General features: G+C 41.8%; 5 protein-coding genes across 11 annotated transcripts; 3 read left to right on the top strand and 2 right to left on the bottom strand.

Annotated features, from left to right (window-relative positions):
- Positions 1-13,930: 13,930 nt before the first annotated feature.
- On the bottom strand, positions 13,931-84,758 carry YTHDC2 (YTH N6-methyladenosine RNA binding protein C2). 3 transcript variants are annotated; one of them, XM_040444255.1, is made up of 30 exons: positions 84,421-84,757; positions 83,138-83,228; positions 75,379-75,575; positions 73,858-74,057; positions 70,104-70,270; positions 69,483-69,585; positions 68,400-68,556; positions 64,312-64,419; positions 62,329-62,477; positions 60,204-60,339; positions 56,012-56,138; positions 55,743-55,808; positions 50,857-51,035; positions 50,510-50,606; positions 50,343-50,430; positions 50,174-50,254; positions 48,140-48,222; positions 44,596-44,701; positions 43,026-43,145; positions 42,435-42,707; positions 39,122-39,248; positions 37,768-37,973; positions 37,230-37,425; positions 30,488-30,597; positions 28,482-28,774; positions 24,043-24,220; positions 17,954-18,157; positions 17,074-17,256; positions 15,779-15,870; positions 13,931-15,677 (listed from the first exon to the last, which is right to left on the bottom strand). In XM_040444255.1, exons 1-29 carry the CDS (start codon positions 84,599-84,601, stop codon positions 15,790-15,792), a joined length of 4,287 nt encoding a protein of 1,428 aa, XP_040300189.1. In that variant the 5' UTR covers positions 84,602-84,757; the 3' UTR covers positions 13,931-15,677; positions 15,779-15,789. The 3 variants fall into 3 exon arrangements, with proteins under 3 accessions (XP_040300189.1, XP_040300191.1, XP_040300190.1); XM_040444257.1 differs by lacking the exons at positions 75,379-75,575; positions 84,421-84,757; XM_040444256.1 differs by lacking the exons at positions 13,931-15,677; positions 15,779-15,870; positions 17,074-17,256; positions 17,954-18,157 and adding an exon at positions 23,003-23,305 and having other exon boundaries at positions 84,421-84,758.
- Positions 84,759-97,105: 12,347 nt separating this feature from the next.
- On the top strand, positions 97,106-111,372 carry LOC121010836 (uncharacterized). The gene is made up of 3 exons (XM_040444719.1): positions 97,106-97,126; positions 97,164-97,527; positions 110,939-111,372. Exons 1-3 carry the CDS (start codon positions 97,106-97,108, stop codon positions 111,370-111,372), a joined length of 819 nt encoding a protein of 272 aa, XP_040300653.1.
- Positions 99,965-102,461, bottom strand: LOC121010544 (transmembrane emp24 domain-containing protein 9-like). Of its 2 annotated transcripts, none has more exons than XM_040444254.1 (5): positions 102,223-102,461; positions 101,757-101,857; positions 101,301-101,426; positions 100,641-100,751; positions 99,965-100,460 (listed from the first exon to the last, which is right to left on the bottom strand). In XM_040444254.1, the coding sequence occupies exons 1-5, from the start codon at positions 102,350-102,352 to the stop codon at positions 100,311-100,313; spliced, it is 618 nt and encodes a 205-aa protein (XP_040300188.1). In that variant the 5' UTR covers positions 102,353-102,461; the 3' UTR covers positions 99,965-100,310. The 2 variants fall into 2 exon arrangements, with proteins under 2 accessions (XP_040300188.1, XP_040300187.1); XM_040444253.1 differs by having other exon boundaries at positions 100,605-100,751; positions 102,223-102,459.
- Positions 111,373-111,823: 451 nt separating the features above from the next.
- On the top strand, positions 111,824-115,631 carry LOC121010543 (transmembrane emp24 domain-containing protein 9). Its single transcript, XM_040444252.1, has 5 exons — positions 111,824-112,037; positions 112,208-112,308; positions 113,074-113,199; positions 113,559-113,705; positions 114,760-115,631. The coding sequence occupies exons 1-5, from the start codon at positions 111,854-111,856 to the stop codon at positions 114,907-114,909; spliced, it is 708 nt and encodes a 235-aa protein (XP_040300186.1). The 5' UTR covers positions 111,824-111,853; the 3' UTR covers positions 114,910-115,631.
- Positions 115,632-118,227: 2,596 nt separating this feature from the next.
- On the top strand, positions 118,228-128,064 carry B4GALT7 (beta-1,4-galactosyltransferase 7). 4 transcript variants are annotated; one of them, XM_040444247.1, is made up of 7 exons: positions 118,228-118,352; positions 120,121-120,282; positions 121,782-122,144; positions 124,874-125,099; positions 126,403-126,486; positions 126,755-126,859; positions 127,293-128,064. In XM_040444247.1, exons 1-7 carry the CDS (start codon positions 118,303-118,305, stop codon positions 127,446-127,448), a joined length of 1,146 nt encoding a protein of 381 aa, XP_040300181.1. In that variant the 5' UTR covers positions 118,228-118,302; the 3' UTR covers positions 127,449-128,064. The 4 variants fall into 4 exon arrangements, with proteins under 4 accessions (XP_040300181.1, XP_040300183.1, XP_040300182.1 ...); XM_040444249.1 differs by lacking the exon at positions 120,121-120,282; XM_040444248.1 differs by lacking the exon at positions 126,755-126,859.
- The last annotated feature ends 7,430 nt before the right edge of the window (positions 128,065-135,494 follow it).

Genomic DNA, 135,494 nt, shown 5'->3' with positions numbered 1-135,494 from the left:
AAAGAAAGAAAGGGAGAGAGAGAAAGAAAGAAAGAAAGAAAGAAAGAGAAAGAAGAAAGAAAGGAAGGAAAAAAGAAAAAGAGAGAGAAAGAAAGAGAGAGAAAGAAAGAAAGAGAAGAAAGAAAGAAAGGAAGGAAAAAAGAAAAAGAGAGAGAGAAAGAAAGAAAGAAAGAAAGAAAGAAAGAAAGAAGAAAGAAAGGGAGAGAGAGAAAGAAAGAAAGAAAAAAAAGAAAGAGAGAGAAAGACAGAGAAAGAAAGAAAGAAAGAAAGAAAGAGAAAGAAGAAAGAAAGGAAGGAAAAAAGAGAGAGAGAAAGAAAGAGAGAGAAAGAAAGAAAGAAAGAAAGAAGAAAGAAAGGGAGAGAGAGAAAGAAAGAAAGAGAAAGAAAGAAAGAAAGAAAGAAAGAAAGAAAGAAAGAAAGAAAAGAAAGGGAGCAAGCAAGCACATCTTTTGAAGATTTAGGCATGTCCAGACTCTTTTTGGGGAGAAACATAAAAGATTGTCCCCGAGATAGGTGGATCCAAAGCACACGCCATGGCCACTCTTCGTGTCTTTGTTTAGTGATCTGTACACAAAGGATGCCACAGACAATCTGTCCAGCCACTTTCCCAGAGTGGTCTTCGCATTTGACTTGGGTTTTCTCTCTCTTCCGGTCTGAGGAATCCAAACATCAATATTTATAGCACTTCCCTTATGTGTCATCAATATTGCTTACACATATATTTATAGGGTTACCACTGGCTCTGGAAAGAACATAATGCACATAATTAAGATATGTCTAAAGCCAACCAGGGAAGGGGGTAGGAGAGGATTAGTCATAGGGAAGAATCTGCCCAAGTTCCCTCCTTAACTAAATAAAGCCCTCTTCAGCAACACCACCAGCTCCCAGGGGAAAAGGGCCAAATTTCATGCCATGACTGTAACTGAAATATACAAATGTCTCAGAACCAAAGAATCTAAAGTCTACAACCAGTACCATCCCCAGTCCTATGGGAGCCAGGGGCACATCTTTCAAGTACACTTTGGTAGGAGGAGAGCCCCAATTCCAGGGCATCCTTTTGACTTTTTAAAAGGTCTGGTCCCGGTCAAAGCTCTCCCTTAAACTTTGGGCATCAGGTTGTCTATCTATGAAACAATAAGACTGAACTACGTGATTTCAAAAATTCCTCCCAACCTAAAATGAACTTGAGAACTTGCCATTAAACCACTGTGCTTTTTCCACTCAATAAATCAATGAACCTCGCTATTGGTGTTTGGAAATGCGTACAGCAGCACCATCTAGCAGACAAAAGGTAGTAATACTAGCGACGATTAAGACCAATGAAATGAAATTTCACAAGGATAAAGTAATTTTTGTGGGACATTCCAGGGAAGATCTCTTAACTTCTTAGTAGATTGTGGCCCTCTTGGAGAATCTAACAAAAGTTATGGACCCTCCTACCACCCAACAATGCAAAAGGCACACATACCAAAAATTCTGTGGGAATTTTGTGGGAATATGGAAACTTCCCCAGCTCTCCCCAGTCATGCATGGGCCACAGTTTAAGAACCTCCTGTAGGGACACCTGGGTGGCTCAGCCAGTTTAGTGTCCCACTTCAACTCAGGTCATGATCTCACAGTTCATGAGTTCAAGCCGCACATCGGGCTCTGTGCTGACAGCTCAAAGCCCAGAGTCTGCTTCAGATTCTGTGTCTCCCTCTCTCTCTGTCCTTTCCTCTCTCTCTCTCTCACTCTCTCTCTCTCAAAAACAAGTAAACATTAAAGACAAAAAAGAACCTCCACTGTACACATTGTAAGGAAAGTGAAAAATGATCCTATAATCATCAGGAATCAATAAATGTTGTAACAGAGTTACAATTTTTTTAACTTAACCATAAACCAAACCACCTTTTTTTTTAAATTTTTTTTTAAGTAGGCTCCATGCCCAACATGGGATTTGAACTCATCATTCAGAGATCAAAAGTCACATGCTCTACTGGCTGAGCCAGCAAGGCACTCCCAGATCCTTCTTTTTCCTACTGCGTAACAGATAGGGTACCCACTTGCCCAGTCATTTGCTCCTACCACCTCTGTTTCTTGACAGGATGTGACAAAGATACAGGGGATGTTATGTCCAGAATTCGTGATCCCCAAAGACCACCAGGGAGCCGAGTCCGATGCAAAAGCAAAGAGCCTTTATTTGAGCTAGCTCGAGCTCAATCCCCTACCTGCACCGATGCAGCGGTGAGATGCCGGGGAGAGAGAGCGAGTTTCAAAAGCACAAAGGTTTTATAGGGGTCTAGGGGCAGTTGGTGAGGTAATGGCTGTGGCCTCAGCCGATTGGCTGGGGAAGGGTCGGCGTCCTGTTACGCAGGTCGCCGGGCTTGTTTTGATCGGGAAGTTTGAAAGGGTGAGCGGGAGGTTACTCAAGGGGAGGAGGCGTGGTCTGAGGTGTCTGCGATTTTCCCGGAAAGGGGCCATGTCGGGGACATAGTCACTCAAGGTGGAGGACACAGAACAAGATGGAGTCGGCCGGCGTAGGTCCGCCCTTTCAGGGAGGCTGGAAAACTGTTGAAAAAGAAGTGAGAAGCTAGCACTGGCAGCACCCAGTAGCAGCAGAGCCAGGGGTGCGGTCCTGATCCTACCTTTCCTGAGCTCTAAGTCCATCTACCCCTGCCTGTTTCCATACCGCATCCTTCAAATCCATCAATTCTGGAAGCTGTTTGGCATCCTTCCAATAAAGCCCGTCACCACTTTGAGTCAGTATGTGTTACTTACAATTAAGTAACACCAAAGGTTGTGATTGATACATACACCAAATCCATAGGGGTGAACTGAAAAGGTAACTCTTCCTCAGTGCAACATACTTCATCATGTACTTGATAGCACTTTTAACTTAAAGCAAAAGACCAAAAACTAATCAAAATTTCCAGAAGCCACGTCTTCTCTAAGGATGATCAAAATATTGGTGGAACATTATAGGTGTCCTTCTCTCACGGAATGATCCTGCATTATGCTGTTTATACAGTCCTCCAAGAAATCATTTCTTGTTTTGGTATTTTCCCCTACATTTCACACCAGAATTTGGTTTAATACAATCTCAAATCCTTTTTGGAACAAGACAGAGTCTTTTACATATTTATATACTCACATAAGGGTTTCTGATGTTTAGCCAAGATAAATTAAGGGTGGATGAAACATGTTCTTAGGGAAAAAAAACTCATAACTATAGAATTGTTTTTAAAAAACTATGGCCAGGGGCACCTGGGTGACTCAGTCAGTTAAGCATCTGATTCTTGATTTCAGCCCAGGTCATAATCTCAGTTCATGAGTTCAAGCCCCACGTTGGGGTCCATGCTGATAGTGCACAGCCTGCTTGACATTCTCTCTCTCTCTCTCTCTCTCACTCTCTCTCTCTCAAAAATAAATATTTTTAAAAAAATTATGCCACATGGAAAAGAAAGACCCACCAACAGTAAAAATAGGTGTTTGGTTTTTAAACCCAAAGAGAATAGGCCCAATATTTTTTAAAGATGATTTTCTTGATTTAAAAATCCTTTTGAAAAAATTTATCCAGGTATAGCTAAGACCATTTCCATACCCAGATCATTCTGTTTAAGGAACCATATGCTCCACTGCTAGCTAACTATACTTTAAAATAATGTAATATAATTGTTCATACCCTCTCATCTAGTAACACCACTGCTGGGTATATGTCCTAATGAAATTATTTAAAATAAGAAAATGTTTGCATTAATACTAGGAAAAAAAGACAAAATTAGGGATTTTATTATAATGAATGCAATTTATTAAATATCACATAGCCATTACTATGAATGAATTAGAAGTCTGAAATAGCATGGGAGCAACATTATCATATAACTTTAGATGAAAATAAATAGAATAAAATATTGCTCCATACTAAAAAGAGACTAGGTAAAATTCATATTCAATAAGAATTTTTCTCATCGTTATTTTCTTTACTGCTCTTAGTAACTTTTTTTTTTAATTTTTTTTCCAACGTTTATTTGTTTTTGGGACAGAGAGAGACAGAGCATGAACGGGCGAGGGGCAGAGAGAGAGGGAGACACAGAATTGGAAACAGGCTCCAGGCTCTAAGCCATCAGCCCAGAGCCCGACGTGGGGCTCGAACTCACGGACCGCGAGATCGTGACCTGGCTGAAGTCGGACGCTTAACCGACTGCGCCACCCAGGCGCCCCTCTTAGTAACTTTTTAACGTTTATTTATTTAATTTGAGAGTGACAGAGACAGAGCGAGTGGGGGAGGGGCAGAAAGAGAAGGAGAGAGAATCCCAAGCAGGATCCACACTGCCAGCACAGAGCCCAGTGCAGTGCTCCAACTTAGGAACTGTGAGATCATGACCTGAGCCAAAGTCAGAGGCTTAACCAACTGAGCCACCCAGGTGCCCCTGCTGTTCGTAATTTCTTAAACATTTATTAAATACCTGATAGGCATTGTGCAAGAAACTCAGTATATAAAATGGAAAGATTCTCCACCTCCAGGCCATGTATGGTATGTGGAACAGAAGGAGGCAGCACATGAAAACAAGGAATACAATTACTCTAATGAAAATATGCAAATTAGGAAAAAACTAGACCAGTACCTAGGAGTGGAATGCTTTTAATGCTTTTATGTGTATGTTTTTATGTGTATGTTTTACTTCTTCAGAAAATGCCCAACTGTTTTCTAAAGTGGTTCTATCATTTTACATTCCCACCATCAGGGAATGTGAACATCCTTGCCAACACACTAGTTGCTCTAACAGATATGTAATGGTATCTTATCGTGGGTTTTAGTTTGCATTTTCCTAATGCCTAATGGTGTTGAGCATAATCTCATGTATTTATTTGTCTTCTGTATGTCTTTTTGGGCGAAATATCTTTTCAACATGGCCCAGCTTTTTAACTGGGTTGTTTTCTTATTGCGGTTTTGAGAATTTTTTTTAGGTATTCTGGATACAAGTCCGTTATTAGATATATGTCTTCCAAATATTCTCCTGCAGTCTACTGCTTGTAACAGTGTCTTCTGAAGAACAGAAGTTTTGGGGTGCTGGGTGGCGTTCAACTTTGGTCATGATCTCATGGTTCGTTGGTTTGAGCCCCACATAAGGCTCTGTACTGACAGCTCAGAGACTGGAGCCTTGCTTCGGATTCTGTGTTTCCGTCTCTCTCTGCCCTTCCCCTACTTGTCTTCTCTCTCTCTCTCTCTCTCTCTCTCTCTCTCTCTCTCTCTCTCAAAAATAAAGAGTGAAGAACAGAACTTTCAAATTTTGATGAAGCCAAAATTCTCCCAGAGACAGTGGATGTAAGAAATCTTTTCTCCTGTTTTCGCCTAGCAGTTCCACAGTTGTGGCTCCTACATTTAAGGCAATGATCTATTAGGAGTTGATTTTTTTTATATTGTGTGAGATAGGGATCTAAGTTCATTATTTTGCATATGGATAGCCAGTTGTTCCCTCACCATTTGTTGGAAGGGCTATAACCGCCTCCATCATATTGCCTTTAGGCGCTTGTTTAAAAAAAAAAAAAAACATACACACAATTGTCCACAGATGTTGGGGTTACTTCTAGACTCTCCATTATGTTCCATTGATCTATTTGTCTATATTTATGCTAGTATCAAGCTGTTTTGTGTACTATAGCTTTGTAAGTCTTGAAATCAGGTAGTGTGAACCCTCCAAAGTCGTTCTTTCTCAGAGTTGTTTTGGTTATACTTGATCCTTTGCATTTCCATATGAATTTTGGAATCAAGTTTGCTGGGGTCTACAAAAGGAAAAAAAAAAAAGGCTGCTGGGGTTTTGATTGGGATTGTGTTAACTCTATAGATTTTGGAGAGCATTTACATCTTAACAATACTGAGTCTTCAACCCACGAACATGGTATTTTCTTAGGTCTTCTTTAATTTCTCTCAGCAATATTTTGTAGTTTTCAGCCTATAAGTCTTTCACATCTTTTGTCAGATTATTCTTCCTAGGTATTTGATATCTTTGATGTTATGATCAATGGTATTATTTTCATTTCCAATTGTTTGTTGCTATTATATTTTAAAATATTTTAGTTGCTAAAATATTTTAAAATATTTTGGAGGTATATTGACCTTGTATACTGCAACCTTGTTAAACTCACTAACTAGTTCTAGAAAGTTTCTTAGAGGGAAAGTTCTAGTTTTGGTATTGCATAGCTAATAATTTTGCCTGCCCCAGAATTTTCATTCAGGGAATACTACTTTGATAATCCTTTAGAGAACCATTTCTCTCCTATCCTTTGTCCATGTGTTTGAGGTGAGCATTTACTATACATTTGGTCAATTACCACAGTGATAATAGACTAGTGTGGAGATAAGCACATGACCAATTGATCCAGGAAGAGTCAATCATGGAACTTACAGGAAAACATTGCATTTTTCTAGCTAGTTCAAAGTCAGACATTACTCATTTCCAACTCAAGACCACTGTGGTCAGAGAACACACTTTGTGGCACGTGAATCCTTTCAAATTCATTGAGATTTTAAAACAAAACTACCAGGGGCACCTGGGTAGCTCAGTTAGTTGAGCGTATGACTTGATCTCAGGGTCCTGAGTTCAAGCCCCACACTGGGCTCTGTGCTGGGCATGAAGCCTACTTTAAAAAAAAAAAAAAATTTTTTTTTTTTTAAATAAATAGGGATGGCTGGGTGTCTCAGTCGGTTAAGCATCCAACTTTAGCTCAGGTCATGACCTCACGGTTTGTGGGTTCAAGTCCCACATCAGGTTGCAAGCTGACAATGCAAAACCTGCTTGGGATTCTTTCTCTCTCTCTCTCAAAATAAACAAACAAACAAACAAACAAACAAACAAAAAGAAAACCATCCTTAAATACATACATACATACATACATACATACATACAAAATCACCATATTGACTCAGCAATCCTACTTCCGGGTATATATCCAAAAAATTGAAATCAGGATCTCAGAAGGATACATGCTTTCCATGTCCAGTGCAGTATTATTCAAAATAGCAAAGACATGGAAACAATGTAAATGCCTATCAAGAAACGAATGATTGAGAAAATGTAGCACATACATATGATGGAATGTTTTGCAGCCTTAAAAAAGAAAGAAACCCTGTCACACACACAACAGTATGAATGAAGCTGGAGAACATTATGTCAAGTGAAATAAGCCAGTCACAGGAGGACAAAGAGTGGGTCATGCCATGTACATGAATAAAATCTAAACAGTCAAAATTGTAGAAACAGAGAATAGCAGTTGCCAGGGACTAGGGAGAGAGGGAGATGAAGGGTTGCTGTTCAAAGGGTAGAAAGTTTCAGTTATACGACGTGAGTACATTCTAGAGATCTGCTGTACTTATGGGCCTCTAGATCTGCAGATCTAGAGATCTGCACGTTGTTAACATCATTGTGCACTTAAAAATTTGGTAAGAGGGTAGATCTTCTATTAAGTGCTCTTGCCGCAATAAAATATAAATGTTTTGAAATTTGTTTTACGGCCCACGAAATGGTCTATCATGATACATGTTCTGTGTGCACTTAAATAAGGTGTATTCTGTTGCTGTTAGGTTGATCAGATCAAGTTGGTTGATAGTGTTCTTCAAGCCCACTGTATCTTTTCTGATTTACTGCCTACTTTTTCTATCAATTATTGAAAAGGGGGTATTGAAATGTCTGACAATAATTGTGAATTTGTCTGTTTTTCCTTTCAGTTCCATCAATTTTTACTTAAGTATTTTGAAGCTCTTTTATAGATGCCTAAGTGTTTAAGATTATTACATCCATTGACCCTTTCAATCATGACTAAATGACTGTCTTTATCCCAGATTATATTCTTTGCTCTGAATTTTCCTTTGCCTGATATTAATATAGATATATTAGTGTGTTTTTTTTCTTTTTCATTAATGCTAGCAGGGGATAACTTCTTCCATTTTTTTTTAACTTTTACCTTATTTGTGTCTTTATACTTGAAGTACATTACTTATAGACATCCTATAGTTGAGTGTTGAATTTTTTATATCCAATCTAACAAACTCTCTGTTTTATTTTTATTTATTTTTTTATGTTTATTTATTTTTGAGAGAGAGACAGAGCGTGAGCAGAGGAGGGGTAGAGAGAGAGAGGGAGACCCAAAATCCAAAGCAGGCTCCAGGCTCTAAGCTGTCAGCACACAGCCCAACACAGGGATCGAACCCACGAACCGCAAGATCATGACCCGAGCCAAAGTTGGGACAACCCAACTGACTGAGCCACCCAGGCACCCCACAAGCTCTCCCTTTTAAATGGGATTTTTAAATTCTTTTTAATTGAGTAATCTCTCCACCCAACGTGGGGCTTGAACTCACAGCCCCAAGATCAAGAGTCACATGCGCTTCCAAATGAGCCAGCCAGGCATCCCTTAGTTGGGACTTTTAGACATTTAATATGGTTATTGATTTTGTTAGGTGTGCATCTACCATCTTGCTACTTGTTTTATTTTTGTTCATTATTTTTGTTTCTATTTACTTCCATTTGTTGTTTCTTTTTTCCTCTTTTCTGTCTTCTTTTGGATTTTTACAAGTCTGGCTGATGGGAACAGGCACTATTCCCTTTAATCCTTTCAAACGTTTTTTCCCCCTACCCTTTCTGCCCATGCATGCATTCCAGGGGGACCATCTACACATCTCTAGGCTTCTCTCTGTAAGCAGTTCTCCCTCTGGTATTCTGTTCTATGAACTTGAGCTGTGGGGTTTCCCCACTTTCAACTCTGTCTCCTCAACTCAGGAGTCTTGTCATATATATGTCATATATATATTAAAAAATATATATACATATATATGTTGTTTCGAGCAAGAAAGTAAATCTGGTCTATGTTACTCCATTTTAGTTAAAAGTGCAAGTCCTTGGGGCACCTGGCTGGCTCAGTTGGTGGAGTGTGAGACTCTTGATCTCCAGGTCATGAATTCGAGCCCCACACTGGGTGTAGAGATTATTTAAATTTATTAATTAATTTTATATAATTTAAATTTATTAATTTAATTTAAAAAACAAGTGCAAGTCCTCACTACCGCACTTTTAAAAATTGCTGTAGGGGCGCCTGGGTGGCTCAGTCGGTTGAGCATCTGACTTCTGATCTCACAGTTCCTGAGTTCCAGCCCCACATCAGGCTCTGTGCTGACAGCTCAGAGCCTGGAGCCTGCTTCGGATTCTGTGTCTTCCTCTCTCTCTGCCCCTCCCCTGCTCCTGCTCTTTCTCTCTCCCAAAAATAAATAAAACATTAAAAAAAATTTTTTAAGATGTAAAAATATCTCAATAAAGAGCAGTCTTCTCCACAGTGGTGTTGGACCCACTGGATAACCACATGCGTAAAAAGGACTCTCAACCTAAATATCACAGCTTGTACAAAAATTAACTCTAAGTGGATCATGAATCTAAATATAAAATATAAAATTACATAACTGTTAGGAAGAAACATAGAGGAAAACCTTCAGGGGTGCCTGGGTGGCTCAGTTGGTTAAGCGTCCAACTCTTGATTTTGGCTCAGGTCATGGAATCATGGTTTGTGAGTTCAAGCCCCACATTGTCCTCTGTGCTAACAGCACAGAGCCTGCTTGGGATTCTCTCTCTCTCTCAAAATAAATAGATAAGCATTAAAAAAAGAAGAGGAAAACCTTTAGTGACTGGAGATAAGGTTCTTAGACATGACATCAAAGTCACGATCCTTAGAAGAAAAAAAAATTGCTAAGTTGTAGTTCATCAAAACTTAAAACTACAAAAATATTGTGAATCTACAAAAAACTACAAAAACTACTATGAAGACAATGACAAGACAAGCGACAGGCAGAGAAAAAATACTTGCAAATCACATACTGGACGAAGAGCTCGTACTCCAAATGCAGCAGCCCTCCCTTCCTGCGGTTTCAGTTACGGACAGTCTCAATCCACAGGCAGACAATTCTCCTTCTCTGGCACCATCAGGTAGGTCGCAGCCTAACGCCATGTCACAGCACCTACGTCATTCCCCTCACCTCATCCCATCATGCGGGCATTTTATCATCTCACAGCATCATAAGAAGGGTGAGTACAGGACACTAAGATAGTTTGAGACCACATTCACATAACTTTTATTACAGTAGATGGTTATAATCGTATTTAATTTGTTGTTGTTAATCCCTAACTGGGACTAATTTAGAAACTCAGCTTTATCATAGGTGTGCACATATAGGAAAAAAACGCAGTATATAGGGTTCGGTACAATCCATGGTTTCAGGCATCCAGTGGGGGAGCCTTGTACATAAAGGGGAGTACAGGCTATAAGGAACTCTCAAAACTCAACAGTAAGAAAATAACTAACTTAACTTCTAAAATGGTCAACATTTGGGGTGCCTGGGTGGCTCAGTCGGTTGAGCATCCAACCTCGGCTCGGGTCATGATCTCACAGCTTGTGGAGTGACAGGACTGAGTGACATAACACGCATAATAAGCATATGAAAGATGTTCAGCATAAGTAGCCATTGAAGAGCTACAACCGAACACCATGATCAGATACTGATGCACATGTAAAAGAATGATAAAAACAAAAGATACTGACAATAGAATGGCTAAAATAAAAAAACCAAGAGGGGCGCCTGGGTGGCTCAGTCGGTCAAGCGTCCGACTCTTGATTTCAGCTCAGATCATGATCTCACAGTTCATGGGTTCAAGCCCTGTGTCGGGCTCTGCGCTGACAGAGCAGAACCTGCTTGTGATTCTCTCTCCCTCCCTATCTCTCTCTACCCCTGCTCTGCTCTCTCAGAATATTAAAAAAAAAAAAAAACAAAAAACAAGAAACAACAAGTGTTGGCAAGGATGTGGTGAAAAAGTAAAGCTCTTGCACCGTTGGTGGTAATGCAAAGTGGTGCAGCCACTCTGGAAAACAGTAGGGAGGTTCCTCAAAAAATTAATAGATTACCATATGATCCAGTAATTGCACTACTGGGTATTTACCAAAAAAATACAAAAACACTAAAATGCACCCCTATGTTTATTGCATTATTTACAATAGCCAAGATTTGGAAGCAGCCCAAGTGTCCATCAACTGATGAATGGACAAAGAAGTGGTGTATAATACACAATGGAAGGTTATTCAGCCATAAAAAAGAATGAAATCTTTCCATTTGCAACAACATGGATAGTGCTAGAGTTTAACGCTAAATGAAATAAGCCAGGGAAAGACAAATACCATATGATCTCACAGATACGTGGAATTTAAGAAATAAAACAACCAAAGGGAAAAAAAAGAGTGAGCAAGAGAGAGAGAAACCAAGAAACAGACTCTTAACTACAAAGAACAAACTGATGGTCACCACCAGGGAGGTGGGGGGGGGGGGGAGGAGGGGTAAAAATAGGTGGTAGGGATTCAAGAGTACACTTACCATGATGGAAGAAACAAAATAAAAAGAGATGAAGAGAGGTTGTGAACATATCCCTCTTAGATATATTGGATTGCCTCTGGCAGGTGTCTTGGTGTAAATTGAATTAATTACAGTACACCAATATTTATGAAGTTATTGCGCCAAATAGGAAAACCTAACATGCAGAATAGGCACTTTGTAATAATAAATAGTTCCTTACACTGTTCTTCAATGGAACATAGCAACAATTTAATAAAATTGATGTGTATTTTCAGCTTAAAGAAAAAAAAATATCCTGACAACTGTTAAGTGCTGTCAAGCATGTGGAGCAACCGGAACTCTAAAATATCGCTGGTAGGGATGCAAAACAGAAAAGCCACTCTGGGAAATAGTTCGGCAGTTTCTTATAAAACATACACTTACCGTATGATCCTGCGATTACAGTCCTAGGTATTTACTCAACAAATGGCAACTTATTTTCACACAAAAAGGTGTGCACAAAATAGCTGTTCTATGTATAATCACGTGTGCGTATCCTAGGTCAATGACTAAAAAAATGGCATGTTCTATACAACGGGATACTACCCAGCAGTAACAGGAAATGAACTTTGATATACACAACTGGGATCAGTTTCAAAGGCCTTATGCTGAGTGAAAGAAGCCAGTCACTGTGTGATTCTATTTATGTAATATCCTCAAAAGAAGAACACTAGAATGACAGAGAACAGACCTAAGGCTGGCTGGCATTATGGGTGAGAGGAGGCTCTAAGTACAAAGAAATGGCATGAGGGAGTTTCAGGGGTGATGGAACTATATCCTCATCAAGGACAAAGTTCTACAAGTCTGTGTGTCAAAATTCAGAGTTGCACATCTAGGAAACATTGATTTTACTGTATGTTAAGTATAAAAGTTAAATGAGCTCTTGGGGCGCATGGGTGACTCAGTCGGTTAAGGGTCTCTTGATTCCAGCTCAGGTCATGATCTCATGGTTCGTGACTTGGAGCCTCACATCAGGCTCCGTGTTGACAGCTAGGAGCCTGGAGCCTGCTTTGGATTCTGTGTCTCCCTCTCTCTGCCCCTCCCCAGCTTGTGCTCTGTCTCTTCCTCCCTCTCTTTCTCAAAAATAAATAAAAACATTAAAAAAATGTTTTAATAAATAAAATGAAATAAAAATTAAATAAGCTTCACAGAAAACTTTCCAGTAAACCTAACACTACATGGTGATGACCAGTTGGCCAGAGGTTCTAGGAAGAGCATTCCAAGCAGAATTAAGAGCTCACACTCGTCTCTGGGCTAGAACACACCTATATTCAAGAAACAGTCAGGAGGTCAGTATGGCTGAAGTGGAGTAAGTATAGGAGTTGGGGAGAGACCGCCTGAGGTACAAGACAGGACCAGATCATGCAGGTATCTGTGCCATGGGAAGGACTTTGGCTTTTGAGAGAAACGGGGAGCCACTACAGGGCTTTGAGCAGCCAAGTGACACAAATTGAATGTTCTTAAAAGGATCACTGGTTTCTGTGTGGAAAACAGACTGGTGGCAGCGGGGAGAGGTCAAAGAGGGAAGACAAATTTCAAGAAGCAATTTCAATAACCCAGGCAACAAGGACCATGGCTCAGTCCAGAGTGGGTGTGACCGACGTGAGGAGAAACAGTCCGAGTTTAGATCTACTTTGAAGGTAGACCCGAGACAATTTTCTGATGGATGAGACCGAGAGAAAGAAATGCGTCAAGGATGACTGTACATTTTCTGGTCTGAGCAACCGAAAGGCTGGAACCAGCATCAGCTGAAGAGAGAACAGCTTTCAGTGGAACAGGCTGTAGGAAGGAACACTAGTTCCATTTTGAAAATGCAGCGATTGTGGTTTTAGGAGACAGTCAAGCGGAAATTTCACCCTTGGCTGGAAAGACCAAAGCACACCTGGTGGCCCTGGGCACACTGAGTGCACTGTGTGGTCCAGTGTGTGGGGAGGAGCTGTGGAGAGTGCTGGAGCACAGCAAGCACCTGTGTCACGGGAAGCTCACACAGACTGGCAGGTGTTGTCACTTGTCGGTTACATGTGTGGTCCGAGCGGATCCAGGGGTGAAGCTCACCTGACTTAGTCCTCAAGACTTTCCCTGATGCAGGAAGTAAGATTTTATATGGTGAAGAATGAGTCTCTGAGGACAAATTCTTAAATTCTCAAATTCGGTCTTTTCTTGAAGTACACATTTGAGATTATGCCCCCCGCCCCGCCAATCTCTGCTGTAATTGGTAGAGTGAGGCTGGGGTGTTCAGTGGATATAGTGGCACATCACCAAAATGCAGTGTCCTGACTGAATGCAAGGTGAATGGCTGCGTAGTTTACCATATTCAAAAGATTTTATGTTGAACACATCTTGAGCTTTTTTTTCCATCCCCTTGTGGTAATGAGGCAAATTTTTTCAAGAAAGAGATACTGATGTGAAATCATCACCTTCTATACATCAATTTAGTATTCTTCAAGGTGTTTGAAACTCATTAATATCTCAAGGGATATTATTGATAAGCCCTAATATAGAGCATCAGAAATAATAAGACCTAAATAATTTAACAGAATTTCATTTAATAAGTATATTTAAAGTTCATCTCTTCCAAAAACAGCATTTTAATTACATTCAAATTGTGTTCATTTTAAATATCAACAAACTCATCATTTACATACAGGGCTAGATATTAGAAAACAGAAGGACATTAAAACAAGTTTTATTTTTTAAAAGTTCTCACTTCCAAATTTAGAATACCATAAACTGTTAAATATATACCCAAACAAAATGTATATACAGTATCAGGAGAAAAAAAACACAAGTTGCTCTAATAGGGAAAAAAAACCTGTAATACACATACAGCAGAACATAATTCACATAGGCTCAATTTACAAGTGTATCTCAAAGTATAAAACAAACCAACAAAAAGCCAGTAACGACAAACACAGGCAAAATTCACAGCTGCCATTCTAAACTACTGCACCAACACACCATACTTTCCAAGAGAAAGACGGGTTCCCAAGATCTTATGTTGACCCAGGACTTTTCACTTCTTTTTTTTCAAATGCAGAAGCAAAAAAGCCTTAAGAGTTTTCTTCTTGCCTTTAGATTCATGTTGGTTTTTCTTCAATAACCCAAATATATCATGAGAAGTGCTATCAAAGCTGTTCTATTTAGAGCTCAATAACCAAGACATTTCTTTCATTCTGTATTTCCCTGTACCTCTATATTCCTTCAAAAAGCCACTGGGGAAACTTTACAGAGTGGTGGTAAAGAGATCAAATAATCCTGAGAAGACAAGGAAACAGGAGAGCTGGCACTATCACTGGTTTACCAAAAATTACACCCCCCCCCCCCGTTTATTAAACCATAAATGCAAAACAGTAAGAAATCCAAAAACGCAAGGAGCCTGAAAAGTACTGGAAAGCAAGCAGGAGGCATGCTGAATTGTGGTGTGGCTTTTGTTTGAAAGACATACACCAACCAGGCTCCTGCTAACTGCTGGGCACTTGTTGTAACATGCACCATTTGTTTACATTTTTAACTTGTCCAAGCTGAGTTTCTCTAGCCAAAGCAGAGAGGTCGTAATTACCGTGCTCAGGTAAGAGAGGTGTGAAGGTTGTAAGATGAGAGGAGGGGGTAAGATGCAGGACCAGGAATAAAACTAAGCACTAAATCTGATCCAGTCAAAGACAGGAAAGAACCCTGATTTTCTTCAGATTTTACTGCACTTTATAATCAAAGAAAAAAGAACATCTCTCCTTTTTTTCGTAATGTAGCTCAGGTTTAAAATGGCAGAATGAATAGTCCTTAACACACACTATTTGTAAAAGGGACATTTTTAGAATTGGATTGTTTTTAATGACAAACCTTAAGAGTTATTTAGCTCTTCTAAAATGGTGCTCAGAGGTACTGATACAGGCCCTTCTTAAAAGGAAACAACTTACTTTTCATTAAAAAAATCATCAATAAGAGTTATGAGTCAGTGTTTTCAACAAACGAAATGTTTAACTTTAAATTAAGTATGTTTTTCAAGTAACTGCTGTTGTGCCAAATAGTGTTACCTGCTACTATTTTATTCAAGTATAAACATATAATTAACAAACATTACATAATCATTCTTTATGATCACTATAAAAATTTAAATTACCCTTTTCTCTTTTATATGAAGATGGTGGTTCTAAAGTAACATTAAGCCGGAAAAGCCCATTCATTCATCACACACATCTATCTCCACCTCAGTTTTTAGAAGTCAGTGCATTCAGTGGTTATAAGTAGGTGCAATGTTCTTCTGTAGTTAAAAGATCTGAAAGAGTTAAAAAAAAAAAGGGGGGGGGGTAAGTAATTTGAAAGATATCCTTAACAATCATAAATACTGCCAGTACTCAAAGTCAAGTATAGTGTAACCTGAGTTCAGGTCAATCAGTCGTGGTTTTTTCTCCTGACGGAAGGCGTTCCCATAACTGGAGCAACTGTTCACCAACCTGAGGCTCGAGCTCCTGGATAAATCACAAGTCACACAACAAACACCGAGGGATATGGATTGAATTTTTTTTTAATCACCAAAACCTATGCTGATAGAAATGTAAGAGAAGTACTTTGAATTTCATTTTTCTACCAGAACATGATAAAACCATGCAACCTATGTTCAGGTTTGTGAAGTTCACTTCCAGACTTCAAGATTGTAGTTAACCCTCAAATACAGCAACTATTTGTGACAAAACGGTAAAGAGATTTCCAGGGAGTTCTTCTGGAGCTTTTTACTATGTGGCAATCATGAATTTTTTTTTAAATGGAGATTTACCAAAACCACTCCACTTCAACTTTCAAAGGTTTACTGTGAAACCTAGCGTATTCGATGTTTGGGGGGGTTGTTAAGAAATTATGATGAGTATATAACATTTTTATCTTAGGAATTAGGCTTATTTCAAAATCCTTAGTATAGAATAAAAATTAAAATATTCTGATACAACTGAAAAGAATGTCATTTATAGTCCTCTTGTGATACGATGTGCATTTAAAAAGAACCCAAATACTTTTCATATGGCGATTTAAAGCGAGCCACACTGGTTTAAATAGATTATTAGCCGTGTGACCTTAGAATAATTTCTCCTATTTCTCCTACCTAAAATTGAGCTAATAAAGCAATATGCATTAAATTAAATGACCTCATGGAAAGCAGCTAGCACAGCAGTCCATATATATGTTAATTCCCATCCCCTTAACCAGCTTAAAATACATGTCAGCAGCAATGATGAAGGCAAAGCAAACATAACAGAAACAAAACAAGTCATAAAAATATAAAAAGGCTGTTTTTATATTGCATCATTAGTTAAGGCACACAGATGTCAGATGCTGTTGTTACCCTCAGTGAGATTACTTCAGAATTACACTCCATTTTGATCAGAGCTTCAGTTACTAAGACAACGGGAGCCTCCATGAAGTAACTTATGAAAGACTTTGTCCGTAATGATGGAGAGAAGTCAAATTTACCAAATGTTAAAAAAGCAATAAGCTCTGTCAAACACCCGTACGAGCAGGTTTTTATACTAACTCTTTTCCAAACCTGAGCCACCGTCTCCCGTGTGCACACAGAATATACAATTTGTACTCCTACGTCTCCCTCTCAAACGGACCACTGCGTAGCAGCAAAACAAAACCAAGAGACCAGAGGAAGGCAAATATGAAAGGCCACCGTATACCTGCCCGTCTCTGCTGATCTGGACCTTCTTGTTGTCGTTCCAGGGGTTAAGTAGATGGTGTGCAAACTGGAAGGGAAGACTCTCCTTCCGGACCCACTCCACCTTAAACACTCCTCCCAGTCCAGCGGAGCCCCAGTCCTGGCTCTTCTCCCTTCCTATCTCCGAAGACATCCTAGAAAATCCCTGTGGGTCAAATGAGGGCAAGGGGAAAGGTAAGGAGGATATTAAATGTCTGAATAAAATTTACCAGAGAAAGCTCTCCATTTTTTTTTCTTTAATTTTAAGGTAAAGTGTAATATAAAAACAACAGATATCTAACAAAAACAAAAAGAAGTTGTTGTTTTTTATAAAAAAGATGTATTAGCACATTTCTAGCCTTCTAACATAATTTTAGTACGAACAGATATTTTCTAAATAATGTATTAACAGCCCTAAACCCACATTTATTCCATGATAAATGGATATACTCTAACCTATAAGTTTTACTTCCAAATATTATACTTCAAGTCAAGATGAGTTAAGAAACATACTCAAGTTTCTGGATTGTCAATTCTAACTTGCTTGCCTATTTAAATAAACATTTTACCAAAAAAGTCAAGCTTCTCATTACTCTTAATCCACCTGAGAAACAGTAAATCTAAAGTTACCTTCAGAAGGAGAAATGGTTTATCTAAAGAGATTCTGGTAAGACAAGGAAAACAAAGGGATCCCTATTAGCATTCCCCTGAAGAGGTACAATACATTCCTCATTCTGTCAAGCAAAATGCAGTCTTGCATTCTGATGCAATAAAAAGCCAGGGTGTTTTTGGTTTTTGTTTTAATCTCTGTGGTCTAACCTGCAGCCAAAACAACCCCATTTTACTGGTTCAGGATGGCTCACCTGGAAATGTCCAGATCCTTGAACAGAAAATACCAAGTAAACCATGCTGCTTTCCCAAAAGGCTCGATTTAGCTTCCGCTCATTACTAGGGGTTGTAGACCAGATACCCTTCTGCTGAGAAATTTCAAGGTTTCTCAAATTGCTACTCTTCATTATGAAGTATCGAATAGGCATGTTTGGTCTTGGTGAAGGAGATTTTGAGCCCTATAAAAGAATGCATAAGTTCTTGAAAGGTAATTTGACCTTTCAAAATCAATAGGCTCCATTAAATAACATCTTCATAAACATATGAACCAAAGTATTTTACCAAATATCCAACAAGTGCAAATAGCTCCATTGTGCCTGAAAAGCTACACAAGGCTCCCTCAGAATGAGGTTACAGAGCCAAAACCAAGCACTCATTTTCAGAGCATTCAAAATCTCTTATCAAGAAGGATTTGGGATTATAAACTTTGATTTATATTCCAAATGTATTTTCAGAAACTATTTTAATACACTTTCAAAGGCTGAAAACAAAGCAAAAATTTGCTCCAGCTTCCCGCCTGGATACAGCTTCTAGGCAACAGTGCAGGGAAGGGAAACAGAATCCAGCAGTCTCAGTGAACTGCAGAGAGAGAGCCTGGAATTGAGAGGCCAGGGTTAGAATTTGCACAGCAGTGTGCTGGATATAAGAGATTTGCACAGAAGGAGAGTTCCCAAGGAACTGAAGAAGGGTACCCACAAGTTTCTGACAAGTACTGACCTGCACGTGAGTGAGAAAACATGATTTAACGCCAGGGAAAGATCCAGACAAAAGCAGTAAACTAAGTAATTCCTGGAGCTCACACGGGGTTCAGAGTATTTGCTGTTCTCCCCAGCCAGAATGGAAACAACTGTTAATACATAGGGCATCAGCCCATAGAAGGCTCATGCCTTAGTACTGAAACTAAATTAGTACCAGAATAAAATCTGCTCAGGACCTGCTATAACACTTAAAAGAAAAATCTTAAAAACATTTAACTGATTGCCACTTACTTAGCGGTATACCAGAGAGATGTCTGACACTACTTAAAGGAATACAACAAAAATCTAGCAGCCAAATGAAATTATAAGGAATGCAAAGAAACGGAGGAGAACAGATCCATAACCAGGGAAAAAATGAACCAACAGGAAAAGATTCACATCTGACAGATGATGGAATTAGGAGACAAAAAAATGTCAGAGCAGCTATTATAAATATATTCACTGTGTTCAAGAAGGTAAAGTAAACATGCATGTGCCTTAAAGGAGAAATGGAAAGTGTTTTTTAAAGGCCCAAAGGGCATTCTAGAGATGGAGATATAATATTTAAAGTGAAAAATACATTAGAAAGAATGCACAGCAGATGAGACACTACAAATAAGAACATCAGTGAACTTGAAAACATAGCCAGAGAAACCATCTCAAATGAAACAAAGAAACCAAAAAAGAATTGAAAAAAATGAAGACAGCCTCAGTGACCTATGGTATAGTATCAAGTGGTCTTGCACTTGTATATCCCTAGTCCCAGAAAGGAGGGGGAAGCGGTGAGACATAAAAAATACGTGAAGAAATAATTATCTTAATTTTTCCATATTTGATGGAAACTATGAATACATAGATTAAATAAGAACTACAAACGGGGCACCTGGGTGCTTCAGCCAGTTAAGCTTCCGACTCCTGGTTTCAGCTCAGGTCATGATATTGCAGTTTGTTACTTCAAGTCCCATGTCGGGCTCTGTGCTGACAGTGCACAGCCTGCTTGGGATTCTCTCTCTCACTCTCCGCTCTCTCTCTGCCTCTTCCCTTCTCTCTCTCTCTCTCTCTCTCTCAAAATAAGTAAATAAACTTAAAAAGATTAAAATTAAAAAAAGTTCTCATCATAAGAAAAAACATTTAAAAAAACTACAAATAGAAACATATTAAAATCAAATTGCTGAAAACCAGTGATAAAGAGAAAATCTTAAAAGTAGGTAGAGGAAAAAGATACATTATATACAGAGAAACATTATATACAGAGAAACAAAAATGATAGTAAACCTCCCTCAGAAACTGTAAGCGAGAAGATAATGGAGTGACATCTTTGCAGTAACAAAAGAAAACCACTGTCAACCTAGAATTATATACACAGTAAAAACAGCTTTTGGGGCGCCTGGGTGACTCAGTCGGTTAAGCTTTCAACTCTGGCTCAGGTCATGATCTCATAGTTCGTGAGCTCAAGCCCCATGTCAGGCTCTGTGCTGACAGCTCAGAGCCTGGAGCCTGCTTCGGATTCTGTGTCTCCCTCGCTCTCTGCCCCTCCCCCACTCACAGTCTGTCTGTCTCTCTCTCTCAAAAAATGAATAAACATCACAAAAAAATTTTGAATAGCTTCCAAAAATAACAGTGAAAAATGGTTTTTCAGACAAAAGCTTAAAGAATTCATTTCCAGAATATCTGTACCAGAGAAAATGTTCAAAGAAGGTTTCCAGACAGAAGCGTATGATCCAAGATAGAAATCCTCATCAACACAAAAGAATAAAGAACACAAGAAATGGTAAATATTTAGTAAATATAAAACACATTTTTCTGACTTTTGGTACAAGATAATTTACTATGAAGGAAAAAAAAACCAATACACTGCAGCAAGTATAACAAATATACAAATAAAATGTATGAGACAAGTAACACAAAGAACTAAAGGGTAAAATAAAAATACACTGTTGCAAGGTTCTCAAACTATACCTGAGGTGGCATAAAACTAATTCAAGATATACTAGGGAAAGTTAAAAAATGGCTACAGTAGTGAATTCTACCAAACATTTAAGGAAAAAATCATATCAATCCTATGCATCTCTTGCAAAAATGAAGTAGAAAGAAAACTTCCCAAATAATCTTATGAGGCCAGCATTACCCTGATACCAAAACAATACAAAAATAACACAAGAGAACTACAGAATATCCCTCATGAACAAAGTTCCCAAATTTAACAGAAGTTCTGATTAAGCAAAATCAAATCCATTAATATTTAACACCATAATATGTCATGATCCTGCGAGGTATAAACATTAGAAAAGCAGTCAACAAAACCCACTTTATTAATAGAAGAAAAAAAATTGTGTTATCATTTCAACAGATGTAAAGACAAAAAAAGCACTGAACATAATTCAACATTTATTCCTAATAAACCCTCTCAGCAAACTAAATCCAAAAAGAAACATCCCACAGTTACATTATGATAAGTGGTGACAGATTTAATGAGGGATGGGGGTTGGGAGGGGGGGTTGTTTTCCCTCAAAGGTCTGTTCTCAACACTGTTATTAAACATTTTACTGGAGGTTCTAGCCAGAGAGAACAGACAAGAAAAAAAATAAACAGAATCAATACTGGAAAGGAAAAAAGTGAAACTACCTTTATTAATAGATGAAATGGTTATCCATGTAGAAAGTCCTGAGAAATCTCATATAAAGCGAACAGAATTAATAAATGAAGTAAGATCACGGCATATTGGGTAAATATACAAAGGTCAAATGTATTTCTAAATCATAGCAATGAACAACTGGAAATTAAAAATTTTACAAACAGCATCAAAGATATAAAATATTTAGTGATCAACTTAACAAAAAATGTATAATACCTGAACTCTGAAATTTACAAAACACTTGTGAAAAATTAAATATCAAAAGAAATGCATATATATACCACACTTAATAGATTATAAAACTAAAAACTGTTATCAATTTTCTTCAAACTGATCTACAAATTCAATGCAATTCCACTCAATACCAAAATATGTTTCTGTAGAAATTAACAAGCATTTTCTAAAGCTTATATGAAAGACCATTAGAACACCCTGAATACCAAAACAATTTTTTTATTATTTTTTGAATGTTTCTGTATTTTTGAAAGAGAGGGAGACCAAGCAGAAGAGGGGCAGGGAGGGGAGGACAGAGGATCTGAAGCAGGCTCTGTGCTGACAGCAGACAGCCTCATGTGGGGCTCAAATTCACAAACCATGAGATCATGATCTGAACCGAAGTCGGACACTTAACCCACTCAGCCACCCAGGCCCCCCAAAACAATTTTTAAAAAGAACAAAAGAGCTGGAGAAAAAAATTAACTGGTTTCAACTTAGTATAAAGCTACTATAATCAAACTACCGTAGCAAAGGCAAAAACAGAGAAGTAGTATACAGATCAATGAAACAGGATACAGTCCAATAAATTGACCACATATTTACAGTCAATTGATTTTTGACAAAGATGCCAAGATAATTTCAATGGGAAAAGGAGAATCTTTCCAACAAATGGTGCTAGAACAATTGTATAGGCAAATGCCAAATTATGATCCTTGATCCACCCATACTATAAACAAAACTTAACTCAAAACAGATCATATGCCTAAATATAAGAGCTCTCACTGTCACACTTCTAGGAGAAATACTTTGTAATCCTGAATTAAACAAAGACGTCTTAGAACACAAAAAATATGAACCATAATAGAAAAACAGATGACACCAAAATAGAAAAAAATAGATATGGTAGACTTTATCAAAATTAAACACTTGCTCTTCAAAAGACACTGTTAAGGAAATGAATATGCAGGCACAGCCTATTAGAAAAAGTTGCAAAACATATATAATTAAGACTTGTATCTAGAAATATATTTTTAAATCTTACTACTAAATAAAGAAGACAACCCATAAACAACCAAAAAAGTTGAACAATCTGAACAGCTACTCCACACCAGAAAATTCAGGAATGGTAAATAAGCACATAAAAAGATGCTCACCATCATTAGTCATCAGGGAAGTGTAAATTAAAAACAAAATGGGAGATCACTATATACCCACTAGAATGGCCAACAGTAAAGAGATTACTATTGTCAAGAATATGGAGTAAATGGGACTCTCAATAGATGATGGAAGGGAATAAAAAAAGTACAGCCATTTTGGAAAATGGTGGGGATAGCTTCTTGTAAAGATAAACGTACACTTAACCATACAACCCAACAATCCTATTCCTGGGTATTTACCCAAGAATAGAAACCATACGTACACACAACAACTTGCCCTCAAATATTATAGCAGCTTTATTCACAACAGCCCAAAAGTGGAAACAATCCAAATGTTCATCAACGGGTGAATGGATAAACATTCTATGGGTATGAGCCAAAGAGTGGAATACGATTCAGCAATAAGAAGTAATAAACTAATAATACACTGAACAATTTGGATGAATAAGCCAGTCACAAAAAATTACATGCATAGGATTCCATTTACAGCAAATTCCAGAAAAGGCAAAACTCTAGGGACAGAGAGCAGTTCAGTTCAGTGGTTGTCATGATCCAAGGGTGATGGCAATGTTCTGTACCTGGCTGTGATACAGTTACATAATTATATACATTTGTCAAAATTCACTGAATTGTACAAAGTGGTGAATTTTACTGTGCGTATCTAAATAAAGGTATTTTAAAATAAAAACCTCAAAACCTAAGAATGCAAATCCACAAAAAACATTTTATTTTCCTCTTATTTAACAAGAGTGTTTCAGCAGATATTTTCCTCACCAGAACACAACATATAGCTAAATAACCCTAATGAAATACTTACTTAGTACCAACAACAGGAGAAATAAAAGTAACATATTCTAAACATTTGAAATCATTTGTATTACAAATTTTTTAAAAGATGCATAGTTCTCAATTCCCTACCAACATCTATCTTCCTAACCCCACCCTGTCTTGTATTTTTTTAATATAACCACTGTATTGGAAAAATCAATAAATAACTGAAAAAAAAAAACTAATTTGAGACCATCTTTTTAACAAAAAAGGTTCTAATGATACAGAAAGGAAATAACAGATGGCTGAGTTATGGCATATAACTCAGTAAATGATCAGTTAGTTTTAAAACATCCCAAGATGGTAACAATGAGAAATGTTTGGCAAGCAAGAAAGACTAAAAAATTTACTCAAGGTGTTTCAAGTTTACCAGATTCAATTTATATCAAGAACAAAGACCATGATGAGTAACTGAAAAGTAGAACTGTTCTATAATTTTGCTTAAATCTGCAACATTAGATGTGCTAGGGATCAACTTGTGGATACCCTACCTTTCCTGAGGGTGGAGGAGAAGGGCTGGCACAAGGACTTGGGTAACTACTGCTGTCTGTAGATTTCACAGAAGACTGATCCGATCGGTCATCAGTGCTTCGTTTAGGATGTAAAATTCCTCTATCTTTGTACTTCTGAGGTGGGTGTAGTGCTGGAGATGGAGATTTCATCAATACTCTTGAGTGAGAAGGAGGAAGCAAAGATCGGTTACATACTAGCTCGTGATTGAAAGCAGATGCCATTTCAAACCAAAGTTTCAGGGGCGTTATGATTTACGGAATAGTATTTAAAAAGGGAATTTCATTCTTCTCTTACATTTTTTTTTAATTTTTATTTTTGAGAGACAAAAAGACAGCACAAGTGGGGTAGGGGCAGAGAAAGACACACACACAGAATCCAAAGCAGGTTCCAGGCTCAGAGCTGTCAGCACAGAGCCTGACATGGGGCACGATCTCACAAACCATAAGATCATGACCTGAGCCGAAGTCGGACGCTTAACTGACTGAGCCACCCAGGTGCCCCCTCATACATTTAGAAGTTTAATACCATCAGGGACATTAAGGGACACTTACAGAAAGAGGTAAAAATATATGTATTAGCGATCTACAGAAGTCCTTAACTTAATGTTAACAAATACTCAAAGTATGATTTCCCTTATAAAATTCCTAGGGGCGCCTGGGTGGTGCAGTCGGTTGAGCGTCCGACTTCAGCCAGGTCACGATCTCGCGGTCCGTGGGTTCGAGCCCCGCGTCGGGCTCTGGGCTGATGGCTCAGAGCCTGGAGCCTGTTCCCGATTCTGTGTCTCCCTCTCTCTCTGCCCCTCCCCCGTTCATGCTCTGTCTCTCTCTGTCCCAAAAATAAAATAAACGTTGAAAAAAAAAATTTTTTTAAATTCCTAGCCTCTTGTATGATGGTTTAGGAAAAGAGGTCTTTCACATTCCTGGGAGTCAGGAATTTTATAATTTTTCTAAAATTATATGTCTTTGTGGAATAACCAGACATAAAAAAGAAAAGATATTATTGAGTACATCCTAAAGTCATTCAATAGTAAAGTTCACAGCACCACCTATAAATTATACTTGTCAAAATACTGGATTTAATCAAGCCGTGAGAGCTAACTGCCAGTTTACACAAAATATATATGGTATGGCAACAAATAATGCCAAGAAGAAACAGACAAATCCAGAATGTGGTACACCTCACAGTATCACCACCCCACTTTCTTCAAAAAAGTCGAGAGGACCTGCTCTGGATCACGAGAGACTCAAGACACATGACGCCCTGAGAAATGCATGAGCCATTTTACTGGGACTGATCATTGGAATTCGATTATGTAGGAAAAATTCCTCTATTTTTAAGAGATGCATATTTAAATATGGAAGGGTAAGATGACATGATATGTGGGATTTATTTTAAAATATCTAAACCAGAAGCATTTGGGTGGCTCAGTCAGTGACTTTGGCTCAGGTCATGATCTCACAGCTCGTGAGTTCGAGCCCCACCTTGGGCTCTGTGCTGACAGCTCAGAGCCTGGAGCCTACTTCGGATTCTGTGTCTCCGTCTCTCTCTGCCCCTCCCCTGCTCCTGCTCTGGCTCTCTCTCTCAAAATAAAAATTAAAAAATTTACAAAACTTTTTTAAAAAAATAAAATATGTAAACAAACAAAAAAAGCAGGAGAGAACAAAGAATATTTGGTTAGATACAGATATGGAGTTCATTACGGTATATCATTTAGTTTGCTGTGTTAAATAATATTTATAATAAGCGTTTAAAACAAAAAATGATGTGTTCAATAATTCATAAGCTTCCAGAGAGTCTTGTAATTAATAATTACTCTTCCTTCAAGACAAGTTAAAATAGCTTATCCCCACAATTCGCCCCTGCTTCAATCAGTATCTTTAATCCAGGATTATTTCTTTCACAAATGAAATAAAATAGTTAAAGCCTAAAGGTATTAACAAAAGAATATATAAGGAATGCACATCTGAATCATCAACAACTTAAGAAGTATAAAAAACAACCTTTCAGGGGTTTTTTCCTTCATGAATTGATGTCCAATGCATTATCTAAATTCAACCCCTAAAATCCCATCGTTCCTACCCTAGAACCTCAGAGACCTGAAAATTAGGCAAAAGAACTTAATGACGGTAAAACCGGGACTCAAACTCACAAACCAATAAGATCATGACCTGAGCAGTAACTGAGTTGGATGCTTAACCAAATGAGCAACTGAGGCACCCTAAAATGTTTTTATTTAAAGAAATTATGAGGGCGCCTGGGTGGCTCAGTTGGTTGAGCGTCCGATTCTTGGTTTTGGCTCAGGTCATGATCTCAGTTTGTGGGTTCAAGCCCCACATCGGGCTCACGCTGTCAGAAAGAAGCCTGCTTGAGATTCTCTCTCCCTCTCTTTCTGTCCCTCCCCTGCTCGTGCTCTTTCTCAAAACAAATAAACTTAAAAATTTTTTTTAATTAAAAAAAAATTATGTACCATATATCTTGCCAATGTACAGTGAAAACATGAACTACAGATACTTTTTCTCTAAGAAGTAATCCCACAGACTGTAATTTCTCCTTTCAAGTATAAATTTTCCTAAGAGTCCTCATTCTTTTCCCCACCAAATATATCAACTTCAAGGCATTATCTATCAATAACACCAAAAGCCTGAAAGTAGATGAAGTTCTGTATCTCCCTGTTCAACAGGTAAGAACGAAGAGTGCCAGACTACAACTTGTAAGGAAATGAAAATGGTATCACAGGTGAAAAACTGAATTTATAAGACAATATCTGAATTGTAACTAATATTACACTTTATAATTTTAATTGTATTAAATTTATTTTACTAAATAAGCATGTATTACTTTTATTGAGAAACAAGTAGCCTTTCTCCTAAAAATGTGTGTGTATGTGTGTATATATGAATATATAGGCACACACGTATATACATCTGTATGTATACACACAGACCCATACATACACAACACACAGAGTCTCTACGAACCTAACATATTTTTATAGATGGGCCTAGGAATAACACTACCACCTAGCAATGTCTATGGAAATCTATTCCCATATTCTAAACCATTTTTCGAGTAAGCTTTTAGATTGATATTTCCAAAAAGTGAGCAGTGTCTAAGAAGAAAATGTGCTTTTCATTCTTCTATCGCTCAGGAGGGCCTACATCAGAGAGAAACATTCAGGAACGCACATGATGAAAAGGTTTTCTTGGCAAACGACTGAATTATTCCTCAAATGCAGTATGTGAAGAACTTGGAAACCAGTACGAATTACTTCTCTGTAATTCAAGTCGGACCTAATGAAGCCTTATGCTTCATTCAAATGTGCAAATCTGACCAAAAGAAGGTACAAACAGCCCCATTCGATCCTTACAAAACAGTAAACATCATGTATCTTTTATGTTTCCACTGTTCTATTTTTCTTTTTAACAATGAAATATTCTTACTACACAGACTTTCTACCAGTACTGCCGAAACCAGCATCACAGGCAAGAATGTCGTGTTCATTATCAATTCTAACAGGGTAAAAAAAAAATTTTTAACTGATATAAAGAAATTCTGATTCTTATAAAATATAAATTTGATTCTAACAAATGGGGTTTTTATTACACAACAAATATTTCTGAATCATGGCCAATGATTCATTATAACCACTATTATATCATCATAATACGTTTTTTGATAAATAATTCAATATAAGAACTCTCTTATTAATAATAATCATATAGTAAATAAAAATACCATGTATAATTGCTAAATGTTAGAAAGAAAAGAAGAACCTGGCTAAACTGTAATAGATTTTGCCACTAGAGTAAATTTGTTTACTTCTGCATCATATGTCTCTGCTGGATAAAATAAAAACTCTTTGAAGGAAGAGCTCTTGTCTGTTTGGTACACTGCTATCTCTCTTACACCAAGAACAACACACATTCAATGTGTCACTGAGAAAGTGAATGAATAATTGATCTTCTGTAGGAATACTAGTCAGCACTACTGATACCCAGGTAAGACTTGTGAAGAGGCTGTTCTTTTAAATGGCCATAACCCATACTTCTTGCTACAAGACATATGCGAAAGATGTTGCTTGCCATATATCAACTAAAATACAGAATTTTAATATACTGCTATCTTTTTAATAGACCCTAAATCTGTGAAGTCTTGAAATTAAACATTTTTAGTCTTTCCCAATAAAAAAATCTCCTTATTAAATGACTCACAGATACCAGTAGCTTAAAATCCCTCATATTATCTTACTACTTACAAGAACTATGTTTTAAAAGTAAAACACTCTTCACATTTTATCGTAACCTTTTACGTACACTCTAAGCAATTTTTAAATATTATTAAAACATCCGACTCTATGAGAAATAACTCATTTTCCTGGAGAAAATGTCCCCGTTTTGATAAAATGGTATAAATGTACCTTTCTGCAGTAGCAGACTCATCAGAAAATTCAGTATCTGCGGAAGTTTTCCTGCTATTATTGGACCTCCAAGATGATGCCAAAGGAAGTTCTTCTGAAGACATAGGCCTTGGCCTCTGGCCTATCCCAGACGGCTGCTGTAAACCTGCACACTGTTCCTCAGTGCTTAAAACAGCTATAATTGCTCTTATGGTAGCTTCATCAACTTGAGACCAAGGTTTGGATGGAGCTCTCATTCGGCGTAAAAATAAGCTGTGCCACTTCTGTCTGAGCTGCAGCAATAAACTGGCTGCCTGTAATGAAAGTTCAAACAGGTACAAGCAAAATGTATACCCTACTTGCAAGACACCCATTTACTAGTTAAAGACTGCAACTGTTTCCAAAGAACACTCTGCAACTTGTAAGGAGTTAATGTATTCTAAGGTATTACATTTTATGTAATTTACTATTAATTTCATTCTTTTTGTTGCCCGAACGAGATAAAAATTCTTATTTACCATATTGAAGGCACTAGAGACACAAAATCAAATGAAACAGTCCGATGGAAGAGACGGTAAACAATGTGTGGCAGAGTGTGATTAAAACTGGAAATGGTAACAGCACAGTAAATGAAGAAAAATACATTTAGTTCCATTCGTGCTTTAGTGCCTACAGAACATCCAGATGATGATGCCCAGAAGGCAGCTAGATTCACAGAAAGGTTCACAGAAAGGCCTAAGCTAAAAATATAGACAGACTTGGGAGTCATCATTGCATAAGTGGTTACTGAATCTACACAGAGAGGTAAGGTCCCTGGAGATTGTACAGAGACATAAAAAGACCAGAGAAAGGCCTGGAGTAGTAGAGAATATCTAACATTTAAGGCACAGACACATAGAGAAGAGTCAGTGAAAGAACCTAAGAAGGAATGACCTTTGAAGAAAGAAGAATCAGGAAAGATTCATGTCACGGTTAACTTGTGACAAAGACGTTGGGACAGGGGTGAGGAGGAAAAATGAGGAAGGGCAGAATTATGAAAGGAAGGGTATGGACAATAAATAGTGCCCAACAGGAGAGAAAGAATGAATTCAAGGACGGCAGGCTGGCTTGGACAATGTGGGGCACATGCTGACCTTGGCAAGTACAGTTTCAGTGAAGGGAATGGCTGGTGAAAAGGGAAGTGAGACAACTGTCGGCTGAAGTGATGAATGAACAGACAGTAAAAAAGTTAAACCTAGCCAGCTGTCGATTACTGACAGCTCAGCCGACCACATCCCCCCAAAAAAGGATACAGAATGATCTTTTAATACTAACAGTTGACAATTAGAAGTGATTCAATGATGTAACAATCACACTGCTTCAACTTTTTCTTTGTTGTAGTTTTCAAATTGTTAATTTTAGCTATTTAACAGATTTTAAAAGCAAAATAATCATGCTGTATCTAGTCTCAGAGTTCAAGTCTAAATGTTTATGTGAAAAATTATTGCAGCAAACTTTCAACATGACAAAGCAACTTTAAACTCTAATTTAGCCAAATGAAATATAATCTGAAATTATATTACAACATTTCCCTTGTCTTTAAACTGTCTGGTGTAACAGAATATTGATTTAGTGGATTTCACCACTTAATACACATTCTCCTCCTTTTCTTCCCCCAGTAATATTATTGACCAAAAATGTGCATTTCTGGGGCATCTGGGTGGCTCAGTCGGTTAAGCATCGGACTTCAGCTCAGGTCATGATCTCACAGTTTGTGAGTTTGAGCCCCGTGTCGGGCTCTGTGCTGACAGCTCAGAGCCTGGAGCCTGCTTCAGATTCTGCCACACCAAGGCTTTTCAAATCCTCTATTAAAATAAACCCCATGGGGTATGTCAGAGAATGCATGAGGGCCCTGTGAAAACTGAAAAACAAACTATATTCTCAAGTACTAAGGGCTCAATAGTAAAGATATAATTTTCATCATGCTGTATGTCAATTCGTACTACCAGAATGAAAGAAACTTACCACACTACTGAAAAGCAACTTACCTCAGGCTCTAGTTTGAAATTGAGCCACTCATCAAGTTTCAAAGCTGCCAAATTAGCAGTGATTCTGTCCTCCATTTCACTATCACTACTGTCATTAGGAACACCATCCGCTGTTCAAACACATATTGAAAGGAAAAAATTTCACTCTTACCACCATATAGCAAAAGAAGTAAGTAAACACAGACACTGTGTATTTACACAAATGCTCCATACTAAGAGTTTGGGTGTGGAGCTCTTCAAAGCTAGCAGTTCACAAATTAAGTCTCAATACTTACAAAAAAAGGGGGGGGGGGGCGAAGCAAGGCATAATCTCTATAATCTCTAATCAAAATGCAACAAAATAAAAAAGACTATAACTTGAAAATCAAAACAAAGAGCACATGGGTGGCTCAGTCTGTTAAGCATCCAACTCATGATTTCAGCTCAGGTCATGATTTCATGGTTCATGAGTTCGAGTTCTGCACTGAGAGTGCAGAGCCTGTTTGGGATTCTCTCTCTACCTCTCTCTCTCTCTCTCTCCCTCCCTCCCTCCTTCTCAAAATAAATAAATAAACTTTAAAAAAAATCAAAACAAAATCTTTAAATAATAACTGAATAAAGATGAAAACTAAGAATATAATTTAAAAAGGGAAGAAAACAAGAAATGCTCATGTAAATTCATAGGTTTCAATTTAAAAGAAGAAAAGGAGAAACCACGCCCATAACTACATCTTAGAAAAACAGTATAAACCCCAAAGGAAAAAAAAAAATGAAGAAAACAGTGAGGGAAAAAAACTGATATATTAGATAAAACAAAATGGCAGTAGTCAAAACTATAATCCAGTTCCTTGAAAAGATGAGGCAACCCTCTGGTAAGTTTAATAAAGGGAAAAGGAAGCTCAAATCCATATACAAAATCAGATCTGAGAATAAGATTATAAAAATTAATACAAACTGTTTTAATCTAAGAAGATCCAGTATCCATAAAAAATAATAAATTTGAAACATTCAAAGAAATCTATTCTTTTGTACGAAACAAACTGAAAAAAAAAAAAGAAATTACCAAAACAAAGAACAAGAGGTAGGAAAGCCCAGACTATTTCAGGAAAAAACCAAAGCTGTCCTGAAAGAACACCAAACACAGAAATCCAGTTCATCAAGTCTCTCAAACTTTGAAGAAAACAAACAATGGCCAATTCCTTGCATGAGACAAGTCTGAACTAATCCTAAAACCTGATATAAATAAATAAACAAACATTTCTGAATATTCCCAACACACATACCTCACTAATGAGCAATTTTAAATAAAATGCTAGCAAAATATGAGCAATGCAGTAAGTCCTCCTTAGTCCAAGGAAGTTTTATTCTTATGATAAATATGATAGTCCCATAAGAAAATATATACAGTACAACAGCAGGCTAAATAAATTTTGATATGAACAAATGCCCACAAGCTATTTAATAAATTTCAAAATGTGTTTTAAAACTTCAAAAAAAGAGGGGCGCCTGGGTGGCTCAACTGGCTAAGCGTCCGACTTCAGCTCAGGTCACGATCTTGCGGTCCATGAGTTTGAGCCCCGCGTCGGGCTCTGTGTTGACCGCTCAGAGCCTGGAGCCTGTTTCGGATTCTGTGTCTCCCTCTTTCTCTGACCCTCCCCCGTTCATGCTCTGTCTCTCTCTGTCTCAAAAATAAATAAACGTTAAAAAAAAAAATTTTTTTTAATAAAAAAAGTTAAAAAAAAAATAAAACTTCAAAAAAAGAACAATTCTGGAGCAACTGGATGGCTCAGTCAGTGAAGCATCCGACTCTTGATTTTGGCTCAAGTCATCACCTCTCAGTTCATGAGATCAACCCCGTGTCAGGCTCTGCGCTGAGAGGACAGAGCCTGCTTGGGATTCTCTCTCTCCCTATCCTTTCCCTCTCTCTCCCCTCCCCTACTCATATGCGCTCCCTCTCAAAATACATAAGTATTTTTAAAAATTTTAATTTCAAAAGAATTCTTTTTTATTTATTTATTTTTATTTGAGAGAGAGAGAAAGAGAGAGAGGGAGAGCACGCACAAGTTGGGGAGAGGGTCAGAGGAAGAGACAGAGAATCTTAGCAGACTCCATGCTCAACACAGAGCCTGACACGGGGCTCGATCCCATAACCCTGAGATCCTGACCTGAACCGAAACCAAGAGTCAGACACTCAACCAACTGAGCCACCCAGGTGCCCCTTCTACCTTATTTTAATACAAGTACTTTCATTAAAACAAAAATTACTGTCATCGTCAATATCACTTTAGAATTTAAACCTTTAAATTGCAACAAGAAAAAGCAGGCCATTAACATGGTTTTCCCAAGTCATGAAAAAGAAATAAAAGGAATAAATTTTTATAACAAATTAAAAATGACCACTTAAAGGTACTCTAAGTTAATAGAAAGTCAGAAGGATTAGTAAGAGCTTAGTAAAGCAAGAGCAAATACAATATACTCTCCTGGGGGCACCCGGGTGACTCAGTCAGTTAAGTGTCCAACTTCGGCTCAGGTCATGATCTCACAGTTCAAGCCCCATGTTGGGGCTCTGTGCTGACAGCCCAGAGCCTGAAGCCTGCTTCAAATTCTGTGTCTCCCTCTCTCTGCCCCTCCCCCTCTCTCACTTTGTCTCTCAAAAATAAATAAACATTAAAAAATAAATTTTAAATATACTCCCCTGTTACATAGTATTCCTTACTAGAAGATCAGCAGGAAAATGACACAAAGAGAACCCATTCACTGTAGTAACTCAAGAACAACAACAAAATCTTAAGAATCATCGTAAGAATATACCCAACCTTTGTAAAACTTACCAAAGAAAAGATATTGCTAAATTTAATAAAATGTGAATAGAAGAATATACTATATTCCTAGAAGCAAACTCTTAATTAAAATCACAAAAGAACTATTGGTTACAGAAAAGATTACAAGAAGATGACTATTGAATATTCATTATTAAAAATAGGAAAGATTATAAAAAATAGCTTATAACAGAAAGGCAGAGTTACAGGGAGATCCTTTGCTACCAGACATAAGAACTTACTGAAAAACAAAATTACTAAACAAGATGGCACAACATAAAGGCAAAAATTTAAAGGAACAAAATATATAGAAAGTTTAAAAATGCCAAATGTAAGATGTAATAATGATAAAGATGCCAGGGGCACTTGGCTGTCTCACTTAAAAGATAGGTAACTCTTGGTCTCAGGGTTATGAGTTCGAGCCCCACACTGGATGTAGTGATTACTTAAATAAATATTTTAAAAAAAATAAAGATGGCAAATGTAATATACAACAATATGCAAGCTTTCAAAAAGAAGATAAAGATTATTTAATAAATGGTACATATGAAAGGAAAGCTGAAAAATATAATAACTGAAATGAAAAATAAATTAAAGGGAATCAACATCAAGTTAGATGATGCAGAACGGATCAGTGATCTGGAAGGCAGGGTAGTAGAAATCACCCAAGCTGAACAGCAAAAACTGAAAAGAATTTCTAAAAATTAGGATAGATTAAAGGGACCTCAAGGAGAGTGTCAAGCATACTAACATTTGCATTATATGAGTCTCAGAAAAGACAGTGGGGAAGTGCAGAAACTTTATTTGAAGAAACAACAGATGAAAACTTCCCTAAACTGGAGAAGGAAACAACATTCAGGTCCAGGAAGCACAAAGAGCTCCAAACAAGATAAACCCAAAGAGGTCCACCAAACATATAATTAAAAGCCCAAAAAGTAAAGATAAAGAGAAAAGAATACCTTAAAGTCAGCAAGAGAAAAAAAAACAATGAGTTACATACAATGGAAACTCCGTCAGGTTATCCAGCTGATTTTTCAGCAGAAACTTTGGAGACCAGAGGAATGGGCATGATATAGTCAAAGTACTGAAAAGAAGAAACTTACAATCAAGAATACTCTACCCAGCAAAATTATCTTTCAGAACTGAAGGAAAGACAAAGTTGCCCAGACAAACAAAAGCTTAAGGAGTTAATAACCACTAAACTGGCCTTACAAGAAATGTTATAGGGATTTATTTAAGCAGAAAAGGAAAGGCTGTGATTAAAAGTAAAAGAATTATGAAAGAAAACAATCTCACTGCTGAAAGCAAACATACAGTAAAGGTAGTAGGTCAACAACTTATAAAGCTAGTATGAAGGTTAAAGAGAAGAATAGTAAAACCTACCTACCCTAATTACTTAGAAGATGTACAAAATAAAAAGATATAAAATACAGTGTCAAAAAATAAAATGTAAGGTGAGGGAATAAAAATATATTGCTTTTAGAATGTGTTCAAACTTAACCACCAATTTAAAATGCACTGCTGTATACACAGGTTGTTATAGATGAACCTCATGGTAGCCACAACAAAAAACCTATCATAGATACATAAAAAATAAACAGAACGGAATCCAAATATAACACTAAAGAAAGTCATCAAATCACAAGGGAAGGGAATAAAAGATAAAAGGAACAGAGAAGAACTACAAAAACAACCAGAAAATGATTAACAACTAACATACCTATCGATAATTACTTTAAATGTAAAAGGACTAAATGCTCCAAAGACAGAGGGTGGCCGAATGGATAAAAAACAAGATCCATCTAATATGCTGCCTGTAAGTGACTCACTTCAGACCTAAAGAAAGAGAAGGCCTCAAAGTGAAGGGATGGAAAAAGATATTCCATGCAAATAGAAACTGAAAAGAAAGCTAAAATACCAATAATCGTATCAGGCAAAACAGACTTCAAGACAAAGATTTGAAGAAGACACAAAGAAGAGCCTTATAAAGGGATTAATCAAATAAGAGAATATAACAATTGTAAATATCTAAGCAGCCAACACAAAAGCATCGAAACATAGAAAGCAAGTATTACAAGATGTAAAAGGAGAAATTAACAGTCACACACGATAATGGTAGCGGAACACAGCATCTACTTCCAGCAATAGCAAATCATCCAGGCAGAAAACCAATAAGGAAACACTGGTCTCAACACATTAGACTAGGTGGACTTAACAGATATATTCAGAATATTCCATCCAGACACAGCAGAACACACATTCTTTTCTTTTTTTTTTTTTAATTTTTTTTTTAAACGTTTATTTATTTTTGGGACAGAGAGAGACAGAGCATGAACGGGGGAAGGGCAGAGAGAGAGGGAGACACAGAATCGGAAACAGGCTCCAGGCTCTGAGCAGTCAGCACAGAGCCCGATGCGGGGCTCGAACCCACGGACCGCGAGATCGTGACCTGGCTGAAGTCAGACGCGCAGCTGACTGCGCCACCCAGGCACCCCACACATTCTTTTCAAGTACATGAAACATTTTCCAGGATAGGTCGCTTGTTAGGCCACAAACCAAGTTTCAATATTTTTAGGAAGACTTATATCAAACATCCTTTCTGACCACAATGGTACAAAACTAGAAATCAATTATAAGAATAAACTGGAAAAAACACAAACACATAAAGCCTAAGCAAAAGGCTACCAAACAAACAATGGGCCAATGAAGAAATCAAAAAAGAAAGGAAAAAAAATACCTGAAGACAAATGAAAACAGAAACACAATGCTCTAAAATCTACAGGATGCAGCAAAAGCGGTTCAAAGAGGCAAGTTTATGGAAATATAGGCGCCTAAGTCAAGAAGCAGCAAACATCTCAATCTAACCTTGTACCTAAAGGAACTAGAAAAAGAACAAAGCCCAAAGTTAGTGGAAAGAAAGAAATGATGCAGATCAGAGCAAAAATAAATGAAATAAGAGACTAAAACACAATAGAAAAGATCACTGAAACGAAGAGCTAGTTCTTTCATGAATTGTTTTTAATGTTTTTTTTTTTAATGTTTATTTTTGAGAGAGAGAGACAGAGACAGAGTGTGAGTAGGGTAGGGGCAGAGAGAGAGGGAGACGCAGAATCTGAAGCAGGCTCCAGGCTCTGAGCTGTCAGCACAGAGCCTGATACGGGGTTCGAACTCACGGACCGCAAGACCTCAGCTGAAGTCGTATGCTTAACCACCTGCGCCATCCAGGCCCCCCTATGTTTATTTATTTTTGAGAGAGAGAGAGTGAGAGAGCGCAAGTAGGGGAGGGGCAGAGAGAGGAGGACAGAGGATCTGAAGGGGGCTCTGCACTGACAGGCTGAGAGCAGCGAGCCTGATGTGGGGCTCCAACTCACCAAATCACGAGATCATGACCTGAGCCAAAGTAAGATGCTTAACCAACTGAGCCACCCAGAGGTCCCCCGCTCCCGCCAGAACATTTTAAATGCATTATGCCACTTTTAAGTGATAGTATATTTTGCAGCCATTAATATAAAAGATTTTTTAAAACTTATATTCTGCATAATGAAAATAACAATGTAAAATAGCTTAAGAAATATGTAAAAATATTAAACATAATTTTTAAATAATATTAAAAAGTGTTTGCATAAGGGAAATGAGATCATGGGTCACTATTAATATTATTTCCTTAAACAATTACCTTTATTTATGTTAAACTGTTATTTAACTTCAAGTGGGAGAGAAAAGTAAACCTATCAAGATTAATCAAAAATGCACAAATCAATACCAAGTTACCTTTAGAAAAATCAATTTTAAGAACTGAGGTATACTTCAGTAGTTTCTAATTAGTCTTACCATATCAAAAGGGAGCTACTACTACATAAATTTTGGTAATTTCAAAATTTATTTGGTCCAGTGAAAAAAATTTCATTGCAGATAGATTTTCATTTCCTTCATAATCCATTTACCTCGAAATGATGAAGGTTCTTGAAGAGCGTTACTTGCCAATCTAGCTGGTCCACAGAACACCAATATAGTGACGGGTGTCACTGCTGAACAACATCGAATATTAGCTATTCTATGGGCCCTGGTCATTTCATCATAAATAAGCCAATCTGTAGGTAGTGCCTGAATCGCTGCAGCCTGACCATTGGCTGGAGGAATCTATTAGAAAAATGGATTGAAGAATTGTTAACTGTATGTCACCTAGTTTACCGGCAATACTTTTAAAATGTAAAAAGTCCCTCAATGAAACAGATGAGGTGTATTAATACTCAAGCAAAAACTAAAGCACGTCCTTGTTCATACAGCTAGTAGTCCTCATTACCTAACACACTACCTCTTCCAACTCTAAGATTCCATCAAAAATTTGTTCCAATGTTGAATTAGACATAGGTAACTAATTTCTTAAAGCAGGCTGGTATTTGGAGCATTTTTGGTTGATCTTCAACTATGTAAATTAGATCAGTTTGACTTCAAGGCCTAAGAGCATTAAAAATGTTTTACCTTTTTATACTGAGGCTGACTGAGAACTGAAGTGGGATGAAACCGAACTTTTTTCTCCTTTGGCCCTGTCAGTAGTACATTCTCTCTGTCCACATGGACTACATTAGGATACATGCCTGCCACCAATGCAGCTTTAACGACAGCCCAGTTCTCGGAATTTGTGTTAACATCTCGAATATCACCACCGCCTCGTGCTCTAACAAAACCTAGAAGGAGGAAAAAAAACCACACCAACTTTTTCTATTGTGCAAAATATACTTTTAAACGTATGCATTTTTTACAAAAATTGTATAGCCCATGTAAGTTTAGGGATATTCAAATTCCAGAGCAATTAATAAAATCTCCTCTGGTAAGTTTAAGATACAGATTAAATATTCTAATAAAGTTTAGGTTTGTTCACTAGGGATGTGGGACTCTTTAAAAAAATACACACTCTTGCTATAAAGTTCTTCATAAGCTGCGATCAGAAATGTACTAAAATTTAAAAAAAGAAATGTACTAAAGTCACAGCTGAAAATTTTTTAAAAAATACACACTCTTGCTACAAAGTTCTTCATAAGCTTCTATGAGAAATGTACTAAAATTTAAAAAAAGAAATGTACTAAAGTCACAGCTGAACATCTAAACCACTCTTCTACCTGGTATTAATAACACTGTGGTTATGACAGACAAATTCTGGAGTGAAGTAAATATATTCTTGCTTGAATTTCCAAAGCCCTTCACATTTCCCGATATTTACAACAACTCGAAATCCTTTGGCTCGCTCCTTATATTATTTTAACACTTTAGCTAATCTACGAATCCTGGCTCTGGTAGTCTTTGGCTATTTTTTCAATGTACCATGCTACTCAAAAGGAAATTTAAAGATACAATTCTAAATTGACATAGCAATACTGACATTCTCTTTTTAAAAAAAAAAAAATTAAGTACCTTCAAGTGATTACTAGTTGTTTTATGTTCCACAAACATGAAGACCAGCATTCAGATCAACCTACTTACATTTTTTAACTTCTATTTCACAGACATAATGATCGTTTATTAATAGTGATAAAACTGAGCTACATTATCTACAATGATCTTTGCCAACAAATAGACTACAAATTGCTCACTGCCTACAGTATCAAAAGGTGTTCATAGATTTCTCAGCTACAGGCCTCCACAATATCATTTTTTAAATCAACAAACTCTGAGATCACATAGGAGTCTACAACACAGTTCATAAATACAAGATCTACAACAATGTGAAAAAATCATAAAAATAATGTAAAATGGCATCAGTTAACACTACAAATACTACGAGGTATAGGTAGGGTACTCTCAGTGGTCTAAATAGGTTCTCTGGGGAAAACATTACCTGATGCTCTAAGTTGACCAAGCAACTGAGTTCTCATACCAATGATTATTTCCATGGTAGCTTGCGAAAGAAAATTCTTTTCGCAAAAGGCTCGCTCCCACCCATCACTTCGTGCTTTCTGCCATGCCTACAAAAACATAATTATATAATGAGACACATTTACCAAACTCCTTAGTTAGGCAGCAAAGTAACTGAAAACCACTACATTAACCACTCAAGGTCAATTCTCCTTCTAATTATTTGATAAAATCTAGGACTTCATTTAAAAAAACAAAACTCAGGGCGCCTGGGTGACTCAGGTCAGTTATGCGTCCGTCTTCAGTTCAGGTTGTGATTTCACAGTTCGTGGGTTCGAGCCCCACATCAGGCTCTGTGCTGACAGCTTGGAGCCTGAAGCCTGCTTCAGATTCTGTGTCTCCCTCTCTCTCTGCCTCTCCCTGCCTTGTGCTCTCTCTCTCTCTCTCTCTCTCTCAAAATTAAATAAACATTTATAAATAAACAAACAAACAAAACTCAAAGATACAGAGAACAGATTGGTAGTTGCCAGAGGTGAGGGAGGAGAGGAAGTAAAATGGATGAAAGGAGTCAAAAGATACAAACTTCCAGTTACAAAATAAATTAAGTCCTGGGAAGGTAACTGTAGTACAGCATGGTAACTATAGTTAATAACACTGTATTGTATATTTGAAAGTTGATGAGAGATTTTTTTTGTCCACTTTTTTTTATTGAGGTATCCCTGACATTTAACATTATACTCATTTCCGGTATACAAAATAGTGATCCAATATCCATATATTAATGTGAAATTATCACCACAATAAATCTAGTTAACATACCAGAGAGTATATCTTAAAAGTTATCATCACAAACAGAAAAAAATTTGTAACTATATGCAATGATAGATGTTAACTAGACTTACTGTGGAGATCATTCTGCAATGCATACAATTACAGTATCAATGTGTTTTACACCTAAAACTAATATGTCAATGACGTCTCAATTTTTTTTATTAAAATTTTAAAATTAGGGGGCGCCTGGGTGGCTCAGTCAGTTGAGCGACTGACTTCAGCTCAGGTCATGATCTCGCAGTTTGTGAGTTCGAGCCCCGTGTCGGGCTCTGTGCTGACAGCTCAGAGCCTGGAGCCTGCCTCGGATTCTATGTCTCCCCCTCTCTCTACCCCTCCCCTGTGTCTCTACCCCTCACGCTCTGTGTCTCTCACTCAGTCTCTCAATAATAAATAGACATTAAAAAATTTTTTTTAATTTAAAAATAAAAAAATAAAATTTTAAAATCAAATATAAAAAATAAAATCTAAGACTTTATGATCAGATGAAATTTATCATTAATTTATACTCAAATGCTACGAAAGTCACTGAGTTTATAAAATCCCAATGAAAACTACGTATCCTTTAACTTAAATGACCAGCTGTGTAAACATATTTAACTTTTCATATGTGTTTGCTAATTTTCTTCCACTGAAGTGTGGGAGGTTTTTAACTAAGCCATTATAAACACCACTTATATTTAAGGATTCTGCCACTCCAGTCCTCCAAAAATAAGCTCTATATCAACCTCTTAATCTATCTTTGAATGGGAAGTGGGATTTCTAGAAACCATCTATATGCAGTATAGGAAAACTTCTCTTTGAAAATGACTTTTCTTGCTTTGGAATATAACTGAAAGACCAAAGCAGTAATTTATCCTTTCTGCTCTTGAAGGAGCTGGGAGAAAAGCAAAAAATACATAGGAATTCTACTCCAAATCTCCCTCTAATTATTATCTACTCAACTAATCTACTGTAAGACGTGGTATCTAATAGACTCAATAGCATTGCATTATCCATTGTTCAATAATGCTCACAAAATAGCTTGCCAGTGTTTTCTTTAAACTGTATATAGTGAAAAAATCAACTATGCCTGGAAAAGAGTCACTTCTGCATAAACAAAATGAAATTTTTTTTTATGTTTATTTTATTTTTGACAGAGAGAGAGAGAGACAGGGCATGGGCAGGGGAGGGGCAGACAGATAGGGAGACACAGGATCTGAAGCAGGCTCCAGGCTTTGAGCTGTTAGCACAGAGCCTGATGCAGGGCTCAAACTCACGAACAGTGAGATCAACCCTGAGCCGAAGTTGGCACTTAACCAAATGAGCCACCCAGGCGTCCCAACAAAATTAAATTTTTAAAAAATGTATAGTCATAGCCCACATTCAAGAGAATTTAAGGATGCCTTTTCAAGAAATAACATATTCTTCTCCACATACCTGAAATTCTAAATTAGATATCATTTCCTTTCCTCAGAATCCTATTTTCCTTATCTTTTCTTTCTTATTTATCATGTTCATCAATTTCTCACTACTGTTATCTTAAAAAGTTTTAAATGATATTTAGATTTTATTTTATAAAATTAAGTTCTTAGCATCGTGTCTTGAGCACACAAGAAAAAGACATACTCTAAAAAAAAAAAAAATCAACACAGAGATACTAAATTCAAGATAAGTTTCTTCCTCGGTTTGTTCTACATACTTTGGATAATATACATTATCTCTTTTTTTTTTTAAGTTTACTTATTTATTGTGAGAGAGGGGGAGAGGCAGAGAGAGAATCCCAAGCAGGCTCCACACAGTGTGGAGCCCAACGTAGGCTCAAACGCACGAATCATGAGATCATGACCTGAGCCAAAATCAAGAGTCAGACACTCAATCGACTAAGTCAACCAGGCACCCCATAATATACATTGCTTCTCAACCAAAATTTGAGAGCATTTCCTGCCCAAGATATGATTAAAAGGAACTTGGATATCGGGGCACCTGGGTGGAGCAGTCGGTTAAGCGTCCGACTTCAGCCAGGTCACGATCTCGCGGTCCATGAGTTCGAGCCCCGCGTCAGGCTCTGGGCTGATGGCTCAGAGCCTGGAGCCTGTTTCCGATTCTGTGTCTCCCTCTCTCTCTGCCCCTCCCCCGTTCATGCTCTGTCTCTCTGTCCCAAAAATAAATAAACGTTGAAAAAAAATTAAAAAAAAAAAAAGGAACTGGGATATTAAAAAATACATATAAGTAAATAAATATATACATACACATATTCCTACAGGGAGAAAACTGAGAAAATAAAAGAAAAAAAGGTAGAGAAAAACAGTGATAATTTTAACACAAGGACAGCAGGAATGTATGTTTCTGAGCTATTTATAAAATGTGACTTTATAAGGAAACCAAATTAATGGAATCCTAGCTCTTTTTTAATTTGTTACACTTGCCCCAGAAGTGTGTTCAACCAGCAACATGTTCAGAAATGAAATGACAACAACGACCAGTACCTGGAATGCTCTGAGAAGTGCCATGTGGTCACTGAAAGTTCCTGCAGTGAAGCGTTTCCTACAGAGCATAGCTGCGCGCTTTTGAGAGGCCTGGGTTGGCAGTACAAAAGGGTCTCGATAGGCCAGGGTGCAGGCAATTGTAAGGATGGGGTCCAGACACTTTAACACGACAGCACACAGGACCATTTTTCCAAGATGTGGTTCTACGGGCAGGTCAGCCAAATGATACCCAAGCTCAGTGAGATCTTCCCACGCGTCCATTGCATCTATTGTCTAAATAAAAGCACACAAAACAGAATCTAGCAGGACCAAAATGTTTCATGATGTTTAATCGAACCGCATACTTAAAAATCATAAAGAAATAAAAATGTAAATTTTCTTTTGCCACATCTTATAGAAAACATCATTTGCTTCATATATTTTATATAAAAAAGATCTACATCAACTGTTTTACTGTAATTACCATGAGAGTATTATTCAAAATACATGCTTCTTTCAGATAATCTTTTTAAGTACAAAAATCAGGCAAGATATATTCCCACTTTAAATTTCAAGTAAAATCAGTAAAGTGAAAACTATGAAGACACGAACCTTAAGCATGTGTACAGCATTTCTTACAATTAAAGCAGGTGGAGGTTCAGGAGCTTTCATTAGGAAATCGGCAATAGGACAATTAACTGGGGCTAACAGCTTAGTATGTAAACAAAGTTCCTGCAAATAAGAACAGCAAATAATGTTGAAATGCTGAAATTTATGGTGATTTTGTTTTTTAAAGAAATCATGGGAAACACAGTCCCCAAACCGACTAGTAGAGTCTCTGCTTAAAATGAACAGTAGAGGGAACCATGTCTTTCTATGAAAGACAGGCTCTAACCTTGCCCTAGGTGCTAGAACTTTAATATAATAAACACGCTCCATGACCTCCTATCAAGATTACCATTGCCCACACTGGCGATGTCTCCTCACACAGTTCTTATACATAACAGTAAGAGTTATTGTCCAGAAGTCTCTTTTTTTCCTTTACATTACATTCTAGAATCTTTTATCTGTTCAACAAAGTGCTTGCCAGGTGCTAGGGACTATGCAGCAAGTTGGGAGAAAAAGAAGATAGACAAGTGTCTGCCCTGGTGGATTTTTCATGGTGGGAAAAACAGAATAATGACACAATTAACTACTTAGTTACAATTTTTATAAATGCTGTGAAGGATACAGAGAACTAAAGAGGTAAAGGAAAACATTTAATCAAATTCAGGAAAGGGCAGGAGGAGGCCATGGGAAGTCAAAGACAACATCTCTGGGGAACCAGCACTTAAACTTGGATGTAACGACTGAGTAGGAGGTAATTATCAAAGAAACAAGAGGGAGGATTCTAGGGAGAGCAGAGCACACAGAGGAAGCCCCTAATACAGAAACAAGGTGTGCTTGAGAAATTCGAACTACTGGTATGAGCAGAGAGAGAAGGAAAGACAAGATGTCAAAATTAAAACTAGAGACACAGGAAGGGCAGATAATTTAGGCTCCTGTTAAGAGTTTTGTATTTTATCCTAAGACCATAAGGCATGGAAAAGTGGGAAGTTATCCAGGTACATGAATACCAAAAACATGATCCAGTATCTCTGGAAATGTTTAGAAACCAACATCCATCTCAGCACACCAGATAATCAAATTTATGTACTTCCGGTAGTTTTCCCTAGAAACTACAATGTCTGGCTGTTCTGTGAAGTGAGAAGACCTAAAGCAAAACAATAAAGGCCAGGAAATCTCAGCAGACTCCCTTCTAAACTACCATCGTAATCTCAGCATCTTAAACTGAGATTGTGGCATTATCTTTTGGACCTTAAATAATTTGTTTTCTAATCCTCAGTGAGAATGTGAAAGGTGAACACAATGTGGTCGTTAGACTTCTAAAATGTCGCATATAAAAAAAAGCATATTTATAAACTGTACCATAATTTAAATGCATTCAAGTAACTTTAAAATTTTAGAGGTTTATGGATTTTCTAGTATAGGAAAAAAATGTTAGGTACATAACCACCCTACATAATATACATTTTATAAGTTCGTTTTATGAGTTGATTATTTAAAGTCCAACTAGTAATGGTCCTTTCTCCTCTGTCACCCACAAAAATAGCCTCTAATTTAGAGTTTCGTAAATTCCTACCTGTAATGGCATTCTCAAAAGTTCTGGAGTCTGAAATTCCAACATATTCTGGAATCGGAGTCTGCTGAACAGCCGGAAACAAATTCCAGGTCTACATCTCCCTGCCCTTAAAAGTGAAATAAAAAATTGAGATTCAAACAAGAAATGAAGACTATATCAAGGAAACTATACAAGCAGTGTGCTAAGGAGACAGAGCAATGGACCAGGGTCAGGACATCTGAGTGCAAATCCCTACTATGATACTCCTCCCCTCTGAATCTTTCCAGAAGGCACTTTACCCATCTGGGATTCATTTACAAAAATTCATGAATGACACCTACCTGATAAGCCTTCTAAGGAAATGATTAAAAAAAATTTTTTTAGGTAAGATACATATGAGACTAAAAATAAAGAAAAAATACATGGTAATTTAAATTTCACCAGCTTTGTATATGTAAATGATGAATCACTGAATCCTACTGCTGAAACCAATATTGCACTGTATGTTAACTAACTAGAATTTAAATAAAAATTTGAAAAGAAAATAAATTTCATCAGCTTTACTGAACTGACACAAGCACTGTGTTCAGAGCTCAGTGCATATGCCGCTGTTTAGAATTGCACAAAGCAGGCATTAAACAGCTCCCAGGGAGTGGCATCCCCACCACCCTCCCCGTCACCGTACAGACTTGTATCATTTTCTGGGAAGCAGCAGAAAAATATCTCGAAGAAAAGCAGTCTCTTTTCATTTCACCCACAGTCATCATGTCCGCTAATGGCAAGGCTGAGTATGCTAAATGAGAGAGATACAGAAATATCCCTACCTTGGCAAAGCTCACAATCCAGACCCCCAAACATAAGTAACACACTGTTGTAGTTACAAAGTTACAAAAAATTAGACTCTGGACCACTGCTTCCTTCATCAGTACTTTCCTCACTATCAACCCATCCGCTTTCCCTCCTCTCCTGCCTCTTCTGAGATACCTCTGTCTTTTGCCAGTCCTTAAATGTTGATGTTCCTGTGAGGCTGGACCTCAGCCCTCTGCTCTCCTGCTCTACCCTCTCTCCCAAGGGGATCCTAATTATCCTCCTGACTTCAATTTCCATCCACTGAGATCTCTTCATCCTAACCGTACATTTACCCTTATGAAACCTTTTAGCCCCATTTAGGTTTTCCAGTCAAACTCAACACAACCAAAAGTTCATTCTTCTCCCCAACAGAACCACCATTCCCACTTTCCATGACGACGGCACCACCATCCACAAAATTTCTAAGACACCTGTATGACATCCTTGACTCCACAGTATTCCTTACCCCTTAGTATCTCCTGAATTATCTACTTTATTTCTCCACTATCACAATCCACACTACTGTCATCTCTCCCTTACTTTAAATGCAAATATTAATGAAAGAGCCTCCTACTGGGTCCTCCTACCATCAGTTTTGTCTGTACCAACTCATTCTTCAAAGAGCTAAAAGAATATGATCATTGAACCATCCTCTGGTTTATTAAGAAGACAGAAAACACAAAAGGGTCCTTAAGGACCTGTCCGCAACTTACCTCTTTCTGCTCTTTTCACCATTCTCCTCTAAACTAAACTCCACCCAAACAACTTTCTTGCTCACGCTTTTCTTTAGGCCTTTGCGTAAGCCTTGCCTCTGCTAGAAAAGCCTTCCCACAACATCTTTTTTTTTAACATTTATTTATTTTTGAGAGACAGAGAGCCACAACACCTCTTTATTCATATTTATCTCAGATTCTACCTTAACTCCTCTAGAAGCATAATCCAGTTGTAGCACAAATCACATAGTATTATCATTGCTTACTTTACTGGATTCCAAGAAGAACTACACCATTCCCCCCACCTCAAACTCTACTCATCAGGCTCTATTGATCATTGTATCCCTAACACTTGCACAGTGAAGGCTGTAAAAAAAAAAAAAATACCTGTTGAAACAGATGACAAGAAAAATTTTAACAATTTCTGATTTTCATCCCTAATAATATACTATTAACAGCCTATAAACCTAGCTCAGTGTATCAAGCCACACCTTGTCATAAGAAAACAACTGATACGGTAATAGCAACAAGCCCTCAAGAACATCCTATGAAAGTATAAAGCACAGAAATAATGCATCCACCATCTTCAGCATATGAGGCACATCTTTAAAGTCAGTATCTGATGTTGTTCTATCAGTTAAAATGAAAGAAAAAAATCAGTCAAATGATTATCGAAAAATACAATACTTTTTTTAATCTTTTTTTAAAAAGAAAAAGTAACACAAGCATGTTATTTATTTATTAAAATAAGTAACCAAACTACAAAGCAATAAAATGAAAATTAAATCTCCTTCAAGAGCCCCACAAACCCACCTTCTCGGAGTCAACAATTGTTTTTTTAATGTTTCTCTCAAACTTGACAATGCATTTGTGCCTAAATATATACTGGGGCGCCTGGGTGGCTCAGTCAGTTGAGCATCAGACTTCGGCTCAGATCATGATCTCACGGTTTGTGGGTTCGAGCCCTGTGTCGGGCTTTGTGCTGACAGCTCAGAGCCTGGAGCCTGATTCGGATCCTGTGTCTCCCTTTCTCTTTGCCCCTCCCCCACTCACACTCCATCTCTCTCACAAAAATAAACATTAAACTATATATACACATACATATATACATACACATATACATATTTAGCACAAGCAAATACTATTGGATGCATGTTCTACACCTTACTTTTTTCAATTAATAACATATTCTGAAAACCCATTCCACTATAAAAATACATACATCTACATCTTTCCTTTTAACACTTACCTAGTATACCATTGTGTGACTACAGCATAATTTATCTAACTACAATACTTCACTACTAATGGACACTACAATGTTCTCAGATTTTTCACTATTACAAACAATGCTGCAGAAAACATTCTTAAACACATCCCTGCACACAGTGCACAAGTATACTCAGGACAAATTATGAGAAGGTGAATCCAGTGGCAAAGGGTAGATCTGGATCGACAGTTTCAAACTGTCCTCTGAAGAAGTCACACCAATTTACACTCCCATCAGCAAACCATGAAAGCTTACTGGCCTATACTTTTGCCAACTCTGTTGTATGTACTGTTAAACATTTTCATCAATGAAAATCCAGTGATAAGCAAAAAATATTACCTCGCTAATTTACATTTCTTTTGGCATATATGAGGTGATATATGTGAGGTTCATGTATTGGTCTTCGTGAATTGATTTGGAAGGGGTTTTTTTGCAAAATACAGAAATTAGTCCTTTGTCCTATGTAGCAAATATTGAAGAGATTTTCCATTTAATTTTGTCTATTTTTCTTACATCTTCTGAGTACAGATTATACTAGGCAAAAAAATTTAAAATAAGCTGAATTCAACCTTTAAAAAAAAGTATATTTTAAAATGGATTGCTTTACAAAAATATAAAAATGAAGATTAACATGAAAATCTTAACATTTTATAGAAAGAATATATGTTAAATATGTAATACATACCAAAATGTTTCCATTTTATAGGCAATTGAGTGAATGAATGTACATTACCTGCCTTTTCGTTGTATGGCACTAGCTTTGGATATCCACACCATTTTTAACATTGTAACAAAATTCAGTGCATCAAAGGATTTCTGTAATTAAGTTTTCTTCATGTTAAAACTTTTATAAAAGGTGTTTAAGAAGAAACAGCAAGAAACATTATGAATATATTTTAACATGCCAAGTTTAATTTAAAGCCTCTTCGCCTGGGTGGCTCAGTCAGTTAAGCGTCCAACTTTAGCTCAGGTCATGATCTCGCAGTCTGTGAGTTCGAGCCCCGCCTCAGGGTCTGTGGCTGGCAGCTCAAAGCCTGGACCCTGCTTCAGATTCTGTGTCTCCCTCTCTCTCTCTGCCCCTCCCCTGCTGAGCGCGTGCTCGCTCTCCGTCTCTCTCACTCTCAGAAATAAATAGGGGTGCCTGGGTGGCTCAGTCAGTTAAGCGACCCGACTTTGGCTCAGGTCATGATCTCCCGGTTCATGGGTTCCAGCCCCATGTCAGGCTCTGTGCTGACAACTCAGAGCCTGGAGCCTATTTTGGATTCTGTGTCTCCCTCTCTCCCTGCCCCTTCCCTGCTTGTGCTCTGTCTCTCAAAAATAAACACTAAAAAAAAAAAAAAAAAAAAAAAAAATTTTAAAAAGAACCATTATTCCCTCCATACATCCTCAAAGATTCTAAAGCAAAAATTCACTATAGAGAAATACTTTAAAAGAGTGGATTCCTAACTAGAATATATACTTAATCATTCAGTGACTTACACTTTCCCTTTCATAGGATAACTATATAGAGCAATTACAAATGCATTCTCATAATAGTTTAATTATAGGATCTTTAGAAAAAATAATACCAATATAGTTTTTAATAAAATGTCACATTTGTCAATTTTGTATGTAAAATAACTTCTGACACTATCATCATATTCTTAACTATGGTTTACTTGATAAATGATACCTATAGGAATTAATTTCTAAATTATTCAAAATTCACTTGTTCAGCTTTAGCTAATTTCAGGGCAATAAAATCTGAATTTTTGTGGACTCACCATTCAGACTTTTAAAGATAATATTCATCATTATCCTCTTATAAAAAAACAAAATGTATTATCCCTTCTTTACAGTATCCAACTATAATGAAATGTCCAAATTTTATAATAAAATCTTGTGTTCTATAAGATATTCCTTAAAATTACTTTGAAAACATTATAAAGCAATTAATAAATTTTTTTCACATTAAAACATGATCATTTATATCCACTAGAACAGAGATCATTTGCTTTCCCCAACATAGATAGTATCTTTCCTTGAAAATCAACCACCTCTCACTTTCAACTCTTTCAGTAAAAGGACCTACCAAAGTTAAGGCCATTTAGAACTGCTGAGTATTCTAATGCTAAAGAAAATAAATGCTGTCTTTTATTTCTACCGGGTTGGCAGTAAATATTTTAGCCTTTGTAGAGAGTCTCTGTTGCAACTAATTCAAATCTGCCATCTGCACTGTGAAAGCAGCCATAGTCAATAGGCAGAAGAGTGAACATGGCAGTGTTCTGACGGAATTTATTTTGATAAAAGCAGGTAATGGACCCATGTGTCCACTATCATTTGCTGAACTTTAGTTTTGTCTGCTTCCTCTGAGTATGGTTCTCTCAAACTAAATATCTTTTGAGTATCTGCTACATGTGGAGCACCGGAGATTAAACATTGAACAGGAGGGACATGGTCCATGCCCACATGTAGAAGGAAAGCATACAAAATATGTAATCAAATTCCCACACTGTGACAAAATTTTCAGTGTAGCTAGCCAACCCTTTACTTTCTTCCTAATATTTAATCAGCAGAAGCTCATTTTTTTAATATAATTTGTTACACTAACTGGATCTTATATTCTGAACTGTTTAAAATATTCACTTCAGAGAAATCAACGACTACTATGGTAAATTCAGGCAGAACCAGAGATTTTCCCACTAAAGTGAATTCTGCTTATAAAAGCATTTGTTGGAATGTAACTTAATCTTCTTCATTTAAATAAAATACAATTCCTCCAACCTACCTCTTTCACCTTACCAGAATCAATAACAAAGACAACATCATTGACTGTGATGCTGGTTTCAGCAATATTGGTGGAAAGGATCTGCAAAATGGAATGTTGTGTTACAGTTAATACGAAAACAGGACCAATGACTAATAAAATGGACAAAAGAAGATTTTATAAAGCTTACAATTTTTCGAACACCAGCAGGCGGGTTTTTCAATACCTTCTTTTGATCAGATGTTTGCATATTTGAATGAAGCATAAAGACTTGATATCTGTTGACAATGAAAGGGAAAATACACTATGGTACCTATCTGTTACTTAAAGCAGCAAATATAAAGCTTTAGCTTTTACCTGTGTGTGTTATCAGCAAACCGCTTGTCATCAAACAGGATACGATCCCGCAGTCCAACAATTTCATCATATCCAGGCAGGAAAATTAATATTGCTCCTTGGAGAAGAATAATGTTTTTAACAGTAAACCTCTGGTTTTACAAACCAGAACCAATCAACAGAACCATCTATAATGAACTCTATCACGTGTTTTTATGTACCAATAAACTGTGACACTTATGATGTTTAAGAGATTATTTATGCAATACTGCCAATGGAATTACACAAAAATCTGTACACACAACATATTAATTTTGAAATCGAAGTATACACTGTTGTTCCAGTTATTTTAGACAGTAGTTATTTACCAGCATCACAACCATGGCAGATATTGTATAGAAGGTGCATGATCAAATCCAAGTCTACTTTTTCATCATCAAAACTGTGATGATAAGCTTTCAGGAGCTCTCTGTCTTCTGCACTGAGTTCACTCCCATTTGTGTGTACCAGAGAACTTTCATCTAGATTTCCAAATTCCAGTGAAGCACTAGGAAAAAAAAGACAGAAACAACAACAACAAAAAAAACCCACAAACTCAATTTTCATCAAAAAAGAGTAATCCTTTAAGGCCAACAATTCCCATGATATCCTTCTTCAAATTTTAAATACACCCTAAAGAGGGTAAGTGATACTTAATGTCCCAGCTACAATTCATGTTTTGGTTTACAGTACATTATCCAAAGTAAAATTTGTCAGTAAGTGATTTTTGAAAACACAATCTGAAGACATTTCTCCAAAGACAATATACGAACGGCCAATAAACACACTGAAAAGATGTTCAACATCATTAGTCATCAGAGAAATGAAAATCAAAACCACAATGAATACCACTTCACACTCACTAGGAGGACTACAATAAAAAAAAGACAAGAAAGTAAGTGTGGAGAGAGGGTGTGGAGAAACTGTAACCATCATACATTGCTGGTGAGAGCATAAAATGGTGAAGCCACTTTGAAAAAGAATATGGCGGTTCCTCAAAATGTTAAACACAGTGTGACCACACGTCCCAGCAATTCCACTTCCACTGCTAGGTATATAAACAAGGGAAATGAAAATACATGTCCATATAAATATGTGTACACAAATGTTCATACCAGAATTATTGGTAAGAGTCAAAAAGTGGAAACCCAAATGTTCATCAATTGATGAATGGTTAAACAAATCGTGATGTATCCACAGAGTAGGTTATTAGTCAGAAAAAGAACACCTGCTACAACATGGATGAACCTTGGAACACATTATGCTAATGAAAGAAGCCAATCACAAAAAGACCAAGTATGATACCATTCCACTTAGATTAAGTGTACAGAATAGACAAACCTACAGAAACAGAAAGTACACTAGGTGTCGAGAGCTGGAAGAGTTGCGTTTTTTGGGGGGAGATGGGTAATGAAAACGTTCTCAAAATTGATTGTGGTAATGACTGTGTAACATGGGTGAACTAACTCATGTGGTATGTAAACTTTACCATAATAAAACTTAAAAGACACAAATTTTCAATCATCATTTATACTTCAACAGGTTGTTCACTCTTATAAACAATACTCTGAAGAAAAGTCTATGTTAAAAAAACAAACAAACCACAATTCTACAGGTACCAGCTTAACATGACTGCTAACTTGGTAATTCTATTCTAAAAGCAGATTGATTTCACTACTTTCCAAAAGCCCAGAATCAGCATAAATTAAATAATTGCTTGCTTCTTCATCCTCTATATAAAACTATAAACTACTGCCACCACTAGTGACTAGCAATAAGATTTCTAGGAAGTTCAGTTCAGCCCATTTCTCTTAAAGAGCTTAGCAGAAAATGAAGCCTGATCTCAATAGGGAAAATATTAAACTTAAAATTGTAGTATTTTAAATTTAAGATCCTTTTTCAAATACTCCAAGTTTTTTGGTTTTTTACTTCTTAACAGGTAAATGAGGAGAGGAGTATGTTCTTTGTTTAAAGCTCTAACTTCAAGGGAGCCTGGTTGGCTCGGTCAGTTGAACACCCAACTCTTGATTCAGTTCGGGTCATGATGTCATGGTCGTGGGATGGAGCCCCATGTCGGGCTACATACTGGGTGTGGAACCTGCTTGAGATGCTCTCTCTCTTTCCCTTTGCCCCTCTCCACTAGCACTCTCAAAAAAACCCCACTAACTTTACATATCAATTATCAATAATCCAACACACGTTTTATTAATAAATTGCATTTTAAATGTTTAAAATTGGTGATTGATAATGTCATGATCTGCGGACTAAAAAGAAAGCCCAGGTAGCCAGGATAATTAGAATATTATCCAGATAACTCCTGTACTTGGTAATATATAGTGTGTACTGAGATACTTCCTAGCACCCTAAGAAGCATTCAAAGTGAAGCATTCAAAGTATTAGCACTAAAAGGACTGCAAGTTCTGGGTGCTATTAACTGAAATGACAACAAACCCTGCCATTGCTAAGAACTTTGTCACTCTAAACGTCATTAGCATTTAATTGAAATTAAAACGAAAAGACTAATTTCATACTTCAAACATACTTCATCTAATACCTGAGACTATATCTATAGAATTAAATACAAAAACCCAACTCATATAAAACATTTATATGTTCTTCAATAAAAGATGTTTTGATATATTTTAACTTCAAATTCCATTTTTTTCACTTTTGATTCTTATAGGTTGAAGACCGATAGATGCTATCCACGTATTACTAAACATGTTTTATTCAGGTACCTTTTCCTTTAATAAAATATCTTTCTCTTTTCTTAAGAGATCTAATCTAAAATCTACACAATCTGGGGGCGCCTGGGTAGCTCAGTTGGTTAAGCGTCTGACTTCGGCTCAGGTTGTGATCTCGCAGTCCGTGAGTTCGAGCCCCGCGTCAGGCTCTGTGCTGACAGCTCAGAGCCTGGAGCCTGTTTCAGATTCTGTGTCTCCCTGTCTCTTTGACCCTCCCCAGTTCATGCGCTGTCTCAGTCTCTGTCTCAAAAATAAACATTAAAATCTACACAATCTGACCTAAATTTACCTAAAACTTTTAATTACCAAAATGAAGGCTTTGTTTCATAGGACTGTGAAAAGTATTGTCTGATTCTTCTTTTTTAAATCAAAGTAGAATCAGTTAAGGAGGATCAGTAGCACAGGAGGTAGACTGCAGTAATAGGATTAATTAGGTAGCCCCCATGAAGGTAAGATTTAAACAAAGATATGTGTTCTGTTCCTGTTTTATAACACATTGTTTCTCTTTCATGAATATTTTCTATTAGTTTTTGAAGTCTTCTGGTCACTAATGCTTAGTCCCATCCAAGTTCCAGGTTTTTTGGTTGCTATTGTTGTCTGTTGGATTGTGGGTGCTTTTTCCCCTCAAAGATTTCCAGTGATCATCCCCAACATTTTGTTCATCTTTAAAGACAATGAAAAGGGGCGCCTGGGTGGCGCAGTCGGTTGAGCGTCCGACTTCAGCCAGGTCACGATCTCGCGGTCCGTGAGTTCGAGCCCCGCGTCGGGCTCTGGGCTGATGGCTCAGAGCCTGGAGCCTGTTTCCGATTCTGTGTCTCCCTCTCTCTCTCTGCCCCTCCCCTGTTCATGCTCTGTCTCTCTCTGTCCCAAAAATAAACGTTGAAAAAAAAAAAAAAAAATTTAAAAAAAAAAAAAATAAATAAAATAAAGACAATGAAAAAAAAAAAAAAAAAAAACTCCATCTGCACAGGTGACAATTGCTGAGCTATCTAGTTTAAAGACGGTTATTTCACTGAAGGAATACCCAACCTTCTATAATTCTAATTCTTTTCCCTCGGCTTCGTCTGTTTTCCCAGGAAAGAATTCTCAAGTTTTCTGCTAAAGAACATACGCTTCAAACAGGAAAAGGCAACAGGACAGCAGTGGAAGGGAGTGGATGGTACCTCAACTTTCAGTCTTTAGACTTTTCTGTTTGATGCCTCACTCCTACTCTCCCACTGTGCCTGGTACCTCCAAGTCCAACATGTCCGTGGCTTTATTTTTTAATATACTTCCCACTTCCTGCAAAGGTGGGGAAGTGGTATCACCTGGTGGAGGGGAGAAGGGAATCTGGAATTCTAAATGTTCCTCATAGAGAATTTCAATCAATTCTGGGATTTTGGGGGGGGTTTTGTTGTTGTGGTTTTTTGTTTTTGTTTTGTTTTTGGCCTTTTCTTTCACTGTTATTCAGAAGTAGTTAAGTGAGGGGCGCCTGGGTGGCTCAGTCAGTTGAGTGTCCGACTTCAGCCCAGGTCATGATCTCACGGTTGACAAGTTTGAGTTCCGCGTCGACCTCTGTGCTAACAGCTCAGAGCCTGGAGGCTGCTTCAGATCTGTGTCTCCCTCTCTCTCTGCCCCTCCCTACTCACGCTCTGTCTCTCTCTCAAAAATAAACATTAAAAAAAAAAAAAAAGATTCATTTAAAAAAAAAGAATTAGTTAAGTGAGCCTCTAAGAAGCTAAAATGAATCTGTTTCTCACTGGCACTTCCCTCTGTGGGCACTCAGGTTTCAGTTTTCTCAGCTCTGCCACATCAACCAGCACCGATCCACTAGCCTTCTAGTACCCAAAAATTTACTAATTTCTTCAATCAGTTGCTATGACCTCTTCAATCTCTTTCACTTTATTAGCTTGAACATTCCTTCTGTACCATTTCAACGAGGTTTTGTGAAAATGCAGATAAATCACATGTGTTCTAGCTACCATGTTTAACTGGAAATCCTTCTGTTTTTCAAAATAAAATAAATTATTACAGCATAGTGGATCTTACCGGCACCCTACAAAAATTTTTTTTTTCCTTAGAATTCCTTAGAATTCAAAAACCAACAGCAAGAAAAAAAAAAGCAAAAAAAAAAAACAAAACACAAAAGAAAATCTCTGAATAAGAGACTATAGCCTACAGCATCATACCGATTTTCACAGCTAAGCTTTTAAAAAAGAAGTTAGGGGGCACCTGGGTGGCTCAGTCAGTTGAGCGTCCGACTTCAGCTCAGGTCCTGGTCTTGCGGTTTGTGAGTTCAAGCCCCACGTCGGGCTCTGTGCTAACAAACAGCTCAGAGCCTGGAGCCTGCTTCGGATTCTGTATCTCTCTCTCTCTCCCCCTCCCCTGCTCATGCTCTGCCTCTGTCTCTCAAAATGAAGAAATGTTAAAAAAAAAATTTTTTTTAAATAAAAAAGAAGTTAGGGTTAATTAAGCACAGAATAAAGTTTTACCTGTAAGATTCCAGAAGATCCACAATTTCAGTCTGTCCAAAGTGTTTAGCCCAATCTAAAGCCATCCTGCCAAAATTCAAAGATATCAAACTATTAGAAAAATGATGTTTTCAAAATTATAAAACTAGTCACATTACTCATTCACCCATTAGAGATATTCCAGCAATTATTATAGAACAGCTTTTAACATAAAGACAAACGTAAGAAATCAAAGACAGTATGTGTAGCTGGACCAAGACATACAAAGAACGGATGCAGTTTACAATTACCAGCCATTTGACGCTTTACTGTGCACGTTGGCTCCCATGCTAATTAACTGCTCTACTTGACTTGAAAAACCTCGTCCAGCAGCAACCATCAGAGCTGTTGCACTGGTTTCGCTATGCCTATAATCAACTAAAAACAGGAAAAGATAAATATAGGTTACATTTCCAAATTTTTTAAATCGTTTTAATTTTTTTTAAGTTAAATAAAAGAAATAAATGACTGTCAGGAGAATTCACTTGGGACTTTGCGCCTTAACCCACTACATGGTAACAGTATTACATAACCTTAACTCAGATCATCCAAGGAGATGTCATTCATATGCTTTTAATATAAACACAATGGAGGAGGGGCGCCTGGGTGGCTCAGTCAGTTGAGCATCCAACTTTTGACTTCAGCTCAGGTCATGATCCCAGGGTCACAGGATTGAGCCCCACGTCAGGCTCCATGCTGAGTGCTGAGCCTGCTTGGGATTCTCTCTCCCTTGCCCTCTGTCCCTCTCCCCCACTCACACTCTCTCTAAAAAAAATAATAATAATAATAAATAAATAAATAAACAAATAAATAAATAAAAATAAATGATGGAATAGGGACAATCATTTGGAAGGCAAGAGAAGGAAAGATAGTTGTTAAGCTGTCTTAAGTTCACCATGATAATTAAAACAGAAGAGGGAAACTAGTAACTTGCAGAACCCTTATAATTTTCCTAAGTCTTAATCATCAGATGACAAAATACAAAGAATTAAAAAGTTAATGTTCATCAGCAACTGGTAATGAATGCTTAAAAGTGCAAATGCAAAGTTCAAGACCATTTTTTGTTGTTCTTTCGTTTTGTTTTCATTCCACCATTCCAGGCTGTTACTTACTGAGATGTTTAATGGAAATAAAGCATTGGCAGAAAGTTTACAAACGATAAAATCCCTCCATGAGAAAAACAAAGGTCTATTGAGTTTAAGTTCTTTCCTAGAATATATGTCTCAAGGAATGCAATATATTAAAATTGCTTAGCACCAGTTTGCTTAAATTATAAAACTGGAAATTTCAAAAATAAAGAACCACTGGGGGGGGGGGGGGGAACCTCTGCAGTAAAATTTAAGATAATTACAAATGGAAAATTTTAGATACCCAATTATTCTCATTGTTTAATAATACTCTACAACATGGTAACCATTAATACAAATCAATGGTTCTTAAGATGGGGAGGAGGACTCAGAAGAGAATTACCTCAAGCTTCTTATTTCTAAAAGCACAGATAGCCATGATTTACTCTAGATTCAGAGTCGGTAAGTCTGGGATGGCCAGGCACACGCATTTTTAAAAAGGTCTGAAAAGATTATGACCTATACTCACTGTAAGAGAATTACAGCTTCAACTGAATAGTCATTTGATAGCCCTGGAGAACAGAACCAAAATGTGTATATTTTTGAGCAGCAGGTACGAATAAGTATGTATTTTCAGCAGCAGGGTATTAATAAGTATCCAACAATTCCTTAGTACTCCTCTCTTCAAGAGGCAGAGCTAGACTACGTAACTCACTCTAAAAGGTACCTACAGCTTCCTGCTTGCTTTTTCTCCTTCTCTTTTGATCACTCACTCTGAAAGAAGCCAGCTGTCACATCCTAGGAAGAATAAGACAGCCAGCCCTATGAAGAGATCCACATGGCAACGAACTGAAGCCTTATGCCAAAAGCAGAGATGACTGGAGGCCTCTTGCCAAAAGCCACGTCAGTGAGCCTCCTCGGAACCAGATGCTCCAGTTCCAGTGAAACCTTCAGATGACCAAACCCCTAACAACAGCTTCACTACTGTTCTATGAGTCACTAGGAGCCAAAACCACTCAGTTTTGCCACTCTCAGATTCTTGATTCTCAGAAGCAGTGTGAGATAATAAAAGTTTCAGGTTGCTAAGTTTAGGAATGATTTGTCATGCAGCAATAGGTAACTAGGACAATAAGCATGACAAAGAATGCCTGCATCTTACTAATTACCAACTGCTTCCACAGGATCACATGGAGAAACTGACAACATTAAAAAGAAACCTATGAAGCCCAGGGTCTCCTGGATTACATGAAGTATTTTCAACTCTGGTGCCAATTAAGGATTGAGATTTTAGAAGAAAAATAAAAAGACAGGAAGTCAATAACTGTTCAAAGAATTACTACAACATTTTAGTTTGCTTCACACAGCTTAAAATACTAGCATAGCGCACTCTAGAAAATGTCCAGTGACACTTTTATAAAGATGCAGGACCTGGATGGGATGCATAGGATGATGACATCCAAGTAATAGTATACACTAAAGAAGTATCTAGGACGAAGGTCAAGAATAATACATTAATGCTTCATAAATATTTTAAGGCAACTTGCCTCAGAGTTCAAATTTTCCTAACTTTCAGGTAAGATGGCAAGGCATTTCTCTTTTGGAGAAAAAAAGACTGCCAGAAAACTGGAGATGAACAAATGTTCACATTTCCAAATACAAAAAGTTACTTTTCAAAATACAGATTATTTTTTTAATGACTGATAAACTGGAAAAAAAAAAGTAGATCAAACTAAATTTACAAAGATCTTCATTTCCTTCTTAAGAGGTCTGTTAGATTAGTACATTATGGAATTATAACCATTTGAACAACTACACCTAAATATTGACCTAAAGCCTCTTCTAGCATACATAGCACATGGTCATTGACCCAGGCCTTCTGAGCTAATAAACTGAGAAGGTTTATTAATACACTAGGTAACAATTAGAACTGGGTGGCGGGGGCGGGGGGGAGGGGGGTTGTTAACCAAAACCAATGGGCCAAATCTAATTATGAGATTTAAAAACTCAAAAAAACTAAAAATAAAAAAAATCAAAACAACATGTAAATGATAGGGGGCATTCATTTAACAAAATCCCATGTTAAAAAAAAAAAAGAACTAGAAGTTTTAAAGGTGATATGAATCACTAAGACAATGTGGTTGGCAACGAGCTATACTAACCATAGGCTGAATTGATGTAAGTAAAGAGTAAAGATTTTTAGGCTGATTGACCTACTGTACCTGAAGCTAGTCACTAAGAGACAATAAGTATTTAAAGCTATGACTAGATGAGAACCACAAAAGGAGTCCGTGTAAACTGAAGCAAGGCCTAAGGACTGAGGCCTGGGCCATTGCATATTTAGAGGTCAGGAAAAGGGAAGATTCTGCGAAGGAAACCAAGAAGTTCCAGCTGGAATAGGATAGGCTGATTGAAGGAAATGTTTCAAGAAAGGAGTAATCAATAATAATAATAATAACACTGAGAAGTTTAGTTGAGGGGATAAACCACTTGACATCTAAATCATTTCCAGTACTGACTCTCTGGCCTTTCATTCTGTCTTTTGCCTAGAAGGCTTCAGAGTTCTGAAACTCACCTCTGGTTACCAGTAGTCACTATAATCAACTAACAAAATCAGGCTAGGTCATTATGAAAACGTATCACATGACATAAAGCATGTGCATGTGAATGAGTACTTGAGCTTATATAACTAACGGTATGTTAAAATTCTCCACTTACTAAATACAAAATCTAGAGCAAAGTTATCAATCTTTTTTTTCCTTCCTTTTTTGAAATCATAAATTTCAAAAAACCAAAGATATTCCCTTGGGAGGGAAGGAACATGTATTTATGGGTACAATATATATACAGAAATATGGGTACAATATATATACAGAAAAATACCTCTGCACATAACTGCACATATATTCACAGACCCCCACATAGCTATTCTGAAGACTACTAGATTAAGAATCCCTGATTTAGGGGCGCTTGGGTGGCTCAGTCGGTTAAGCGTCCAACTTCAGCTCAGGTCATGATCTCACAATTCATGAGTTCAAGTACCATGTCAGGCCCTACCCTGACAGCTCAGAGCCTGGAGCTTGCTTCAGATTCAGTGTCTCCCTCTCTCTCTGCCACTCCCACTCCCCCGCCCCACTCATGCTCTCTCTCTCTCAAAAATTAACATTAAAAAAAAAAAAAAAAGAATCCCTGATTTAACACAATATTTATTCTACTATGCTAATAAGATCTTGATTTGTCCATTTGAAATAAGTACTCCAAAAGAACAAATTATTGGTTGTGAACAACAAATGTAGTACATACATTCTGAATTAAACTACATTTCCACCATAAATAACTGTAAGAGTAAAAAAAAATATTTTTAAGAAGTTATACATACCACTAACATTTTCAGTTAAAATAAGGTGAAAGACCTGAGCGAAGGCATCGACATCTTTATGTAGCCATATGTCAGAAAGACAAGCATCCATTTCCTTTATTAACCATGGTTCAAGGCAATTCACATCTTTTTCTGTCTTTAAAAAACAAAACAAAAGCAGAGGTTATAAATTACCTGACAGCTTAACCTTTGCTTGCAAAGAATATGAGATGACACAATGGCCACAAGAACTACTAACCACATATAATATAATAGCACAGGCTTTGACATAAAAGTTTCTCATCTGAACACACACACTCCACTTACAATATCGTATCTTGTTCTTACATTTATCTTTCATCTGAGAATGAGTTTGTAACCAAAGGAGCATGATTCAGTCAAAATATTACCTAAGTGTGTTTCTAGCAAAATGTTGCTAAATATACTTGTACACCAGTGGTTCTCTCTCCCAGCTGCACATCAGAGGGGCCAACACTGGTGTATTTCAACACTGATGCCAAGTTCATGAGAACCTCTGCTGGTGGAGGCAAGATTCCATAAGGGCTTTAAAATAAGTTCCTGAGGGGCGCCTGGGTGTCGCAGTCGGTTAAGCGTCCGACTTCAGCCAGGACACGATCTCGCGGTCCGTGGGTTCGAGCCCCGCGTCGGGCTCTGGGCTGATGGCTCAGAGCCTGGAGCCTGTTTCCGATTCTGTGTCTCCCTCTCTCTCTGCCCCTCCCCCGTTCATGCTCTGTCTCACTCTGTCCCAAAAATAAATAAAAAATGTTGAAAAAAATTTAAAAAAATAAAATAAAATAAAATAAGTTCCTGAGGTGATGCTCATGTGCAACCAGGCTTAAGAAACACTGATTTTTTTTTTAACCTTTTATTTATTTTTGAGGGACAGAGAGAGACAGAGCACAAGTGGGGGAGGGGCAGAGAGAGAGAGGGAGACACAGAATCGGAAGCAGGCTCCAGGCTCCAAGCCGTCAGCCCAGAGCCCGACGCGGGGCTCGAACTCACGAACGGCGAGATTGTGACCTGAGCCGAAGTCGGACGCTTACCGACTGAGCCACCCAGGCGCCCCAAGAAACACTGATTTCATGGTCAAAAGGCTATTCACTGAACCAAATGCACCTGCATATGTACCTTCTCATGCTCAAAACAGTTAAATTCTTTTTCCAAAAAGTGCATAGGCCCAGCAATATTTTCCATCACACTAATCACCAGTACCTTTTAAAGAATTCTAAACCAGAATTAAAGACCAGAAGGGACCTAGGAAATCAGCTAGTTCCAGTTTTCAACCTGGATTCAAACAGTTTCAATGGAACCCAAGGTAGCAGAAGCCCCATGTAGGGATGGGAGTGGACAGTAAAGACGAGCAGGCAAGGCTTCTACAAAATATTTCATTTGTAAAACATTCTGTGGCAAAATAGAAAAAAGAAAAGCAGAAGAAAAGAATAAACTGAGGTCTACAGCAGGTAACTGATTTTATAAAGTCACACAGCTGGTTGGTTGTAGAAACAACACCAGTATTGACTATGGGCTCTAATTTCAAAAGTTTTTTCTCAATTTTCTCTTAACTGAACTTATCTTACATTGTTCAGCTCACAGGTTCTTAAACTTTTGAGATGATAGGGGCACCTGGGTAGCTCAGTGGGTTAAGCATCCAACTTTGCCTCAGGTCATGATCTTGCGGTTCATGGGTTCAAGCCCTGCACTGGGTTCTGTGCTGACAGCTCAGAGCTTGGAGCCTACTCTGGATTCTGTGTCTCCCTCTCTGTTTCTCCCCCACTCATGTTCTGCCTCTTTCAAAATTAATAAACATAAAAAAAATTTTAATAAAAAAACTTTTGAGATGATAAAATATCAGGCAATGATAACATATATCCATAATATCTTTATTGTCTTCAAAAAAATCAGAGAAAATATTGAAATAATTTAAATTCATATAAAACAATAAAAAATGTTGCATTATTTGCCAAAAAAAGTATGTTAGAAAGTTTTTCTGAAAAATGTGTTTAGCCTAAGATAAACTAAGAGAATTACACTGTAATAATTCAGTAACATATTATAATCTCGTAAGATGTTCTTTAAACTACACAATTTTCACTCAAAATATCAGTGTAAATCAACAAGGTCTTACCAACTGGCTGAAGACAGCATCCCCACCATCATCCAACAAATCATACTCTTCAGTCACATTCGGAACAGTTCTCTGCCTCTGAGATTCAGGCTTGAATGTATTCTCTTGAGCCGAATACCATTCTGTAAGAGTAGTTTGTTGCTTCTCTTCTAAATTAGTAACAACAACAACAAAAAAGTACACAAATGCTTCACGTTGGGGAATATATTGTGCTTTTAAAAATTAAGTGAATCTGAAAATACTTCAAAGTTGGCTTTATTTTTTCAAAATACATTAATGAGAAACATCCAGTAATGTTTATGCTTAAATACATCAACTATTCCACGTTATTGGTAAGAAGTTTATTTCTAAGTCAGTCCAAATTTCAAGAAAACTATTTGAGCCATACTATAATTGTTGCTTAAAACAATGACTAATATTCAAACAGCACTTTGTAGAAAAACCATTCATTGAACTTCTACCACCATGTCAGTTGTTTGAGGTACAAGTGATCTACAATTTTCACCTTCAAAAGCTTAGAGATCTACTAGTTTTATGATCTACATATGAAATAGGAATTGCTAATTCCTACTGCTTTTATTCAAGTGGAGAATCCAAAGAACTTAAGATTCTTGTCCAAGGTCACACAGACTAAACAAAGGAAGCAAAGCTTGAAGCCAAATCTCATATCGCGAATAATGAAGTTAAAAGTAAGCAAGAAGAGGGGCGCCTGGGTGGCGCAGTCGGTTGAGCGTCCGACTTCAGCCAGGTCACGATCTCGCGGTCCGGGAGTTAGAGCCCCGCATCGGGCTCTGGGCTGATGGCTCAGAGCCTGGAGCCTGTTTCCGATTCTGTGTCTCCCTCTCTCTCTGCCCCTCCCCCGTTCATGCTCTGTCTCTCTCTGTCCCAAAAAATAAATAAATGTTGAAAAAAAAAATTAAAAAAAAAAAAAAAAAAAAGTAAGCAAGAAGAAGGGCGCCTGGGTGGCTCAGTAGGTTAAGCGTCGGACTTCGGCTCAGGTCATGATCTCACTTAGTGAGTTCAAGCCCCACGTCAGGCTCTGTGCTAACAGAGTGGAGCCTGGAGCTCACTTCAGATTCTGTGTCTCCCTCTCTCTCTCTCTGCCCCTCCCCTGCTCATGCTCTCTCTCTCTCTCTCTCTCTCAAAAATAAACATTAAAAAAAAATCGGAAAAAAAAAAAAGCAACCAAGAAGAATCTCACCCTAACTCCAAAGCTGAGATATACTGTAAGTCGTGATTAAGAGATGTATTAATGGGCAAATAACACTAAGTTGTAAGCACAGATGCAATTCATAACGAAATCAAGATTTGAAAACCTGGCATTTGGGGGCGCCTGGGTGGCACAGTCAGTTAAGCGTCCGACTTCAGCCAGGTCAAGATCTCGCGGTCCGTGAGTTCAAGCCCCGCGTCAGGCTCTGGGCTGATGGCTCAGAGCCTGGAGCCTGTTTCTGATTCTGTGTCTCCCTCTCTCTCTGCCCCTCCCCCGTTCATGCTCTGTCTCTCTCTGTCCCAAAAATAAATAAACATTGAAAAAAAAAATTAAAAAAAAAAAGAAAACCTGGCATTTGTATCACAGATGAACCTGTAACTACTCACATGCCACTCCCTTCAACGCCTCCTGCCTACTCCCCATCCGGGTCCTGTGCAATGTGCTGTGGCGGGTCGCATTCTTACCGTATGCGGCATGTCAAACACTCGGCAGCACATAGTCTTCGGCCTCCTTAAAACAGTGGCTGCATCTCTGGATACAGACACACTCACCCTCCTCCACCCCAGCATCCACTTTCAATTCCTCTCTATAGATGATAATTTATGGACATAAACCACCACGTAGCAGGTACACTTGGGACCAAACTCTAATGTGATTTTATACAATTACGTGCAAGGGAAAAATACTTTCAAGTGTCCTTGTACCTCCACAGGATAAGACCAAAAACTTAGTATTAGTACTTTTGTTTTAAGTTTGTTTGATAAAAAGCTTACCTCGTTGTTTTTCCTTTTTGTATTTTAACATTTCTTTGTTTGTGTATCCAGTAGTTCTTAAGATGTCTTCCAGAAACATTTCTTTTACTTCAAAAGGTCTTCCCTGTACTAAATAATAGGAATACTTTAAAGACTCAGTTTGCATCACAGGGACGATGCACATAAAAACATGAGAATCCTGAGTTAATGAACTGGAGTATAAAAATCCAAAAGCAATTCCAAAGGTCAAGTGATCCCCATGATATTGTCATGTCATTATATTTAAATATAATTCTGATTTTCATTTTACAGAACTGCTCATTTGCTTGTCTTTTCTAGGGTTTACTATCTACTTATCCTGTGTCTGTCATCATGGCAGACCCTAGGAATACAAATCATAAGCAGAAACACAGCTGCCTCCTACTCTCTTGAAGCTTACACACTAGAAAGGGAGACAGGCATTAATCCAATAATCCAGAATATAAATGTGAAAACAGAGTTGTAATAAATCCTCTCAGAGAAAAGCACAGGATACCATCACATAATAGGGGATTTGAATGAGTCAAGAAAATCATCCTCTCAGAGAAGATGAGGACCAAGAGAAGGGATAAATGAAATACTAACCTGTATGCAGAAGAAATATACAATGAAGAAAACAAAAGCACATGCAAAGATGCTATGATGGGAAAGAGTATGATGTATTCAAGAAACTAATTGGCCAAGCAAACTGGAACATAGTGGGAGATGGGGAGTAAAGAGGGGTTGTAGTTTGAGATGAGGCAGGAGAAACAGGTGAGCCTTATTAAGGATTTAGGTCTTCATCCTGAGGTAATGGTTATCCAAAGTTTAAGCTCAGCAGAGTGCTCAACATCCTCAGAATTCCAGGTCAGAAAAGACCACTCTGGCTGCAGTAGATAACACAGATTTAAAAGAGAGCAGAGGAGAAGCACCTGGATGGCTCAGTTGGTTAAGCACTGGACTTTGGCTCAGGTCATGATCTCATGGTTCATGGGTTCAAGCCCCACATCAGGCTCTGTGCTGGCAGCTCAGAGCCCAGAGCCTGCTTTGGATTCTGTGTCTCCCTCTCTCTCTGTCCCTCCCCTGCTTGTGTTCTCTCTCTCTCTTTCTCTCTCTCTCTCTCTCTCTCTCAAAAATAAGCAAACATTAAGGGGCACCTGGGTGGCTCAGTCAGTTGAGCGTCTGACTTTGGCTCAGGTCATGATCTCACAGCTCATGAATTCGAGCCCCACGTCAGGCTCTGCTGACAGCTCGGAGCCTGGAGCCTGCTTCAGATTCTGTGTCTCCCTCTCTCTCTGCCCCTAACCCACTCACATTCTGTCTCTGCCCCTCTCAAAAATAAATAAACATTAAAAATAAATAAACATTAAAAATTTTTAAAAATAAAATAAATAAAAGAGAGCAGAGGAATGGGGGTGCCTGGTTGGCTCAGTTGGTTAGGCATCCAACTCTTGATTTCGGCTCAGGTCAGTTATGACATCAAGTCCCGCATCTACGCTGACAGCATGGAGTGTGCTTGGTATTCTCTCTCTTCTCTCTCTGCATTTCCCCCACTCTTTCTTGTGTGCATACGTGCACTCTCTAGATAGATACATAGATAGATAGATAGATAGATAGATAGATAGATAGATAGATAGATAAGAGAGCAGAGGGGATGGAAGAGACCAGGTTATCATCTGATAATTCAAGTAAAAGAGAACAATATTTGAATAAAACTGGTGATGATAAAAAAACGGACAAGAGACAGACTCCAGAGATAGGAAGCAAAATACACAAAACTCAGCATTGAATTGGATGAAGGTGGGGCGCCTGGGTGGCACAGTCGGTTAAGCGTCCGACTTCAGCCAGGTCACGATCTCGCGGTCCGTGAGTTCGAGCCCCGCGTCGGGCTCTGGGCTGATGGCTCGGAGCCTGGAGCCTGTTTCCGATTCTGTGTCTCCCTCTCTCTCTGCCCCTCCCCCGTCCATGCTCTGTCTCTCTCTGTCCCAAAAATAAATAAACGTTGAAAAAAAAAAAAAAGACATGTGAATTGGATATGAAGGAATGATATGAAGAGTCAACCATGTTTCTTAGATGTCTGGTGCACAAAACCGGATAGATGATGAGGTCAATCTCAAAGGTAACAAGCAAAGCTAAAAGCAACAGACTGGCTGGTGGGAGCTGGGGTCTGGTTTTAGACACGTCAAATGTGAGGTGACAAAACGAGCTTTCAACTAGCAGATGTATAAGTTTTGTAAAAAAGACTGGTTTGTGATGTAGGTGATTAGGTTGATGGTATGATTAACTAAAATGGACAACACAGATTTTTTTTTTAATTTTTTTTTAACGTTTATTTATTTTTGAGACAGGGAGAGACAGCATGAACGGGGGAGGGTCAGAGAGAGAGGAAGACACAGAATCTGAAACAGGCTCCAGGCTCTGAGCTGTCAGCACAGAGCCTGACGCAGGGCTCGAACTCACGGACCACGAGATCATGACCTGAGCCGAAGTCGGATGCTTAACCGACTGAGCCACCCAAGCACCCCAACACAGATTTTTGTAGAAGAGATTAAATATTCAGGTTGGGACATATTAGAAATGAGCTGCTTATAAGACATCAAAGCCCAAAGCTCTGGAGAACAGTTTAAATTAGAAACAAAGATTCAGGGAGCCCCTGGCTGGCTCAGTTGGTAGAGCATGGGACTCTTGATCTCAGGGGGTCATGAGTTCAAGCCCCACTCTGGGCATAAAGCTTACTTAAAGAAAATGTTCAAAATAAACAAAAAATAAACAGAAACAAAGATTCAGGGTCCATGATTATAAAAACAAAGTAGAAACCACAGGCATGAATGAGAGCTTCCAGGGAAACTACCTGTGCATCTCCAGTACCTAGTAGATTACAGCACAGACCAGGAAAGAAGAGGAAAACAAAGGAAGGAAGAAGGAAGGGAAGATGAATGAGGAAGAAGGAAAAAAAAAAGGATCAAGGGAATAATCCCAAAGAATACCAATATATAAGCACCATGCAAAAGAGAAGCCCACCAAGGAGACCATGAGGGTACAAGTGCTAATGCAGAATTAGGAGACAGTGTTGTCAAATAAATTCTGGGATGTGAGCATTTCACATACAAAAAAGAGGGGCCAACCATGAGAAATATGGAAAATTTAAGTAAGATTTTTGTGGAAAATTTAAATAGTAGGCTTGGCAATTATATCAGTATCAAAACAATACTGGTAACAATACATGAATGAACAGCCCCATACACTACAGAAATATAAATCATTTCAGCTCTTTGAAAAAGTAAAATGGCAAAATCCGTCAAAATTAAAAACAGATACACTCTTTTACTCAACAATTGTACTTTCAGGAATCTATCCCTAGAAATAAGAGCACCAGTATATAAGGATATACATACAGGATGTTTATTATAACACTGTTTATGGAGGGGGGATGAGCAGAGTCTAGAACCAATCTGAGTGTTCAAAAATAAATGGTTAAATAAATCATGGTACATTCGTATTATGAAATATTAAAATAGCTGCTTAGGGGCTCCTGGGTGGTTTAGTCGGTTAAGCGTCTGACTCTTGGTTTCAGCTCAAGTCATGACCTCACGGTTTGTAAGTTCGAGCCCCGCATCGTGCTCTGTGCTGACAGCATGGAGCCTGCTGGGGATCCTCTGTCTCCCTCAACCCCTACACCTCCCCTGCTCACTCGCTCTCTCAAAATAAATAAACATTTTTTTAAATAAAAAAATCATATTAAAAAAAAGTACACAGGAAGTAAACACAGGAGTGTAGACTGCTCTTTTCAAGGAGTCTAGCAATAAAGGGGAAGCTGTAGGACAGAATTTAAGGAGGATACAGGACCACAATAAAGCACATTTCCTTTTAAGAATGAAAAACTGCCTCACAACACAATATCAACGAGTATAGGTGGAAAAGGAGAGGATGGAAATATATACAGATGAATGATTAGGAGGCAGGTCTCAGAGAAAACAGAAATGGATGCACTCTACTTCAGAACATTCCCCAATTCCTATTACAATAAATATAATCATCCCAAAAGTATACTTTCATTAAAATCCTAGAAGAAATCTGACAATTTAACTTACTATAGATCACTGGGCAACTTCCAAAATATCTTATAAAAAGATTTACATCCAAGGCGGCACTAGAAAGAATAAGTTTCAAAGTTGGGTGCTTTTGCAACAGATCTCTTAACTTTGTAAGTAAAAAATCACTAAATCGATCCCTTTCATGTACTTCGTCCTGCAGTAAACAAAAAATAAAACCATGGAATAGTTAAAACATTATGGATGACTAAGCCTTTAAAATTATGGGGCTGCTGGGTTTTATAGTAATTCAAATTAAATGTGAACAAGGCCAATTGGTACTCGTGAAAGTGTTGTATTATGGACAATTCAGAAATAATCAGACATTAACAACCAACTGAAACAAAGCACTGCCTCTTAACATAATATAAAAGACATACAAACTACAACAAATTCGGAATTAGTGGAGTCTAATTTAATATACTTTTGATAAATATAGAATCTACTTAAACATGCTTCAATTAGCATCAGGGTACAGGTGCGCCCTTTGGTTTGAATGAACAAAACTAATAAGTTTTCTAAAGCTGCTTATTGCAAGCTTCTAAAACTTAATCTAATTGTTTTCTGACACAAACTGGATAAAAGCTTACAACTTTTTAATAAGGTGTAAATTATTAAAAAAATTATTAAATTTTTAATAAGGTGTTCATCTACTTCATCAACAGCTACTTAATTTAGCAGCTTAACTATGAAGTTAAATGACTATAAAGCGAAGACTGGGAAATACATATTAGCCAAAGGTGGAATCAGATGACTAAGCAGAGAGAGAAAAAAAAGAAAATTTTCACCCCATTCTGAGGAACGCTAAGTAGTTGTATCATTTTCACATATAAAAAGCACTTTTTTAAAATCTATCTATACATTTAATTTGCCCTCATAAAACCTAATGGTAAGAATTCTTTACTTAATACAAGTAAAATTTATTTCTAATAATTACAGGCAATAAAAAGTAACTTCATTATAATACCTGTTCAAAAAAAAACTGGCTTTCACCCCTATTCTATTCTAAAAATATAATTAATTACATATTCAAATTTTTAAGCAATCTGAGTTGTATACGGCAAAACTCAGCAATATTCTTACCACAATAACATGTGTCACAGTCGACAATGTACTATCTCCCGCCATCAATGTACGAAGCAATACCCCATTAGTGCAAAATGTCAGAAGTGTCTTTGGAGAAACCCTTTTTAAAAAATAAATAAATAAATAAAGCATACAATTACAACTCTTAAATGTAATTAAAACATGATTACATTAAATGCTAATCTCATATGTAAGTTTTATAAATGTTAAAGTTACTAATATAGCATAGCAGTTTGTATGCTTTATTAGCCAAGTTACTGAAATATGTATTTTATACCTGACGAACTCACAAAATTTTAATTACTAACAGGCTTTTATTAATTATTTTAAGAAACCATTAAATAGATTTTTTTTTTTAAAAAAACCTTAAGGAGGCAAAATAACTTGTATTCGATCATAAATCCCCCTATGAAATGGGATTTGTATCCATGGCCCGAACTCTTTCTTCAACTATGTATTCAAAACCTTATGAAGTTCAGACATAACCTCAACATCCTATCAAAGACTTACTTGGAGCAAAATGATCACCTAACTTTTTGACTAACATAGTCCCTATTTAATGAAATATAAACATTAATCTTTTCTAAGAATGCTAGGCTACAGGAGAACCATGGTTACCTGCTTTCTAATCGGATCTGATATCCAATCGTTTGACCAATCCTTTCTCTTCTCTCTGCAGCAACTCTTTCAGCCACAGCAATAGCTGCTAACCTTCTTGGCTGGGTACAAAATATACGGCAGGGGATACCATTTTTAAAGCAATCATCTAAAAGGAACTGAGGAATCTGAAATGAAAGTTTTAAAGTACTATAAAATGACATGACTATATACCCAGAAAGTCCAAGTCAATCACAACTGAAAAACAACTAGAATTAGGAAAGTTTGGTAACGTGTCCAAATAATCATAAAATCAACAACTTTTCTGTAACTTCTAACAATCAGCTAGGAAATGTAATTTTCAAAGATCTGATTCACAAGAGAAACTAAAATGAAAATACTAAAAACAAATTCATACAGGGGCACTCAGCTGGTTAAGCATCTGACTCTTGGTTTCAGTTCAGGTCATGATCTCACAGTACCTAGGATCAAGCCCCACCTCAGGCTCTTGTGCTGACAGCAAGGAGCCTGCTTGGGATTCTATCTCTATCTCTGCCTCTCCCCTGCTCACTCTCTCAAATAAATAAATAAACTTTAAAAAAAATTTTTTGTAAAAAAAACCAAATTCACAGAGAAATAAGGCTTGCACAAATACAAATTCCACAAATATAAAATACAACTAAAAAACACTAACTGAATAAAGAAATAGGACACAATCTTGAGTAGAAATAATCAATACTTCAAAAATGTCAATTCTATCCAAATTATTCTATAAAGCCAACGAAACAACAATCAAAATTCCACTGGAATTTTTTTAAATAGTGAAAAGCATAAAGAAAGCAAAAATAGCCTAATACTGGGATGTACATGTCAGAAGGACTTAAAAAGTAAGTCTTTCTTGCCGTACCACTACCAGTATTCTCCAAAAAAGTAACTACTATTGGGGCGCCTGGGTGGTTCAGTCGGTTAAGCATCTGACTTTGGCTCTGGTCATGATCTCACATTTCGTAAGTTCAAGTCCCGCATCAGGCTCTGTACTGACAACTCAGAGCCTGAAGCCTACTTCAGATTCTGTGTCTCCCTCTCTCTCTGCCCCTTCCCCACTCACGTTCTCTCTCTCCCTCCCTCTCTCTCTTTCAAAAATAACTATTTTTAAAAAATAACTATTACTTCTTATGAACTGTTTCAGGGAAAAAATGTTTACACAATTTAGGATATTTGTGTATATTAACAGGCTTTTATTCACACAAAGCGATTACCGTACTTAATGTTTATAAAATTTGCAGATTTCACTTAATACTCAGATCTACCTAATCCATTCTAATAGCTGCATATTCCATCCTAGGGATGTGCTATAATTTAACAAATATCATGTTAAATAATTTCTAGTTGTTTTAAGTTACTGATATTACTGCTTGCTATTATAAAAATTGCTGCAGTGAATATCTTCACAAACTTTTATAAAGATATATATGCAGGGGCACCTAGATGGCTCAGTCGGTTAAGTGTCCGACTTTGGCTAAGGTCATGATCTCATGATTTGTGGCTCAAGCTCCACACTGGGCTCTGTGCTGACAGTTCGGAGCCTGGAGCCTGCTTTGGATTCTGTGTCTGTCTGTCTGTCTGTCTGTCTCTCTCTATCTCTCTGCCCCTCCCCTGCTCATGCTCTCTCTCTCTCTCAAAAATGAATAAATATTAAAAAAAAAAGGTGTGTGTGTGTGTGTGTGTGTGTGTGTACACACACACACACACACACACACAGGTCAAATGAAAGAGCATGTAAATGTTTTAAGGTGGGTTTTGTTTGTTTGTTTGTTTGTTTGTTTGTTTTAGAGAGAACAGGGGAGAGGGGCAGAGGGAGAGAGAGAGAGACCCAAGCTGACTCCATGCTCAGCACAGAGCCCAACACAGGGCTAGATCCCACGACCCCAGGATTATTACCTGAGCTGAAATCAAGAGTCAGATACTAAACCAACTGAGCCACCCAGCCACCCCAAGAGTATGTAAACTTAAATTGGAGAGAAGTAGTATCAAATCGCCCTCCAAGGGGCGCCTGGGTGGCGCAGTCGGTTAAGCGTCCGACTTCAGCCAGGTCACGATCTGACGGTCCGTGAGTTCGAGCCCCGCGTCAGGCTCTGGGCTGATGGCTCAGAGCCTGGAGCCTGTTTCTGATTCTGTGTCTCCCTCTCTCTCTGCCCCTCCCCCGTTCATGCTCTGTCTCTGTCTGTCCCATAAATAAATAAAAAACGTTGAAGAAAAAAAAAAATCAAATCGCCCTCCAAAACAATTTATACTCCTGCCCATAAAGCAGAAGATGCTGCTTTCCCAACACCTATGCAAATACGTATCGTTAATGTTTTAGTTTCTGCCCCTCTGATAGTTGAAAAATATAATCATTGTTTTGATTTCATTTAACTGTAAGTGAGAGAGAGAGAGCATCATTTCATGCATGTTTCAGCCTCTAGGACTTTTTTAAACTTGACTAGTTTATACAGAAGCAGAAATGAACACAAATAGGAAATATTTAAGGAAATAATTTTCTCTTAGGAAATATTTAAGAAGAGAAGATAATAAACTGGAATATTATGCTACATACTGTAAAACGACAAAAAGCAAAAAAGAGGGATCCTGGTGCAAAAATAATTAAAGACAGATAACAAAAATTCCAGAAATAGACCCAAGTACTATAGAAACTTCTTTTGATCAAAAGGGCTACCTTAAGTGAAGGGGGAAAAGATAATTAAATAAAAATTATATCGGAACAACTAGATATTAACATGAAGAAAACAGTAAGATGGATTCCTACCTGACATGATATTATAAATTCCAGATGGATTTTTAAAACTATAAATACAAAAATACTAGAATAAAGTATTTATAGGAAAATGTTTTTTAATCTTGGGATAGGAAATGCTTTTCTCAGCATGGCTCAAAGCCCTAAAAAAAAGATTGACAGATGTGACTAAATAATTAGTAAAGCTAATACACAAGATACCACAAAGCAAAGCTACAGAGCAAACAAAACACTGAGAGAAATCATTTTTAGGATATCTAACAGATAACAGGCATGTAGGCATAATATTTAAAACACCACTAAATACCTTTCTGGTTATAAACACGGTCTTCTCTACCTCATCTGAAAACCCAGACTCAGGAGGCCTCAATCCCTGCCTCCCTATTCCCAGAAGAGCCAAAGCTAACTATGTAGGAGGCTTTTTCAGAGGATAAGACGACTTTGTCTTCCCAGAAGATAAACCCTCTACTTTCCTTTATGAGGCAGATAGCAACCCCAAACCACAGACAGGTTGGGACCTGCGCAGGCCTCAACGTCTACAGTCAACTTTATATTAACGTTTGGTATTATTAATATTGCTGTTAGTTTAACTCCTATGCACAAAACACTGACAGGCACTTTATAGACCTCTCTAAACGTCATGGTGAACGGGAGCAAGTATTAGCTCCATTTTACAAATGAGGGCTCCGGCTCACAGAGGTTAACAAGACTAGCCCAGTCCATATTCCTTTCATGATGCCAAACCACATCCCCGCTTCTATTTAAATGGAGGCCCAAGGTGCTAGTTTAAAAATATTTTAAAACATTTCCTTTCTACCAATTCTCAAAACATACTCCCAGTAACAATTTATTTTTGAAATAAACATTAAAGTACCCAAAAGGGGTTGTTTTTGTTAAAATACATGTAGTATAAATTTGTTATAAAACTGCCATGTGGAAAAAAATATTTTTTCTTCCATAAACAACAAAGAAGAAACCAACCTGTGTAGTCTTTCCAGACCCAGTTTCTCCTACGATCAAAACTACTTTATTTTCTTTAATTATTTTAACAATTTCTTCTTGTTTCTCAAACACTGGCAGAGACTGCCTGAAAGAATCAAATTCAGATTCTCCTCTTTTCACTGGAATCTGAGGTATGCCATTGTTGAGTCGCCCACTCGTTTTGCTCATTTCCCGGTTTTCTTTGAAAATGAATAAGAAACAAAAACATTTATGATCAACATTTTTTAAAAAGCGGTAAACACAAAGATAAGTAATTTCTCTATTCAGTCTGTATAAAGTTAGCAAGCAATAGCTTAGTGTTGCACTCTATGCTTAATATTCTTTAAAAAATAAGTTATAAATTTCAATAGTAATTAGAAAGCAAATTGCTAAAAGTGTTTTTCGTGCATAACATTTACAAACAAACAAAAATCAATCACTCCATACCCATTAAAAATAAAACGTGATTCTGATATCCTAAAACAGTTTTCAGGCTTGCTTCTATCAATAATTAGACACAAAAAATTAAAATTTTGTAAGTAGGTAACAATGTGCATTATTTATAAAGTCTGTTATGTACAATATGAAAACACGTTATGAAAAGAAAAATATTCTCTGTGTTTAAAGCTAACTATGTAAGATTATGTGAACAGATAGAATGATATGTGTAAACATAAAGTCCTAATGCTTAACAAATTTCCTAATTGAGAATTTTTGCAAACAGCTACATTTTATTAATAAGACAAGAATAAAAAAGCATAATGTTTTATACTCTTCACATAATTCAAAACATTTTTGTGTGCATGTATTTAAAACTTAATTCCCTCGCTATCTAAGACCATGTGTTTGCTACACTCTGCAAACCTACTCCAACAGACGATGGAAATTATGAAATCTGTTGCTTTAGGTTATTAATGGTTTTCTCACTAGGAAGTTATTTTTCCAAATAATAAAATTACAGCTTCATTCTATAACCTAAATGTATCACGTATCTAGCTTTCAGCAAGTTAGTGTAATGAAGACTCTGTCCTCTTACCAGAAGCTAAAGCCCCAGTTCAAAATCGCACTCATTAGCGTGCCTCGGCAACATTAATACAGCAAAGTCCAGACCTTGAAGCCAAATCCCAGCTCTGCCGTTTATGGGCTGGTTGAGTAGCCTTGAACAAATTATTTAACTGCTCTGCACCCCAGTCTACTCACCCTTGAAATAGAGGAAATTCTTACCTTGGGAGGGTTGCTATGAGGCCCTCTATAAAGAGTTTAGTATCCTGCCTAGCACACAATAAGTGCTCCAAAAATGATAGCTATTACTGTGACACTTAAAGATTTGTCTAACTTCATGACATGCCTTAACACTGCATTTCATTCCCAAATTTTCACAGTTCTTTATCATTTCTAACAGACTATTCAAACTGAGAAATCTTACTGCATCTTAGTGTTTTTTTTAATTAATTTAAAATGGAAAAAGAACAGTCATCAATTAATAGGATAAACAAGGAAGCTTCCCCAGAAAATACATACCAGCTTCAACTGCAAACACATTTCCTCTTTCTGTTTTAGGCAGAAGTTCAGTACGCTCTTTATTGGTGACAGGAAATCTTTGAATTAGGCTCCTAACAGCATGTTTTGTATTATGAGTCAAATTACAGGTCATCATTGCATGAGCTGTTTCTGATCCATCTTTCTTCTTCACAGTTAGGTATCTATTTGCTCCCTTTCTGAATATTAATAAAAATCATTTATTTACTATATATAGTCAATTGGTTCACATATGATGTATGCCTACTTAGGCAACACGTCTTAAGCAAAACATTGGAAAAAATCAAAATGCTTTGTGAGAAGATGCTGAAAATCCCCAAAAATTCAATAAGGAGGGGTTTGGTGCTGAAGTGGCCAAAAGACCATTTTCAATTAAAGTTTCAAAATGCTACCAATCCAGTTTTTAAACTGCAAAAAATGGCTTACTTACCCACAAATGTTAAAGTCTAGTCTTAGCAGACTTCATGGTGGATGAAACATCACCAGTTAATATATGCTGGAAGCATACAGAGGGAGAAAACCAATCTGTTGAACAACAGAATCTAAAAATGATCATTAAAAAGTTATGGTTCACTGTACAGACTAATATATCCCACTGAACGTTTCCATAGTATGCTGGTAATGTCACATCCCATGAAAACCTGTTAAAAGAACCAAGCTTAGTGGTTGGACCAAAAAAGCATAAATCAACATTACTGATAAGTATTTTTATATGCATACAGGGAGAAAAAAACAAATTTTTCAAAGCTTCTGGCTCTAGCCTTCAGTTGTAATGGTGATTTATAACAGTTCTCAAATGATTTGATGGAGGCATATTTATTTCTTCAACTGATCCAGACTAACAATGTCTTTTTTGACTTTTGTAGCTTCTAGAGTACTAGGTATAATGTTAGACACACAGGAAGTCCTCAAACGTGTTTTGAACGATTTAATAATGCATGTCTATAATCCAGTACAATATAGTACTAGAAAAGAGCGCAAGCTCTAAAAGCATACCAACCTGGGTTTGAATCCTAGCTCTACCACTTAGTAGCTGTTGGGACCATAAGCAAATTATTTAACAGCTCTGAGCCTACGATAATAATAATACCTGCCTCAAATGATTATTCATATGATTAAATAAAATAATTCATGTTAAGGGAAAACATCTGTTAATGTTTGAGTAAGTTGAGCAGAATAAGCATTAAATGAATTAAAGCTGTTATTATAATTTTAGTCTGGGGAAAAAAAATCACTTATTTTTAAAAAGTTACCCAAAATACTTCATAAAAGGTTCTATCATTTGTTAATGTCACTATTATATTACAGAAATGAGCAACAAAGCCACAAATACAATGGTAAGTATATGTACAATTTTTCTAATTTTCATTAGATTTAAAATTTTCAACAAAATCTTCACCGTAAAAATAACATAAAACTGGAGATTAACCTATACAGTTTTGGCTCTCTAAGACTTCTTAAGTGAGACTTTTGATTTACCAAGGTTTTTAACTTCTGGAAACGTTTTATGGAATGCGTTAATGGATTATAAGCTTTCAGTGCTGTCATCTGCTTTTTAAAAAAGTGTTTAGTCATCTTGAAATTATGGGATAAAAATGAAGTAACTAAATTTAACCTGATCTAGGAATTTCAGCTATTTCCATGGTAAATGACAATTGCTGGATTCTAAAAGATGGTCTCTGTAGTAGGTTCTTTTCTATGGACCTTTCTGAAAATTCAGCACAGTCGTTATAGACTTAATCATCCATTCCCCATTTACTTCATAAAAATTTTAACTACAGAGGGCTGGAAGTGTGCTGGAATGATCACTAGAGCAAGACTCGGTAGGCTTGTGTTCAGCTAGTAAAAAATCTTTCAACTAACTAGCTGTGTGATCAAAAACCATTTTATCTCTCTGACACTGTATACAACTTAATTCAAAAATCTCTACTATTTCTGCCAGTTCCAAGATGCTTTAATTTTCTTGGAAGTTGTCTTGGGAAAGCTATGCTATATTTCACCTGTAACTAATTTTATTCCATTCATTCAATCAATCATTAATCATATATTAAGCCCCTATTCTATGCCAGGCGCTATGCAAGAAGCCGGGATTACAGTTAAGTAAAACATACTCTCCTCAATAAGCTCACAACTAAAATCAGTCAGATTCAAACTTTCCTAACAGAGCCTGCCTACTAAGAATACATCATTTATGTACAAAAATAACCCAAACTAAGCATGTGTGAGTACTCAACCATTACCATTTAAAATGTACTGAATTCACTTTGAACATGGGTGAGGGGGCAGAAAGATATTATCAACTTGGTAGTTCTCATGTTTTAGTAAAAGATTCTACTTGTAGCTCTCAGTGCTCATTCCTACCATATTTAGCTCCACGGTGACACTGATAAATGATAAAAAGATGAATGAAATGTTTGGTAAAATATTTGCATCGTTGTTTTGAGGATGAAAACATTCAATCTAGCAGAGATTTGTCCTACTATGTAAACACGCTGAGGTGTAATTTTGCTTTCATCCCAAAGTGGCACTACTCTTTGAACAAAACCATTAAGGGACTCCTTTTCAGGGGCACCTGGGTGGTTCAGTAGGTTGAGCGTCCGACTTCGGCTCAGGTCATGATCTCACCACTTGTAAGTTCAAGCCCCGCATCGGGCTCTGTGCTGACAGCTCAGAGCCTGGAGCCTCTTCAGATTCTGTGTTTTTCTCTTTGCCCCTCCCCTGCTCATACTCTGTCTCTCAAAAAAATAAATAAATAAACATTAAAAAAAATAATAAAAAAAAAAAAGAGACTCCTTTTCAAAGCAAAGTTAACTAGAAACTAGCCGCACAATGTGGAAGAGATGCTAAATACATTAATGCCACAATAATTTTTTCAAATAATGAAATGTAAGCTCCATATGCAATTTTTAATATAAAAGTAAATGTGCTAAAATTATAGGCATGAACATCATAGTATCTAACTTTCAAAGTGTGAAAGTAATCAATACATGCTATAATTAAGTTTTGGCTTCCTTTTAAGGAAAAATAACTCATCAAATTTGATGCAATTTTAATATTAATCAATTTATCAATTTACACAGTATGTTACTCAACACTTAACTCAAATACCACCCTATGCCTTATTATTCTCCACTCTCCAAATCCATAAACAGTTTAAAAAATCAGCTAAGGAGCCAAAATCTGAAATGACTTAAAAAGTTCACAACCACCAAGGACCTAATCTCTCAAAAAATAATACATATTTGTATGATGCTTTGCAAATGTGTAATTTCCTATTTCCTTAGTTTATACTTCCATTATGCAGAAAGATGCAAAGACCTAACTCCAAACCATTTTCTTCCTTATACTGTAATACAGAATTGCAAATTTATTAAAGTCTATTATCATCCTAATTTGTACTTTCTTTTATGACTATGTGGAAATTAATAAACCAACCAGTTAGCTTTGTCCCTAAACAAAGTTGCTCTCATATCATGGACACTATAATTGTGGTACATTTGTTCATTCTGTGACTTTGGACTATAAGCAACTTAAAGATGAGACCTATCTAATAATTCGATTTTAACTGCTCACTGCTCCTAGGACATCACCATGAACTCACTGTAAACATCAAAAACTAAACATTAGCTATATTCAAATCCTGGCTCTGCCACTCATTAGCCATGTGACCTTGGGGAAAATCACTTAACCTCTCCAAACCTGAAATGTCCCATCTATTATACAGGTACCAGACATTATTAATAGAATCTACTGGTTAAGACTATTGTGAGGATTAAATAACCTACTTAGGGGCGCCTGAGTGGCTCAGTTGGTTAAGCGTCCAACATCGGCTCAGGTCGTGATCTCAGTTTGGGAGTTTGAGCCCGTGTAGGGCTCTATGCTAATCGCTCAGAGCCTGGAGCCTACTTCGGATTCTGTGTCTCCTTCTCTCTCTGACCCTCCCCAGCATACACTCTCTGTCTCTTTCTCTCTCTCAAAAGTAAATAAACATTAAAAAAAAATTTTTTTTTTTTTTTAAGTTAAGGGCCATGACCAAAGCTAGAGAACCAGGTAATAACAGACTAGGAGTCAAATCCAGGTTTCCTGCCTTTTCCTCCACAGGCTCTCTCTCAAATACATATTAAGGAACCATGATGCCAGGTACAAAAGAAAAAAAAAAAAAAAGGCAGAAAAACTATCTTATTAAGTTAATGAAGTTATGCTAGGCACTGGGGGAAGAAAGAAAAAAAAAAAAACCTTTACTCAAAAGTGAACAGAAAAACCCATGAAAATATAAGTCACGTACACATTCTCATGCAAATAAAAAGAAAGAACGTGTAAGAAGTTCTTCATACATATGAAAACAAGTAAAGGCATTTGAAAATCACAAGGACCACTAGATAAACACTATACTACCTTTAATCAATGATAAATTGGGGAGGGAAAGCACTAAGAAATATCCTAAGAGGCCTTGCTGAGCACTAGGAATAGGAACTACGGAGTAGATAAGAAGGCAGGGTTGCCTTGTTTCCCTTAGCATCTTTTTTCCTCTCTCTGTCTCTTCAGTGTTTTCTCACCCACCTTTTCTTGTCCTGATAGCTTCTATCTTGCTCTCTACCTTTCCCCAGGTTTCTCCATTCTGATCATCCCTTAAACAGTTATGCTACTGAACAGAAACAGAGGTAGACTATTCCAATGGACTTCTTTACTAAGCGTAATTTCTTTTTCTTTTCTTTTTTTTAAGTAGGCTCCACACCCAGCACAGAGTCCCACACAGGGCTTGAACTCACGACCCTGAGATCAAGACCTGAGCTGAGATCAAGAGTCAGACAGACACTTAACCGACTGAGCCACCCAAGCACCCCTCTAAGAGTAATTTCTAATGGTCTTTTCTAAGTTAACTATTTATAATTCAAAACCAGTTTAGGGGCACCTGGGTGGCTCAGTCAGTTAAGCGGCTGACTGCGGCTCAGGTCATGATCTCGAGGTCCAGGAGTTCAAGCCCCGCGTCGGGCTCTGTGCTGACAGCTCGAAGCCTGGAGCCTGTTTCAGATTCTGTGTCTCCCTCTCTCTGACCCTCCCCTGTTCATGCTCTGTCTCTCTCTGTCTCAAAAATAAATAAACGTTAAAAAAAAAATTAAAAAAAAAAAAACAGTTTAACCATAGAAATGATATAGCTGCTTTACAACAGACATTTGTAAGACAGACCTGAAACCTCTAAAAGCAACTTTTTCTTTTTAATATTTTTTTTAATGTTTGTATATTTTGAGAGAGAGACACAGAGAATGAGCAGGGGAGGGACAGAGAGAGCAGGAGATACAGAATTCCAAGCAGGCTCCAGGCTCTGAGCTGTCAGCACAGAGCCCAATGCGGGGCCAAACCCCCAAACCGTGAGATCATGACCTGAGTGGAAGTCGGATGCAGATGTTCAGCCAACTGACTGAGCCACCCAGGCACCCCTCGTATCTGCAACTCTTCAACCCAAACAACAATGAAAACTGGAAGATCTTTCTAGGTTTGCAATGTGAAAATTAATAAAAGGAAACCTCATTAAAGTGGACTGGGGATGCTAGAAGAGGAGGCTGGTAGGAAAAGCCAAACCACTCATATCAATTACAGGAAAAATTGTCAATTACAGACCCAACAGAAGACTCCTCCAGAGGAAAGTAGATTCAATTACAAGCCCCAACAGGAAAAGATGTACACTGCATCTTCTACAAGAAATCAACCACCCCAGCAACGCAGCCAATTGAGAAACCAACATCACCCTGAATTTCTTGCTTCTCTCCAATGGACTTTTGTTCAAAACAACCCCTCCCAACTTCCTCCTTCTTCTCCATAAAATAATGTTCTTCTCTTCTGTTTGTTGGACTTTCGGATGGTTTTGTACACTAGCCTGCTTGTCCCACATGGCAACTCTCTACTTCCAAAGAAACCCATCTTCTGCTGGTAAAATAACTGCCAGTTTTAAAGTTGACAGCAACAACTTCAGTTGGTATCAAAACCTGATTACATTGACACGAGGCTATTTCCAGTATTTATCTTACTGTGAACAGCCTATATTTTTTGGCAGAAATACTGTGATTAAAGGTGATGCCTGCACCTTACGAGGAGTTGTTACATAACATACTGCAAAAAAATCCTAAAATGTTCCTAAAATCTGAATCTCAAAATCTACTTAGTCCAGGTATTCTTGGATAAAGGATTATGGCCCTGTACTCTTTTCATTTTCAAGTGCTGTATTTAACCTACACAGAGGACTATGCTATGGGCATGACTGAAACCTAACCATTGCTTCGCACACTGGCCTTAGTAATGTTCAAAAGGCACATTCACCCCATTTGCAACTATGTGGATGGTACTAGAGGGTATGATGCTAAGCAAAATTAGCCAGAGAAAGACAAATACCATATGACTTCACTCCTATGAGGCCTTTAAGATAGAAAACAGATGAACAGAAGGGAAGGGAAGGAAAAATATAAACACAGGGAGGGGGACAAAACATAAGAGACTCTTAAACACAGAGAACAAACAGGGTTACTGGGGAGGTTGTGGGAGGGGGGATGGGCTAAATGGGTAAGGGGCATTAAGGAATCTACTCCTGAAATGACTGCTGCACTATATGCTAACTAACTTGGATGTAAATTTAAAAAATAAATTAAATTAAAAATAAATAAATAAAAGCTGAAACAGAGAAACAAAAAACAAACAAACAAAAGGCACATTCACCTAAGCTAAATCCCGTGTCACTCAGTAATGTATCACTGTGGGCATTCAAATACCAGCCATTCCTACACCAAATATTTTCATCTTAAGACATTCCTGTTGTTTATTAATATATTAACCTAACAGTCATTTGTTTTCTCTCTTCTTAACCTAAACCCTGGTAAGCCGAAATTTTATCTTCCTTTCCCCCTCTCGGTGGCTCTTAACCAGACACAATTTTGCTCCCCAGAACATTCTGGCAACGTCTAGAGGCATTTCTGGTTGTTAAAACTGTGGGTGGAGGTGTTCCTGGCACATATCAATACGGTTAGATATACCTCTAAATATCTTACGATACACAAGACAGCCCTCCACAATAAAGAATTATCCAGTCTAAAATGTTCATAGTGCCAATACCAAGAAACTCTGCTATATATCAACCCCACCATCCTTATTCCCAAAATGAAATCATTCCACATAATTTTAGAGTTCTTCAATTTGGATGGTTCAAGTGACTTTTCCCCCCTACAGATGAGGGACCCTGAAAAAAATACATACTGTTTCTGCCTGGTCCATTCTATTTAATCATTTCTAATCATAAGATTCTTAAGTTGGTAGGAAAGAAAACGATTATGTATTCTAAAGTTACCACTACAGTATGGTAACCTTAAAAGAAATAGTTCTGTAAATAATTGTACTTACTATCTTTAGGCCATCCACTCTTTTTAAAAAATGAGACTTAGTTTCTATGAAAAAAGAAAACATCCTCCTCAAGCAAGCAACTTCATCTTTTAAGCTATTTTTCTTACATCTTAAATTTTATTTATTTATTTATTTATTTATTTATTTATTTAATCTCTAAGGGAAAACAAAAGAGGGAAGGATAAGAGGAAAAGGAAAAAGCTGAGTTTGGTACAGACATGAATCAGTTTATCTACATACAGTATAATTAAGAATGTGAATCTAAAACAGTAATAACTACTTCAATGTAATGAGAAACACTTCTCTTTTTTTTTGGCAAATAATTCTTTTTAAATAAGAAAAACTATCAGCTTACCCTTTACTTTTAGAAACCAAACCAAGAGACTGACTCAATCGATGAATAAAGGCTCTTTCAGTACTGGTCAAAGAGGAAGGAAATTCCATTTCTACATGAAAAAAAAGAAAAAAAAAAAAAACAAACAAAACACAAAGTACCATTTGGGAATATACAATTTTCTTTCAAGGTACTTCAATATAGACACATAAATGTAAAATATGAAAAAATCATACAAATAATCAAATTTATAGGTTACGTGAAAAGTAGATATTAATTCAAGAACTACTAAATGTCTGCCAGAATTGCGATATTAATAAAAATTACAGAAACATATGATAGAAGGCTCTAATGTTCACCAAAGATTACTCTTATTTGGGCTGGAATCTTCAATTGGTACGATGACTGATGAACATCTTTTACTCTTTTAACTTAAGTCCTTACTGGCTTCATTAACAAAAGGCTCACTTCCTTCCATGATGAAGTATGCTCAAGCATTATGAATGCTCAACGTCAAACTCCACATGGTCTTTGCTTTCAAAACAGTACAGACTTATCTCAGACTGGATTTGTTGTTAAACACTATTGCTGAGGCTCTGTGTAATGTAAGTTCACTCTGTCCAGGTCATTGCCTGTTCGGGACCGTAAACTCCGGGTTAACGAACGGGTAACCCTATTTAGGCCAGCCAACCGGACTGGGCACTCAGTATGCTGTACGGATGACCGCGGGTCGGCTGCCCGTTCTGCACTGTGTGACCCAGGACAAGCGGCCTTCTAACCGTAAGAGGTGTGAGAAACGTTTCATCTACCAAAGTCTGATTGTTTTTAAGTGTTTAAGGGTGATGCTCTCGGGATGTAAACGATGCACTACGTGTTACCAATGCATTTATTTGCCTGATTTCCTTCTCTTCTACTTCTGTAGCTTAAACGTGCCTCCGCTAAGGCTGCCACAATTTCTTTAAAAAAAAAAAAAAAAAAGTAGGGGCTTACCAATACCTAAAAGCTGTGGCTAAGCCGCCCCAGGCTGCCTACAGGCCTCTCTCTGGGGAAAGAAACGCCCCCTGCAAAGGAGCAACCCGACTCTTTTCACCTGATTAATGCCGGGCAAGTGCCTTCACCCTGCAGACGCGCAGGACGCCGCGCATCCCACAGAGGGCCACCAAGCGTGGCCCCCGGCCGCCGTAGGGGCCGGGACGGGGGACGGCCCGGGTCTGCCCTCCCACCTCTGAGGCAGCCCCTTCACTCGGTGGGCCCGGGCTTGGGGGAGGCGGGGCAACCGGCGGGGTCCCTGTCAGGAACCTCACCTCTCTGGTCCCCGTAGCGGAAGCGCTCCAGAGCGATATTGACTGCGATCTTCACCTCCTCATCTATACGAATGTCCTTCAGCCCCTTGGCCCGGCCTCCGCCCCCAGGACCGCACGGAGCGGGGCCGCCCCCGCCGCGAGGCGCGGGCGGCCGCGGGGAGACGCTGCTCGGCCTGGACATGGCCCTGAAAAGTTCTCCCCTCGGGGGAGCGGCCAGGCCTGCCGGCTGACGGTCAATGACAGGCGCAGAAGGCCACCGCCGGGACTGGACCGCTCCGCAGACTGTCTGCGCTGGGCCGGGGTCACCAGAGACCCCACCCCTACCCCCCCCACCCCGTCACCACAACAGCAGAGGAGGACCGGCGCCGCTGAAGCCCAGGCGAGGCCGGCAGCGCGGGCGTGATGACGTCACCGGGGCCGCAGGCGCCGGTGACCTCAGCGCGTCCGCTTCCCGGCTGCAGCAGGCCAATCTCGGTTTTCTCTGTCTTCCCGCGTGCCCACCCACAGGTCCCCCGCACCAAGGGGTTCTCGTGCAGCCTTTTATTCACTGACTCATTCTTTCCTTAAATCCTTTCTTAATTCATTCCGTGAGCAGGTGTGCGCTCCCACAGTGTTCTGACAGGCACTACGCTAAGCCCAAGGTGTACGTTGGGGCCCGGACAGACGTGGTTCCTGCCCATATGGAACTCACATTCTAGTGGGGGTCACGTTGCCAGATTTAGCTCATAAAAATGCAGGCTGCCCAGTTTGTTAGCATTTCAGATGACGAATAGTTTTTTTAGTATTCGAGTTTCCCATGCAATATTTGGGAACACGTATAATAAAAATAAGTTATTCTACCTGAAATGGAGTTTTAACAGAGTGCTCGTATTTTATGTGACCATCTTAAATGAGAATGACAGACAATAAACAAGTACATGGTTAGATGATAGTTATAAGTGTTAGTTGAGATGATGGAATAGGAAGGTGGAACCCTTTATTTTGGAAGGTCAAAGATTGTGAGAGTTTGGACTTGCTTGTATACAACTCCATTAACATAAACCTAGTCGCAGCCACCCTAACTGCTTCCACTCGGGCCTTCCCATGATCCAGTCTGCAGAGAGCAACCAGAGTGATCTTTTTAAAAATATAAGCCAGGTAGGATAACCCTCCTACATAAAGCACTCCAATAGTGCTCCATTGCAACTACTAAAAACCCTCAATTTTTTACCATGACCGTCTCAGGACCCTGCCTGAACTGGCCTCTGCCCTACCTCCAAGGAATCTCATCTCCACCACTCTCATGTTCACTTACAGTGCTCAAATGCACTACTTTCTTTCTTTCCCTTGTACACACCAAGTTCATTACCGTCAGGGGAACTCTCCACTTTGTATAGTTTCCTCCTGCATAGGGCAATCTTCCTCCCAGTACCCCATGTGGATGCCTCTTTCTTGTCATTTAAGGCAGGACTCAGTTACTTAGGCTCTCTCACATCAATCTGTTATCACTCTCACCACTGTTTGAAATTATTTTATTTATTTATAATTTGCTCTTTTCATTAGAATATAAGCTCAAGCGCAGGATCCTTGGTTATCTTGTTTGTCGGTTTCATCAGCAACTAAAAAGTGCAGAGAAATATTCATTGGTTAGCCATATTTTAGAATCTGGAATTGGGATTGTTCATCTCTACACTCTGAAAACTTTCTTCATAATCCTTGAACTCCTAATCTCTTTGGTTGGTTGGCAACTAGAATGAGTTCTGAATAAGCAGAAAATGAAGGCCAGCTTCATTCCAAGACAAAACTCAGATGGTAGATAATATCTGGATGCACCAGATATGCTGTGATAAAACATTTTTACTTATTTTTTTAAATTCCTTTTATATTATTTTATTTTTAAGTAATCTCTACACCCAATGTGGGGCTCAAACTCTCAACCGGGAGATCAAGAGTCACATACTCCATCAACTGAGCCAGCCAGGCGCCCCTGTGACAAAACATTTTATATGGGGCCAGACACATATTGTTTTCAATCTCACTCCAAAACTTCTTATTTCCATCATTTATTGGCTCCATCATTCATTAGTTTTGTGGCTTGACTACTTACGCTGAAGTTCAGGTTTCCCATCTTATTGAATACTCATTTTATAGGATTGTTGTGAATATGGTATAATATGTAAGTATCAAGCATTGATTAAATATTGTGTTCATTCTTTCATTCTTTCCTTTCTTTTTAAACAAATGCCAAAAATCTTCGAACTCCATGCTGACAGCACAGAGCCTGCTTGGGATTTTCTCTCTCCCTCTCTTTCTCTCTTCCCCTACCCTGCAAGCCTGGTACACATGCTCTCTCTCTCTCTCTTTCTCAAGATAAAAAAAATTAAAGCTTTTTTTAAATGCCTAAATGCTTATATTCCTGGTGCCTACGAAGAATAGGGAATATGTTCATTCAAATAAAAAAATACTTGCCCAAAGGTAGGTAGCAATAAATTATAAGGTTAACCAGCTCCTACATTCTCTGGTATTTTTCCTTACCCCTGGAAATATCTGAGTGCTGAAGGTGAAACACCACAATTCTTTTTACATGTGCTTCAGAGAAAAAATTAAAGTAGAGAACGTATAGGATATTTACAAATGATTTCAAGTTATCCTTGACATAGAATAGACCTAAAGTTTTCATCCTTGTTTTTACCACTTAGAATTGTGTAGCCTCATGTAATTATTTAACCTCCCTGTGCTTTAATTTCCCCATCCATAAAATGGATCTGATAACACCCATGTCACAGTGTTATTACCGGGATGAAATCAGATTATATGCTTTTGAAGTGCTTTATGCAGATGAAGTGCTTACCGTAATTCCTGGCTCCTGGCTCAGCCTTAGCATTCTGTTATAGTTCAATGCTTTTTACTTCAATAGACAGAAAACCCAAGCAAAAAAGACCCCAAGTGGAGCGCCTGAGTGGCTCAGTCAGTTAAGTGTCTGCCTTCCACTAGGTCATGATCTCACAGTTTGTGAGTTCGAGTCCCACATCAGGCTCTCTACTGTCAGCACATAGCCTGCTTCAGATCTTCTGTTCCCCTGTCTCTCTGCCCCTGCCCCATTTACTCTCTCCCTCTCTCTCTTAAAAAAAAAAAAAAAAAAAAAAAGACCCAAGTAAGGACATTTCTTACCTTATATAACAAGAAGTCTAAGGGTAGGGTGGTTCCAGGGTTGATTATTTCAACATGGCACATGATGCCCTCAGTCACCTAGCATCTGTCCACCTTACCCCTCTGCCATCCTGAGAGTGTTTGCCACTCCTCTCTTGGTTGCATATCTAGGTAATCACATCATAACACACCACCAAATAAAGGGCAAGAACAGTAACTGCCCACTGCCTGATGTCCTTTTTTTTTTTTTTTAATGTTTATTTATTTATTTATTTTGAAAGGGAGAGAGAGAATGAGTAGAGGAGTGGCAGGGAGAGGGAGAGAGAGAATCCCAAGCAGGCTCTGTGCTGACAGCACAGAGCCCGACATAGGGCTCAATCTGATGAATCATGACCTAGGCTGAAATCAAGAGTCGAACACTTAACCAACTGAGCCACCCAGGTGCCCCTCTGATGTCCTTTTTTTTTTTTTTTTTTGACAGGGAGAGAGGGTGAAAGTGAGTGAGGGCAGAGACAGAATCCCACGAGGGGCACAGAGAAAGAGAGAGAGAGAGGTGGGACTCACCTGAGGTGGGGCTCGAGCTCACCCAATGTGGGACTCAAACTCACAAACCGTGAAATCATGACCTGCGCCGAGGTCAGATCCTTAACCAACTGAGCCACCCAGTTGTCCCTCTGATGTCCCTAAGAGACTTCTCAGAAGTCCCAGGAGTAGACATCCTTTTGTCTTGTAGCCAGAATATGGCTAATCCAATAACCACCAAAGAGAAATGAATGGGATTACCATGAAAAGTGTGGTCTTTTCTGTAGCAGATGTCACCCAGAAGAGAGTAGACAAAATTAGGGTTCTCTTAGCCAGTAATAAGGGATGGAGAATGGCTATTAGGTCAGCAACCAAGGAAGTTATGATAATCATCAGTGATGTTCACCAAATATTTCTGGTTTGCTTCTTTTCCAAGTGGGTAGCAGAATTGTACTTCCTGGGGGCTCCTGGGTGGCTCAATGGGTTGAGTATCCGACTTCGGCACTGGTCATGACTTCGGCTCAGGTGGTGATCTCACGGTTTGTGGGTTCAGGCCCTGCATCAGGCTCTCTACTGTCAATTCGGAGCCCACTTCAGATCCTCTGTCCCCTCTCTCTCCACCCCTCCCCTTGCCTCAAAAATAAACTTAAAAAAAAAAAAAAGAGGGGTGCCTGGGTGGCGCAGTCGGTTAAGCGTCCGACTTCAGCCAGGTCACGATCTCGCGGTCCGTGAGTTCGAGCCCCGCGTCGGGCTCTGGACTGATGGCTCAGAGCCTGGAGCCTGTTTCCGATTCTGTGTCTCCCTCTCTCTCTGCCCCTTCCCCGTTCATGCTCTGTCTCTCTCTGTCCCAAAAATAAATAAACGTTTAAAAAAAAAAAAAAAGAATTGTACTTCCTGGCCCCCTTACATATGATTAGCTTCAGCAAATGGGTAGTGAATTGAAATGATATATGTCACTTTCAGGTTGGCCTCACTTTTCACTGTGATTATCTGTGAATAGCTAGCAAAGCACATACAGGAAAAAAAGTGAACTATCTTATTCCATTCGACTGATTTAAATAACCAAAAACTACAAAAGAAGATGATAAGGAATAAAAAAATTAAAGATTACATAAATGAAAAGATACACGTGTTCAGGGGCCAGAAGACTCAATAATGTTAAGATAATAATTTTCCTCACATTGGTCTATAAATTCAACAAAACCCCACTCAAAAGCCCAGCACATTTTTTTCCTAAAAAATTAACAATATGATGCTTCATATGGAAATGCACTAGAATGGCCAAAACAACTTGGAAATAGAAAAAAAAAACAGTTTGAGGACTAAAACTACCTGATTTAAAGACTTATTATAAAGCCACATTTAACAACACAACATGGCAAAGGGGCGCCTGGGTGGCTAAGTTGGTTAAGCATCTGACTGCAGCTCAGGTCATGATCTTGTGGTTTATGAGTTCAAGCCCTGCATCAGGCTCTGTGCTGACAGCTCAGAGCCTGGAGCCTGCTTCAGATTCTGTGTCTCTCTCTCTCTCTCTGCCACTACCCAACTCGTGCTCTGTCTCTCTCCCTCTCAAAAATAAATAAAAATATTTTTTAAAAATTAAAAAAAAACGCAGCGTGGTATTGACATAAAGATAGGTAAGTAGATTAGCAGTACAGAATACAGTCCAGAGACAGACCCACATGTATTTGTACAACTGACTTTCGACGAAGGTAAAAAAAGACAGTCCAAAGGAAAAAGGATAGCCTTTCTAACAAATGGTGTTTGAACAATTAAATGGCCAAATGCAAGTACAAATTTAAAAGTACTATCAAACCTGGGGCACCCGGCTGGCTCAGTGCAGTATGTGACTCTTGATCTCAGGGTTGTGGGTTCAACCCCATGCAGGGCATGGAACCTACTTTAAAAACATTGTTATAAAAAAAAAAAAATAGGGGCGCCTGGGTGGCGCAGTCGGTTAAGCGTCCGACTTCAGCCAGGTCACGATCTCGCGGTCCGTGAGTTCGAGCCCCGCGTCGGGCTCTGGGCTGATGGCTCAGAGCCTGGAGCCTGTTTCCGATTCTGTGTCTCCCTCTCTCTCTGCCCCTCCCCCGTTCATGCTCTGTCTCTCTCTATCCCCAAAATAAATAAACGTTGAAAAAAAAAATTTAAAAAAAAATAATAATAAATAAATTAATTAATAATAATAATAATAATAATAGGAGCACCTGGGTGGCTCAGTCAGTTAAGTGTCCAACTTCGGCTCAAGTCATGATCTCACAGTTGCATGGGTTCAAGCCCCGCATCGGGCTCTATGCTAACAGCTTAGAGCCTGGAGTCTGCTTTGGATTCTGTGTCTCCTCTCTCTCTGCCCCTCCTCCCACTCATGCGCTCTCTCTCGCTCTCTCTCTCTCTCTCTTTCTCTCTTTCTCAAAAATAAATAGACATTAAAAAAAAATTTTTAGGGGCACCTGGGTGGCTCAATCGGTTAAGCATCCAACTTCAGCTCATGTCATGATCTTGCTCGTGGGTTTGAGCCCCACGTCAGGCTCTGTGCTGATGGCTCAGAGCCTGGAGCCTGCTTCAGGTTCTGTGTCTCCCTCTCTCTCTGCCTCTCCCCTGCTCACGCTTTGTATCTCAAAATAAAAATTAAAAAAAATCTTATAAGAAAAATTTTTAATAATGATAATATCAAACCTTACTTCACATCACACACAAAAATTAACTCAAAATGAATTACAGGCCCTTATCTAAATATGAGCTAAAACTAAAATTTCTGGAAGAAAACATAAGAGAAAATTTTTGCAACCTGGGATTAGAGAAAGATTTGTTTTAGATGTGACACCAAAAGCACAAACCACAAAAGAATAAATTGGGTTTCATATAAAGTACATACTTCAGGGGAGCCTGGGTGGCTCAGTGGGTTAAACGTCTGGCTCTTGATATCACCTCAGGTCATGATCTCACAGCTCAGGAGTTCGAGCCCCACTTTGGGCTCTGCACTGACAGCTTAGAGCCTGCTTGGAATTCTTTCTCCCTCTCCCCCTGCCCCTCCCCTGCTCGCTCTCTATTTTTCTCTCAAAATAATGATGCAATAAATATAGGGATTTCAAATTAGTGTTCATTTTCTTTGGGTGCCCAGTAGTGGGATTACTGGACTGTGTGGTATTTATATTTTTAAGTTTTTGAGGAATCTCCATATCATTTACCACAGTGGTTGCATCAGTTTACATTCCCACCAATAATCGCAAGAGTTGCCTTTCTTCACATCCTCACCAACACTTGTTTTTTCTTGTCTTTTTGATTCTAGCCATTCTGACTCCTGGGGGGTGATATCTCATTGTGATTTTGTTTTGCACTTCCCTGATTATTAGTGATGTTGAGCATCTTTTCATGTGTCTGTTGGCCATCTGTTTGTCTCTTTGGAAAAATGTCTATTCAGGTCCTCTGTCTATTTTTTTATTTTTTTAATGTTTATTTTTTTTAATTTGAGAGACAGAGAGGGAGGGAGGATGGGAGGGGCAGAGAGAGAGGGAGAGACAGAATCCAAAGCAGACTCAGCCGAAATCAAGAATTGGACGAGAACTGAGCCACCGAGGCGCCCCTTCTATCTGTTTTTTAGTCATATTGTGGGGGGGGGGGGGTGGGTTGTTTCTTTGTTCTTGTGAGATTTGTTGGTGTGGAATTGTATGAGCTCTTCATATATTTTAGATATTAACCCTTTATCAGATACATCATTTGCGAATATTTTCTCCCATTCAGTAGGTTGCCTGTGCATTTTATGGATGGTTTCCTTCGATGTGCAAAAAGCTTTTCAGTTTGACACGGTCCCGACAGTTTAATTTTGCTTTTGTTTCCCTTGCTTTCCCTTTCATAAATATGTTTCTAAGATCAATGCCCCAGAGATTGCTGTCTATGTTATCCTTTAGAAGGTTTTTTGTTTTTTTTTTTTAGTGTTTATTTATTTTTGAGAGAGTGAGAGAGAGAGGCAGATAGACAGACAGCCAGAGACAGAGACAGAGCAGCGGAGGGGCAGAGAGAGACACACAGAATCCGAAGCAGGCTCCAGGCTCTGAGCTGTCAGCACTCACGAACCGCGAGATCATGACCTGAGCCAAAGTCAGATGTCTAATCCACTGAGCCACCAAGGTGCCCCATTCTTTAGAAGATTTATCATTTTATTTTTTCAATATATGAAATTTATTGTCAAATTGGCTTCCATACACCACCCAGCGCTCATCCCAAAGGGTGCCCTCCTCAATACCCATCACCCACCCTCCCCTCCCTCCCACCCCCCATCAACCCTCAGTTTGTTCTCAGTTTTTAAGAGTCTCTTATGCTTTGGCTCTCTCCCACTCTAACCTCTTTTTTTTTTCCTTCCCCTCCCCCATGGGTTTCTGTTAAGTTTCTCAGGATCCACATAAGAGTGAAAACATATGGTATCTGTCTTTCTCTGTATGGCTTATTTCACTTAGCGTAACACTCTCCGGTTCCATCCACATTGCTACAAAGGGCCATATTTCATCCTTTCTCATTGCCACGTAGTACTCCATTGTGTATATAAACCACAATTTCTTTATCCATTCATCAGTTGATGGACATTTAGGCTCTTTCCACAATTTGGCTATTGTTGAGAGTGCTGCTATAAACATTGGGGTACAAGTTCCCCTATGCATCAGTACTCCTGTATCCTTTGGGTAAATTCCTAGCAGTGCTACTGCTGGGTCATAGGGTAGGTCTATTTTTAATTTTTTTGAGGAACCTCCACACTGTTTTCCAGAGTGGCTGCACCAATTTGCATTCCCACCAACAGTGCAAGAGGGTTCCCGTTTCTCCACATCCTCTCCAGCATCTAGAGTCTCCTGATTTGTTCATTTTGGCCACTCTGACTGGCATGAGGTGATATCTGAGTGTGGTTTTGATTTGTATTTCCCTGATGAGGAGCGATGTTGAGCATCTTTTCATGTGCCTGTTGGCCATCCGGATGTCTTCTTTAGAGAAGTGTCTATTCATGTTTTCTGCCCATTTCTTCACTGGGTTATTTGTTTTTCAGGTGTGGAGTTTGGTGAGCTCTTTATAGATTTTGGATACTAGCCCTTTGTCCGATATGTCATTTGCAAATATCTTTTCCCATGAAGATTTATGATTTTAGATCTTATATTTAGGCCTTTAATTCCTTTGGGGTTTATTTTGTGTATGGTGTAAGAAAGTGGTTCACTTTTTTTTTTTTTTTTTTTGCATATAGCTGCCAGTTTTCCCAACACCATTTATTGAAGAGATTTATTTTCTCCATTATATATTCTTGCTTCCTTTGTTGATTAGTTGACCATATAAATGTGGGTTTATTTATGGACTCTATCCTGTTGCATAAATCTATGTAGCTCTTTTTGTACCATTACCATACCTTGTAACCTTTTTGATTTAAAGTCTATTTTGTCTGATACTAGTATAGTCTCCCTGCTCTATTCTGGTAACTGTTTATGTGGAATAGCTTTTTCTATTCTTGCACTTTCAAAACTATTTTTGTCTCTGGGTCTAAAGTGAGTGTCTTATAGACAGCATATAGTTGGGTCATGATTTTATCCATTTCCCCAACCTTTGTCTTTTGATTATAGAATTTAATGCACCTACATTTAACTTTTTTTTAACATTTATTTATTTTTGAGAGACAGAGAGAGGCAGATCATGAGCAGGGGAGGGGGGGAGAGAGACACACACAGAATCCAAAGCATGCTCCAGGCTCTGAGCTGTTTGTTAGCACAGAGCTCTATGCAGGGCTCAAACTCATGAACTGCGAGACCATGACCTGAGCTGAAGTCGGAAGCTCAACTGACTGAGCCATCCAGATGCCCCTAATGCATCTACATTTAAAATAATTACTGAGGGGTGCCTGGGTAGCCAGTCGGTTAAGCATCCGACTTTGGCTCAGGTCACAATGTCACAGTTTGTGGGTTCGAGCCCATCCAGCTCTGTGCTGACAGCTTGGAGCCTGGAGCCTTCTTCGGATTCTGTGTCTCCCTCTCCCTCTGCCCCTCCCCCGCTGGCACTCTATTTCCGTCTCTCAAAAATAAATAAACGTTAAAGAAATTTTTGAGTAATTACTGATACGGGGATGCCTGGGTAGCTCAGTCAGCTAAGCGTCCAACTCTTGATTTTAGCTCAAGTCATGATCTCATGGCTGTGAGATCGAGCCCTGCATTGGGCTCTGCACTGAGCGTGGAGCCTGCTTGAGATTCTCTCACTCCCTCTCCCTCTGCCCTCCCCCAGCCTCTCAAAACAATTTAAAGTAAATGCTGATAAGGAGGGACTTCTTTCTGCTGTTTGCTATTTTGTTTTCTATTTGCCTTATAGCTTTTTCTGTCCCCCACTTTCTACATTTACTGTCTTCTTTGCATTTAGTTAATTTTTTAGTAGTGAATCATTTAAATTCCTTTCTCAATTCCTTTTGTGTATTTCCTATGGCTATTTTCTTTGTGATTACCACCGAGATGACATTTAACATCCTAAAGTTATCTCACTCGGATTTGAATTTATACCAGTTTACCTTCAGTAACACACAAAAACTCTGCTCTTGTGACAGCTCTGTTCTTACCTATCCGTTGTGGATATCACAGAATTATAACTTTATTCATTGTGTGTAATGGTTACTTTTCCTATAAAAAGAAGCTGTTGAAACATGCAATAAACTGAATAAATCTCAAGAGAGTTATGCTTAGTGGAAAAGACCAATCTCAAAAGGTTGCATACTGTATGATTCCATTTATAGAACATTCTTGAAATGACAAAATCATAGAAATGTAGAACATAGACTCGTTGTTGTCTGGGGTTAAAGATGGGGTAAAGGAGTAGGAAGGTAGGCTACAATAGGTCAATATTATATTCCTGTGGTTATGGAAATATTCTGTGTCTTGACTGTATCAATGTCGATGTCTTGTTTGTGATATTGCATTATACTTGGGCAAGATTTACAATGGGGGAACTGGGTAATTGGTACACTGGATCTCTCTGTGTTGTTTCTTGCCACTGTGTTGTTTCTTGTGAATCTATAATTATCTCAACATAAAAAGTTTAATTTTACAAGTACTATAAGCTCTTATAAAATATTATCATTTATTAACTCTGCAATCATTTGTTAATTCTGAATGATGGTTACATCAACACTAATAGCATGTAGTTGTAATGACACCAAGAAAAACACAATCAGCAATTCACAGAAGAAATCAAATGACCAATAAGACATACTCAGTATCTGAGGAAACAAAAATTAAAAGGACGGGAGGGAGCCGAGGTGGCTCAGTTGGCTAAGCAGCCAACTTCGGCTCAGGTCATGATATCATGGTTCATGGGTTGGTGCACCGCGTCAGGCTCTGTGCTGACAGCTTAGAGCCTGGAGTCTGCTTCAGATTCTATGTCTCCCTCTCTCTGTCTCTCTGCCCATCTGTGTGTGCTCTCTCTCAAAAATAAATAAATAAACAAAAAAGAAAAAAATTAAAAGGGTGGGAAGGAAAGGAAATAAGTGGTAAATAAAGGGAAATACAACTTTTCATCCACTGATTTTGCAAAGATTAAAAAGCTTGAAAATGTTTGACCAGAGAGTGGAGAATAAGCACCAGGACACACTGTTGGTGAGACTGTAAATTGGCACAAAGTTTGAAAGGACAATTTTGTGATCTCTTATCAAAAAACTATGTCCTACAGTAATGCTTTTTTAGAAAATGAACATGAATTTTTATTTCAGCAATACAAAAGAGCAAATAATTAGGGGGGAAGAAAATTTAACCACTTCATCAGAGGAATGGTTAAAAAAATAAGGTACTGTATGAACCACGATTATGTTATATTGTTACTGTTAAGAAAAATGGTGGGGCCTCTGGGTAGCTCAGTCACTTAAGCATCTAACTCTTGATTTCAGCTCAAGTCATGAACTCACAGTTCCTGAGATGCAGCCCCATATCGGGCTCTGCAGTGACAATGGGGATCCTGCCTGTGATTCTCTCTCTCCCTCTCTCTCTCTCTGTCCCTCCCTCCCTCCAAAATAAATAAATAAGCATTAAGAAAGAAAGAAAGAAAGAAAGAAAGAAAGAAAGAAAGAAAGAAGAAAAATGAGGTAAAGACTTCCAATGAGGGGGAAATAACACATTCTCATAAAATTTTCTTCTTAGGGCCAAACAAAACACCAAAGAGGATGTAAATTAGAGAGAACACCTATGATTTCTGTAAAACCTTGACATGGCACAATTATAAACTGCTAACTCCAAGACCTGCCAAAATACGGTAGAATTTGTATAAAATCCAGGAAGGACAGTAAAACCAGGGTATTCAGACCTCTGCTGATCTCACACTGAGCACAGAGCTCTCCAAAACGGGGTGACTCTGCCCCAAGACCCCCATTAATACTCCTTTACCTGGTTGGGAAGGGGGGGGGGGGGGGGGGTTCCTGGAGCCATACAGACCAGAGTAGATGAGATTTAGGAGTGGATGGGTTTGGGAGGCAAGGAAATGGTAAAGAGAGTCTCCCAGGCTTTGTTTGTTTTGTTTTGTTTTAGGTTTATTTATTTTGAGAGAGAGACAGAGAGAGAACAAGCAGGCGAGGGAGAGAGGGAATCCCAAGCAGGCTCTGCGCTGTCAGCATAAAGCCTGACATGGGGCTCAAATCCACAAACCGTGAGATCATGACCTGAGCCGAGATCAAGAGTCGGATGCTTAAAGGACTGAACCACCCAGGTGCCCCCCTCTTTTTAATTTTTTTTTTTTTTCAAAGATAAATTCGTGCACTCTTGCAATGCCGAGGAAAGTCAGGGATCCTCGGTTTCAATCCTGTATGAGCTCATGATTCACTGCGACCACAAACATACTGCAGATACTTGCAGCATCTGTAAAAAGCTGAGAATCGCTACCACTTGCCGGATCACCAAGAAGATCCACGCAAAGGTTTCAATTCAGGAACGCCAATTCGACTCCAGGCAGTAGCAGCTCCCTATTCTGGTAATGCCCGGCCGAGGCCGCGGGACATCTCGGGACTTGTAGTCCAGCTGGTCGAACTCGCTATCCCGGCATGTCCCGCGGCGGCGTCAAGGTTACCACGCGCCGCCTGCTGCGGCTGCGGAGACTAGAGTAGGGTGGATGCCAAGTGCAAGTGGGAAGGGTGTTTTGCGCCCAGTGAAGGCGGGCTTGACTTCCATATCGGGGAGACCACAAAGAGCTTTATTGAAGAGATTCCGGACGAGACTATAATTATAGGTGCGGGCGGAGGGGGAGAGTGTGGAACAAGACCTTGGGGTGGGGAGAGTCAGCTCTTCCAGAGCCGGGAGCAGCCGGTCTCGCCGCGTGCTGGCGTGGGCCGAGTCCATGCCACCTCGCGCTCATCTGACCTCCAGGAAACTACCGGACGCAGCTGTATGACAAGCAGCGGAGGAGTACCAGCCGGCCACCCCCGGGCTCGGCATGTTCGTGGAAGTGAAGGACCCAGAGGACAAGGTGAGCCGACCCCAAAGCCCACGGAGCCCTCCGCCCTGCGCTTAGGCGCCAGACCAGGCAGGTGCTGGTACTTCCCCTCCTAGTTGCCGCATCTGCTGAACTGCTGAAGACAGTTGGGTGTTGTGAGAAGATCGCGCCCGGCTTTGCGCTCTAGGCCAAGCTTGGGCTGCTGCAGTGCTAGCGGCTCCTCTCAACCTCTTACCGACTGCTGCGTGACTCTGCCAAGTCACTGAGCTTCCCTGAGCCGGTTTCCTGGTCTGTGAAATGGAAACTCGCCTATCTTACAGGTGTGGTCGGTGCCTTAATTGTGGTGCTGGCAGTCAAAGAATTTTGTCAACTCTAACGCTGTGGCATCCAGACTTTAAGGTTTCACAGGACAGAGTGCTTTCCAAAACGAAGAAGCAACTGTTAGTTTCGCCAGATAAGGATATTAAAACAAAGGAAAACAAATCTTTAGTTGTCCCCTTTCATTTAACAATGGAGTCACCCCAAAAGAGTTGAAAGAGCAGGAGCTCTGAATGAAGGAAAGCCCTTCCCAGAAGCAGTCACATCTCAGCCTCTTCTCAGACTCTTCTCCCTTGCTAGATAAGCTTTTTTTTTTTTTTTTTTAAAGAGAGAGAGTGTGTCCCTGCAAGAGAGGGGGAGAGGAGCACAGAGAGAGAATCTTAAGCAGGCTCCATGCTCAACGTGGAGCCTGTGGCAGGGCTCGATCCCATGACCCTGGGATTATGAGCTGAGCAGAAATCAAGAATCCTCTGCTCAATCACCTGAGCCACCGAGGCTCCCTGTCAGATAAGTTTTCGGCAACTGCTGCTGAGCATCTCTGGACCTTCCTTTTAGTGTTGTGGAGTGCCTAAGGCTCTGTTTGCTAACTTTGTAGGCAGTGAGATCCTTAAGCCCTGTTTCCTTCCAGCCCCATCCTCCTTGTAACACTCGCTGAAGCCCCTTCTCTCTAGGTCATGTTGGTGGGGCAGTATGGCTGAAGGCAGGTTCACTTTCACCTCCCATACCCCCAGCAAACACCATATCTGTCCTGTGGTCTCTCTTAGAGTCGGGATTATGATATAGTGGCCTTTCAGTTTCCCCAAATTGCCATATTCTTTTTTGCCTTAGGGCTTCTGTAGGTGCTATTCCCTCTGGCCAGAACACACTTCTTCCAGCTAACTCCTAATCATAAATGCAATTCTAAAAAGCAGCATTTCCTGACCATCTAGACTAGGCTAGAGTTCCAATCATGTCAATCTTAGTGCACAGCCTTCTCCTCAGAAGCATGCATCACCCTTAGCTGTTGTTCAAGCCCTGCCTCATTTGGTGTCAGACCAGAGGCTCCGTGTGCAAGAGTGTGCCTTTCTGGATCACTCTGCTTCTCCTGTGGCAGACAGCAGAGCACCCCCCCTCCCCACACACACACATATGCACCAGCTTCAAGTAAGGGTAATGGACCCTATGATCACATACTCTGGTTACTCTCTAGTGGTTTCCCTCAGCCTTCAGTCCAGTCCATTCATACTTTCCAGAGGCCAGTCATGACCACACCCACAAATGAGCAACATCTCCAAGGCTTGCAGCGTCCCTCAAGAGTATCTTAGGGGAGGTTGTGTCTGTCCCAGGCGCCAAGAGCAGGGTTTGTCACAACTTCCCCCTCCTAATGGGGAGTCTCCCTTGGCCTTGATGATTTGGACTTGATTTTATTGATGAGTGAGCTTCCTTATGACAGAAAACATCAGATTCATATGAGCGCTGACTATATTCCAACAGAGCAACCAGCAGAGGGCTTGGTAAAACGTGGGCTAGATCAGGCAGATGCAGTGGGTACATAGATGCCTGGTTATCTATACTTGTGTGCGCATGTGAAGGCTGAGTCACAGGAATGCTGAACATAATGGAAACAATTACTTCCAATCTTGTTTAAGAAAAAGAAAGGAAGGAAGAGAGAGGGAGGGAAAGAGGAAGTAAGGAGGGAAGAAAGAGGAAGAAAGAAAAAGGAACAAAGAAAGGAAGGAGGGAAGGAGGGGGAAGAAGGAAAGAAAAGAGAAAAAGAATCTCCTGAAAAAAATCAACCAGTGACATCACAAAGAGAGACACAGATTGGCAGAAAATAGTAGGAAGACAGAGGTGCCCACCTGACCTCCTGGAAGAACCCAGCAGTCCAAGTGGCTAGAATAGCACATGAAGTTGACCCAACCCCAGAAAGAGACAGAGGATCCGCACAAGCGCTCAGGTTACCCATAAGATGGACCCAAATTGGACTTTTCTGGAAAGGACTCCACAAGTCGCTAAGGCTTTTGGAGTACAAGCTTCCATTTTGGGATCCATCCATTTGATGATCCCATCCATTTTGGGATCAGCCCCCACCAGTACATGTGGGGCCTCGCACACCTGTCAATATCTGGTTAGAAACAAAACACCGGAATGAATTGCAGAGTAGGAGGCAATAAATGCTTAGGTCAGAGAGTCTGCAGTTTATAATTCACTCTTAATTCTCCATCTTGGGATAGTTCATCCATCTGGTTTAGCCTGGGGATGGGGGCACCGTCACCCTCCTCAGCAGCACAGAGCCACACAGAATCCTTCAGCTCCCCGACCAAGTGTTTAGTGGGAAACCCATCCTTTCCCAAGTGCTGGCTGAGAAACCAGTTCAAAGAAGTCCTCTGTCCCCCTGCCAGTAAGCAAGGAAGCCCTGCAGGGTTGGGGGGTTGGGAACCAGGAAATAGACCAAGCCAGGCCACTTCCCATCAGTGAACAGAAGGGGAATGAGTTGGGGCTGGGTTTCTAGGGCCCACCTACACCAGCTTCTTGGCTTTAAAGAAACTCTTGAGGTGCTGCATCTGCCAGACACCTGTGGCCACGAGGATGAAGGTCTGCAGAATGGACCACCACAGCACCCGCTGGTTGGTGCTCTCGCTGGTCTGCCGGAAGCGCTCCTCTCGCCACTGTGGGAGGGGAGAAGGGAGTAGATACGCGTCCGGAACTGAATTGCACCCCCACCCACTCTGGGGAAGAGCGGGAAGCTTCCCTTCCCAGGAGGTGACACATCCCCCCCGTCCCAGCTGTGCCAGCCCAACCCAGCCCCTCACCCTCTGGTATTCCTGCTCCTTCTGGATCAACTCCACCTGCTCCACAAGCTGCTGGACACGCAGATGCAGCTGGGTCAGCTTGTCCTTGGCCGCAAACTCCGCGTAATCGTTGCTGCGTTCACCCAACTGCATATCCAAGTGAATCGCCTGGAACGGGGGAACCAAGGGTGGGAGTCAGGGAGCTTAGCTCCATGGACCTGCTGGAAATCTAGCTTCTGCATCCCAGCCTGGGCCTGACCCTGTTCCTCACACACCAACTTGTTGACTGGCCTTGCTCTGGGCGTCCAAACACCAGATCGGGACTCGGCTTGTGTGGAGTTGTATATTCAAAACACCAAGGATAGGGACAACATGTGCAAAGGAAACAGAGGTAAGACTCTGAGGCAGTTTACTAAAAGTCCTGTATTGGGAGATGACAATGGAGAGGCCTGAAGCAATCAGCAGAACAGCTCTGAATTTCACATGGTGAAACTCAGTCTGTATCCTAGGGATGGGGCAGGGAGCCGAGAGAGGATTTTAAGTCACGGTAACTCCCTCCCAAGGTCTCCTTTTATCCTCAAGATCTGTTCCCCATGTGCTTACTTCATGTAAAGTCCCAGCCCTACTCAACAGGCACCACCCACTGCACCCTTCTCACTCTAGAGGCAGAGAAATTGAGCCCCTGGGGACGGTGGACCTCCCACCTGCCACACTCACCAGCTTGCCGTCATAGAAGAGGGCGAACCGGATAGACTCAAGGTGGAGGCAGATCTGGTGCTCTCCTGGAGACTGGGAGGTGAAGGTGAAGCTGCCCTGAGGGCCGTACTGACGGGCCAGAAGGTTCTAGAGGAAGCAGCCTCCAGTGAGCACAGAGATGTTAGCCATACACCTGCTTCCAGGAGAATTGTACGGGTATCCCAGGTCTACACCCCCACAGGCCAGAGGGGACAGTGTGAAAGAAAGGACATCAGTTTGGCCAGAAATTCTCAGATCCCAGCATTGCCAATACAGAGTACAGTTTGCAAAGAGCATGGCCCTCCTTAAGCTATCCTGCCTGTGAGAAGACAGATCCTTCTGTGAGAAATGAAGGACTAGAGAAGGCTACACATTGACTCTGGGGGCCTGGGGGTGGGGGCCCGGTGGAAGGCTGCAAGGAGTAAAGGCCTGCCTCACCTTGTTCTCCGGGTCCTTCACAAACACAAATAAATTGATCCACTGGGGGGAGGGCTGGTACTTTTCCATAGCAGGGTCGTATAGCTCCGTCTTGTAGTTACCTAATGGAGAGGCAACGGAGGTGCAATCCCATCCATACCCATGATGGAGTCCCAGTGGTCAGGGGAGGAACAGGAAGATCTTGAGTCTGAGGAGACCGACCACGGCCCTCGGCCTCTCCTCCCTTCTCCAGCCCCACTTCTCTGCCATCATTCCAGTCTGGTTCAGACTAGCCTCCTAGGGCCCCCATCCCCGTCACAGGCAAGAGAAAGGATGCCTTGGCCAGACTGCTGTCCACCCATCCCTCTGAGCCCTACCCCCGGCAGGGGAGGGAAGATATGGGCCTGAGCTGGTGCCACCCATTTCCCTCCCCTCTCAGGACTCTAGGTGCAGGGAGGGCAAGGCCAGGACTGGCCGAGACGCGCACCTATGACCACGGTACCATCGGGGATCTCCTGGATGAAGCACTTCTCCTCCAGCTCGCGGACCTCGAGGTAGAACGCGTCCCCGGGGCCCATCAGCGCCAGCAGCTGCCCCAGCAGCAGCGGCAGGGCCATACCGGTTGCCCGCGCTGTGCCCCATCCCCGCCCGGGGCCAGCCCGGGGCCCAGCTCCTCGCGCCCCGCAGGCCCCCGCCACCTTCCCAGGCGAGTCCTCCGGTCTCCGCGCGGAGCCTGCGGAGACTGCAAACTCGCGCACGGACTACAACTCCCGGGAGCCCTCGCGTGGCCCCGCCCCCGGCGCGTTCCCGCCGACCCACGCTGCTGAGGGGCCAAGCGAGACCCCCGCCCCCAACAACCTGGAGGAACGCTCTGGAGCGCTTTCCGCCACCGGGCATCTCTTAATCCACGCAGAAACCCGGGGAGGCGTAGCTGCTGTTAGCCCATCTTGCCGATTGGGGTAACAGCTTCAGGGGCGGGGGGTTGCCCTCTGCAACATGCGGCGCAGCCACCCCAGATGTGTGCTGAAAGGATGGGGATAACGGGACGTTTATGACCTGGGCTTCTACCTAGAAGAGTTTAGGATTGATTAGGAGAGAGGGGGTGACATGGTGACATGGAATGAGAAGAGAAGCCCTGTGGGGTTTAGAGGCTGAAGCAGCAATTCAGGAAGGGGAGAGGGAAATGTCGCGGCTTTCGTGGAAGCGGTAGATTTGACTCAAGCCTTGAAGGATGATTAAGATCTCCCTGAGCAGCGAGAGACAAGAACAATTTAGGCAGGGGGGCCTAGGATTGCCTAGCAGCCAGTAGGCCAGTTAAGGAACTAGGGGAAGAAAAGTTACAGGAACTTTGAGGGTGAAGGTAATTGGGCCGAATCTAAGGGCACAGGAGGTGCCAGGCCCACATAATAGGGGAGCCCTTCATCCAGTGTACTTCCGTCTGCACTAGGAACCAGGAAGAGGTTGTGGGTGAGCCTGGAGGGGAGAGAAGATAGCAGGAAAGCCACTGGAAAAGGATAGCAGTACACAACCGAAAGGGGTGGGAGAGTGGAGCCAACATGACAAAATGGGAGCGGAGAAAAAACAAATCTAGAGAATTCCAAAGCCCACAATGCCCTGTGAGAATAGTGTAGACCCAAACATGTCAGTAGAAAGATATAGTTCAACCCAGGTAGTGGGATGAAGTCTTCCACCACCTAGTGCCTGTGGTGCTAAGAGATGCTCATTAGTTTATTCTGCAATGTGTGGTGGTGGTGGTGGTGGTGGTGGTGGTGGTGGTGGTGATGATGATTTTTTTTTTTAATTTTTTTTCAACGTTTATTTATTTTTGGGACAGAGAGAGACAGAGCATGAACGGGGGAGGGGCAGAGAGAGAGGGAGACACAGAATCGGAAACAGGCTCCAGGCTCCGAGCCATCAGCCCAGAGCCTGACGCGGGGCTGGAACTCACGGACCGCGAGATCGTGACCTGGCTGAAGTCGGACGCTTAACCGACTGCGCCACCCAGGCGCCCCAATTTTTTTTTTAATAAGTTTTTTTTTTTTTTTTTTTTTTGAGAGGGGCACCTGGGTGTCTCAATAGGTTAAGTGTTTGACTTCGGCTCAGGTCATGGTCTCGTGGTTCATGAGTTCAAGCGCCGCATCATGCTTTGTGCTGTCAGCTCAGAGTCTGGAGCCTGCTTCGGATTCTTTGTCTCCCTCTCTTTCTGCCTCTCTTCAGCTTGCTCGCTCTCTCTCTCTCTCTCTCAAAAGTAAATAGACATTAAAAGAAATTTAAAAAAATTTTTTTAATCTTTATTTATTTTTGAGAGAGAGACAGAGTGTGAGCAGGGGAGGAGCAGAGAGAGAAAGGGAGGCACAGAATTCAAAGCAGGCTCCAGGCCCTGAGCTGTCAGTACAGAGCCCGACACGGGGCTGGAACCCATGAACCATGAGATCATGACCTGAGCCAAAGTCTGACACTCAACCGACTGAGCTACCCAGGCACCCCAAAAGAAATTTTTTTTAAAAATAAGTTGTTTTGAGAGAGAGAGAGAGCACGTTTGAGCAGGGGAGGGAGAAAGAGAGACAGAGAATCTTAAGCAGGCTTCACACCCAGCATAGAGCCCAACATGGGGCTTGATCTCATGACTGTGAGATCGTGACCTGAGAGAAATTAAGTCAGACACTTAACCAACTGAGCCATCTAGGTGCCCCTTTAAATAAGGTTTTATTTATTTAAGTAATGTCTACACCCAACATGGGGCTAGAACTCACAACCCTGAGATCAAAAGTCACATGCTCTCCCAACTGGAGCTAGCCAGGCACCCTGATGATCATCTTTTTTGTTCTTTAATGCCCGGCACTATTATAATCACTTTTTAATTGATTCCTTTTATGTTTTATTTATTTTTGAGAGAGCACAAGGGGGTAAGGGGCAGCGAAAGGGGGACAGAGGATCAGAAACAGGCTGTGCACTGACAGGCTTACAACAGTGAGCCCGATGTGGGGTTCAAACTTCACGAACCGTGAGATCATGACCTGAGCCGAAGTCGGACGCTCAACTGACTAAGCCACCCCAGTGTCCCTGTAAGCACTTTTTAAGTTCACTAAGTGAACTAATCTTTTAAATATTGTTAGGCAGACTCTAATGCTATTCCAGTTTAATAGCTAGAGAGGGAAACAGCTGCAAAGTTGAGTAAAAACTTGCCCAAGATCACCCAGTTGATAAGTGGCAGGCATTTGCTGACACGAACTCTGGTCCAGGTGTTATGACACATGTTGGACATGAAAATGAATTAGACCTGCCATCTGCCATCTAAGAGCCCACTAAAAGAAAAGGAGCAATTACAATACAGTGTTTTAAGACTGATAATATATTTTAGTTACCGGAATTGTCCCCTCATGTTAATGGTGTGGCTCGTTGACAATCCTAGGAGAGTGTTTCTTACTTCCTCATTTGGAATGACTATTAAACAAAAATGACAGATTCAGATATTAATAACAGTCACGCTTTATAAAGGCCAAATAAACAAGAGCTGAAAAGCATCTGTTGATTTGGGAACTAGTTGTCTACCAGGGAATGTAGCTACAGCTGGGAGCAAAGGCAGAAAAGCGAGGACTCCGGTTTGGGAGACAGGGGTGCTGTCCTTGGTCCTGATTGTTCTCTGAACCAACACTACCACCACCTGGAGTAAAGTATTGGCTTTGTTTTGTTTCCAATAAAATGTGCAATCCCTCATAAGCCAATACTCTTATAAAATACAATTAAAAATGAAACTAATCATGTGCTTGGATATCACATCAATGTTAAACTTCTATAAAAGGTTCTAAAAACTCAATTTCTGTACTTAAATCATTGCAGACCTGTAACAAACATGGATGGACCAGTGGCAGCCCCCACACCCCACTATATGAGTAACCAGTCTTGCGTGGAAGTGGTCCATTGATCAGACTACTCACAGAAATCCCCCAAAGAGTAAAAAGTGGAAAATGCTTGCATCAAAATACATGTAAGGAGATAGTGCACCAGTGAGATTTCAAAGCCCGGAATCCAGACATTAAGAAGGGGGAATATGACTGCCCAAGGAGTAAAAGTGTTTTGTTAAAAATAGAACAGCCTATTTCTGATCGATGACGAGGCTAGGAACATAAGAGCAGTGAACCCACCAGTCTGCGATCCTCCCACTTGACAAAAAGCTCGTTCCACAATTGCTGCCAAGACCACTGAACCTGGGTGCCATTTGCCAGATTAAAAGAAGACACTGCGGTGCCACATCTACTTGCCCCATCTGTGGTTCACCCAAGACCTCAGAATTTGATGGGTTTTTTTTAATAGGAGAGATTTATTTGAAGACATATTACAGCATATAAAACTACATAAAGACTTAATTTCCACTCAAACACTGGTAGATTTGATATAATTCATAATAAAAAAACTTTTTAAAATTTTATTTTATGTATTTTGAGAGAGGGGAGAGGGACAGAGAGAATCCCAAGTAGGCTCCATATTGTCAGCTCAGAGCCTGATGTGGGGCTCGATCCCACGAACTGTGAGATCATGACCTGAGCCGAAATCAAGAGTCAGATTCTTAACCGACTGAGCCACCCAGGTATCCCTCTCACCACTCTTATTTAACATTGTATCAGAAGATCTAGTAACTGTAAGAAGGCTAAGAAAAAAAAAGGCATGCGGATGGGAAAGGAAGAAATAAAACTGTCCCTATTTGTAGATGACATGATTATATATTTAGAAAAGTCTAAGAAATCCATAGATTTCCTAGAACTAATAAATGAATTCAGCAAGTTTGTATAACATAAGAGCAACATGTACAAATCAATCACATGTCTACATACTAACAATAAATATAAGGAAACCAAAATTAAAAACAATATGATTTACAGTCAGTTCATAGAAAATGAATTACTCACGTGAATCTTAACAAAATACGCATAAAATCTGTTTGCTGAAAATTACAAAATTCTGATGAAGAAAAAGTCAAAGAAGACCAAATAAATGCAGAGACATACTGTGTTCATAGATCAGAACACTCAACATAGTAAATATGGCAATTCTTTCCAAACTATTACCCAAGTTTAACACAATTCATGTCAAAGTCCCACCAGGAGTTTTGTTTTATTTTAATTTTTTCAATTTATTTTTGACAGAGAGAAAGACAGAGCATGAGCAGGGGAGGGACAGAGAGAGAGAGGGAGACAGAATCTGAAGCATGCTCCAGCTCTGTGCTGACAGAGCTTGAACCCACAGACCACAAGATCATGACCTGAGCTGAAGTCGGACACTCAACTGACTGAGCCACCCAGGCGCCCCAGGAGTTGTTTTTTTTTTTTTAACATAGACAAGATTATTCTAAAATTTACATGGAGAGGCAAAGGAACTAGCATAACTAAAACATTCGTGAAGAAGAATAAAGTGGCAGAAATCAGTCTACCTGATTTCAAGACATTGTATGCCTTAGTCAAAAAATCAAAACTATAGGGACACTGGTGTGGCTCAGTTGGTTAATCATCCAACTCTTGATTTTGACTCAGGTCACGATCCCACAATTTGTGGGATGAAGCCCTGCATTGGGCTCTGTGCTGACAGTGTGGATCCTTCTCGGGATTCTCTCTCCCTCTCTCTCTCTGACCCTCCCCTGCTTGCGCTCACTCTCTCTCTCTCTCTCTCTCTCTCTCTCTCTCTCTCTCCCTCCCCCCTCTCAAAATAAATAAAAACTTTTAGAATATATCCTGCACCAAAGTAGTACATTTGTTACAATCAATGAACCTACATTGACACATTATTTTCACCCAAAGTCCTTAGTTTACATTGGGAGTCCATCTTGGTGTTTTACATTCTATGGTTTTGGACATGTATCTACCATTATAATGTCATATAGAATAGTTTCATTGCCCTAAGAATACTCTGCATTCTGCCTATTCATCCCTCCTCCTCCCTTCCTGGCAACCACTGATCTTTTGCCTTTTCTAGAATGTTGCATGGTTGGAATCATACAGTAACAACGTTTTTTGGATTGGCTTCTTTCACTTAGCAATATGCATGTAAGGTTTCTCCATGTCTTTTCATGGCTTGATAGCCCATTTCTTTTTGGCACTAAATAATATTCCATTATCTGTATGTACCACAGTTTATTTGTACACTCACTTACTGAAGGACATCTTGGTTGCTTTCAAGTTTGGGCAAGTATAAATAAAGCTGCTACAAATATCTTTATGCAAGATTTTGTGTGGACATAACTTTTCAATTTATTTGGGTAAATACCAAGGAGCCCTATTGCTGGATTACATGCTAAGAGTATGTTTAGTCTTATAAGAAACTATCAAACTATCATCCAAAATGGCTGTAACATTTTGCATTCTCACCAGCAATGAATAAGAGTCCCTGTTGCACCATAACCTTACCAGCATTTGGTGTTGGTTGTCAGTGTTTGGATTTTTATCATTCTAATAGGTCCCTGGTGGTATCTCATTGTTTCAATTTGCATTTCCCTAATGACATATGATCATAACCAGGTTTTCATATGCTTTTTTTGCCATGTATGATCTTCTTTGCTGAACAGTCTGTTCAGATCTCTTGCTCATTTCTTCATTGGGTTATTCATTTCTTACTGTGGAGTTTTAAGGGTTCTTTGTATATTTTGTTGTTTTTTGTCTGTTCTTTGTATATTTTGGGTAGCAATTATTTCTGATATACATCCTTTACAGAGATTTTCTCCCAATTTATGGCTTGGCTTCTCATTCTCTTGAAAATAGCCTTTTCTATTATTTTTTTTTAATGGTCATTTATTTTTGAGAGCAGAGACAGAGCGTGAGTTGGGTAGGGGCAGAGAGAGAGGGAGACACAGAATCTGAAGCAGGCTCCAGGCTCTGAGCTGTCAGCGCAGAGCCTGATGAGGGGCTATAATTCACAAACCATGAGATCATGAGCGGAGCCGAAGTTGGACTTAGCCACCCAGGCACCCCTTGAAGATAGCCTTTTCAACAAGTGATGCTAAGTTATTTGCCATCCTTTGACACACACACACACACACACACACACACACACACACACACACAAGACTTGACTTATACCTCACACTTTATTAAAAAAATGAACTCAAAATAGAATATAGATTTAAATATAAAGTATAAAACTATAAAGCTTTTATTTTTTAAATGTTTATTTATTTTTGAGAGCATGAGCAGGGGAGGGGCAGAGAGAGAGGGAGAGAAAGACACACAGAATCTGAAGCAGGCTCCAGGCTCTGAACTGTCAGCACAAAGCCCGATGCGGGGCTCGAACCCACTGACGGCGAGATCATGGCCTGAGCTGAAGTTGGCTGCTTAACCGACTGAGCCACCCAGGGGTCCCTAAATTCCTCTAAATTAGTAGTTAAACATGTAAATTCCTTTCCCACATTCTTCTGTGTATATTTTACAGCTATTTTCTTTGTGGTTACCATGGGGGTTACATTTAATATCCTAAAAGTTAAAACATTCCAATTTGAATTTATACCAGTTTACCTTCAGTAACACCCAAAAACTCTCTGCTCCTTTTAACAGCTAGCTCTGTTCTCACCCTTTTCTGTGACTGATATCAAACAAATTATATGTATACACATCGTATGTAGTAGTTACTTTTTTTGCTATAATTGTTGATACAAGCAATAAACTGCTTAAATCTCCAGAGAATTAACTAAGTGAAAAAAGCCAATCGTAAAAGGTTATATACTGTATGATTCCATTTATACATTCTTGAAATGACAAAATTATAGAAATGAACACAGATCAGTTGTCTGAAGTTAAGGAGATGGTGAAAAAGAGGTGCCTGGATGGTTCAGTTGGTTAAGTGGCTGACTTCAGCTCAGGTCATGATCTCACAGTTCTTGAGTTTGAGCCCCACATCAGGCTCTCTGCTGTCAATGCAAAGCTTGCTCTGGATCCTCTGTCTCCCTCTCTACTCCTCCACGCACACTCTCTCTCTCTCCCAAAACTAAAAATTTTAAAAATTAAAAAAATTTAAAAAAACAAGGAGCGCACCTGGGTGGCTCTGTTGGTTGAGCGTCCAACTCCTGATTTTGGCTCAGGTCATGATCTCATGCCTTGTGGTTTCAAGCCCCACATAGGGCCCTCTGCTGTTAGTGAGGAACCTACTTCAGATCCTCTGTCTCCCTCTCTCTCTCTCTGCCCCTACCCCACTCTCACACATCCTCTCTCAAAAACAAATAAACATTAAAAAAAAAAAAAAAAAAAGGAAAGGATGAAAGAATAGGGAAGTGAGTGTGGCTTTAACACACAACATGAGGGATCCCTATGGTGATGGAAATGTTCTGTGTCTTGACTATCAATGTCAATGTCTTGTTTGTGATATTGCATTATACTTGGGCAAGATATTACAATGGGGGAAACTGGGTAATTGGTACACTGGATCTTTCTGCATTGTTTCTTGCAACTGCATGTGAATCTATAGTTATCTCAACATAAAAAGTTTAATTTTACAAATACTAGAAACTTATTATAAAATGTTATTGTTTATCAATTCTGTAATCATTTGTTAATTCTGTGTGATGGTTACATCAACACTAATAGCATGTAGTTATAATAGCATTAAGAAAAACACAACCAGGGGCACCTGGCTGGCTCAGTCAGCTTAGCGTCTGATACTTGATTTGGGCTCGGGTCATGACCTAATAAATTGGTGGGTTGGAGCCCTGCGTTGGAGGCTGACAGTGTGGAGCCTCTTTGGGATTCTCTCTCCCTTTCTCTCTCTGCCCCTCTCCTGTTCATGATCTCTCTCTCTCTCTCTCAAAAATAAATAAACATTTAAAAAAAAAAAAAAAAAAAAAAAGGTTGAGAACATTAGACCAGAGTGTGGAAAATAAGCATTAGGACAGACACACTGCTGGTGAGACTGTAATTGGCATGAAGTTTGAAAGGGCAATTTTGGGGCGCCTGGGTGGCGCAGTCGGTTAAGCGTCCGACTTCAGCCAGGTCACGATCTCGCGGTCTGTGAGTTCGAGCCCCGTGTCAGGCTCTGGGCTGATGGCTCAGAGCCTGGAGCCTGTTTCCGATTCTGTGTCTCCCTCTCTCTCTGCCCCTCCCCTGTTCATGCTCTGTCTCTCTCTGTCCCAAAAATAAATAAAAAACGTTGAAAAAAAAAAAAAAGGAGATCAAGACTTACAATGAGGGGGAAATGTCAACAGATTGCCATTAAACTTCCCTCCACAGGGCCAAACGAAATAACAAAGAGAAGCCGAAGTAGAGAGAAAACCTCCAACTTCTATGAAATCTTGACGATGCACACAGTCATAAACTGCTGCCACAATACACTAGACTATGGATCAAATCCAGGAAGGACACGAAGGGCAGACTCAGACCTCTGTTCATTTCACACTGCGCGCAGAGACCTCCAAAACGGGGCGACCCTGGCCCAAGACCCCAATACTCCTTTACTAGCGGGCCCCTGGGACACCGAACCACCTTCGGAGAGAAGTCATCAGGGCAGTGCTCCGGCAGCAACACTCGCGTGGATGATGTCCGGTACTGATGAGAGTGCGGGGGGCGGGGAGTGGAGGAGGGGGGGAGGGGAGACCGGGGACCATACAGACCAGGGTAGACCAGATTTACCAATGGATGGGTTTCAGGTGGCAAAGACGTGGTAAAATGAGACCTCAGCTTTTTGTTGTTGTTGTTTTTGTACTTTAATTTTTTTTTTCCAAGATAAGTTGGTGCACTGTTTGTGTCACTTTTTAAAGTTCAGTTTTTAAAAATAGAAGAAAGCCCAGAGTGTCGGATGCAATCCCGAGGAAAGTCAGGGATCCTCGGTTTCAATCCTGTATCTGCTCGTTATTCACTGCGACCGCAACCAAACTGCGTTACTTGGAGCATCTGTAAAAATTTTATAAACACTAGTAGTCGCCCCGCCGCCAGGGCGATTAACAAAAAAAAAAAGGTTTCAATTCTTGGGCGGTAATTCGGAAGCAGGCGTAAGCTGCTCCCCAATCGCGTACTGCCTCGCCGCGGCCGCGGGGTATCTCGGGACTTGTAGTCCAGCCAGTCGAACTCGCTGTCCCGGCAGGCCCCGCAGCGGCGGCAGGGCTACGTGGCGCCGCGGGCTGCGACTGCGCCGGCAGGTGGAGCAAGATGGCTGCGGAGCAGGGCGTGAGGGTCGTCGGGCCCCGGCCCGGAGGGGGACTGGGAAGGGTGATTCGCGCCCTCGTGCTGCTTCTGTGTTTTGTGGCCCGCGGAGGCGCGCTTTACTTCCACATCGGGGAGACCGAAAAGAAGTGCTTTATTGAGGAGATCCCGGACGAGACCATGGTTATAGGTGCGGGCGGAGGGGGAGAGTTTGGAACAAGACCTTGGTCTTGGGGCGGGGGCTGCGGGAGAGTCACCTTTTCCAGAAAGGGGAGCAGCCGGTCTCGCCGCGTGCTGGCGTGGGCCGACTCCGCCCCACCTCGCGCTCATCTGACCTGGACTCACCCCACTTCCCTCCAGGAAACTACCGGACGCAGCTGTATGACAAGCAGCGGGAGGAGTACCAGCCGGCCACCCCCGGGCTCGGCATGTTCGTGGAGGTGAAGGACCCAGAGGACAAGGTGAGCCGACCCCAAAGCCCACGGAGCCCTCCGCCCTGCGCTTAGGCGCCAGACCAGGCAGGTGCTGGTACTTCCCCTCCTAGTTGCCGCATCTGCTGAACTGCTGAAGACAGTTGGGTGTTGTGAGAAGATCGCGCCCGGCTTTGCGCTCTAGGCCAAGCTTGGGCTGCTGCAGTGCTAGCGGCTCCTCTCAACCTCTTACCGACTGCTGCGTGACTCTGCCAAGTCACTGAGCTTCCCTGAGCCGGTTTCCTGGTCTGTGAAATGGAAACTCACCTATCTTACAGGTGTGGTCGGTGCCTTAATTGTGGTGCTGGCAGTCAAAGAATTTTGTCAACTCTAACGCTTTGGCATCCAGACTTTAAGGTTTCACAGGACAGAGTGCTTTCCAAAACGAAGAAGCAACTGTTAGTTTCGCCCGATAAGGATATTAAAGGAAAGCAAAAGAAAAAAAATCATTGGTTGTCACTTTTCATTAAAAAAAAAAAAGAACCACACACAAAAAAGAGTTGAAATGGCAGGAGCTCTGAATAAAGAGCCCTTTCCAACCGCAGGCCCACGTCACCTTCATTTTAGATTCTTCACCCCTGCCCCCAGAAGTTCTCAGACAAGCTTTGGCAACTACCGCTGAGCAGCTTTGGAGCTTTTAGTGTGTGGGGTGCCTATGTCTCTGTCGGCTAACTTTTGAGGCTCAGAGAGCCTTAAGACTTCTTTCCTTCCAGCCCCATCCTTTCTATAACACTCACTGAAGGCTTTTGTCTCCAGGTGATCCTGGCCCGGCAATATGGCTCTGAAGGCAGGTTCACTTTCACCTCCCATACCCCCGGCGAACACCAGATCTGTCTTCACTCCAATTCCACCAAGTTCTCCCTTTTTGCTGGAGGCATGCTGGTGAGTGGACCCACGTGGGGCTCGTAGCTTTCAACCTCTAAACCCTGGTGGGGCCTGGAGACTGGCGGTGCTTTGGATGTGAGATGAGTGTGTCAGATTTTGTGTCTCCTAATAATTTTGGGTTTCCGCTGAACATCTGGGCACAGTCCCTGAACTTCTTGTATGTGCCTTGGTCCAAGTGTCAGCCAAGTTTATTCATGCCTGTTTGCCTAGAGCCCCATAGGGCTGGACACTGTGGAGGCCTCAGCACTGGACGAAATGCACAAATGAAGGAAGGTAGGGGGACCAGCTGTCAGTGCCTGGCAGGAAGATGGAGCAGGGCTGCCCGATTTCTTTTTCTCTCCCTTGTCTGTCCCCAGAGAGTTCACCTGGACATCCAGGTGGGTGAACACGCCAACGACTACGCAGAAATTGCCGCCAAAGACAAGTTGAGTGAGCTGCAGCTACGAGTGAGACAGCTGGTGGAGCAAGTGGAGCAGATCCAGAAAGAGCAGAACTACCAACGGGTATGTGGTTGGGCCGGGAGCTCCTGGGTGGGCTTCTTCCCAGAAGCCTTTCCCTGGCTCAGCCAGGAGTGGCATGTGTGTCAGATTCATTATGAAAGCCAAGGGACTTAACTGTGCCGCTTTGCAAGTCTAAAAGGTGGGGTGGGGATCACTAACTCCAGTGTGTAACCAAGGAGACAGGCTCTTGAGAGGCCATCATTGCTCTAAATCCCAGTTACATGTACACAGTGACAGAGCGGGAATTGATATTAATACCTTGGGTGTTATTTCCATGGCTCCAGGTGCTTCCAGGACCAGCTGTTTCAAACTCATTTGTGTCCAGGAGCCAGGCGGTACTATGAATGAATCTGTGACCATAAGGACTGTTGTGTGTCTAATCCTCAGTGGCCTCGGTTAATTGTCAACCCAGGGTAGCCTTGCAGATAGATACGCTAGCCCTGGCTTTTAAGAGAAGCTAGAGATCCAAGTGTTTTGATGTGAATTTTTACCAGGTTTTAACTATTGGCGAAACACATCCAGCCACTGGGCCACCAGTTTGCAACTTGTGCCCACAATCCTCGAGGAGCAGTTGGGGAAGACCTGGGCAGAGAGCTTAGAGCACGTGCACTCCTGAGTGCTATAGGGCAGCTCTGTCTGACGGGGTGATACTACTGGCACTTCACCTCCCCCCCCCCCCCCCCCACTGGCTCCAGGAGAGGACCAGGGGAGGGCTGTACCTGACACATGAGCAGACAGAGGTTGGTTGGTTGGTTTGAAGTAGGCTGCATGCCCAGTGTGGAGCTTCAACCCCAAGAGTTGCATGCTCTACCAGCTGAGCCAGCCAGGCACCCCCAAGCAAACAGACTTAAATGAGTGGGTTCCTGGAGGTCATCTGGCTGGGGAGGATGAATACAGTCCCCAGATGGGGTCTCTGGCTCTTTGCAGACACTTGATTGGAACCTGGGCATAGCTCCTTGATTCTGGGGCATCCTCTGCAAAGGGAACCCAGCAGTTAGAGTGGCGCCAGGTGGTGCCCAGCAAACTTAAGCTCCTCTTCCGCTCTCCCCTCCCACAGTGGCGAGAGGAGCGTTTCCGGCAGACCAGCGAGAGCACCAACCAGCGGGTGCTGTGGTGGTCCATTCTGCAGACCCTCATCCTCGTAGCCATCGGCGTGTGGCAGATGCGACACCTCAAGAGCTTCTTTGAAGCGAAGAAGCTGGTGTAGCCAGCTCACAGGCCATCCTTCCTCCCGGGCTGGGGGAGAAAGGGCCTCCTGGAACTGATTTCTCTCTAGCAGGAGGACTGGTTCCGAGCCATGGATGTCTGGAGGGGAAAGGGGCTACAGGCACCCCAGGCACAAGTTTAGGGCAGGAGCTTAGCTGGCTAATACTGAGCAGGTGGTGGGGCAATGCCTGTCCCCTCCCCTGGGCTCTAAGCCCTTTGCAGTAATCACCCAGGGTCTGGTGAAGCCACTGGGAGCCCCATTGGCACCTCAGAATCACAGTGTTACTGATCAGGGATGTGAGGCTGTTGTCTGGGGTGGCTGGGGAGGGGGGAGTGGGTAGGCACGCCAGTCGTTTTTCTGTCTTCCTTTGCTAACTTGGGATTTGAGCAGGTTGGGGTGTGGCCGTGATTCCCTGCCACCCTGGGAACCTCACTGTACCCTCCGTGGGCCTAGACCCAGACTGTAGATCCAGGGTATGTGTGTCAATGGAGGGTGGGGTTGAGGGGGTTGCAGTGTGGGAAACTAGCCCTGAGGTTGCCCTCAGCTTCTCAACATGGTTGTCCTTTTGGTGGCTTGAGGAACTGGGGTCAGGCCAGGCAGAGGCCTTGGTGCTGGCTGGGGATGGGGCCTGCAAAGTCTTAGTTACTGATTTCATTTTCAACAAGTCTAGGTTTGTTACATTGGTTTCCCAATAAAAAATAAAAAAATTCGCTTGTCCCACATAAAGTGACTGTGCCACCGAGGTGCTCAGGGAACGTCAGTTCTTCTATGCAAAGCACTTAACATTCCAAGATGAATACCCACCTGTGAAGTTCATTCTTTCCCTCCCCTCTATACCTTTCTGTAGCAGGGGATAGTGGGTTTGCCCAAGAGCATAAAACAAGTGAATGGTGGGGGGTTGGTGCCTTGTTCAGGAAGGTAGTGTGCATTGAACAGAAGAGCACTGCAGGTTTGGGAAGGACAGAAATCCTTGGGCTGGCAGGGATGAGGATGTAGATGGTCTTAACCAACAGAATGGGATTTCAGGAGGACCTCGAAGGAGAAGGATTCGGATGTAAGAAGGCAGAGCAGCCGTGGTTGGAAGCCCTGGCAGATGGCTGGCATGGAGGTGGATGGACATGGTTTCCACTGGAGTTTAGGGAGGGGGCTGAGGAAGCCGTTAAAGGAGGTTGGTTAGAGTTAGAAGAGACTCGCGTATTACCCAGTGTTTGACACAGTTTTGGGTACAAGAACCGAAGATAAATTTGAGGAAGGTGAATCCAGCAGGGTGTGAGAAAGAGACAGGCTGGGGAGACCAGGCTGTGGACTACTTGAACTGACAAGGGGATATGGTCTGACCTCATACTACCTCCTAGACCTCTTCCACAATAAAAACAAAAAACTTGTTTAGAATAGCCTTAGCGTTACAGAAAATTCATGATGTTAGTTCTCCCTATTATTGTCATGCACCAGTATGGTACAAGTGTTCAAGTTAATGAAACAGTATTGATACATTATCTTAGTTTTATTTAAGTAATCTCTACACCCCACATGGGGCTCAAACTCAGGACTCCAAGATCAAGAGTTGCACGCTATTGAGCCAGCCAGGCTCCCAATATGTTATTTTTAACTAAAGCCCATAGAGTATGCAGATTTTCTTAGCTGTTGCCTGATGCCCTTTTTTCTGTCCCAGGATCCCATCCAGGACAAGTTACATTTCACCCCTCCTTGGCTATGACGGTTTCTCAGACTTGCCTTGTTTTTTATTACCCTGACAGTTTTTAGGAGTACTGTTCAGGTATCTTGTAGAATTCCCTCAATTGCGATTTGTCTGCTGTTTTTCTCATGATTGAACTGGAATTCTGGGTTTTTGAAAGACCATAAAGGTGCCATTCTCATCCCATCATACCAAGGGTGCTTATTATTAACATGATTGTGGGTGTCACTGTTTAAAACTAATTAGGATTTTTATGTGAAATCTGATTTCTTGAGGCAAATCAGATCTGACGCTAGTGGGGCTTCATTCTGATGTAACAACAATTAGCAAGACTGAAGGGCAACTGTTCCCCTTTAGAAGGGCTTGTGCTTTGAAAGGTCACAGTCCCACCTCCCTGCTTCCATTATTGGCCTCACCCCACTGACTGGTCTCTTCAGGGGATCAGATCAGCCTTGCCTTTGTCACCAGCCAAACCTGGGCTGGATTTGCCAAAGTTCTGTTACAGAGTGCAGTGCAATGGCAGAGTTCAGCAGTAAGGTCCTTCTTTGGTCGGTTGTATGCTGGGTTTAAGGGAGAATGGGCGTCGCTGGGGATGATTAATTTCTCACAGTAAAGTCCTTTTGAAAGCACAGTGGTTGAGGCCGTAGATTGTACAAAGTATCTTGGTTTACACCCTGAATTGCCTGTGTCTTCATTTCCTCATTTTTAAAGTGGGCATAGTAAGTACACTACCCATAAGGACTGAATGAGAGAACAGCAGTAAGCAACTTCGAACAATGACGGGCACATAGTAAGAGCTCAATAGATGTTAGCTATTTATGAGGGAACTTAACATTTTCCGAAGAGCGGAGATCAAGCCTAAGGACTCTGCTGCCGTCTTCTCCCAGGTAGGAGGCTGGCCCAGCCAGCTAGGTTCACACTGTGCCAGGACGGATCTAAGAACCCAATCTTCCTCCCCCTTCAAACAACCCCACCCAAGTACCCCTCTTCTGTGTAAGGGCCATCGTTTACATAGCGTTGCCTATGTGCCCAGCACTGTGCCAAGTATCCTTGCATGTTAACGTTCTCCTTTAACCCTCACAGCAACGTGTAGCTCAGGAACTATTTATACATGCCAGTGAGGAAAGATGCCAAGAGATTGTGCTTGCCCCCCAAACACAGCCGAACTGGCAGAATCAGGTTTCGAATCCAGTCAGTCTGTCTGCAGTGCTTGGCTCCTAACCACTACGTGGGGTCTGGGCTGAACCCAAGTCGGAGTGCAGAGCTTGGCCTTGCCACCCTCCGATCTTGCTACGGGAGGAAGAGTGGACCACCTGGGCCCGAGAAGGGAGGAGGAGGGGGCGGCAGGACGGAGATACAGATCATGCCAGAGCGCTGGAAATCTGGAGTCTAAGTACAGTACCGGCCCAGTGACGTGAGCCCCCTCTGAGGTCTCGGTTTCCCGGGAGAACAAGCAGTTCCCCAGTGGGCAGTTAGCGGTCCGGCGACAGGAGCACTCCAGCGATCCTCGAACGCGGAACCTTTGAAGCTGCGGCTCCCGGGAGCACACGGCGCGGCTGGAGCGGCGGACCCGGCGGACCGAGGGGCGGGGCGGACTGGCCGGGGCGGGGCGGGAGGCGGAGGCGCCGCGTAGGCCCGGGAGGCCGGGCCGGCCCGGCTGGGAGCTCGAGTCCCATGCGCTGCCACCTCCCCCCACGATGTTCCCCTCCCGGAGGAAAGCGGCGCAGCTGCCCTGGGAGGACGGCAGGTGAGCGGCGGCGGCCGGCCCGGGCCCCGTCCTCCCGGGTGCCGATCCTTTCCGGGCCGCCCCGCGGAATCTAGGAGCCCGAGGCCGTCGCGTCCCCGGCTGCGGGGCTTTATGAGGGTCTGTGGTTCTCCCAGTGGGCCACTGGCTCGCTCTGTATACCGGGTCTCTGTCTCTTCGTGTAGGTCTCTGTCTCTACCAGTCTCCGCCACTTCGCGGGTCTGTATTTCTCCGATGACTTCCCTTTGTGAGTTTTTGTCCCTCTCTTTGCGAGTCTGTCCCTCGGTGCGGGTCTCTTTGTGTCTGTGTTTCTCCGCTGGCATCTGTCTTCGTGCGGGTCTCTGACTGCGTTGACCTCTCTCAGTGGATCTCTGTCTTTCTGCCTGCCCCGGGCCTCTGAGGGTCTTTATTCCTTTTCTCTGGTGTCTACTTCCCCCCATCACATCCGTGTAACCTCAGACCCCATCCTCCTTCAGGCTTCCCCATCCTTTGCTGACCGCCCAGAAGAACACACCAGAAAGAATCTCTATGCTAGCCTGGTAGGCCACTGACTGGCACGAACTAGGCACTCCTCACACGTAATGCTGGTTCATTTCCGGTGCAGCTGTACTTGAGTGGGACCTCCTGCATGTGTTAGGTGTGAACTTGATCCAGACCTTAGCTGATGATGTTTTCCTAAACAGTATTGGGGTAGGGGAGTTATTCGGCTTTCTAGATTTGGGAGAACACCCACACTTCATTCGTGAGATGTGCCCCCAAAACTCTTCTCACCCGGGACACACACCCAGATAGTGGGTTTCCGCCCAGTGAATATCACCTCTTCCCCCGTATGTCTCTTAAGTTTGCCAGGTGCCAAAAGATTCGGGAACATAGTGGGCAAAAGGCTTGTGTTTGGGGGATTTTGCAGACTTGGTGTTGAAGCAGGAAGACAGGAATGTAATAGAAAGAAAGCCTGGACAGTGTGGAGTCAGCCCTGGGCAGGAATCCTCTTTAACAGCCACGTGACCAGGAACAGATCACTTAATCTTTCTGACCTCAGCTTTTCCATCTCTGAAACAGGGATCATAATATCTACTCTACAGGGCTGTATGAGGATTAAAAGAAGCCACGTATGTAACACTCTTGACACTGTGCCTGGCAGGCAGGAGGTATCTACCTTTGCAGTTGGGAGGTGCTGTAACCAGAGCAGCTGATATTCAAACCTGTATCACTAAGATTTGTGTAAGGGCAGAAACAAAAGGTAATAGAGGAGAATTTCCATTTCCACATCCCTTTCCGTAAACCTTTGGAACATACCTGTGTTCCCAGAAAAAGTTACTGCTGTCAGTTCCTGCTTTTGACACAGGGGTACAAAGGTCCAGGCAACAGATTCAGGCTAGCGTAGCAGTTAAGAGTGCTGGCTCTGGAGCCAGCCCAGCTGGATTTGACTCTGCCTTTTCTAGCCCTGGGCACAGGTTGATGGAGATAAACCTCACTTAGTCGGCCCCTCGGAGCAGGGTGCCCTGGGCCTGGGAGCAGCTGGGACTGCAGTTCTGGAGTTTGCCACCAAGCGGCACCAGGAGTTCTCGGTGTCCGCTGTCCTGAGGAATTGACATTTGGCTCTGAATTCAGTTGCTCAGCCATTTGGGCCCGTAAAGCCCAGAATAAGATTGCCTGTGAGAATGTGATCCTGCAAAGGGAAGCTGGGCTGAAGCAATAGCGTGTGACAATGCATGGAATGCCCAATCCATGCCATACCCCTGGATGATGGTCACTGCTTCTTTTCCCAAAGGTGGGAGATTTCCTCATGTCCATATCCCCGGTCTCCACCCCAAACCCAGAAAGAACCCAGGGGGCGAGGGAGAATCTGTAGAGGTTCCAGCCTTCCCAGGCCACTGGCAGAATTGGGCTCCGCTCTTCCCCAGCGGAAACCCCCACCACAGGACAATGGGGGGTAAGTCTTAGCTGGCCACCCCTCTGCTGTGTGTGAGACCTGGCTTCAGGGTTGCTGGCTTCCAGGTTGGCAGTTGTGTGTTAGAGAAAGTCAGGAGTTGGTCTGGCTCTGGCGTGTGACTTAAAGCATGCCCTGACTGCTTGAACCCTTCCTGTAACTCACCAAGCAAGCCCTTTGCTGTCTAAACTGTTCTGGGGCCGCAGACAGGAATGGCTTATCTAGGGGGACGACCAGCAGGGACACAAGGGATTACAGAACTCTGAATGCTTCGAAGAAGGAAGGACCAGATACCATGGAGAGAGCATGCATGTCCGTTTGTGTGCACGTTAAGGGTGGGCAGTGCTGGCCCTGACGTTGGAGTTGAGGTAGAGGGACGTTGCTGGTTATGACATGGGAGTTTGGCTCTGAAGGATCATCAGAGGGCATCTCAGACTGAAGTGGCAGGCTGTGTCAGGGCTGGAGCAGGAAGGAACATGGTGAGTGGCGAAGGTCTGGGTTACCCAGTGTGTGGCACTGGGTGAGTGGTGGGGGCGAGTGCAGGCAGAATGTATACTACCTTGTAGTTAACTGGTGACTCCCAAAGGCTATAAAGCAAAGTGCTTTGCAGGTTGTTTCGGGGGGGTAGACTAGAGAGAGCTTCCCTTGTCTTAGGTTCCTCAGCTCCTTCTCTGTCCTCAGCAGAGAAATCTGGTAAATTCCACCTCTCTAAGCCAGACAGCGATCTCTCCCAGCACGACCTCGGTGTCCAAGCGATTCAGATGCACTTCCAGCTTCTAAAAGGAGCCTGATTTCCATACCTAGCCCTGATCTTTCTCTCCCTGTCCCACCTCTCCTCCCTTGTCACATGAGCTGCCTCTTGGACTGAAGATTGGAGTCTCATTCAGTGAACAGCGACTGTCAGTTTGGGTCTTGCATTGTTTTGGGGGTAGGTTGGATCTCCCCAGGGTAAACACTGGTCTTTTCCCTGGAACTGATGCCAGGCCCCTGCCTTGAGGACCTTTCTGGTGTGAGAAGCAGGACTGAAGGGAGGGTTTATACTGGGGGTAAACTTACAGAGGAGGAGGACTGGAAGGTGGTGGGTAGGATCTCTAAGGCAGGGCTCCTGCCCTCGGCTCAGGCTCAGACCCTTCAGCCACCGTACTGGAGAACGGCAGGTACCAGAGACCAGGAGTCTCGCCCCTGCCCTCCAGCAGCTCTTGGTCTGACCCGGACTCACTTACAGAAAGTAAGAGGGCGTGAAGGAACTGGGGCAGCTCTGACCCGGGGTTGGAGGGCTTCCTGGAGGTGCAGTGACACCTCCTGGGCCTAGAGCAGTAAGCAGGATTCCGATGTGTGGTAGCAGCATGAACAAAAGCGTTGACGTTGCTTCTGCACTAACTGCCAGGCGCGTGGGGCAGACCAGTCATGTGCACCTTACCAGTGGGGAAGCCAGAGAAGGGGTCTGCCAAAGGGCTCCGGCTCCACTCTCCCTTCTGACCCCACCCCTGCTCTTGTCCCAGGTCCAGGTTGCTCCCCAGCAGCCTTCCCCGGAAATGCTCCGTCTTCCACCTCTTCGTTGCCTGTCTCTTACTGGGCTTCCTCTCCCTGCTCTGGCTGCAGCTCAGCTGCTCTGGTGACGTGGCCCGGGCAGCCCGGGGACAAGGGCAGGAGACCCCAGGCCCACCCCACTCCTGCCCCCCGGAGCCACCTCCCGAGCACTGGGAAGAAGACGCGTCCTGGGGCCCCCACCGCCTGGCAGTGCTGGTGCCCTTCCGTGAACGCTTCGAGGAGCTGCTGGTCTTTGTGCCCCACATGCACCGCTTCCTAAGCAGGAAGAAGGTCCCGCACCACATCTATGTGCTCAACCAGGTGGATCATTTCAGGTAGGGACGGCCTCCCAACTCGGCCCCCCCTCTCCAAGGCCTCCCCTTGCCCAGGCCCCTCGGCTGCTCCCTCTCCCACTGGGGTCCAGTGCCAGGGGCGCCTCTGGCCTGGGAAAGACCACCCAGCGCAGTGGCGGGAGGCTGGGAACAGTAAACCCCTCTCGCCGGTGTGACGGGAATTTGAGGGGAGGATTGGGGCTAAGGAGAGTCCTGGTGTGATACCCATTTTGAAAGGATCGCCATGGCTGTCGTAGGAGGAATACCTTTTACCAGAACAGGAGAATGGGGCAGGGCTGAGAGGCCTGCTGGGCTGTTGGACGGGAGGGCCTCTTGGCTGTAGGGGAGCAGGGGTGGAGAGATGTGACGGGGAGGAAGCACAGACCGAGCTTTCCAGTGGATTGGCTGTGGGGATTCGGGAAAGGCAGGGTCAAGGCCACAGCTTTGAAGCTGTTCACAGTCTACTGTTACCCTGGGGTCCTTGCCCTTTACCACGCGCCGCTCCCCTCCGTGAGCCAGTGCGCACATCTCACGCTCCACCTCCACCTCCTTTCCCTCCACCTCGCTCCTCTGGGAGGCAGACCCGAAGGCTCTTGGACCCCGCCAGGCCCTTTAGGCCACAGTACCGCCCAGTCTTCACAGCCCACCCTCCTCATCCTCACTTTCTCCTCACCCACCTTGGAGTCCACGGTCCATCATTAATATCCGTCATCTCGCACCTCTCACCTCCCTGACCCACCTGCTGCTGGCTGCTCCATGCCTATTCTGGGTCAGCTGGCTGTGCGGCCCCCCCCCCCCCCGGCGATGAGCCCTGGCCCAAGAGGGCCCTCTGGCCTGCTGCCTCTCCTCCTCTGAGGCAGCCCGGCACCCTTTCTCCTGTCCCTCTCCTCGTCAGCCGTGGCTGATGACTTTGCTCCCTGTTTGAGAAGTCGAGCCAACAGGAAGAGAGTGAGCCCTCCAGCCTCTGTGCTCACAGACTAGGCTCCCACCATGCTGAGGATGCACTGCCCCAGCCCCTCCAGGGCCAGCTCTTCCGGTCTGGCGCTGGGTCCCCTTCTCGCTCTCCTACTCAAGGACATCGCTTCAGCCAGCCACTCCTTTCTCTCCCTCCTGGATTGGTTTCTCCTCCCTTCTGGGGCATTTGCATCAGCAAACATACTGAAATAGCTCCTGTCTAAAAAGAGAAGGAAAAGCCCCCGTGACCCCTTGCCCACCCCTGTCACCTCATTGCTCTGAGCCCCTTCAGAGCAGAACGTTCCTGTCTCCCCTCTCACTCTCTCTGGAACCCGTTCCCCTCAGATGTTTACCCCCCTCCTGACGCTGAAGCAACTCTCACTGATGTCACCAGTGAGCCCACCTCCTTAATCCAAGCACTGTTCTCAGTCTTCCACCGCCAGGTAGCATTGGCCAAGTGGGTTACTTCTTCCTCTTGGAAACACCTCCGTTTGACTTCTGAAGCAGCACCCCGGTTCTCCTCCTTCCTCACCTCTGCTAAGTCCTTTGCCCGTTCTACCTCACCTCCCTGACCTCTCGACTGGCGCTCTTAGGGCTCAGTCCTTGGGCATCTTCTTTTCCGGCTGCAGTCACTCCCTGGGAATGTCATCCGGCCTCGTGGCACTAAACCCCTTCTGTGCCCTGGTGGCCCCCAAGTCTGTGTATTCCTGGCCTAGACCACTCTCCTGACCTCCAGCCCCCTGCGTCTGGGCACCACATAACCCTCCGTCTGGTGGTCCCGAGCATCCCAAGCTTCACGTGATCAAGGCTGAATGTCTGCTTTCCCACCCGCCCTCTTCCCTATTTCAGGAGATGGCAGCTCCTCGCTTCCGGTTGCTCAGGCCAAAAAGCCTTCGAGTCATTGTCACCTCCTCGCTTTCCCTCAGCACACCCCGTCCCTCGGAATGTGTCTCAAATCTGCCCACTTCTCACCACCTCCCTGAGCTAAATCACCATCGTCTCCCACCCAGATGATCATAGCCTTCCAACCCTGAGCCTCCCTTCTCTTCTCAACACCCCAGCTAGAGTGATCCTGTTAAACTGGAAGTCACAGCACATCCTGGCTCTGCTCTCAGCCCTGCAGGGGCTCCTGCGTGGTACCCGGGGTCACAGCCCAGGCCTGTCAGGGGACAGTCCCCCACTGGCCTCATCCCTGAAGCCCTCCTGGTCACCCTGCTTGGTCACACAGGTGTCCGCTCCTGCCTCGGGCCTTGGCAATTGCCTTCCCCTCTCCTTGGAGACCCACTCCCTCTACCTGCTTCTGGCTCGTTCCCTCAGGCCTTCACACGTCACACCATTACCCTGGCCTTCCTGCTGGCCCTGTCTGCAAGAACACCTGCCCCGCCCCCCAGCATGCTCTCCCCTCCTCACCCCGCGCGCGCTTCTCTCCTCCGCGCCGCTTCTCTCCTCCGTAGCCCTTGCCGTTGGCTGACTGGTTACATATTCCCTTATTGATTTCTGTTTCCTCTTATCAGAACCTCAGCTCCTCGAGGGCAGGGCTTTGATTTCTCTCTGCCGTAGCCCCAGTGGGCCGGACGGTGTCTGGCACATAGCTGGCATTCGGTAGACGTCTGTGTGATGAGCAGACGGCAGGCGGGGGGGGGGGGGGGGGGGGCACCCCCACGGGGAAGTCGGCGTCGGGTGGGAAGGCGGCACAGGCGCTGGGGGGGCGGGCGCCACAGAGGACAGGCTGTCACGCAGTTTGGGGAGCGCGACCTCACCGCCCCCCACCCGTGCAGGTTCAACCGGGCGGCCCTCGTCAACGTGGGCTTCCTGGAGAGCAGTAACAGCACGGACTACATCGCCATGCACGACGTGGACCTGCTCCCCCTCAACGAGGAACTGGACTATGGCTTCCCCGAGGCCGGGCCCTTCCACGTGGCCTCCCCGGAGCTGCACCCGCTCTACCACTACAAGACCTACGTGGGCGGCATCCTGCTGCTCTCCAAGCAGCACTACCAGCTGGTGAGGCCGGGGGGCGCCCGCCTGGGCGGGCATGGGCAGGAGGAGGGACGGTCCCAGGCCCGGCGGATGAGAGGGTCCTGCCCTGACCGGTCAAGGGAGTCCAGGAGCGGGACCGAGCCAGTCAGGGAGGATTCAGCCGCAGTAGCGGGAACCCCCTGTGAGCTGGCTTCGGGAGACTCGGGGTTCTTGGTTCTCAATGGAACAGTCTGGGACCCCTTAAGGGTGGCTTGCCAGGCCTCTTAGCGTCACCAAGGACGTCTCTCAGCTCGGCTTTCTCTGGAGTGGATTTGTTCTCAGGCCTATGAGGTGCACGGTGGCCGTCCTGGATGCACGCTGCGTGCACCCAGGCCCGGGTTCAGTGGACGGTGAGGTCTCTTCCCCAGCAGCCGGGACAGGAGTCCCAGAACTGCGCCACCCTGGCTCCTGATTGGCCTGACTTGAGTAGGGGTGGGGGAGGGGGGCTACCCCTGAGTCCATTGTTGTGGCTGGAGGTGGAGGGGGGTGGGGGGCCGGTGAAGGAGTGAAGGTGGAGGGAGGTTGGGGAGTAGGTGAGGGTGAGGGGAGAGAGTGGGAAGGACCGAGTGGCTTAGACACTGGTCTTTTGTCCTTTTCTTCAGGCTGCGGCTGAAGCCAGCTTTACAGAAATGAAGCCCTGAGTTGGGTGGCTAATAGGTGTCTGTCGCAGGGCCCAGCTGCCCCTCTCCCCACAGGAAGAGACCAGGGCAGAGCCTCCCAGGAGAAAGGGGGGGATCGGGCAGGCAGAAATCAAGCAGGAGTTGGCACTTCTGCCCATTGCCAGTTGCCCTGAAGAGGTGCCTTCCACCAGTCGGCCTTTTTTTTTTTTTTTTAATCTATTTATTCTGAGAGAGAGAGAGAGAGAGAGAGAGAGAGCAGAGGAGGGGCAGAGAGAGAGGGAAAGAGAAAGAATCCCAAGCAGACTCTATGCCATCAGCACGGAGCCCGACACGGGGCTCAAACTCAAAAACTGTGAGATCATGACCTGCGCTGAAACCAGAAGTGACACTCAACCGACTGAGCCCCCCAGGGGCCCCCAGTCAGACATTTTTGGGAAACCAATCGTGTCACACAGACTCAAGGGCCCATGAGAACAGGCAAGGGGCCTGGCATGTGCTGCTGTCCTCCAGTAGCTCAGAGGTTGCGGGAACTATAAGCCTCTGGGTGCACATTAGAACCTCCAGGGGAGGAGGAGGAGAAAGGGGGCTTTGGCCTACTCCTGGGTGGTCAGAGACCAGGGAGCGCCCTGGGAGGATGGGGCAAGTGACCCTCCCTGTCTCTGTGTCAGTGCAACGGGATGTCCAACCGCTTCTGGGGCTGGGGCCGCGAAGATGACGAGTTCTACCGTCGCATCAAAGGGGCCGGGCTACAGGTAATACTCCCCCCAGGGCTCCCCACCTCTTCAGCATCGGGGCTGCCCCAGAGTTCCCTTCCCTGCCCTCAGATGACATTCCTGGGGCTTACGGATGACACCCCCAGTTCTGATCTCAGCCTGGCCCCCGATAGGCATACCTCTTCTGCAGAATGGCAGTACAGGCCCCTGCCCGTGGCCCGTGGCAGGCGGTGGGACCCCAGAGGACTAGCGGTGAGGACCGGGGCTCCAGGAGGGCGGCCTGACCCAACTTCTTTGGCCTTCTTAGCTTTTCCGCCCCTCGGGAATCACAACTGGGTACAAGACATTTCGCCACCTGCATGACCCAGCCTGGCGGAAGAGGGACCAGAAGCGCATCGCAGCTCAAAAACAGGTGCTGGCTGGTCCCCTGACTGGGGATGGTTAGGTGGTGATGTGGGGAAGCAACAGGGCCAAGCGTTTCGCCAAGCTCTCCTCCGGCCCAGATGGCCCTGCCCTCCCCTGCGTGGCCCAGGCCAGTCTCTGGGCATTCTGCTTGGGCACTGTGCCCTGTGCTGGTGGCCGCTATGGGCACCTGGCCACGTGGGTAAGCTGAGACCTCAGCGTCCATGCAGGCAGGGAGCAGGGGAGGGCCTCAGCTATCGGTGCCAGCATCCCAGGTGGACCTGTGACACGGGAACCACCGTCCCCCAAACAGCCTCTGCTTTAGGAGCCATATTAGCCCACCTGAACGATCTCAGCCCTCTTGCTTACTGGTGGGGCGCAGCTGCGGACAGCCGGCGGCCTCAAAGCCCTGAGTGCATGCCCTCTCTCCATGTCCTCCCCAGGAGCAGTTCAAGGTGGACCGGGAGGGAGGCCTGAACACCGTGAAGTACCGTGTGGATTCCCGCACAGCCTTGTCTGTGGGCGGGGCCCCCTGCACTGTTCTCAACATCATGTTGGACTGCGACAAGGCTGCCACCCCCTGGTGCACATTTGGCTGAGCCAGCTGGACAGTAAGGAAGCCTGTGCCCACAGGCCACACTGCTTACTCAGGCTCTGGATAAAGCCTCAGGCCCCAGGGCCCACCTCCCCTAGGATGTGGGGTGGCCTGAAGCAGCGGATCGCAAGCCGCACATTTGCAGCAGCCCAGCCCCCAGAGGTGGGCTTGAGCCAGGACAGGACACACACAGGGTGCCTGGGACGCTGCTAGCAATAAAGAGTGATGGAGAGAGACTGGGACGTGGCTCTCACCTGGCACTGTCCGCCCCGCCTTCCTGCTCGCCCTGCTCTCCCCGTCTTCGCAAGCCCACGCCTAAGGGCTTTTCCTTCCCCAGGACGGACGGCCTCATGCCAAGATGCAGTTCTGAAGCCAGGCCGCTGACATGGGTGGCCAGGACAATGCAGAGGGTTAAAACTGCAGGTTTCTGTGCAAGCCGCACAGAAAGGGAACAGCCGAGACCAGCTCTCTCTGGCTATCACCATGCAGGAATGCGGGCCTGGGGTGGGCCAGATCTTCTGAGTTCTCAAAAAGAAACCTGAATTCTGGATTCCTGAGTGAAATCGGTTAGTTTTTAAATGATAGCAGCTAATTGAAACTTCAGAAAAGTGTGGCGGGCCAAACAAATGTGTCATGGACCACCAGTTTGTCACCTGGGGCTGAGCGGAAGGGGACGGGGGAAAAAGATGGCACCTCTCTTAGTTATAAGCTGGTAGGGGGGTAGGGCAGGGCTGGGGACGCCAAGGTCAGGGGAGCCTCAGGTGGGAGAGACGCCCAAGGCCAAGGTTCCTGCCACCTCCCACAGCCCTCCAGGCTTCGCTGCCCTTCTGGGCAGTCTGCCCCCCTCAGGCCGTGGTGGGCTCTGACTCTAGGATGGGGGTGGCTTCATTCTGCCACACTGAGACAGAACTAGACCCACGGGACCAGACTCGGGGTAGGCAAAATGTGGTGGCAAGGACTTGGTCATAGCTTGAGGGTGGGAGGACCACGTTTCTGAGGTGAGAGGGAGAAGATGAAAGGCAGGAGCATCCTGCAGTGTTCCCCGCATGCGGGCAGATTACCACTGATCACACGATGTCCAGGAGAGGTGAAGGAGGGGAGCCGAGGGAGACCATGGAACTGGGGAGTGACCTTGGAGGAATTATCTGGAGGGAAGCCGGAGGCCAACAAGAGTGGGAGGTGAGGGGCTCTGCAAGGCAGATCATTCCTTCAAGGCATTTGACTGCCAAAGATTTGGGCCAGTGGTCAAAGGAGTCTGGGGACTGGTTAAGGGTGGTTTGGTTAACAATAAATAGGACACCCTAAATGCTAGAGGAAGGGATTGAAGTCCCAAAGTTCAGGAGGATGGATTCAACAGCTGTGCTCCAAAATGACTACCCCTCAGAGGGTGATCTCAGTGCTGCTGGGTGCAGTTGTGTGCGTTGCGCACTGCACCACCTGAGCACAGCATAATGGAGTAGTGTATCTGTTCAGATGTACAACAGAGGTTCCATATCCTCAACTGACCTCGCCCAGCAATTCAGCTTCCCTCAGTACAGTGAGGGGCAGATGGACTAATTACAGTGCAGGGGTGCTGGGAGGGGCTTTCTCAACCTTGAGGCCCAAGAGAGGGGAACGAAGCACTCCCTGTGTGCCAGTCTCTGGACAACCCCGGCTGCATCATCTTGGACTTAACATAGCGTGGAGGCAGAACAGCAGCCTCTTTGGTGTTGGTGTGAATGGATGTGACGTCAAAGCCCCCAGCCCTGCACACTTCTCTCCCTGGCTTGTAGCAAGACCTAAAAGGATGAGGAGACCCTCCTCGCCATCTGCACGGAGGGCATAGAATGAACAGAAGAAAAGCAGGATCCACTGCCTGAGCCTGGACTGGGGCACAACTCCCAACTGTGTGGTCCCCCACCCCCCGTGGTCACTGCCACCACCTCCTTCAAGGAGCCTGTAAGCACCCAGCCCGGGCCTGTTGCAGCCTGAATCCACAGCCTCCCTCCCTCCCCAGCCCAGGCCTCCCCCCGGGGGGTCTCTCCAGGAGAGTAGGAGAGGGCTGAGCGGTGCCTGGCAGGGGGAAGAAGCAGACAGCTCTGCAAATGCCAGAGCACCTTGGTGCTTCCCTGGCTCCATGGAGGGGGACTAACATCGCCGTGTTGCTGGCCGGGGCGTGGATGAGATCAGCCCTGGACGTAGCAATACCTGCCACGGCACTTGTCCAACATGGTGGCTGTAATAGCAACTATAACAAGCAGGCACTAGTCGAGCATTCACCATGTACAGGATTCTTTATGTTGCATTATCTCATGGGGCCTCCCTCTAGCTAAGCTAGGTCCTATTTATTAACCTGTTTTATGGAGGACAATGATGAAGCATAGAGAGATAAGTAGCTTGCCAGGGTCAGAGAGGTGATACTTGATGGAGCTTGGGATCTGAACCCCGCGACCGTGGCTTCGGAGCCAGATTCCTTCATCCCTGGCCTGTACAGTAGGTGCCAATGCACAGAGGCTCCTTCCCTTCCAGACCTTCCCTCCTCCTCTTCCCAGCTGGGGAGGGCTGATGGGGAGGGCTGACCAACGAGATCTGGTACCTCTCCCCACCCTGGGACAAAAGCAGAGCCTTGGGGGAGAGACAGAGTATCTGCCCCATGCATCCTCTGCCTGGAGTAAGATGGAGATTTGGCTGCTGGAGTGGTCCCTTGGGGCATCAGCAGGATCCACAGCATGGCACTGTGTCTGAGGAATATACTTGGGGCTTTGGGAAGGCCTCCCCGAGGAGGCGGGGTCTTGCTGGTGGAGTCATTGCAGTCATGATGGGAAGGGTTCCAGAGGGATCAGCAAGTGCGAGGCAGAGACACCGGGGCAGTGTGTCACGCTGAGGGGCTTGGAAGCAATTTGGGGTGTCCCTGGTACCCCAATACAGTATAGGAGTCCGAGGAGGTGGGCGGCAGAGGAAAGCTTAAGGTGACCCATGAGGATCTGTGAAGGCCACGCTGAGCACTGCGTACATTATTCCACAGGTGAAGGAGTTTCCAAGCAGGGGAGGGTCTGAGCAAGGAGACAGTTATGGTTAGGTCTCTGTTACAGAAAGATCCTTGGGTGCTGGTGCAGGGGGTTGGAGGATGGAGTCTGGAGGGAGCACTTAGGCTGAATAAGAGAGGATGAATCCTGGGGGGCTCAGTTGGTTGAGCATCAGACTCTTGATTTCAGCTCAGGTCATGATCCCCCATTTCATAAGTTTGAGCACGGCTGTGCTGACAGTGCAAAGCCCGCTTGGGATTCTCTCTCTCTATCCCTTCTCCCTCTCTCTCTCTCAAAATAAGTTTTTAAAAAAATTAATCTAAAAAAGGGATGATGAAGCCAGACTAAGCCCTTCCTTCGTGGAGGGTCTGCCTCTCCGCACACTCTTTCCCCAAAGGCCAAATGGAGATCTCTAGCCCTGTTGCCCTCTCAGCCCTCATGCCTTGAGGGCTTTTTTTGTTGTTGTTTTGTTGTTGTTTTTTTGTTTTTGTTTTAAAGGACAAACCAAAGGAAAAGCAACTTCACTTTCGGCTTCCTCCCAGAAAGGGTTTGGGGAGGTCCGTCACTCCCACCTTCCCAACAGGAACAAACCAGAAAGCAACCACTTTCCTTGAACTCAGCAGAGAAGTGACGCAAACTGCCACCCTCCAAATCTGGACAGACTGGCAAATACAGCTGAGATCGGCTAACCTAGAGCAAAGCTGCTGGGGCCACAGTTTGGTAGGGGTACTTTTGTTGTAATTTTGACCAATCGGTGAAGGCTGAGGAGTGTGGCCAAGAGCCAAGGAAAGTCCCCTCCTGTCTTTAGCAGAAGAGAGGGGAAAGTAACCATTTAAAAATACACCCTGGGGCACCTGGGTGGGTCCGTAGGTTGGGCAGCAGACTTTATCTCAGGTAGTAATCTCACAGTTTATGAGTTCAAGCCCCGCATCAGGCTCTGTGCTGACAGCTCAGAGCCTGGAGGCTGCTTCAGATTCTGTGTCTCCCTCTCTCTCTCTCTGCCCCTCCCCTGCTCTCTCTCTCTCTTTCTCTCGCAAAAAAAAAAAAAAAAGAAAAAAAAATTAAAAAATGTTTAAAAACATAGCCAGACCAGTCTCCCTGACAAAAGCCTGCTCTCCAGAGCCTTATTTTTCTCACGGGAGGGTGGGGCTAAGGACAGTTACCCAACTGCAGTTCCTACTAGCTTTTCTGCCTCACCCAAGGAAGAGGGGACAAAGGTGAGACACCTGTGAATGTCACAGCCCAGAGACACAGACCCGCCAGAATACTGAGATTTCATCATAAAATTATAAAATGCTTTCCCTTTCCTTAACCCCTTGCCACCAAGTCAATAAGACTCCAGTATGACAATAGCAAGTTACAGCTGAAAGAGCTTCAGGGCGCAGACTGCTTTTAGAAAGTTCTTGGAGAGGAGCTCCTGGGTGGTTCAGTTGGTTGAGTGTCTGACTCTCAATTTTGGCCCAGGTCATGATCCCAGGGTCATGGGATCAAGCCCCAAATCACTCTCAGCTTGCAGCCTGCTTGAGATCCTCTCTCCCTCACTCTCTCTCTCAAAAATAAAAAATAGGGCACCTGGGTGGCTCAGTCGGTTAAATGTTCAACTTCGGCTCAAGTCATGATCTCATGGTTTATGAGTTCAAGCCCAGCATGGGGCTCACTGTTGGCAGCTCAGAGCCTGGAGCCTGCTGCGGACCCTCTGTCTCCCAATCTCTCTCTGCCCCTCCCCTACCTGCACTTTCTCTGTCTCTCAAAAATAAACATTTTTAAAAATCTTTAAAAAGTAATACAATAAAATAAAAAATTTGAAAGACAACATAAAATTTTTTTAAAAAAGATAAAAAGCTCTTGGAGAAAGTCAAAGACTGCAGAGGGAAAGAAACAAACAAGGACACTAGAAGAACTTAAAGCCACTGGCACCTAAAGCTACAGTTAAACATCAAACCGGTCCGAATCCTAGCCAGACTAGCATCAGACCTCACATTAAATGTCTATATCAGTCCCTTTACCCAACAAATCCTGCATTTCAAGCCATGCTAAAAGTCAAGAAAGAAAGAAAGAAAGAAAGAAAGAAAGAAAGAAAGAAAGAAAGAAAGAAAGAAAGAAAGAAAGAAAGAAAAGAAAAAGAAAGAAAGAAAGAAAGAAAGAAAGAAAGAAAGAAAGAAAGAAAGAAAGAAAGAAAGAAAGAGAAAGAAAAAACAGACTGAAGACGAGAGCAAGAATCAGCACCAAACTCAGATATGACACAGATTTTGGATTCCTCAGGACATTTAAAATAACTATCACTCCTATGTGAAGGGCTTGGGATATTGCGATTTATCAGAAGTATATATACATTTGGGGAGCACCTGGGTGGCTCAGTGAATTAAGTGTCCTACTTCGGCTCAGGTCATGATCTCGCAGTTCGTGAGTTCAAGCCCCATGTTGGGCTCAGCACTGTCAGTGCTTGGGATTCTCTCTCTCTCTCTCTCTCTCTCTCTCTCTCTCTCTCTCCCCCTCTCCCCCTCTCCCGCTTGTTCACACGCACATGCGCATGCATGCACACTCTCAAAATAAATAAATAAACTTAAAAAAAAAAAAAAGAAATATACATATTCAGATGACCAAAAGATATTTCTTCTCAAATATCTGGCCTTCATTCCATGGTTCCTGGCTCACACAGCTCATAAAAACCTTTGGCATTTCCTGAGTAGGGGCCATCTTTTGTTGTAATATTTGGTCTCTTGTCCTCAAGAGCTCCTGAAATCTCTCGAGGAGCCATAAATGTAAAATAAACCCCTTTCCACTACAACTAGGTTTATGTGACACCTTGGTTTTCTTTTAAGAGTTTTATCATTTTTTCCCTTAAATTAAGGTCTGCGGTCCATTTTAATTTTTGTATAATGGTCTGAGGTAGGGGTCCAATGTCATTCTTTTGCATACAGACATCCAGTTTTCCTAGCGTCGGTGTGTTGAAAAGACTATTCTTTCCGCCATTTAATTGTCTTGGCTGACAACTGTTGAAAATCAATTGACCCTAGAGGTAAGACTCTATTTCTGGACTCCCAATTCTATATGTCTGTCCTCATGCCAGTGCCGTTCTGTTCTGATTATTGTAGCTTTATAGTATGTTTTAAAATTGGGAAGTGTGAGTCCTCCAGCTGTGTTCTTTGCAAGATTGTTTTAGCTATTTTGGGTCCCTGGCATCCATGCGAATTCTAGGATCAGTTAATCAATTTCAGAGGCCTGGGGGAAGAAGTGGAATTTTGATAGGAGTAACACTGATTCTGTATGTCAGTTTGGAGAACTGCCATCTTAACGATATTAAGTATTCAATCCACAAATACAGGGTATGTTTCCATTTGTCCATATCGTCTTTAATTTCTTTTTTTTAAGTTTTTATTTATTTATTTTGAGAGAAAGAGTGAGCACACGCGAGCAGGGAAGGGGCAGAGAGAGAGAGAGAGAGGATCCCGAGCAGGCTCTGAGCTGTCAGCACAGAGCCAGATGCAGGGCTCGAACTCACCAACCGCAAGATCATGACTGAGCCGAAATCAAGGGTCAGATGCATAACCCACTGAGCCACCCAGGTGCCCCTCTCCTTCTTTCTCTCTTAATGCCCCCTCAACCCCTTCCCCCAATCAGTCTAAAGGTTTGATAATTTTGGTAGTCCTTTCAAAGAACCAAGGTTTGGCTCCATTGATGTTCTCATTTTTTCTATTCTTTATATCCTTAATTTTGACTCTAATCCTAATTATCTCCTTCCTCCTGCTCACTTTGGATATCTCACTCTTCTTTTTCCAGTGTCTTCATGTACAAAGTTAGGTTATTGATTTGAAATATTTTCCTTTATTAATATTTATTGTTTACAGCTATAGGTTTCCCTGGAGCTGTGTGTTGGCTACAACCATAAATGTTGGCATGTTACATTTTCTCTTCCATTCATCTCAAACTGTGTTCTAGTTTCTCTTGTGATTTCTTCTCTGGCTAATTGGTTATATAAGCATGTGTTATTTAATTTGTGAAATCTCCAAATCCCCTTCTGTTATTAATTTCTAACTTCCCTCTATAGTGGTCAGAGAAGGTGCTTTCCAGTATACTGGCCTCGCACACGGTCTCCTCCAGAGAAGTTTCCACATGTACTTGAGAAGAATGTATACTCTGCTATTGTTGGGTGATTCTGTACTGTTTTCATTTTTTTTTTGACACTTAAAAAAAATAATGTCTATCCAAATTAAGTTCACCCCTTTCCAGATATTTATAAATTATCAGACTCACTTGTCATACAAGGATTAACCCAACGTGGCTGGTAAAACCAGATGGGTCCTGTTCAAAAAGTTCTCTACGAATTGCAGGAATATCATTGAGGATGGCCATCTCTCACATGTAGGGGACTTTAATGCACACTGCAGGCTTTCTGACCTTGGGTGAATTGCTTAATCTCCATCTGCAAAATGGAGATTTTCCTCATCTCAAAAATGCATTACCTGCTTTGCAACAAGGCTTTGAGTATTACAAACGCTGCATGGAGACCCATGTCAATGTCCGGCATGTGGTAATGCTCAATAAACAGTAGCTATAGTCACTATTAAGCCTGTTTGTATGCATCCCATCTAGTTTAATAAGTAGAACACCATAAGCTAGATATTGTAAGATAATGGCATTATTAAATCTGTATTTCCGGGGCGCCTGGGTGGCGCAGTCGGTTAAGCGTCCGACTTCAGCCAGGTCACGATCTCGTGGTCCATGAGTTCTAGCCCCGCGTCGGGCTCTGGGCTGATGGCTCAGAGCCTGGAGCCTGTTTCTGATTCTGTGTCTCCCTCTCTCTCTGCCCCTCCCCCGTTCATGCTCTGTCTCTCTCTGTCCCAAAAATAAATAAACGTTGAAAAAAAAAAAAACTTTAAAAAAAAAAAATCTGTATTTCCTTCCTTCCTAAATTAGACATTATAGGAAAAACTGAGACTATAGTTAAGTGACTTGCTTCAGTTATCTACCCTGAGAGTGAGGGCCTGAATTGAATTCAACTTTAGTTTATTTGATTGGAAAGCCAATTTTCCTGCCTCTGTTGG

This window comes from Herpailurus yagouaroundi, unplaced genomic scaffold, assembly GCF_014898765.1.
Source record: "Herpailurus yagouaroundi ecotype Mexico unplaced genomic scaffold, PumYag 192, whole genome shotgun sequence".
Classification (NCBI taxonomy): domain Eukaryota; kingdom Metazoa; phylum Chordata; class Mammalia; order Carnivora; family Felidae; genus Herpailurus; species Herpailurus yagouaroundi.
The sequence above is the reverse complement of the archived record's forward strand: the minus strand, read 5'-3'. Positions and strand labels throughout refer to the sequence as shown.

What these genes read in the sequence shown, in the direction of transcription:
- LOC121010836 (XM_040444719.1), top strand. Translation starts at nt 97,106, where the DNA reads ATGTCCCGCGGCGGCGTCAAG. An exon ending in TGTCCCGCGGCGGCGTCAAG is followed by an intron (nt 97,127 to 97,163) that starts GTTACCACGCGC and finishes TGCGGAGACTAG; the next exon opens with AGTAGGGTGGATGCCAAGTG. An exon ending in TGAAGGACCCAGAGGACAAG is followed by an intron (nt 97,528 to 110,938) that starts GTGAGCCGACCC and finishes TTCCCTCCACAG; the next exon opens with GGCCAAACGAAATAACAAAG.
- LOC121010543 (XM_040444252.1), top strand. Translation starts at nt 111,854, where the DNA reads ATGGCTGCGGAGCAGGGCGTGAGGGTCGTCGGGCCCCGGCCCGGAGGG. An exon ending in TTTTTGCTGGAGGCATGCTG is followed by an intron (nt 113,200 to 113,558) that starts GTGAGTGGACCC and finishes GTCTGTCCCCAG; the next exon opens with AGAGTTCACCTGGACATCCA. An exon ending in AAGAGCAGAACTACCAACGG is followed by an intron (nt 113,706 to 114,759) that starts GTATGTGGTTGG and finishes CCCCTCCCACAG; the next exon opens with TGGCGAGAGGAGCGTTTCCG.
- LOC121010544 (XM_040444253.1), bottom strand. Translation starts at nt 102,352, where the DNA reads ATGGCCCTGCCGCTGCTGCTGGGGCAGCTGCTGGCGCTGATGGGCCCC. An exon ending in CGATGGTACCGTGGTCATAG is followed by an intron (nt 101,858 to 102,222) that starts GTGCGCGTCTCG and finishes CCTCTCCATTAG; the next exon opens with GTAACTACAAGACGGAGCTA. An exon ending in TGAAGGACCCGGAGAACAAG is followed by an intron (nt 101,427 to 101,756) that starts GTGAGGCAGGCC and finishes TGCTTCCTCTAG; the next exon opens with AACCTTCTGGCCCGTCAGTA.
- B4GALT7 (XM_040444247.1), top strand. Translation starts at nt 118,303, where the DNA reads ATGTTCCCCTCCCGGAGGAAAGCGGCGCAGCTGCCCTGGGAGGACGGC. An exon ending in CCACCACAGGACAATGGGGG is followed by an intron (nt 120,283 to 121,781) that starts GTAAGTCTTAGC and finishes CTCTTGTCCCAG; the next exon opens with GTCCAGGTTGCTCCCCAGCA. An exon ending in GCATCGCAGCTCAAAAACAG is followed by an intron (nt 126,860 to 127,292) that starts GTGCTGGCTGGT and finishes TGTCCTCCCCAG; the next exon opens with GAGCAGTTCAAGGTGGACCG.
- YTHDC2 (XM_040444255.1), bottom strand. Translation starts at nt 84,601, where the DNA reads ATGTCCAGGCCGAGCAGCGTCTCCCCGCGGCCGCCCGCGCCTCGCGGC. An exon ending in TTTGCTGATAACACACACAG is followed by an intron (nt 50,431 to 50,509) that starts GTAAAAGCTAAA and finishes CATTGTCAACAG; the next exon opens with ATATCAAGTCTTTATGCTTC. An exon ending in TGGTCAACTTAGAGCATCAG is followed by an intron (nt 37,974 to 39,121) that starts GTAATGTTTTCC and finishes TCCTCCTTCTAG; the next exon opens with GTTTTGTTAGAGCACGAGGC.